At 41.8% G+C, this 144,179-nt stretch overlaps 4 protein-coding genes across 4 annotated transcripts; all 4 read right to left on the bottom strand.

The window, feature by feature from the left end:
* Positions 1 to 28,573: 28,573 nt before the first annotated feature.
* LOC120039792 (zinc finger protein 79-like) lies at positions 28,574 to 29,101 on the bottom strand (the record flags this gene model as incomplete). Its single annotated transcript, XM_038985172.1, has 1 exon — positions 28,574 to 29,101. A coding segment is annotated over one exon (528 nt), but the record flags the coding sequence as incomplete, so codon positions are not given.
* A 16,108-nt stretch (positions 29,102 to 45,209) lies between these two features.
* Positions 45,210 to 47,790, bottom strand: LOC120039791 (zinc finger protein 135-like). Its single transcript, XM_038985171.1, has 2 exons — positions 47,784 to 47,790; positions 45,210 to 46,668 (listed from the first exon to the last, which is right to left on the bottom strand). The coding sequence occupies exons 1-2, from the start codon at positions 47,788 to 47,790 to the stop codon at positions 45,482 to 45,484; spliced, it is 1,194 nt and encodes a 397-aa protein (XP_038841099.1). The 3' UTR covers positions 45,210 to 45,481.
* A 14,221-nt stretch (positions 47,791 to 62,011) lies between these two features.
* On the bottom strand, positions 62,012 to 64,470 carry LOC120039790 (zinc finger protein 239-like). Its single transcript, XM_038985169.1, has 2 exons — positions 64,463 to 64,470; positions 62,012 to 63,208 (listed from the first exon to the last, which is right to left on the bottom strand). The coding sequence occupies exons 1-2, from the start codon at positions 64,468 to 64,470 to the stop codon at positions 62,344 to 62,346; spliced, it is 873 nt and encodes a 290-aa protein (XP_038841097.1). The 3' UTR covers positions 62,012 to 62,343.
* Positions 64,471 to 80,696: 16,226 nt separating this feature from the next.
* On the bottom strand, positions 80,697 to 143,507 carry LOC120039789 (zinc finger protein 850-like). Its single transcript, XM_038985168.1, has 5 exons — positions 143,486 to 143,507; positions 142,773 to 143,243; positions 121,103 to 121,912; positions 103,198 to 103,933; positions 80,697 to 81,009 (listed from the first exon to the last, which is right to left on the bottom strand). Exons 1-5 carry the CDS (start codon positions 143,505 to 143,507, stop codon positions 80,697 to 80,699), a joined length of 2,352 nt encoding a protein of 783 aa, XP_038841096.1.
* Between the last annotated feature and the right edge of the window lie 672 nt (positions 143,508 to 144,179).

Genomic DNA, 144,179 nt, shown 5'->3' with positions numbered 1-144,179 from the left:
TAAAGGTTTTCTGTAAAATAATGACAGCATACTGTAGTTCAGATAGAGCCTGATCAGCAGGGTGGGCAATATAGTACACAACTGTATCGTCTGCATACAGATGCAGGTAGCAGTTTATTTTGACAAAACAATATTGTTAATGTATACAATATAGTTGTTTATTAGACATTCTAACATATAACACAATGCCGAGGTACTAAAGATTTTATATGCAACATTTGACACACAAAAGTACTCGTTACATTTTGAATGCTAAGCAGGACAGGAATATATTCAAATTCACACACTTATTAAGAGAATATACGTGGTCATTTCCTACTGCCTCTGATCTGGCGGACTCACTAAACACAAATACATCGTTCGAAAACAAGAAAATGGTACCGTCTGCTTTGCTTAATAGAAGGAATTTGAAGTAATTTATACTTTAACTTTTAATAATTAAAATTATGAATAAAATTAGTATATTTAGAACCAAATATTTTAGACTTTTACTCAAGTAGTATTTTACTGGGTGATTTTCAATTAACTTTCTTAAGGTATCTATACATTTACTCCTGAAGTATAACATGTGGATACTTTTTCCAGTCAAAAGTTTGGACACACCTACTCATTCAAGGGATTGTCTTTATTTGGGCGCCGCACAATTGGCCCAACGTCGTCTGGGTTTGGCCGGGGTAATTGTAAATATGAATTTCTTCTTAACTAACTTGCCTAGTTAAAGGTTACACACACACACACACACCACACTGACCAAAAAGTTATTTTGTTGGCATTTACATATGTCCCCATTACCAGTAAAACATAATCAAAACCTATTTCTTTCACTTACTTTCGTGGCGTCATTATGTCATCTACTTTATATAGGTATGCACGTCAGCTTTGATTTTGCACATCGGCGGTAAACTATATATCGGGCTGATGCCGATGTTAGCAAATATTGTCCGATTCCGATATGCTCACCAATATATCGTCCATCCCTACCAAATATCACTTGATTATCAGAGGAGTGTATTATGACATCATATAGAACTACTCAGACATTCCACATCAGGCTTCATCCATATCATGAAGGTGGATATTGATCCAACCATTTCAAAAGTAATGACCGGGCTGATGGAAACAGGATATGCTTGTACACTTTTATAAATGCCGACAGACGATTTGTTTGTTTGTTGTAAATCGTGGGATCGTTCTGTGTCAGAAAACATTTATGAGCGAGAAATGGGGGAAGAAACTCCTTTATGCGCAAATATTTATATAATAACCATCACATCTTAGTTAACTTGAAGTCAAGTGATGATATGTTGTGTGGTCCTCCCACTACGACTTGGGAACCTATGCAGTTTATTAGGCTACAGATGAAATAAGTTATGAACTTCACGAGGTGGTGAAACTACATGTGATGAGCTTGATGCTCCTTTCCAATACATGTTGATGGTCTTATTCTGGTGACATGATGATCGATGATTGGTTGCCATTTGACAAATAAAATAATATCGCTCTCATCCATAATACTCTCATCATGTAGGTAGCCTACCCGCACTGTACATGTGAGCTGCTGGCTACAGTGCACAGGCCAAGAGCACGTTTGCTATATAACTCAACGTTTCTTTTAAACCATCAGTAGAGTTGAAAATGCGATGGAAACCCATTTAACCTGTATTTTTGATTCAGTACATGGGAATTTAACAGCAAAAGTTATTTGTCACACAAAGCCTTTTATCCGCAAAAAGTCTGTTTGATAGAAACATTTCTGGTGGGAAAATGCGTATATTGTTTAATGCAGATTTTAGAATATTCAAATGAAAATCTATGGCAAGTTGCACGGAAACTTAGCTACTAAGGTGGATATTGATCCAACACCTGCTACTTATTCAAACCAGCCCACTGGGCACAGACATCAGTTCAACATGTAATTTCAATTTACATTATTTTGAGTCGTCAAAAAATGATGTTGTCATGACGTTGCCCTCTTTGGGTACAGAGACCATCCCCCTCTCTCTCTCTCTCTCTCCTACACCCAGGCTGCTGTTAGGCAGGTCATAAATTCCTGGAGGAGATTCTTCCTCATGGCCAGACAGCATAGAGAGAGAGTGAGTTTTCATAGGGAGAACAAAGGAACTTCTTCCACCTCACAGAACTTGAGAACTGAACAATATTCATGTTCTGGAGAATGTATAAACGGTCGGTGAACATTGCTGAATGTTACTCTGAACTATCCATCCTAACCATGACAGAGAGAGAGAGGGTGGACAAACTCTCCAACAGAAACAAACTTTCCAACAGAGATCACGACGACACATTGAGCGTAAATATATACAGTGGGGCAAAAAAGTATTTAGTCAGCCACCAATTGTGCAAGTTCTCCCACTTAAAAAGATGAGAGAGGCCTGTAATTTTCATCATAGGTACACTTCAACTATGACAGACAAAATGAGATTTTTTTTTCTCCAGAAAATCACATTGTAGGATTTTTAATGAATTTATTTGCAAATTATGGTGGAAAATAAGTATTTGGTCACCTACAAACAAGCAAGATTTCTGGCTCTCACAGACCTGTAACTTCTTCTTTAAGAGGCTCCTCTGTCCTCCACTCGTTACCTGTATTAATGGCACCTGTTTGAACTTGTTATCAGTATAAAAGACACCTGTCCACAACCTCAAACAGTCACACTCCAAACTCCACTATGGCCAAGACCAAAGAGCTTTTCTGGCTGTCAAAGGACACCAGAAACAAAATTGTAGACCTGCACCAGGCTGGGAAGACTGAATCTGCAATAGGTAAGCAGCTTGGTTTGAAGAAATCAACTGTGGGAGCAATTATTAGGAAATGGAAGACATACAAGACCACTGATAATCTCCCTCGATCTGGGGCTCCACGCAAGATCTCACCCCGTGGGGTCAAAATGATCACAAGAACGGTGAGCAAAAATCCCAGAACCACACGGGGGGACCTAGTGAATGACCTGCAGAGAGCTGGGACCAAAGTAACAAAGCCTACCATCAGTAACACACTACGCCACCAGGGAATCAAATCCTGCAGTGCCAGACGTGTCCCCCTGCTTAAGCCAGTACATGTCCAGGCCCGTCTGAAGTTTGCTAGAGAGCATTTGGATGATCCAGAAGAAGATTGGGAAAATGTCATATGGTCAGATGAAACCAAAATAGAACTTTTTGGTAAAAACTCAACTCGTCGTGTTTGGAGGACAAAGAATGCTGAGTTGCATCCAAAGAACACCATACCTACTGTGAAGCATGGGGGTGGAAACATCATGCTTTGGGGCTGTTTTTCTGCAAAGGGACCAGGACGACTGATCCGTGTAAAGGAAAGAATGAATGGGGCCATGTAACGTGAGATTTTGAGTGAAAACCTCCTTCCATCAGCAAGGGCATTGAAGATGAAACGTGGCTGGGTCTTTCAGCATGACAATGATCCCAAACACACCGCCCGGGCAACGAAGGACTGGCTTCGTAAGAAGCATTTCAAGGTCCTGGAGTGGCCTAGCCAGTCTCCAGATCTCAACCCCATAGAAAATCTTTGGAGGGAGTTGAAAGTCCGTGTTGCCCAGCAACAGCCCCAAAACGAGCAGGCCAGAGGTGGATGAACGCAGTGCCCTTGTTTGGGTGTAGGGCCTGATCAGAGCCTGAAGGTACGGAGGTGCCGTTCCCCTCACAGCTCCGTAGGCAAGCACCATGGTCTTGTAGCGGATGCGAGCTTCAACTGGAAGCCAGTGGAGAGAGCGGAGGAGCGGGGTGACGTGAGAGAACTTGGGAAGGTTGAACACCAGACGGGCTGCGGCGTTCTGGATGAGTTGTAGGGGTTTAATGGCACAGGCAGGGAGCCCAGCCAACAGCGAGTTGCAGTAATCCAGACGGGAGATGACAAGTGCCTGGATTAGGACCTGCGCCGCTTCCTGTGTGAGGCAGGGTCGTACTCTGCGAATGTTGTAGAGCATGAACCTACAGGAACGGGCCACCGCCTTGATGTTAGTTGAGAACGACAGGGTGTTGTCCAGGATCACGCCAAGGTTCTTAGCGCTCTGGGAGGAGGACACAATGGAGTTGTCAACCGTGATGGCGAGATCATGGAACGGGCAGTCCTTCCCCGGGAGGAAGAGCAGCTCCGTCTTGCCGAGGTTCAGCTTGAGGTGGTGATCCGTCATCCACACTGATATGTCTGCCAGACATGCAGAGATGCGATTCGCCACCTGGTTATCAGAAGGGGGAAAGGAGAAGATTAATTGTGTGTCGTCTGCATAGCAATGATAGGAGAGACCATGTGAGGATATGACAGAGCCAAGTGACTTGGTGTATAGCGAGAATAGGAGAGGGCCTAGAACAGAGCCCTGGGGGACACCAGTGGTGAGAGCACGTGGTGCGGAGACAGATTCTCGTCACGCCACCTGGTAGGAGCGACCTGTCAGGTAGGACGCAATCCAAGCGTGGGCCGCGCCGGAGATGCCCAACTCGGAGAGGGTGGAGAGGAGGATCTGATGGTTCACAGTATCAAAAGCAGCCGATAGGTCTAGAAGGATGAGAGCACAGGAGAGAGAGTTAGCTTTAGCAGTGCGGAGCGCCTCCGTGACACAGAGAAGAGCAGTCTCAGTTGAATGACTAGTCTTGAAACCTGACTGATTTGGATCAAGAAGGTCATTCTGAGAGAGATGGCAGGAGAGCTGGCCAAGGACGGCACGTTCAAGAGTTTTGGAGAGAAAAGAAAGAAGGGATACCGGTCTGTAGTTGTTGACATCGGAGGGATCGAGTGTAGGTTTTTTCAGAAGGGGTGCAACTTTCGCTCTCTTGAAGACGGAAGGGACGTAGCCAGCGGTCAAGGATGAGTTGATGAGCGAGGTGAGGTAAGGGAGAAGGTCTCCGGAAATGGTCTGGAGAAGAGAGGAGGGGATAGGGTCAAGCGGGCAGGTTGTTGGGCGGCCGGCCGTCACAAGACGCGAGATTTCATCTGGAGAGAGAGGGGAGAAAGAGGTCAAAGCACAGGGTAGGGCAGTGTGAGCAGAACCAGCGGTGTCGTTTGACTTAGCAAACGAGGATCGGATGTCGTCGACCTTCTTTTCAAAATGGTTGACGAAGTCATCCGCAGAGAGGGAGGAGGGGGGGGAGGGGGAGGAGGATTCAGGAGGGAGGAGAAGGTGGCAAAGAGCTTCCTAGGGTTAGAGGCAGATGCTTGGAATTTAGAGTGGTAGAAAGTGGCTTTAGCAGCAGAGACAGAAGAGGAAAATGTAGAGAGGAGGGAGTGAAAGGATGCCAGGTCCGCAGGGAGGCGAGTTCTCCTCCATTTCCGCTCGGCTGCCCGGAGCCGTGTTCTGTGAGCTCGCAATGAGTCGTCGAGCCACGGAGCAGGAGGGGAGGACCGAGCCGGCCTGGAGGATAGGGGACATAGAGAGTCAAAGGATGCAGAAAGGGAGGAGAGGAGGGTTGAGGAGGCAGAATCAGGAGATAGGTTGGAGACGTTTGAGCAGAGGGAAGAGATGATAGGATGGAAGAGGAGAGAGTTGCGGGGGAGAGAGAGCGAAGGTTGGGACGGCGCGATACCATCCGAGTAGGGGCAGAGTGGGAAGTGTTGGATGAGAGCGAGAGGGAAAAGGATACAAGGTAGTGGTCGGAGACTTGGAGGGGAGTTGCAATGAGATTAGTGGAAGAACAGCATCTAGTAAAGATGAGGTCAAGCGTATTGCCTGCCTTGTGAGTAGGGGGGGAAGGTGAGAGGGTGAGGTCAAAAGAGGAGAGGAGTGGAAAGAAGGAGGCAGAGAGGAATGAGTCAAAGGTAGACGTGGGGAGGTTAAAGTCACCCAGAACTGTGAGAGGTGAGCCATCCTCAGGAAAGGAACTTATCAAGGCGTCAAGCTCATTGATGAACTCTCCAAGGGAACCTGGAGGGCGATAAATGATAAGGATGTTAAGCTTGAAAGGGCTGGTAACTGTGACAGCATGGAATTCAAAGGAGGCGATAGACAGATGGGTCAGGGGAGAAAGAGAGAATGTCCACTTGGGAGAGATGAGGATCCCAGTGCCACCACCCCGCTGACCAGAAGCTCTCGGGGTGTGCGAGAACACGTGGGCAGACGAGGAGAGAGCAGTAGGAGTAGCAGTGTTATCTGTGGTAATCCATGTTTCCGTCAGTGCCAGGAAGTCGAGGGACTGGAGGGAAGCATAGGCTGGGATGAACTCTGCCTTGTTGGCCGCAGATCGGCAGTTCCAGAGGCTACCGGAGACCTGGAACTCCACGTGGGTCGTGCGCGCTGGGACCACCAGGTTAGAGTGGCAGCGGCCACGCGGTGTGAAGTGTTTGTATGGTCTGTGCAGAGAGGAGAGAACAGGGATAGATAGACACATAGTTGACAGGCTACAGAAGAGGCTACGCTAATGCAAAGGAGATTGGAATTAGTTTGGAATTAGACTAACGAATTAGACTAACGTGAGGTAAAGAACAATTCATTAATTAGAAGACTAATTGATTAGATATTAAAATATCTGAAAGTTATATTAGGAAAATTATAACTATGTAATCTGAATATTTTCCTTGGTGCCCCAACTTCCTAGTTAATTACAGTTACATTATTAAGTTAGTTTAATCACATAATGATAATTACAGAGATTTTTTTTTTTAAGTATTCAGTTTAATGATGCCAAAGACACAACAATGTTGATGGCATTTTGCAAATCCAAATCAGTTTTCTACATTGATCTAACATCATAAGTATTCGCTCATACTCTGTAAAACTCTATCTAGTGGGAGCAATGGAAAGGCTTCTCCCGTGTGACTTTCGCTCATGCGATTTCATGTTTCCTAACTGGTTAAAACTCTTTCCACACTGGGCGCAATGGTATGGCTTCTCACCTGTGTGTACCCTCTTGTGTCTTTTCAGGGATCCTAATAAGGCAAACATACTTCCACACTGGGAGCAGTGGTAAGGCTTCTCCCCTGTGTGTATTCGCTCATGAGTTTTCAGCTTTCCTACTCCGTAAAACTCTTTTCACAGTGCGAGCAATAGAAAGGCTTCTCCCCTGTGTGTATTCGCTCGTGGAATTTCCTGTTTCCTAACTGGTTAAAACTCTTTCCACAATGGGAGCAGGGGTAAGGCTTCTCCCCTGTATGTATACGCAAATGAGATTTTAGTTTTCCTAACTGGTTAAAACGCTTTCCACACTGGGAGCAGTGGAAGGGCTTCTCCCCTGTGTGTAGTCGCTCATGAGCTTTCAGCTTTCCTAACTCCGTAAAACTCTTTTCACAGTGGAAACAATGGTGTGGCTTCTCTCCTGTGTGTATCCTCCCATGTCTTTTCATGTTTCCTAACTGGTTAAAACTCTTTCCACACTGGGAGCAGTGGTAAGGCTTCTCCCCTGTGTGTATTCGCTCATGATCTTTCAGCCTTCCTAACTGGCTAAACCGCTTTCCACACTGGGAACAATGGTAAGGCTTCTCCCCTGTGTGTATTCGCTCATGAGCTTTCAGGCTTCTTAACTGACTATAACTCTTTCCACACTGGGCGCAATGGTATGGCATCTCTCCTGTGTGTGTCCTCTCATGTCTTTTCAGGCTTCCTAACTTGATAAAACTCTTTCCAATCTGGGAGCAGAGGTGTCGTCTTGCTGGTTTGGAAGTCTCTGGTTCCGCAGAGTTTGGTTTTTCTCCTGCCAAAGACAGTGTTTATTTAAAGAGAGACATGAATGAAACCTCAACATGATAAAACCATCTTGCTATGAGGTTTAATCCAAATCAGATCCCTCAATAACCTGAGGTAAATTTTCAAACATTTCATAATTCAAAACAAATGATGTTGTAGAGCTTCCTCGTAATTACTGATATGTTTACATTACTTATTTAATTAATTCAGTTTTATAAGTCAGAACAAAAAACTAAACAGTTCTAGAACACTGAAGACACAGACGTCACTGGATTCCAATTGAGCAGGTGGTTCTAAATATATAACTTTCATAGCTGTACGATACAGAATGTGACTTTTTCCATACGCACTAAAGCATATTACTCTCAAATTTTGTGCACAAATTTGTTTGCACTCTTGGCATTCTCTCAACCAGCTTCATGGGGTAGTCACCTGGAATGCATTTCAATTAACAGGTGTGCCTTGTTAAAAGTTAATTTGTGGAATTTATTTCCTTCTTAATGCGTTTGAGCCAATCAGTTGTGTTGTGAAAAGGTAGATAGCCCTATTTGGTAAAAGACCAAGTCCATATTATCACAAGAACAGCTCAAATAAGCAAAGAGAAACGACAGTCCATCATTTCTTTAAGACATGAAGGTCAGTCAATCTGGAAAATTTCAAGAACTTTGTACATTTCTTCAAGTACAGACGGAAAAAAACATCAACCTCTATGATGAAACTGGCTCTCATGAGGACCGCCACAGGAAAGGAAGACCCAGAGTTACCCCTGCTGCAGATAACAATTTCATTATTTTCCAGCCTCAGACATTCCAGCCCAAATAAATGCTTCACAGATTTCAAGTAACAGACATCTCAACATCAACTATTCAGAGGAGACTGCGTGAATCAGGCCTTCATGGTCGAATTGCTGCAAAGAAACCTGCAAAGAAACCACAACTAATGGACACCAATAGGAAGAAGAGACTTGCTTGGGCCAAGAAACATAAGCAACGGACATTCGATTGGTGTTAATCTGTCCTTTGGTCTGATGAGTCCAAATTTGAGATTTTCGGTTCCAACCGCCGTGCCTTTGTGAGACGCAGAGTAGGTGAATGGATGATCTCTGCATGTGTGGTTCTGACCTTGAAACATGGAGAAGGAGGTGTGATGGTGCTTTGCTGGTGGTGACACTGTCTGTGATTTATTTCGAAATTCAAGGAACACATAACTAGAATGGTTACCTCCAGGCTGTGTAAAGGCTATTTGACCAAGAAATAGACTGATGGAGTGCTGCATCAGATGACCTGGCCTCCACAATCACCCGACCTCAACCCAATTGAGATGGTTTGGGATGAGTTGGACCGCAGAGTGAAGGAAAAGAAGCCAACAAGTGCTCCGCATATGTGGGATCTCCTTCAAGACTGTTGGAAAAAGCATTCCAGGTGAAGCTGGTTGAGAGAATACCAAGAGTCTGCAAAGCTGTATTTGTATTAGTCGGGGACAGCCCTACTGGTAACATATACCAGTGAGCAGATCTATTTTATTTGTTCAAACTAAACTACAGCACTTACTTTGATGAGTCAAATCTGATCCTTTCTTCTCTTCTCCTCCTCTCACAGTTCGACTCAGCCCCGTTGTTTTCCTGCAGTCCACCAGCAGCACAGACAACCTCTTTATACCCAGCAGTAAGGTGCTACCGGGAGAGGCACGACACGGGGACTCCGGGAGGGAGGAAGGGCTAGCGTTGTCCTGGTAACCATAAAGAGGGGACACAGACACATATCATTATGGATGCTGATGTCACTGTTGTCACAAAGTGCTTTACAGAAACCCAGCCCAGACCCAGATAGAGCAAGCTGTATGCTAGACCAGACCAAGCTGTACCATGTGGTGTTCTGATCGGGAGAGACTCTTCTCTGCCTCGTCAGCATCAGGATGTTGTTGAGGCTCCCCAGAGGATCCACGATAGTCATGTCTCTCTCCTGTGTGAACGAGAACATCAAACAGATGGTAAACTTATGACCGTCTATTAAAATCACAGAGTCTTACAAGAGGCATTAATATGTCCAAAAAGGCCTAAATTGGCCACAATTGATCATGATTTCCTAAAATATTGTTTATGATGCAAATGCAAAAGGGTCCTTCCACGAAATAAGTAGAAACGACGCACCAATATTGAATTTTAAAAGCCTGTTACACTAAATTAAAACACTTTAATATAGACCGCATGGAGAATTCAATAAATCACATTTAAGTCACAAAAATATATGTACTAATGGCAGATTGCCCCTTAAACAATTCCTACAGTACTGAACATATTCAAGTGTAGAACTGAAGTAGAATGTCCCTTTAAAACCACACATTAGTTCAAGAACTGCGTAGTTTGTGCCCCTGTGTTTTAGACAGTACTCACTGGTGGTAATCAGATCTTCAGTCTCCTCCTCTTTTATTGAGATAGCCTCCTCTTCCTCTTTTACTCCAAAATGTTCTTCCTCTTCTTTCACTACATTCTCTTCTTTCAATGTTATGGCATCTTCCTCCTTTTTGATTCTGAAAGATTCTACCTCCTCCTCTTCCACTCTGACAACCTCGTTCCCATCTTCATCTTTCACTGTAATATCATCCTCTTCTTCTTTCAATGAGATAGCCTCCTCTTCCTCCTTTTTCATACTGAAAGCTTCTTCCTCTCCTTTCACCAGAGCTTCTTTCTCCGTCGAGCTTAGTGAGCTCATGCTCCGGTCGATTAGCCTAGTGCAATATCAATTTACCACATTAGCTAATTTAACAAGCAAATTACGTTTAAATGAACGAGTAGATAGGTAAACATAATTATGTTCAAAACACGATGAGTAATATACACAAGATTGGTCTAAAGAGCTTCAATGTTTCGGTTTTATGTTTGCTAGCAAACCACCGCGTAGGTTGAATCAGTAGCCTTTTGTCGCTGTTGATGAAGCCTCCAGTTCCGTCCACTAGATTATACGTCACGCAAGAAGCATCACCTGAAAGACTCACATCGCCGCCTGCTGACGGGAGTGGGTAACGTAGATTGGAAAAATATTAATTATTTATTTATTAATTACAATGTTTATTCTGGCAAGCAATGTCATAAGAAGTCATTTAAAAACAACCAGATGTTATGTGTTCTCTTCCTTCTTACAGCCAATACTTCCCTCCAGGGCTGACCTGCCCATTAGGCAGGATTAGGTGACAGATTGAAGAGGGTGGCATATTCCGAGCTAAATTGACCAAGGCTCATCGCTAACAACAAATATTAACACCTCACATAATGCTGCCCAAATACAATGAAAACTTCTCTCACCCAGTGGCATATGGACTATTTAGGTGAGTGTTGGTGTTGCCACATGAAGCAGTGCCAACATGGCAACATGGCAACAGTGCCAACAGGCAACATGGACAGATAGGACTCTACCTGTGTAGAGCACATGCCCCTCTGCCCTTCAATCAATCAATCAATCAATCAAATGTATTTATAAAACCCTTCTTACATCAGTTGAGTAAATGAGTAAATGTCAGTTGGCTTTTCATAGTCGATCATTCAGAGTATCTCAACCGCTTCTGCTGTCTCTAGAGAGTTGAAAATAGCAGGTCTGGGACAGGTAGCACGTCCGGTGAACAGGTCAGGGTTCCATAGCCGCAAGCAGAACAGTTGAAACTGGAGCAGCAGCACGACCAGGTGGACTGGGGACAGCAAGGAGTCATCAGGCCAGGTAGTCCTGAGGCATGATCCTAGGGCTCAGGTCCTCTGAGAGAGAGAAAAAGAGAGAGAGAATTAGAGAGAGCATACTTAAATTCACACAGGACACCGGATAAGACAGGAGAAATACTCCAGATTTAACAGACTGACCCCAGCCCCCCGACACATAAACTATTGCAGCATAAATACTGAAGGCTGAGACAGTAGGGGTCAGGAGACACTGTCTGACGATACACCCAGACAGGGCCAAACAGGCAGGATATAACTTTGCCAAAGCACAGCCCCCACACCACTTGAGGGATATCTTCAACCACCTACTTACTATCGTGAAACAAGGCAGAGTATAGCCCACGAAGATCTCCCCCACGGCACAACCCAAGGGGGGGCGCCAACCCGGACAGGAAGAACACGTCAGTGACTCAACCCACTCAAGAGGCGCACCCCTTCTAGGGACGGCATGGAAGAGCACCAGTGAGCCAGTGACTCAGCCCCTGTCATAGGGTTTGAGGCAGAGAATCCCAGTGGAGAGAAGGGAACCGGCCAGGCAGAGACAGCAAGGGCGGTTCGTTGCTCCAGGGCCTTTCCGTTCATCTTCACACTCCTGGGCCAGACTACACTCAATAATAGGACATATTGAAGAGATGAGTCTTCAATAAAGACTTAAAGGTTGAGACCGAGTCTGCGTCTCTCACATGGATAGGCAGACCATTCCATAAAAATGGAGCTCTATAGGAGAAAGCCCTGCCTCCAGCTATTTGCTTAGAAATTCTAGAGACAGTAAGGAGGCCTGCGTCTTGTGACCGTAGCGTATGTTTAGTTATGTATGGCAGGACTAAATCGGAAAGATAGGTAGGAGCAAGCCCATGTAATGCTTTGTAGGTTAGCAGTAAAACCTTGAAATCAGCTATAGCCTTAACAAGAAGCCAGTGTAGAGAGGCTAGCACTGGAGTAATATGATCACATTTTTGGGTTCTAGTCAAGATTCTATCAGCCGTGTATAGCAATAACTGAAGTTTATTTAGTGCTTTATCCGGGTAGCCGAGAAAGTAGAGAATTGCAGTAGTCTAACCTAGAAGTGACAAAAGCACGGATACATTTTTCTGCATAATTCTTTGACAGAAAGCAGCATTTAAGGTCTAGGCGCACGAGGACAGATGCAGAGCCTCGGACTGACACCATTAAAAGGTCATTTACCACCTTTACAAGTGCAGTCTCAGTGCTATGATGGGGTCTAAAACCAGACTGAAGCGCTCCATATACATTGTTTGTCTTCAGGAAGGCAGTGAGTTGCTGAGCAACAGCTTTTAAAAAATAATTCGATATAGGCTGATCGTTTTTATATTTTCTGGGTCAAGGTTTATTTTTTCAGGAGATGCTTTATCACTGCCACTTTAGTGAGTTTGGTACACATCCGGTGGATAGGGAGCCGTTTATTATGTTACACATAGGAGGGCCGAGCACAGGAAGCAGCTCTTTCAGTGGTTTAGTTGGAATAGTGTCCAGTATGCAGCTTGAAGGTTTAGAGGCCATGATTATTTTCATCAATGTGTCAAGAAGAGATAAAGTATTAAAAAAACTTGAGTGTCTCCCTTGATCCTAGGTCCTGGCAGTGTTGTGCAGACTCAGGACAACTGAGTTTTGGAGGAATACGCAGATTTAAAGAGGAGTCCGTAATATGCTTTCTAATGATCATGATCTTTTCCTCAAAGAAGTTCATGAATTTATCACTGCTGAAGTGAAAGCCATCCTCTCTTGAGGAATGCTGCTTTTTAGTCTTTAAGAGCACATGCCCCTTTGCCCTTCCTGTCTCTAAAGTGCCCTTTTGGGTGGTGCTATAATCTGTATTCATTTTTTCTCATAGTTATTCTGAACCCTCTGCCTGCAGGTCGTCGGTAAATTCGCACAAGTGATTTGTAGTTTCCTTCAACTTTCTGAAGAGGAAAAAGCCCTGAAATGCCCCTGTCTGAGTGCATTTGTCTACCACTATGTGTAGCTGTTAGCGATGATGCTAATGACAACCATCTTCTGGTTGATGGAAAAGATTCCCCAAAAACCTTTTCAATTAAATGTTAACTACAAAGTAGTCTATGCCTACCTGGCAGAATGATATCATGATTATTTGCATCAATCCAGTTGTGATTTGTTCAGCAGACTCTGCAATCACATGTGTGCTACAGAGACACCACTAACCAAGCAAGGCTCTTGCTGGTGCCACTAACATTAAAGGGTATCTACACACTATTGTGGAAATTACAAGATTATGTTATAATACTTTTATTGCTGTGTGAACTGAAAGTGGGCCTCTGGGAGATTTAACACTGACAGGGGATTTACGATGTATTTGGGTGATACCGCATTCCAGAGCATGAGTTAATGTTTCTGTACTGGGGTACGAGGGGGAGATGGCTCCAGTATGGGGTTGGGGTACCAGGGGAGATGGTTCCAGTATGGAGTTGGGGTACCTGGGGGAGATGGCTCCAGTACAGAGTTGGAGTACCAGGGGGAGATGGCTCCAGTATGGAGTTGGGGGGGCCAGGGGAGATGGCTCCAGTATGGAGTTGGGGTACCAGGGGGAGAAGGCTCCAGTATGGAGTTGGGGTACCAGGGGGAGATGGCTCCAGTATGGAGTTGGGGGGGACCAGGGGAGATGGCTCCAGTATGGAGTTGGGGTACCAGGGGGAGATGGCTCCAGTATGGATTTGGGGTACCAGGGGGAGATGGCTCCAGTATGGATTTGGGGTACCAGGGGGAGATGGCTCCAGTATGGATTTGGGGTACCAGGGGGAGATGGCTCCAGTATAGATTTGGGGTACCAGGGGGAGATGGCTCCAGTATGGATTTGGGGTACCAGGGGGAGATGGCTCCAGTATGGAGTTGGGGTCCCAGGGGGAGATGGCTCCAGTATGGATTTGGGGTACCAGGGGGAGATGGCTCCAGTATGGAGTTGGGGTCCCAGGGGGAGATGGCTCCAGTATGGATTTGGGGTACCAGGGGGAGATGGCTCCAGTATGGAGTTGGGGTACCAGGGGGAGTTTGATTGTTTTGAAGAAATCTAAAAGTCTCTCCTTTTGATTACAATAATTCCACCACAGAGCTTCGGTCTCTCATCTGTTACTGTAACCTGACAGCTTCAGACACTTCCCTAATTTACTTCAGGTTGTTCCTATGTTCAACTATTTTGTCATTCAAATATTATTTTCTTGGCCTTCTGTATCATCCTGTTGACATAATTTCTTCATTTCTTATAGTCTATAAATATATCTGCCCTGGATTTCCTAAACTCCAGAAAGCGTTCATTTCTACTCTTAATTGCCTTTAAAATGTTAGCATTTATTCACAGTTCAGCTCTTTGCTAAATTCAAACCTTTTTTTACTGGAGCCTGCTTATCTACCACATGTAAAAACAATGATCTAAAATTGCCCCGGGCATTCACCACCTCATTGCTTTTCAATACAGCAGACCAGTCCAATTTGTTCAAACAATTAACAAATAATATCTGCACTATAATTCTTCATAGCCCTCATATTTTGATTGACTTATGACAATTAAAAACAGTTTTCTGAACATTCCTACTCCAGAAAATGATGGAATGATCACTGAGCCCATAGTTTACAACCCCACTGTTTGATATCCTGGATCCGACACCAACACAAGGTCAATGATGGTTTGGGTAGAAGGACAGAACCTGCTGGGCTCATTAATCAGCTGGTATGAAGCAGATTACAACCATTCTGAAGAGTTTTAAAAGTAGCAAGGTCCTTTTCCAGCATATCTGTATTCAAATCACCAGTAACAATAACCTCAGATTTACCAAAGTGTGTTCAGTTTCCTCCAACAATTCATCAAACTTGTACTAGTCTGGTGGTCTATAACGGGTTACAACTATAATAGGTTGACATTTTGGCAAATAAAAATGTCCAACCACACAGCTTCAATCTCGCCTTTTCTCAATAGGGGGTGCTGTTTGCACTTTGTAAAAATTTCGTTCCCAAATTAAACTGCCTCGTACTCAATTCTTGCTCGTACAATATGCATATTATTATTACTATTGGATAGAAAACACTCTCTAGTTTCTAAAACCGTTTGAATTATATCTGTGAGTAAAACAGAACTCGAGTTGGAGCAATTTTCCTATGAGGCATTGAGAAATCTGAAATCTGCAGGCTGTTCTGAGGTCAGTTTATTAATTTGCATGTCTTCTATTAGTTGAGATGCACTGCATACGCCTTCCCCTGGATGTCAGCAAATAGTGAGAATTGGAATGGAGTTGCTAGGCAGATCTGAGGCCTTATAAATGGGCTGGCAACGTGGGGTCCTCTCTTTCCTTCGTTCGCCATGACGCAAGACAGACCTCAGGATGGCATTCTAGAAAGCTCCCATTATAGCCCATAGATATATCCGGCTCTGATTTTATTCGATATAGGTGTTAAAGACATCATAATGTTGTTATTTTAAACCGAGTTATATAAGTTTATATCAGTATATTGCGATTTTCGGGTATTTATTTGTGCTGCGTTCTGGTGAGTTGGGCACGTCTGGGCCACATGGCTAATGTTTACTGCTAATTCCAAAGTTGAAGGCGACAATCTACAACCGAGCAACGATTCTTTTGGACAAAGGACAACTTGCCCAAGATTCTGATGGGAGCTCATCAAAAAGTAAGAACTATTTATGATGTTAATTCGTTGTTCTGTTGAAAAATGTAAAACTCATATTCCGCCATTAATTTCGGCGCGGTCTCGCTGTAACGCACGCTGTATGTCGTAGTAACGTTAATTTTAAAAATCTAACACAGCGATTGCATTAAGAACTAATGTATCTTTCATTTGCTGTCCAACCTGTATTTTTTTGTCAAGTCTACTGATTAGATTAGGTGCCTCTCCCAAGATTTCTCCCGACATATTGTTGGCAGCTTGGCTACTATTCTCATTGTATAACCACGATTTGTGCCGCTAAATATGCACATTTTCGAACAAACTCTATAGGTATTGTGTAATCTGATGTTATAGGACTGTCATCTGAAGAAGTTTGAGAAGGTTAGTGAAAAAATTTATATATTTTGCTGGTTTATTCGTTATCGCTATTGTTGGCTTGAATCAATGCTGTTGTGTGGTTGGCTATTGTAGTAAGCTAATATAATGCTATATTGTGTTTTCGCTGTAAAACACTTAAAAATCTGAAATATTGGCTGGATTCACAAGATCTTTGTCTTTCATTTGCTGTACGCTGTGTATTTTTCATAAATGTTTTATGATGAGTATTTAGGTAATTCACGTTGGTCTCTGTAGTTATTCTAGTTGCTTTGGTGAGAGTTGTGATGGTGGCTGCAATGGTAAACTATGATTTATACCTGAAATATGCACATTTTTCTAACAAAACATATGCTATACAATAAATATGTTATCAGACTGTCATCTGATGAAGTTGTTTCTTGGTTAGTGGCCATTTATATCTTTATTTGGTCGAAATTGTGATAGCTACCAATGCAGGAAAAAAATGGTGGAAAGAAAAAGTTGTGTCTTTTGCTATCGTGGTTAGCTAATAGATTTACATATTGTGTCTTCCCTGTAAAACATTTTAAAAATCAGAAATGATGGCTGGATTCACAAGATGTGTATCTTTCATCTGGTGTCTTGGACTTGTGATTTAATGATATTTAGATGCTAGTATTTACTTGTGACGCTATGCTAGGCTATGCTAGTCAGCTTTTTTACTGATGGGGGTGCTCCCGGATCCGGGATTGTGTGCAAGTAGAAGTTAAATCTGATCTAATATCTGATCTTACATAAATACAAACTCCCCCTGCCTTGGCGATTGCGGTCTCTTCTAATTAATACATCATTTTAAACTTCAATCTCAGTGGGGGTTTTTTATCGAACCATCCAACCATGTTTCGGTAAAGCAAAGCACTCCCACCTTACAGTTACTAGAGAGTAGGCGAAGTTCCTCAATCTTAGGAAGAAGACTTCTAACGTGGAGATGAAGGATGTGTCGTCCTCTCGTGGAAAACACCTTTTCTAGAGTCAAGTTCTCCTCCTCTGTTGGAACTGTCAGCTGAAATGGCTTGTGATGACTCCATGCAGTCCAATAGAAACAATGAAGCTCCTTCCAGGATTCGCGCATTTGAAAGAGATGGTCGTTGCTCCCTTCTGATCCTCTCTGTTATAGCGAATGGATTAATCGCTAGAAAACGGGCCCTGATGAACAGCTCCAGACAGCAACAGGCTGGGGTCCTGATGAACATTCTCCAGACAGCAACAGACTGGGGCCCCTGATGAACATCTCCAGACAGCAACAGGCTGGGGCCCTGATGAACATCTCCAGACAGCAACAGGCTGGGGCCCTGATGAACATCTCCAGACAGCAACAGACTGGGGCCCTGATGAACATCTCCAGACAGCAACAGGCTGGGGCCCTGATGAACATCTCCAGACAGCAACAGGCTGGGGCCCTGATTAACATCTCCAGACAGCAACAGGCTGGGGCCCTGATGAACATTCTCCAGACAGCAACAGGCTGGGGCCCTGATGAACATCTCCAGACAGCAACAGGCTAGGGACCTGATGAACATCTCCAGATAGCAACAGGCTGGGGCCCTGATGAACATCTCCAGACAGCAACAGGCTGGGGACCTGATGAACATCTCCAGACAGCAACAGGCTGGGGCCCTGATGAACATCTCCAGACAGCAACAGGCTGATGAACATCTCCAGACAGCAACAGGCTGGGACCCTGATGAACATCTCCAGACAGCAACAGGCATATTTAAGTGCCTTTGAACGGGGTAGTAGGTGCCAGGCGCACCGTTTTTTTGACAAGAACTGCAACGCTGCTGGGTTTTCCAGCTCAACAGTTTCCCATGTGTACCAAGAATGGTCCACCATCCTAACAGTGGCGGTCAGTGCCGTTTAAGATGAGGGAGGACCATTTTGTTTTTCATGAGCATGGCCTTATTTCTACTATAGCATATTAGATGACTGTCATTCATATTCCATTCACCCTGTTCAATGTAACAGCGATAGGTTTAGGCTACTACATGATACTAACATTTTCCCTACCCATCATCAAATTCAGGTACAGTTGAAGTCGGAAGTTTACATACACTTAGGTTGGAGTCATTAACTTTTTTTCAACCACTCCACAAACTTCTTGTTAACAAACTATACTTTTGGCAAGTTGGTTAGGACATCTACTTTGTGCATGACACAAGTCATTTTTCCAACAATTGTTTACAGACAGATTATTTCACTTATAATTCACTGTATCATAATTCCAGTTGTCAGAAGTTTACATACACTAAGTTGACTGTGCCTTTAAACAGCTTGGAAAATTACAGAAAATGATGTCATGGCTTTAGAAGCTTCTGATAGGCTAATTGACATAATTTGAGTCAGTTGGAGGTGTGGATGTATTTCAAGGCCTACCTTCAAACTCAGTGCCTCTTTGCTTGACATCATTGGAGTGGCCATCACAAAGTCCTGACCTCAATCCTATAGAAAATGTGTGGGCAGAACTGAAAAAGCGTGTGCAAGCGAGGAGGCCTACAAACCTGACTCAGTTACACCAGCTCTGTCAGGAGGAATGGGCCAAAATTCACCCAACTTATTGTGGGAAGTTTGTGGAAGGCTACCCGAAACGTTTGACCCAAGTTAAACAATTTTAAAGGCAATGCTACCAAATACTAATTGAGTGTATGTAAACTTCTGACCCACTAGGAATGTGATGAAAGAAATAAAAGCTGAAATAAATCATTCTCTCTAATATTAATCTGACATTTCACATTCTTAAAATAAAGTGGTGATCCTAACTGACCGAGGATTAAATGTCAGGAATTGCGAAAAACTGAGTTTAAATGTATTTGACTAAGGTGTATGTAAATTTTCGATTTCAACTGTATGTTTATTCCGGTCTTGTTCCGTTTAAGCAACATTTGTCAACAGAATCGGCGGAATGAATACACCCCTGATCAGGCATAAACACAGTTCACTTTCATAACAGCCACGTTGTATTCCTTCTCTCCTCCTCTCACCTTTTCCCTTTGCTTCTGGACTTCAATGCACAACACATCAGCTGTATGTGACCAGGCGAAAAAACCTTTCCAAGTCAAACCATACCATAACCGCTACACACAGCCTACATCCTTGTCACCATATTAGCTAAAGTAATGTCATAGTCGACATAGCTAATAGAACTAACACGTTAGTAAACCTGCTACAATCATGAAGTAACATTACAGTGTACAGTCAGGAAGCAGTTTAGCACTTGGTGGGCCCCGGTGGCAATAAATTAGTAAAACCAAAAGCTTACCTTGACTTGGAAGAGTTCCAGCGTTGTGTTGGAAAGTCATAGCCAGCTAGCTAACATAGCATCCCTTTGTTTGAGCCAAGTGTTTGAGTAGGATAAACTAGCTAGCTGCATTTGCTTAAACTGAAATGATAAAATCTCTCTCTCTCTCGCTTCTCCTTCATTTTGGAATAAATGAATTTGTTGTCTTTATTGTCTTTTTCTCTCTTTGAGTCAACTACTCACCACATGTTATGCACTGCAGTGCTAGCTAGCTGTAGCTTATGCTTTCAGTACTAGATTCATTCTCTGATCCTTTCATTGGGTGGACAACATGTTAGTTCATGCTGCAAGAGCTCTGATAGGTTGGAGGACGTCCTCCGGAAGTTGTCATAATTACTGTGTAAATCTATGGAAGGGCTTGAGAACCATGAGCCTCCGAGGTTTTGAATTTAAGTCAATGTACACAGAGGAGGATGCAAAATAGTATGTTTTAATCAATTATTTGGTGACGTTATTATATTTTGTATAGTTTTATCTAAAAAGGATAACTTTGAAATGTTTTACCATTTTTATTTTTATGAAAATCACTCAGGAGGATGGGACTCCCATTCCTCCTCTGAGGAGCCTCCACTGCACCCAAAGGACACAACTGTGGGAAGCACTGGCATCAACATGGGCCAGCATCCCTGTGGAACGCTTTTCGACACCTTGTAGAGTCCATGCCCCGACGAATTGAGGCTGTTCTGGGGGGAAAAGGGGAGGGTCCAACTCCATATTAGGAAGTTGTTCCAAATGTTTGGTATAATCAGTGGATATATCTGCCATTTAGCAGACACTTTTAACCAAAGGGATTTTCAGTAATGTGTGCAAACACTTTACATTTGGGTGGTCCCAGGAATCAAACCCACAACCTTGGTTTTAATAGCACCATACTCTACCAACTGAGCTACACGACCACAAGGAATGATCAAGGAATGACGGAGATAAACATACACACACACACACACACACACACGCTGTGGGGATGTTTTTCAGGGGCAGGGGCAGGGACTGGGAGACTAGTCAGGATTGAGGGAAAGATGAACAGAGCAAATGTATTTTTATTTCTAATCCCAGCACCCGTCCCTGCAGGAGGCGTTTTGCCTTTTGGTAGGCCGTCATTGTAAATAAGAATTTGTTCTTAACTGACTTGCTTAAATAAAGGTTAAATAATAAATGAAATAAACATTAAATACAGAGAGATCTTTGATGAAAACCAGGGCGCTCAGGACCTCAGACTGGGACAAAGGTTCACCTTCCAACAGGACAATGACCCTAAGCACACAGCCAAGATAATACAGAAGTGGCTTCGGGACAAGTCTCTGAATGTCCTTGAGTGGACCAGCCAGTGCCCGATTTGAAACTGATCAAACATCTCTGGAGAGATCTGAAAATAGCTGTGCAGCGACGCTCCCCATCCAACCTGACAGAGCTTGAGAGGATATGCAGAGAAGAATGGGAGAAACTCCCCAAATACAGAAGTGCCAAGCTTGTAGCGACATACCCAAGAAGATTCGAGGCTGTAATGGCTGCCAAAGATGCTTCAACAAAGTACTGAGTAAAGGGTCTGAATACTTATGTAAATGTTATATTTCAGTTAATTATAAAATACATTTGCAAAAATGTATAAAAACCTGTCTTTGCTTCATCATTATGGGGTGTTGTGTGTAGATTGATACATATGAAAGGAGCAAAGCCCAGGTAAAAAGTTAAAACCCACCTCAATCTTCTGATAACCGAACACTGGGTTTTATTTTTCTGAGGGACAATTACACAAATGTTTATGCAAAAGACACACCAGAATGACTGTCCAAGACTTGTTGAGTGTTCCTAGGGGGTCTGTTCACAGTCCTGACTTAAATCTGCTGACGAATCTGAGACAAATCAGGTTTAAATATCACTGTCCATCAATTAGCCATTTTGACAACAAAAAAATTGTTTACACAAATATTAGCGTCACAGCTCTTATTGTAGGACTCTTATTAGGAAATCATCACCACAGTCAACAAATTGTGTGTTGAACATTCATATTGGACTGTAGCAGCACAGCTAACTGGCTACTGATCAACCTATTGTGAGAATTGAACATTCATATTGGACTGTAGCAGCTAGCCATCTGGCTACTGATCAACCTATTGTGTGTATTGAACATTCATATTGGACTGTAGCAGCACAGCTAACTGGCTACTGATCAACCTATTGTGTGTATTGAACATTCATATTGGACTGTAGCAGCTAGCTAACTGGCTACCGATCAACCTATTGTGTGTATTGAACATTCATATTGGACTGTAGCAGCACAGCTAACTGGCTACCGATCAACCTATTGTGTGTATTGAACATTCATATTGGACTGTAGCAGCTAGCTATCTGGCTACCGATCAACCTATTGTGTGTATTGAACATTCATATTGGACTGTAGCAGCTAGCTATCTGGCTACCGATCAACCTATTGTGTGTATTGAACATTCATATTGGACTGTAGCAGCACAGCTAACTGGCTACTGATCAACCTATTGTGTGTATTGAACATTCATATTGGACTGTAGCAGCTAGCTATCTGGCTACTGATCAACCTATTGTGTGTATTGAACATTCATATTGGACAGCCTTACCTATATAGTAGCACCACCACCCATCAGCCCATTCTCTTCTTGATGTCAAAGCTGCAGTGTATTGTTGGTATAGGAGTATTAAATTAATGAATAATCCTATTTATTTAAAGCCCCGCTAAGATGTCACCATACTATTCCTTTAAAGCCCCTCTTTTCAGATATAAATCATCAGAATGGGAAACCAACTGACATGGAAACAATGGAGCAAATGTATCACTATCAGAGGGGTGTATTATGACATCATATAGAACTACTCAGACATTCCAAATATCACTTGATTATCAGAGGGGTGTATTATGACACCATATAGAACTACTCAGACATTCCAAATATCACTTGATTATCAGAGGGGTGTATTATGACATCAGATAGAACTACTCAGACATTCCAAATCAGGCTTCATCCATATCATGAAGGTGGATATTGATCCAACCATTTCCAAAGTAATGACCGGGCTGATGGAAACAGGATATGCCTGTACACTTTTATAAATGCCGACAGACGATTTGTTACTTCGTTTGACAATTTGTTTGTATATTTGTGTCAGTAAAAATGTCTAAGCGAGAAATGGCTGTGGAAACTCCTTAATGCTCAAAAATGTATATAATAACCATCACATCTTAGTTAACTTGGAGTCACGTGATGATATGTTGTGTGGTCCTCCCACTATGACTTGGGAACCCATGTAGTTTATTAGGCTACAGATGAAATAAGTTATGAACTTCACAGGGTGGTGAAAGTGCATGTGATGAGCTTGATGCTCCATTCCAATACATTTTGATGGTCTTCTTCTGGTGACATGATGATTGATGCTTGGTTGCCATTTGACAAATAAAATAATGATCTCATCATTCGGGTAACAACGTTTATTCAACCAGTGGGAGGCTTGTAAATGCCACCAGGAAAGTCGAAAGAGGAACTCTTCATTGAGACTAATAAACAGCAATCCGTGGGTGAGTTGTGGTGGATATTATAAAATAAGGATCTGCTGGAGTCCAAGTCAAAACAAGATTCTTTATTTCTAAGCTCAGAGAGAATAACAGAGTTACACAGCGCAGTGTAGACAGTCTGAATTCCTGAAGCATTGGGTGATGAGCACATATCTTTATAGTTTCCTGTTCCTGGGCGGGACTTTATTCATACAAGGACACAGGTGCAGCTGGTTTGCAACACAGAATGATACTCCCAGGAACAGGAGATTATAATAGGACAGTTTCACAAGGTTAGTCACATACTCAGTTATGTGGACACATATACAATTAACATTTTCCATTACAGTCTGAATATTTTCATGTCATTAAATCATCAGTGGGCCAACAATGCAAATGTAAAAAATGGAGCAAATGCATCACATCCAAATATCACTTGATTATCCGTAGTGCTGGAGGAATGACACACCCAGATAAACACACATAGTCAGAGTTTAAAAAAGGACCATTTAAACACAAGGAAACTGATTTACATTATATTCAAACTGACATACTCCATATTGTCATGACGTGGCCTTTTCTGGGTATAGATTGTGGCTTCCCCCTTTCCTACACCCAGGTTCTGTTATCTCAGGTAGTAAATTCCTGGCGGAGACTCTCTCCCCCTTTTCATGCAGAGAGAAACCACAGAGTGAACAAAGGATTTCACGTGGCCGAACTCCTAAATCCCCAAAATGGGAAAATTAAACTATATGTCCACCTTTGAGAGTGTGGGAAGGGTCCGTGGACACTTACGGGACAGTTATGTGATGTTAAACCTTTAATGTGAGAGAATTGTATTCCTTTAAAAGTTTAACTAAGTCATTGGCCCGTCCCCGTGAGCACAGACATGATCATGGAACCGCCCTTTCCTATTGTTACGAATAAAAGCCCCTCATAAAAAGAAATCATCCTCAGACTGAGCAAACCCACAGCGTGAGCTGTGATTGCGAATAGTTTAGACAACGCATACCTCGGTGTAAGCTGAGGTGGCACAGGTTTGAGTGTCAAGACTAGAAAACCATCCCACGTGGAGCATTGGCTACATGGCTGGAAATGGTTCAACTCGGAGACTATCAACCCCTACAGAATAAGAGCATTGGCTACATGGCTGGAAATGGTTCAACTCTGAGACTATCAATCCCTACAGAATAAGAGCATTGGCTACATGGCTGGAAATGGTTCAACTCTGAGACTATCAACCCCTACAGAATAAGAGCATTGGTGGGTCTGTGGGGGTAGCTAGAAATTATGTAAACCTGGGATGCGAATACCGACAACCGCCGAAACATCTATTCTATGAGAACATTTCTGAATGGTAATCTGAGGTATCCATTCTAACCAAGAAAGACTTTGAACTTCAGGGAAACAGAAAGAGAGAGACTCGGATGAAACTCTCCAGCAGACGGACCGGATTCCAACAGATCACAACGGCACACGGGCGTAAATATATACTGATTGCAATTATTCCTGAATGAGTGAGCGTTCGTGTGCAAAGGATTAGCATTTCGAATAATATACAGTTGAAGTTGGAAGTTTACATACACTTAGGTTGGAGTCATTAAAACTCATTTTTCAACCACTCCACACATGTTTCTTGTTAACAAACTATACTTTTGGCAAGTTGGTTAGGACATCTACTTTGTGCATGACACAAGTCATTTTTCCAACAATTGTTTACAGACAGATTATTTCACTTATAATTCACTGTATCATAATTCCAGTTGTCAGAAGTTTACATACACTAAGTTGACTGTGCCTTTAAACAGCTTGAAAAATTCCAGAAGATTATGTCATGGCTTTAGAAGCTTCTGATATGCTAATTGACATAATTTGAGTCAATTGGAGGTGTACTTTTGGATGTATTTCAAGGCCTACCTTCAAACTCTGTGCCTCTTTGCTTGACATCATGGGAAAATCAAAGAAATCAGCCAAGACCTTAGAAAAAAAATTGTAGACCTCCACAAGTCTGGTTCATCCTTGGGAGCAATTTCCAAACGCCTGAAGGTACCACGTTCATCTGTACAAACAATAGTACGCAAGTATAAAAATCATGGGACCACTCAGCCGCCATACCGCTCAGGAAGGATACCCATTCTCTCTCCTAGATGTGAACGTACTTTGGTGCGAAAAGTACAAATCAATCCCAGAACAACAGCAAAGGACCTTGTGAAGATGCTGGAAGAAACAGGTACAAAAGTATCTATATCCACAGAAAAACAAGTCCTATATCGACATAACCTGAAAGGCCGCTCAGCAAGGAAGAAGCCACTGCTCCAAAAACGCTATAAAAAAGCCAGACTACGGTTTGCAACTGCACATGGGAACAAAGATCAAACTTTTTGCAGAAATGTGCTGTGGTCTGATGAAAAAAAAAATAGAACTGTTTGGCCATAATGACCATCGTTATGTTTGGAGGAAAAAGGAGGAGGCTTGCAAGCTTAAGAACACCATCCCAAGCGTGAAGCACGGGGGTGGCAGCATCATGTTGTGGGGGTGCTTTTCTGCAGGAGGGACTGGTGAACTTCACAAAATAGACGGCATCATGAGGTAGGAAAATTATGTCGATATATAGAAGCAACATCTCAAGACATCAGCCAGGATATTTCACATTCTTAAAATAAAGTGGTGATCCTAACTGACCTAAGACAGACAACAAGGATTAAATGTAAGGAATTGTGAAAAACTGAGTTTAAATGTATTTGGCTAATGTGTATGTAAACTTCCGACTTCAACTGTACTTATGTGTGTAATGTGTGTAATGAACCCATTTGTCTTTCCCGCTTCTTTCTCAGTCCACACCCACTTCCCTTTGTCCACCAAGCCGTCATATCGGCTTGGCCCACTAGGGAATCTTCCCTATCATTCGTTAGTAACCAGTATCTACTGTTTGTTTGCGCATTTCTGTGATTATTTAGTTAGTAAATAAATGATTAAGCCAATTGGTGTATGGATGATATATTAAAAAAAAGGCTGGGTTCGTGCAGATAACCAACAATTTACGACGTTTGGAATGAGACTGACGTGAGGTAAAGAATAATTAATTAATATATGACTAATTGATCAGATATTAAAATATCTGAAGAGTTATATTTGGAAAAGTATATAGTATTCAGAAAATTATAACTTTGTAATCTGAAGACTTTCCGTGGTGCCCCGACTTCCTAGTTAATTAAATGTACATGATTAGTTTAATCACTAAATAATAATTACAGAGAATTGATTTGATAAAATAAGTCCTCACTTTTAATGATGCCAAAGACACGACAATATTCAATTAATATTTTTCTAATTAAAACATACAAATATATGTTTGAGTATACTTTGTACCATTCAATTTCATATGGTAAAAACAAGTAAACACATTCTCAGTCAACATTATAAGACAATGGGAACACTGTGTATGTTCTCTGATGAATTTTAAGTCAATGTGATGTGAAATATCAATTTACCCACAAGGAGAAGTAATTAAGTCAATGTGATGTGAAAAATACATTTACACACCAGGAGAAGTACAGTGGGGCAAAAAAGTATTTAGTCGGCCACCAATTGTGCAAGTTCTCCCACTTAAAAAGACGAGAGAGGCCTGTAATTTTCATCATAGGTACACTTCAACTATGACAGACAAAATGAGGAAAAAAAATCCAGAAAATCACATTGTAGGATTTTTAATGAATTTATTTGCAAATTATGGTGGAAAATAAGTATTTGGTCAATAACAAAAGTTTCTCAAAACTTTGTTATATACCCTTTGTTGGCAATGACAGAGGTCAAACGTTTTCTGTAAGTCTTCACAAGGTTTTCACACACTGTTGCTGGTATTTTGGCCCATTCCTCCATGCAGATCTCCTCTAGAGCAGTGATGTTTTGGGGCTGTTGCTGGGCAACACGGACTTTCAACTCCCTCCAAAGATTTTCTATGGGGTTGAGATCTGGAGACTGGCTAGGCCACTCCAGGACCTTGAAATGCTTCTTACGAAGCCACTCCTTCGTTGCCCGGGCGGTGTGTTTGGGATCATTGTCATGCTGAAAGACCCAGCCACGTTTCATCTTCAATGCCCTTGCTGATGGAAGGAGGTTTACACTCAAAATCTCACGATACATGGCCCCATTCATTCTGTCCTTTACACGGATCAGTCGTCTTGGTCCCTTTGCAGAAAAACAGCCCCAAAGCATGAAGTTTCCACCCCCATGCTTCACAGTAGATATGGTGTTCTTTGGATGCAACTCAGCATTCTTTGTCCTCCAAACACGACGAGTTGAGTTTTTACCAAAAAGTTATATTTTGGTTTCATCTGACCATATGACATTCTCCCAATCTTCTTCTGGATCATCCAAATGCTCTCCAGCAAACTTCAGACGGGCCTGGACATGTACTGGCTTAAGCAGGGGGACACGTCTGGCACTGCAGGATTTGAGTCCCTGGCGGCGTAGTGTGTTACTGATGGTAGGCTTTGTTACTTTGGTCCCAGCTCTCTGCAGGTCATTCACTAGGTCCCCCCGTGTGGTTCTGGGATTTTTGCTCACCGTTCTTGTGATCATTTTGACCCCACGGGGTGAGATCTTGCATGGAGCCCCAGATCGAGGGAGATTATCAGTGGTCTTGTATGTCTTCCATTTCCTAATAATTGCTCCCACAGTTGATTTCTTCAAACCAAGCTGCTTACCTATTTCAGATTCAGTCTTCCCAGCCTGGTGCAGGTCTACAATTTTGTTTCTGGTGTCCTTTGACAGCTCTTTGGTCTTGGCCATAGTGGAGTTTGGAGTGTGACTGTTTGAGGTTATGGACAGGTGTCTTTTATACTGATAACAAGTTCAAACAGGTGCCATTAATACAGGTAACGAGTGGGGGACAGAGGAGCCTCTTAAAGAAGAAGTTACAGGTCTGTGAGAGCCAGAAATCTTGCTTGTTTGTAGGTGACCAAATACTTATTTTCCACCATAATTTGCAAATAAATTCATAAAAAATCCTACAATGTGAATTTCTGGATTTTTTTCCTCATTTTGTCTGTCATAGTTGAAGTGTACCTATGATGAAAATTACAGGCCTCTCTCATCTTTTTAAGTGGGAGAACTTGCACAATTGGTGGCTGACTAAATACTTTTTTGCCCCACTGTAATTAAGTCCATGTGATGTCAAATACAAGTTTACACACTAGGAGTCATTATTCTCTCCTGTGTGGATTCTCACATGTTTTTTAAGTGACTGATGAGTGAAATGCCTTCCCCCCCAGTCTGAACATTTGTAAGGCTTCTCCCCCGTGTGCGGTCTCATGTCTTCTTTCAGGCGTCCTAATTGGGTAAAAACGCATTGCACTCTGGGATCAGCGGTAAGGTTTCTCCCCTGTGTGAATTCGCTCATGCTCTTTCAGGCTTCCTGACCGGCTAAAACTCTTTCCACACTGGGCGCAACGGAAAGGCTTCTCCCCGGTGTGTATTCGCAAATGATCTTTGAGGGTGTCTAACCGCTTAAAACTCTTTCCACACTGGGAACAATGGTGAAGCTTCGCTCCTGTGTGTATCCTCTCATGTCTTTTCATGTTAACTAAATGGTTAAAACTCTTTCCACAATGGGAGCAGTAGTAAGGCTTCTCCCCTGTGTGAATTCGCTCATGAGCTTCCAGCTTAACTAACGCCGTAAAACTCTTTCCACACTGGGAGCAGTGGTATGGCTTCTCCCCTGTGTGTATCCTCCCATGTCTTTTCATGTTTCCTAACTGGTTAAAACTATTTCCACACTGGCCGCAATGGTATGGCTTCTCTCCTGAGTGTATTCGCTCATGAGCTTTCAGGCTTCCTAACAGGCTAAAACTCTTTCCACACTGGCCGCAATGGTATGGCTTCTCTCCTGTGTGTATTCGCTCATGAGCTTTCAGGCTTCCTAACCGGCTAAAACTATTTCCACACTGGGCGCAATGGTACCGCTTCTCTCCTGTGTGTGTCCTCTCAGGTCTTTTCAGGCTTCCTAACTTGATCTGGGAGCAGAGGTGTCGTCTTGCTGGTGTTTGTCTTGCTGGTGTCGTCTTGCTGGTCTTTGGTTCCTCCAAGTTTGGTGTTCCTCCTGCCAAAGACAGTGTTTATATAAAAAGAGACCAGAATGAAACCTCCACTCTCCAATTATGTGTACATTTATTTACATTGCTTTGCCAAGATAATCCATCCACGTGACAGGTGTAGCATATCAAGAAGCTGATTAAACAGCATTACACAGGTGTTCCTTGTGCTGGGGACAATAAAAGCCACTCTAATGCCACAGATGTCTCAAGTTTTGAGGGAGTGTGAAAATGGATTGGGGACTGCAGGAATATCCCCTGGAGCTGTTACCAGGGAATTGAATGTTGCTTTCTCTACCATCAGCCGCCTCCAACATCTTTTTAGAGTATTTGGAAGTCCGTCCAACAGGCCTCACAACTGCAGATCAAGGACCTCCACATCGTCTGAGGATCAGCCACCCGGACATCTGATGAAACTGAGGAGTATGTATCTCTGTAACAAAGCCCTTTTGTGGGGAAAACTAATTCTGATTCGCTGGGCCTGGCTCCCAAGTGGGTGGGCTTACGCTCCCACAGACCCACCAATGGCTGCGTCCCTGCCCAGTCATGTAACTGATTAGGGCCTAATAAAGATATTTACATGACTCATGTAAATCGTTGCGATGATATTTCTGTTCAGTATATATAAATATACAGAACCAGTCAAAAATTTGGACACACCTACTCAATCAAGGGTTTTTCTTAATTTTTTACTATTTTCTACATTGTAGAATAATAGTGAAGACATCAAAACTATGAAATAACACATATGGAATCGTGTAGTAAACAAAAAAAAGTGTTTAACAAATCAAAATATATTTATATTTGAGATTCTCCAAAGTAGCCACCCTTTGTCTTGATGACAGCTTTGCACACTCTTGGCATTCTCTCAACCAGCTTCATGAGGTAGTCATCTGGAAAGCATTTCAATTAACAGGTGTGCCTTGTTAAAAACAAATTTGTGTTTTTCCTTCTTAGTGCGTGTTACGAATCCCTTTGGCCTGATAGTCTAGGGGGGATGGTAATGGGACCCGTAACACAACTCATGCAAATTATAGTAGTGAAAACGTAACAGTGAGAACAAATAACAGACAACTTAATTACCGTCAAACACTAAATGTTTATTTATAAACACACGGTAAATGGGGGGGGGGAACAGGAAAAGGGGCTGAGCGGGACCCAAGGAACGAAAGAATAATAATTCAAAAACAGCCCTAAGCTAGACTAGCCTACTTCACAAACAGCTAACTAACTAACCAAAAATACAGGGGGTGGTCCGCCCAGTTCTAACTAGTGTTTTTAACAATGTTTAACTACGGGTAGTGTAGCCCAAGGGCGACTTGTCTGGTTACCCCCTTTTCCCACCATCAAACAAACACTCAAACACCATAACCAAAACAATACTCACAGGTGGGGACAAAGTGACATGTAGCTGCAAAACACACAAGCGATCTACAGACAGAAGGCATGTTACAAAGAGATTGAGCTGGGGAGAAAACAACTGACAGGGGTTTTAAACCAAGGGAAAGGGACTGTGATTGGGTAAGGGAAAAGGAGCAGGTGTCTTCCGATTAGCGACTGATTGATGACTGATTGGGGAATGATTATTGTCACCTGTGAGTAGGGGAGAAGGAGAGAAAAGAAATACACACAGGATACACACAGAACACTTGTATCCGTAACAGTGCGTTTGAGCCAATCAGTTGTGTTGTGACAAGGTAGGGGTGGTACACAGAAGATAGCCCTATTGGGTAAAATACCAAGTCCATATTATGGCAAGAACAGCTCAAATAAGCAGAGAAACAACAGTCCATCATTACTTTAAGTCACGAAGATCAGTCAATCAGGAACATTGTCAAGAACTTTGAAAGTTTCTTCAAGTACAGTCGCAAAAAACATAAAGAGATATGATGAAACTGGCTCGCATGAGGACCGCCACAAGAAAGGAAGACCCAGAGTTACCTCTGCTGCAGAGGATAAGTTCATTAGTTACCAGCCTCAGAATGGAAAGGAAGACCCATAGTTACCTCTGCTGCAGAAGATAAGTTCATTAGTTACCTCTGCTGCAGAGGATAAGTTCATTAGTTACCTCTGCTGCAGAGGATAAGTTCATTAGTTACCTCTGCTGCAGAGGATAAGTTCATTAGTTACCTCTGCTGCAGAGGATAAGTTCATTAGTTACCTCTGCTGCAGAGGATAAGTTCATTAGTTACCAGCCTCAGAAATTGCAGTCCAAATAACTGCTTCAGAGTTCAAGTAAGAGACACATCTCAACATCAACTGTTCAGAGGAGACTGCGTGAATCAGGTCTTCATTGTCGAATTGCTGCAAAGAAACCACTACTAAAGGACATCAATAAGAATAAGAGACTTGCTTGGGCCAAGAAACACGAGCAATGGACATTAGACCAGTGGAAATCTGTCCTTTGGTCTGATGAGTCCAAATTTGAGATTTTCGGTTCCAACCGAAATGTCTGTGAGACGCAGAGTAGGTGAACGGATGATCTCCGCATGTGTGGTTCCCACCGTGAAGCATGGAGTGATGGTGCTTTGCTGGTGACACTGTCTGTGATTTATTTAGAATTCAAGGCACACTTAACCAGCATGGCTACCAAAGCATTCTGCAGCGATACGCCATCCCATCTGGTTTGAGCTTATTGGGACTATCATTTGTTTTTCAACAGGGCAATGACCCAACACACCTCCAGGCTGTGTAAGGGCTATTTGACCAAGAAGGAGAGTGATGGAGTGCTGCATCAGATGACCTGGCCTCCACAATCACCCGACCTCAACCCGAATTGAGATGGTTTGGGATGAGCTGGACCGCAGAGTGACGGAAAAGCAGCCAACATGTGCTCAGCATATGTGGGAACTCCTTCAAGACTGTTGGATAAGCATTCCAGATGAAGCTGGTTGAGAGAATGCCAACACTGTGCAAAGCTGTATTTGTATTAGTCAGGGACAGCCCTACTGGGAACAGATACCAGTGGGCAGATCTATTTATTTGTTCAAACTAAACTACAGCACTTACTTTGATGAGTCAAATCTGATCCTTTCTTCTCTTCTCCTCCTCTCACAGTTCCACTCAGCCCCGTTGTTTTCCTGCAGTCCACCAGCAGCACAGACAACCTCTTCATACCCAGCAGTAAGGTGCTACCGGGAGAGGCACGAAACGGGGACTCCGGGAGGGAGGAAGGGCTAGCGTTGTCCTGGTAACCATAAAGAGGGGACACAAACACATATCATTATGGATGCTGATGTCACTGTTGTCATAAAGTGCTTTACAGAAGCCCAGCCCAGACCCAGATAGAGCAAGCTGAATGCTAGACCAGACCAAGCTGTACCATCTGGTGTCCTGTTCTGGAGAGACTCTTCTCTGCCTCGTCAGCATCAGGATGTTGTTGAGGTTCCCCAGAGGATCCACAATAGTCATGTCTCTCTCCTGTGTGAATGACAACATCAAACAGATGGTAAACGTATGACAATCTATTGCGATCACAGAGTCTTACAAGAGGCATGCATATGTCTAAAATGGCCACTTTCATCATGATTTTGTAAAATATTCTTTGTGATGCAAATGTAAAAGGTTGTTCCACGAAATGGGTGCCTTTTGCATTCCTTTGATATTTTATGTAGAAATTATGCACCAGAATTGGATTGTAAAAATCCTGTTATACAAGATGAAGTGCGCTTTAATATAGACCACATGGAGATTAAAATAAATAGATTTAAAAAAAATATATGTACTGTAATGAAACAGCAGGGAGCAGGTCTCGAACCCTCGACCTCCTAGCCCGAGGTCCGGCGCGCTATCGACTGTGCCGCAAAAGCATGCTCAATCGGCAGAGTCGATTTCCGCGCTTATAAACCCAGGGTCGTTACACTACTCCCTCCTTTCAAAGAGCGCGTCCTCGCGCTAGCTTGCGACTTTACGTCTTACAGGAACGGGCTCACCGGCCAAGCACACGCACTGTCGTGGATGCGAGGTCCGATCACTTCCGACACCAGTGTAATGAAACAGCAGGGAGCAGGTCTCGAACCCTCGACCTCCTAGCCCGAGGTCCGGCGCGCTATCGACTGTGCCGCAAAAGCATGCTCAAGCGGCAGAGTCGATTTCCGCGCTTATAAACCCAGGGTCGTTACAGTACCAATGGCAGTACTGAACAACATATTCAAGTGTAGAACTTCAGTAGAATCCCCCTTTAAAACCCCACAGTTCAACAACTGCTGTTTGTGCCCCTGTTTTTAAGACAGTACTCACTGATGGTAATCGGATATTCTGACTCCTCCTCCTCCCTTTTCACTCCTAAAACGTCTTCCTCTTCCTCTTTTACTCCAAAAGGTTCTTCATCTTCTTTCACTACATTCGCCTCCTTCAATGTTACGGCATCTTCCTCCATTTTCATTCTGAAGCTTCTTCCTCTTCTTTCACCAGAACTTCTTTTCTCCGTCTAGTTTAGTGAGCTCGTGCTCTGGGCGATTAGCCTAGTGCAGTATGAAGTTAACACATTCGCTAATTTAAGAAGCAAATTACGTTAAAATGAACTATTAGATACGTAAACAGAATTGTGTTCTAAACACCATATAATATAATATACACAGGATTAGTCTAAAGAGCTTAAATGCTCCGGTTTTATGTTCGCTAGTAAACCACCGCGTTGGTTGAATCAGAGGCCTTTTGTCGCTGTTGAAGAAGCCTCCCGCCCGTCCATTAAATTATACGTCACGCAAGAAGCATTACCTGAAATACTCACATTGCCATCTGCTGACTGGAGTGGGTAACACAGATTGGAACAAAAATAAAGCAATGTCAAAAAAAGTAATTTTAAAAACAACCAGATGTTATGTTATCTTACTTCTTAGAGCCAAAACTTTCCTCCAGGGCTGACCTGCCCATTAGGTGACAGATTGAAGCGGATTAGGTGACAGATTGAAGAGGGCGACATTAGCTTGGAATATGCCATCCTCGTCAAATTGACCAAGGCTCATCGCTAACAACACCTCACATAATTCTGCCCAAAAACAATGAAAACTTCTCCCACCCAGTGGCATATGGGATATTTAGGTGAGTGTTGGTGTTAGCACATAAAGCAGTGCCCACTTTGCAAAAGGAAACATGGACAGATAGGACTCTACCTGTGTAGAGCACATGCCCCTTTACCCTTCCAGGCTTTAAAGTGCCCTTTTGGGTGGTGGTATAATTTGTATTCATTTTTTGTCATAGTTATTTTTAACCCACTGCCTGCAAGTCGTTTTTAAATTCACCTAAGTGATTTGTATTTTCCTTCAACTTTCTGAAGAGGAAACAGCCAGGAAATGCCCCTGTCTGAGTACATTTGTCTACCACTATGTGTAGCTGTTAGCGATGATGCTAATGACAACCATCTTCTGGTTGATGGAAAAGCTTTCCCAAAAAACCTTGTCAGTTAAATGTTAACTACAAAGTAGTCTATGCCTACCTGGCAGAATGATATCATGATTATTTGCATCAATCCAGTTGTGATTTGTTCAGCAGACTCTGCAATCACATGTGTGCTACAGAGACACCACTAACCAAGCAAGGCTCTTGCTGGTGCCACTTGAATTAAAGGGTATCTACACACAAAAATGTAAATGTCTTAGATTTTTCTCAGACGACAAAAGTGGTCTCCTTTTGTTGTTTTTCTATTAACAATGTGATTTTGAGAGCGAAAAACTGAAAAACAGAGACAAATCAGACACCTGGAAAATTACTAAACGGAGAAAACGGAATTTGAGAAAATATATTAAATATTCTATTGATTTTCTCTCATTATGTCACACCAGACTTCGCTTTGGCTCCCCCTCCTGTCCAGCTCAGGCGTTCAGCGTTGCCGGCCTTCTAGCTGCTGCCGAACTTACTGCTGTCAAACGCCCTTCACTCATCAACCCCCGGCCTTCTAGCTGCTGCCGAACCTACTGCTGTCAAACGCCCTTCACTCATCAACCCCCGGCCTTCTAGCTGCTGCCGAACCTACTGCTGTCAAACGCCCTTCACTCATCAACCCCCGGCCTTCTAGCTGCTGCCGAACCTACTGCTGTCAAACGCCCTTCACTCATCAACCCCCGGACTTGTCTCGTCATCGGTCGCATACCGCTTTGCTCCACAGGTAGTATCACATTTCACTTCATTTCATTACAGTACAACGGTCTGATTTGTTTGATCTTAGCTAGCTACATAGCCGTCTTTGTATCAAAGATAATTGTGTAGTTTAGAGCGATTTTCTAGGTTAGCTAGCCAGCTATTTTCGTCCTTTTAACTTAACGTAACGTAATCAACACTGCTAGCTAGCCAGCTAGCCACCGAATAGCAGCACTGTAGAATCTATTACATTCAACGGAACAACGGAACGACTTGATTAGTGTAGTGTTAGTGTAGTGTTAGCTAGCTACATAGTTGTCTTTGCTGTCCTTGTATCTAAGATAACTGTGGAGTCTAGAGTAATTTTCGGTTAGCTAGCCAGCTATTTTCGTCCGCCGCGCTGCCTTTCTCCTACCTAGTCAATACTCCTAGTCAACACTGCTAACACTGCTAACACTGCTAGCTAGCCAACTTCTACCGAATAGCAGCACTGTAGAAACTATTACATTACAACGGAACGATTTGATTAGTGTAGTGTTAGCTAGCTAGTGTTAGCTAGCTACATAGTTGTCTTTGCTGTCCTTGTATCTAAGACAATTGTGTAGTTTAGACTAATTATCTGGCCAGTTACCGAGGTTACCTAGCCAGCTATCGAGGTTACCTAGCCAGCTACACTTTCAAACAAAGTCAACAACGCAGCCACTGCTAGCCAGCCTACTTCAGCAGTACTGTATCATTTTAATCATTTTAGTCAATAAGATTTTTGCAACGTAAGCTTAACTTTCTGAACATTCGAGACGTGTAGTCCACTTGTCATTCCAATCTCCTTTGCATTAGCGTAGCCTCTTCTGTAGCCTGTCAACTATGTGTCTGTCTATCCCTGTTCTCTCCTCTCTGCACAGACCATACAAACGCTTCACACCGCGTGGCCGCGGCCACCCCAACCTGGTGGTCCCAGCGCGCACGACCCACGTGGAGTTCCAGGTCTCCGGTAGCCTCTGGAACTGCCGATCTGCGGCCAACAAGGCAGAGTTCATCTCAGCCTATGCTTCCCTCCAGTCCCTCGACTTCTTGGCACTGACGGAAACATGGATCACCACAGATAACACTGCTACTCCTACTGCTCTCTCTTCGTCTGCCCACGTGTTCTCGCACACCCCGAGAGCTTCTGGTCAGCGGGGTGGTGGCACCGGGATCCTCATCTCTCCCAAGTGGTCATTCTCTCTTTCTCCCCTTACCCATCTGTCTATCGCCTCCTTTGAATTCCATGCTGTCACAGTTACCAGCCCTTTCAAGCTTAACATCCTTATCATTTATCGCCCTCCAGGTTCCCTCGGAGAGTTCATCAATGAGCTTGATGCCTTGATAAGCTCCTTTCCTGAGGATGGCTCACCTCTCACAGTTCTGGGTGACTTTAACCTCCCCACGTCTACCTTTGACTCATTCCTCTCCGCCTCCTTCTTTCCACTCCTCTCCTCTTTTGACCTCACCCTCTCACCTTCCCCCCCTACTCACAAGGCAGGCAATACGCTTGACCTCATCTTTACTAGATGCTGTTCTTCCACTAACCTCATTGCAACTCCCCTCCAAGTCTCCGACCACTACCTTGTATCCTTTTCCCTCTCGCTCTCATCCAACACTTCCCACACTGCCCCTACTCGGATGGTATCGCGCCGTCCCAACCTTCGCTCTCTCTCCCCCGCTACTCTCTCCTCTTCCATCCTATCATCTCTTCCCTCTGCTCAAACCTTCTCCAACCTATCTCCTGATTCTGCCTCCTCAACCCTCCTCTCCTCCCTTTCTGCATCCTTTGACTCTCTATGTCCCCTATCCTCCAGGCCGGCTCGGTCCTCCCCTCCCGCTCCGTGGCTCGACAACTCATTGCGAGCTCACAGAACAGGGCTCCGGGCAGCCGAGCGGAAATGGAGGAAAACTCGCCTCCCTGCGGACCTGGCATCCTTTCACTCCCTCCTCTCTACATTTTCCTCTTCTGTCTCTGCTGCTAAAGCCACTTTCTACCACTCTAAATTCCAAGCATCTGCCTCTAACCCTAGGAAGCTCTTTGCCACCTTCTCCTCCCTCCTGAATCCTCCTCCCCCTCCCCCCTCTCTGCAGATGACTTCGTCAACCATTTTGAAAAGAAGGTCGACGACATCCGATCCTCGTTTGCTAAGTCAAACGACACCACTGGTTCTGCTCACACTGCCCTACCCTGTGCTCTGACCTCTTTCTCCCCTCTCTCTCCAGATGAAATCTCGCGTCTTGTGACGGCCGGCCGCCCAACAACCTGCCCGCTTGACCCTATCCCCTCCTCTCTTCTCCAGACCATTTCCGGAGACCTTCTCCCTTACCTCACCTCGCTCATCAACTCATCCTTGACCGCTGGCTACGTCCCTTCCGTCTTCAAGAGAGCGAGAGTTGCACCCCTTCTGAAAAAACCTACACTCGATCCCTCCGATGTCAACAACTACAGACCAGTATCCCTTCTTTCTTTTCTCTCCAAAACTCTTGAACGTGCCGTCCTTGGCCAGCTCTCCTGCTATCTCTCTCAGAATGACCTTCTTGATCCAAATCAGTCAGGTTTCAAGACTAGTCATTCAACTGAGACTGCTCTTCTCTGTATCACGGAGGTGCTCCGCACTGCTAAAGCTAACTCTCTCTCCTCTGCTCTCATCCTTCTAGACCTATCGGCTGCCTTCGATACTGTGAACCATCAGATCCTCCTCTCCACCCTCTCCGAGTTGGGCATCTCCGGCGCGGCCCACGCTTGGATTGCGTCCTACCTGACAGGTCGCTCCTACCAGGTGGCGTGGCGAGAATCTGTCTCCTCACCACGTGCTCTCACCACTGGTGTCCCCCAGGGCTCTGTTCTAGGCCCTCTCCTATTCTCGCTATACACCAAGTCACTTGGCTCTGTCATAACCTCACATGGTCTCTCCTATCATTGCTATGCAGACGACACACAATTAATCTTCTCCTTTCCCCCTTCTGATGACCAGGTGGCGAATCGCATCTCTGCATGTCTGGCAGACATATCAGTGTGGATGACGGATCACCACCTCAAGCTGAACCTCGGCAAGACGGAGCTGCTCTTCCTCCCGGGGAAGGACTGCCCGTTCCATGATCTCGCCATCACGGTTGACAACTCCGTTGTGTCCTCCTCCCAGAGCGCTAAGAACCTTGGCGTGATCCTGGACAACACCCTGTCGTTCTCAACTAACATCAAGGCGGTGGCCCGTTCCTGTAGGTTCATGCTCTACAACATCCGCAGAGTACGACCCTGCCTCACACAGGAAGCGGCGCAGGTCCTAATCCAGGCACTTGTCATCTCCCGTCTGGATTACTGCAACTCGCTGTTGGCTGGGCTCCCTGCCTGTGCCATTAAACCCCTACAACTCATCCAGAACGCCGCAGCCCGTCTGGTGTTCAACCTTCCCAAGTTCTCTCACGTCACCCCGCTCCTCCGCTCTCTCCACTGGCTTCCAGTTGAAGCTCGCATCCGCTACAAGACCATGGTGCTTGCCTACGGAGCTGTGAGGGGAACGGCACCTCAGTACCTTCAGGCTCTGATCAGGCCCTACACCCAAACAAGGGCACTGCGTTCATCCACCTCTGGCCTGCTCGCCTCCCTACCACTGAGGAAGTACAGTTCCCGCTCAGCCCAGTCAAAACTGTTCGCTGCTCTGGCACCCCAATGGTGGAACAAACTCCCTCACGACGCCAGGACAGCGGAGTCAATCACCACCTTCCGGAGACACCTGAAACCCCACCTCTTTAAGGAATACCTAGGATAGGATAAAGCAATCCTTCTGACCCCCCCCTTAAAAGATTTAGATGCACTATTGTAAAGTGGCTGTTCCACTGGATGTCATAAGGTGAATGCACCAATTTGTAAGTCGCTCTGGATAAGAGCGTCTGCTAAATGACTTAAATGTAAATGTAAATTACACGCACCTGGTTCCAATCGCCCCTCTATCACTGTATATATACACTCCCTCTGACATTTTGTCTTTTGTGGGTCATTGTAAATGTTACTGGTTTTCCTGAGAGGAATCTCTCCTACTATTTCCTGAGTACTTTATATAGTTCACCCTGTGCCTTTTTGTTTATGAAGATCTAATTTGAGCACAACAACGTTTGGGTTTTGTTCCGCTTTGATCTGTTGGTGCTGAAATAAATTCAGTCTTTCCAAACCTGAGACTGCATCCTTCCTACTCCTCTCTACACCAGTAACACATTATCTAGGAGAGTGTAGTGCAGTGTTAACCAATCCTACTCCTCTCTACACCAGTAACACATTATCTAGGAGAGTGTAGAGCAGTGTTAACCAATCCTACTCCTCTCTACACCAGTAACACATTATCTAGGATAGTGTAGAGCAGTGTTAACCAATCCTACTCCTCTCTACACCAGTAACACATTATCTAGGAGAGTGTAGAGCAGTGTTAACCAATCCTACTCCTCTCTACACCAGTAACACATTATCTAGGAGAGTGTAGAGCAGTGTTAACCAATCCTACTCCTCTCTACACCAGTAACACATTATCTAGGAGAGTGTAGAGCAGTGTTAACCAATCCTACTCCTCTCTACACCAGTAACACATTATCTAGGAGAGTGTAGAGCAGTGTTAACCAATCCTACTCCTCTCTACACCAGTAACACTTTATCTAGGAGAGTGTAGAGCAGTGTTAACCAATCCTACTCCTCTCTACACCAGTAACACATTATCTAGGATAGTGTAGAGCAGTGTTAACCAATCCTACTCCTCTCTACACCAGTAACACATTATCTAGGAGAGTGTAGAGCAGTGTTAACCAATCCTACTCCTCTCTACACCAGTAACACATTATCTAGGATAGTGTAGAGCAGTGTTAACCAATCCTACTCCTCTCTACACCAGTAACACATTATCTAGGAGAGTGTAGAGCAGTGTTAACCAATCCTACTCCTCTCTACACCAGTAACACATTATCTAGGATAGTGTAGACCAGTGTTAACCAATCCTGGTCCTCCACTACCCCCAACAGTAACACATTATCTAGGAGAGTGTAAAGCAGTGTTTCCCAATGCTGGTCCTCCAGTACCCCCAACAGTACACATGTTTACTGTTGTAGAGTAACAGCTGTATCCTGAAGTGACCTTTAACCTCCCTGCTCCTTAATACTTCTTCCATTGGATCAAAGCTTCAGCCAAGTAGGATACATGATAGTGGCAACACATGTAGTTGGGTTGGATTTAGTCATGGTAGGATACATGATAGAGGCAACACATGAAGTTGGGTTGGATATAGTCATGGTAGGATACATGATAGAGGCAACACATGGAGTAGGGTTGGATATAGTAATGGTAGGATACATGATAGTGACAACACATGGAGTTGGGTTGGATATAGTCATGGTAGAATACATGATAGAGGCAACACATGGAGTAGGGTTGGATATAGTCATGGTAGGATACATGATAGTGGCAACACATGGAGTAGGGTTTGATAAATTCATGGTAGGATACATGATAGTGGCAACACATGGAGCTTGGTTGGATATAGTCATGGTAGGATACATGATAGTGGCATTACATGGAGTTGGGTTGGATATAGTCATGGTAGGATACATGATAGTGGCAACACATGGAGTTGGGTTTGATATAGTCATGGTAGGATACATGATAGTGGCAACACATGGAGTTGGGTTTGATATAGTCATGGTTAACAAAATACTTTTCTCAACATATTGTGCAGCTTTCTGTTGCGGGATCTTTTTATGGGGGGGTGCCCTTTGTTGTTTACACATCACACACATGGTTATGGGCTTTAAAAAAGAAGACACCAGTACCATGTCAGATACAGTTTAAATGTATTCATGTTTGAGTTTGCATCCCAATATGACACTTCATCACAGAAGACTGAAATGTAACAAAACTACTATTGTGTTTATTGAGCTGTACACTGAGATGCTCAGTTGGTCAACATTCCCCTCCAGTGATTCCCCAACATCTTGTCAACATGTGCCCCAAAAATGGATCAGATATCTAATACCAGTCTATCTTTATAGACATGTATCCATAACAAGGCTTATTCCTCTCATATAGTCTGCAAAAAACTCTCCAAAATGTCACATTTTTTTAACATCTTTATTTTCATGCATATAACTTGTCAAAAATCATTTTTATTACCAAATTCAGTCTTTCGTGTGGACAATATTTTTTTCATGTTTTCATGAGTGTTTGAGATTAGGTCCCTGAATGGTCAAAAAGCTCTTCAAATAGAAGTACGTTTATAGCACAAAATATCTTACAAGTCGGTCCTCTCTCACTCTCTCTCATCATGACACAGCTGACAGGCTCCCAGAGGCAGGGCCATAAAAGGCCCCAGCTCACTCAACTGCCCCTCCCCTCTCCAACAGCCATCAACCCAGAACATCCTGAGACAGAACATCTAAAAGATCATCTGGGAATCCTTTCTTCCTCATGGAGCTTTTCAAAAGTGAGGTGAATATTCAATGTGATGTTTGTTCAGCGCATTCGGAAAGTATTCAGACCCCTTTACTTTTTCCACATTTTGTTACGTTACAGCCTTATTTGAAAATGGATTTTAAATATATATATATATATTCAGCAATCTACACACAATAGCCCATCATTTGGGGTGGCAGGTAGCCTATTGGTTAGAGCATTGGGCTAGTAACCATAAGGTTGATGGATCGAATCCCTGAGCTGACAAGGTAAAACTCTGTTGTTCTGACCCTGAACAAGGCACTGTTCAGCGGTAGGTCGTCATTGTAAATAAGAAATTGTTCTTAACTGACTTGCCTAGTTAAATATAAAACATCTAATTACAAAGCAAAAACAGGTTTTTAGAAACATTTATTAAAGATAAAAAATATACCTTTACATAACAGTAAGTATTCAGACCCTTTATATGAGACTGTCAGGGTAAAAACCAAGCCATGAGGTAGAAGGAATTGTCTGTAGAGCTCCGAGACAGAATTGGGTCGAGGCACAGATCTTGGGAAGGGTCCCAACACATTTCTGCAGCATTGAAGGTCCCCAAGAACACAGTGGCCTCCATCATTCTAAAATGGAAGAAGTTTGGAACCACCAAGACTCTTCCTAGAGCTTGCGGCACAGCCAAACTGAGCAGTCGGGGGAGATGGGCCTTGGTCAGGGAGGTGACCAAGAACCCGATGGTCACTGACAGAGCTCTAGAGTTCCTCTGTGGAGATGGGAGAACCTTCCAGAAGGACAACCATCTCTCCACCTCTCCACCAATCAAGCCTTTATGGTAGAGTGGCCTGACGGAAGCCCCCCCTCAGTAAAATGCACATGACAGCCCACTTGGAGTTTGCCAAAAGGCACCAAAAGGACTTTCAGACCATGAGAAACCAGATTCTCTCGTCTGATGAAACCAAGATTGAACTCTTTGGCCTGAATGCCAAGCGTCACGTCTGGAGGAAACCTGGCACCATCCCTGGGGGGAAGCATGGTGGTGGCAGCATCATGCTGTGGGGATGTTTTTCAGCAGCAGGGACTAGGAGATTAGTCAGGATCAAGGGAAAGATGAACCGAGCAAAGTACAGAGAGATCCTTGATGAAAACCTGCTCCAGAGCACTCAGGACCTCAGACTGGGGTGAAGGTTCACCTTCCAACAGGACAACAACCCTAAGCACACAGCCAAGACAATGCAGTAGTGGCTTCGGGTCAAGTCTCTGGTCTCTGAATGTCCTTGAGTGGCCGAGTCAGAGCCCGGACTTGAACCTGGTCTAACATCTCTGGAGAGACCTGAAAATAGCTGTGCAGCGACGCTCCCCATCCAACCTGACAGAGCTTGAGAGAGTCTGCAGAGAAGAATGGGAGAAACTCCCCAAATACAGGTGTGCCAAGCTTGTAGCGTCATACCCAAGAAGACTCAATGCTGTAATCGCTGCCAAAGGTGCTTCAACAAAGTACTGAGTAAAGGGTCTGAATACTTATGAACATTTTATTTTTCAGTTGTTAAAAAATAAAATAAAATTTGCAACAATTTCTAAAGACCTGTTTAGATTGATGAGGGGAAAAAATGATTTAATACATTTTAGAATAAGGCTGTAACGTAACAAAATGTGGAAAAAAGTCAAGGGGTCTGAATACTTTCTGAAGGCATTGTATATAGCCATGTTATAAAGTATGAAAAGGCTTGTTCATTCACATGTCATGAAATCACTATGACATCATCATATTTGTATATATCCTAATGAATAAACTTTGGCTGGAAACATGGTTATTATTTATTTATTTAACAAGGTAAGTCAACTGAGAACACATTGTCATTTACAGCAACAACCTGGGGAATCATTACAGGGGAGAGAAGGGAGGATGCATGAGCCAAATTGTAAACAGTTTATATAGTTTACACAAATATTAGTCTCTTAGCTCTTATTGCAGGACTTTGACTGTGGTACATCACCTCCCCAGTCAACCTATTGTCAGAGGGGTGTATTATGACATCATATAGAACTACTCAGACATTCTAAATATCACTTGATTATCAGAGGTTCATCCATATCATGAAGGTGGATATTGATCCAACCATTTCAAAAGTAATGACCAGGCTGATGGAAACAGGATATGCCTTTACAATTTTATAAAAGCCGACAGACGATATGTTAGTTCGTTTTACATGGTGGGGTCTTTTTGTGTCAGTAAAAATGTTTAAGCGAGAAATGGCGGTGGAAACTCCTTTATGCTCAAATATTTATATTTAAGTTTTGTCACGCAAAGCCTTTTATCTGCAATGAGTATGTTTGATAGAAACATTTCTGGTGGGAAAATGCGTATATTGTTTTATGCAGATTTTAGAATATTCACATGAAAATCTGTCGCAAATTGCATGGAAACTTAGCTACTAAGGTGGATATTGATCCAACACCTGCTACTTATTCAAACCAGCCCACTGGGCACAGACGGCAGTTCAACATCTAGTTTCTATTTACATTTCTTTGAGTCGTCAACTAAAGTGAATTCAACATGAAATCAACACAAAATGTCACCTGTCATTGGATTTACGTTGCCAGTTGGATGAAAAATAACTAAAAATAACTGATGTTGATGGCTTTTTACAAATCCAATCAGTTTTCTACATCTATCATCATCACATGGATTTGTTTTGTTGAAAGTACGTGGAAACAACGTTTATTCAACCAGTGGGAGGCTTGTAATTGCCCCCAGAAAAGTTGAACGAGGAACTCTTCATTGAGACAATGATAAACAGCAATCCGTGGGAGAGTTGAGGTGGATATTATAAAATAAGCATCTGCTGGAGTCCAAGTCAAACCAAGATTCTTTATTTCTGAGCTCAGAGAGAATAACAGAGTTACACAGCGCAGCGTAGACAGTCTGAATTCCTGAAGCATTGGGTGATGAGCACATATCTTTATAGTTTCCTGTTCCTGGGAGGGACTTTATTCATACAAGGACGCAGGTGCAGCTGGTTTGCAACACATAATGATGGTCCCAAGAACAGGAGATTATAATAGGACAGTTTCACAAGGTTAGTCACATAATCAGTTATGTGGACACACATACAATTAACATTTTCCGTTACAGTCTGAATATTTGAATTTCATTAAATCATCAGTGGGCCAACAATGCAAATGTAAACAATGGAACAAATGCATCACATCCAAATATCACTGTATTATCTGTAGTGCTGGAGGAATGACACACCCAGATAAACACACACAAAGAGTTTTAAAAAGGACAATTTAAACACATGGAATCTGATCTACTTTATATTCAAACTGACATACTCCATATTAAATTCATGTTTTCTAATAAAAACAAACAAATATATGTTTGAGTATACCTTGTACCATTTAATTTCATATGGTAAAAACAAGTAAACACATTATCAGTCAACAATATAAGACAATGGGAGCACTGTGTATGTTCTCTGATGAATTTTAAGTCAATGAGATGTGAAATATCAATATACAAGTAATTCTTCTCTTATGTGTGGATTCTCTCATGACGTTCAAGTGACTGTGATGAGTAATATGTTTTCCCAGTCTGAGCAATTTCTAAGCCTTCTCCTCTGTGTGTAGTCTCATGTGTTCTTTCAGGCTTCCTAAATGGGCAAAAACTTTGCACCCTGGGAGGAGTGGTAAGGCTTCTCCCCTCTGTGTATTTTCTCGTGTTGGTTCAGGTTGCTTTTCCGCTTAAAACTCTTTCCACACATGGAGCAGTGGTAAGGCTTCTCTCCTGTGTGAATTCTCTCGTGAGCTTTAAGGGTTCCTAAAAGCACAAAACTCTTTCCACACTGGGAGCAGTGGTAAGGCTTCTCCCCTGTGTGTATTCTCTCATGTTGTTTCAGCTCCCCTGAACGGCTGAAACACTTTCCACACTGAGAGCAGTGGTAAGGCTTCTCCCCTGTGTGTATTCTCTCGTGCCGTTTCAGATACCCTGGCTGATTGAAACCCTTTCCACACTGGGAGCAGTGGTAAGGCTTCTCCCATGTGTGTATTCTCTCGTGTTGGGTCAGGCTTCCTTTCTGGCCGAAACACTGTGCACACTGGGAGCAGTGGTAAGGCTTCTCTCCTGTGTGTATTCTCTCATGGGCTTTCAGGTGTGCTTTCTGGTTAAAAGTATTTCCACACTGGGAGCAGTGGTAAGGCTTCTCACCTGTGTGTATTCTCTCATGAGCTTTAAGGGTTCCTAAAAGCTTAAAACTCTTTCCACACTGGGAGCAGTGGTAAGGCTTCTCCCCTGTGTGTATTCTCTCATGACCTTTAAGGGTTCCTAAAAGCTTAAAACTCTTTCCACACTGGGAGCAGTGGTAAGGCTTCTCCCCTGTGTGTATTATCTCATGTCGTTTCAGCTCCCCTAAACTGCTGAAACACTTTCCACACTGGGAGCAGTGGTAAAGCTTCTCCCCTGTGTGTATTCTCTCATGTTGTTTCAGATGACAAGGCCGTTTGAAACTCTTTGCACACTGGGAGCAGTGGTAAGGCTTCTCCCCTGTGTGTATTCTCTCATGTTGTTTCAGGTGTGCTTTCTGGTTAAAAGTATTTCCACACTGGGAGCAGTGGTAAGGCTTCTCCCCTGTGTGTATTCTCTCATGAGCTTTAAGGGTTCCTAAAAGCTTAAAACTCTTTCCACACTGGGAGCAGTGGTAAGGCTTCTCCCTTGTGTGTATTTTCTCGTGTTGTTTCAGGTTCCATAACCGGTTACAACCCTTTCTAAAGTGGGAGCACTGGTGTCGTCTTGCTGGTTTGCACGTCCCTGGCTCTGGGTCGTCTGAGTCTGGTCGTTCTCCTGCCAAAGACACTGTGTTATTTTTAAATAGAGACCCGAATGAAACCTCCACATGATAAAACAACCTTGCTACGAGGGTAAATCCTAAATCAGATCTCTCAATAACCTGAGGCCAGTTTTAACAAATATAGTGTGATTTTAAAACAAATGTAGAGCTTCCTGGCAATTACTGCTATGTTTACATTACTTATTTTATTCATCCTGTTTTACAAGTCAGAACACAAACTAGACAGTTCTAGGACACTGAAGACACAGACGTCGCTAGATTCCAAACAAGCAGGTGGTTCTAAATATATAACTTTCATAGCTGTATGATACAGAATGTGACCTACACACTTCCTTAAACATAAAATAACTAAAGAAGTAATTTTGTGTGGAAGTCCAAAACTTGTTTTTACGTCGAAAATACAAAATGCAAAAAAAATACAAAGCACTTGAACTTTGTGAAGCGTTTATTTGGGCTGCAATTTCTAAGGCTGGTAACTCTAATGAACTTATGCATCAGAAGTAACTCTGGGCTTTCCATTCCTGTGGTGGTCCTTAAAGTAATGGTGGACTGTTGTTTCTCTTTGCTTATTTGAGCTGTTCTTGACATAATATGGACTTCGTCTTTTACCCAATAGGGCTATCTTCTGTATACCACCCCTACCTTGTCACAACACAACTGATTGGCTCAAACACATTAAAACCTGTTATGGCTAGGGGTTCCGCTTGTGGAACGTTTCGACAACATCCGGTGAAATTGCAGAGCACAAAATATTTTTTTATTCACAAGTGCAATACACCAAATTAAAGCTTAACTTCTTGTTAATCTAGCCACCGTGTCAGATTTCAAAAAGGCTTTACGGCAAAAGCAAACCATGCGATTATCTGAGGACAGCACCCCATCAAACAAACACATGACAATCATATTTCAACCCGCCAGGTGCGATACAAAACTCAGAAATAACTATATAATTTGTGCCTTAAGTTTGAAGAGCTTCTTCTGTTGGCACTCCAATATGTCCCATAAACATCACAAATGGTCCTTTTGTTCAATTAATTCCGTCGTTATATCTCCAAAATGTCCATTTATTTGGCGCGTTTGATTAAAAAAAACACCGGTTCCAACTCACCCAGCATGACTACAAATATCTAATAAGTTAAGTTACCTGTAAACGCTGTCCAAACATTTCAAACAACTTTCCTAATCCAACTTTAGGTATTTTAAAATGTAAATAATCGAGAAAATTTAAGACGGGATAAACTGTGTTCAATACCGGATAAAAACAACGTGAAGCGTGTGACCTGGAGCGCGCATCAAAACATTAGAGAGCACTAGGCTGGACCCTCGTTCTGAATAGCCGTACTTCTTCATTTCTCTAAAGAAAAACATCAACCAATTTCTAAAGACTGTTGACATCTAGTGGAAGCAATAGGAACTGCAACCAAGTGCCACAGAAAAGTGCCACACAAAGCCATTTGAAAACAGAGTCCCCTCAACAACAAAAAAATCCTCCTGGATGGTTTGTCCTCGGGGTTTCAACTGCCAAATAAGTTCTGTTATACTCACAGACAGTATTTTAACAGTTTTAGAAACTTTAGAGTGTTTTCTGTCCAAATCTAACAATTATATGCATATCCTAGCTTCTGGGCCTGAGTAGCAGGCAGTGTACTTTGGGAACGCTTTTCATCCAGACGTGAAAATACTGCCCCCTATCCCAAACAGGTTAAGGAAAGAAGTTCCACAACTTAACTTCTAAAAAGGCACACATGTTAATTGAAATGCATTTCAGGTGACTACCTCATGATGCCACAGTCCTCCTTTAAGACTCCATGCTACAGTCCTCCTTTAAGACTCCATAATGTTTCATCATTAGATGCTACAGTCCTCCTTTAAGACTCCATGCTACAGTCCTCCTTTAAGACTCCATAATGTTTCATCATTAGACGCTACAGTCCTCCTTTAAGACTCCATCATGTTTAGAATGTGTCTGGAAGCACTACTCTATCTATTCTACTCTTATCTTTTCGGTTTTAATCATATTTATAATAATAATGTTATAATAGCTAATAACTAACTTTAATAACTAGGGTTAATACCTGCCTGGCGCCCCAACAAAATCTTTATCTTTACCCCCCTCTAACAATACCGCTACAGAATTAGCATAGTAGGCCATGTAACTTAAGGTAATCAGAAATATTTAGGACTAACTAATTCTTTGCCACCCATTCTGAAACTAACTGCAGCTCTTTGTTAAGTGTTGCTGTCATTTCAGTTGCTGTAATAGCTGACGTGTACAGTGTTGAGTCATTTGCATACATAGACACACTGGCTTTACTCAAATGTCATTAGCATGTCGTTGGTAAAGATTGAAAAAAGTAGGTGCCAAACAGCTGCCCTGGGGAATTCCTGATTCTACCTTGATTTTGTTGTACAGGCTTCCATTAAAGAACACTGTGTTCTGTTAGACAGGTAGCTCTGGGGCGGCAGGTAGCCGAGTGGTTAGAGCGGTAGGCCAGTAACCGAAACATTGCTGGATCGAATCCCCGAGCTGACAAGGTAAAACTCTGTCGTTCTGCCCCTGAACAAGGCAGTCCTAGGCCGTCATTGAAAAAAATAATTTGTTCTTAACTGACTTGCCTAGTTAAATAAAGTTTACATTTAAAAAAAACCTCTTTATCCACAATATAGCAGGGGGTGTAAAGCCATACGTTTTTTTCAGCAGCAGACTACGATCGATAATGTCAAAAGCCGCACTGAAGTCTAACAAAACAGCCCCAACAATATTTTTATCATCAACTTCTCTCAGCCAATCAGTCATTTGTAAGTGCTGTGCTTGTTGAATGAACTTCCCTATAAGCTGAAAGTCTCAATTTGTTTACTGTAAAATAGCATTGTATCTGGCCAAACACCATTTATTTTTTTAAATGTAAGGGTTGGTAACAGGTTGATTGGTCGGCTATTTAAGCCAGTAAAGGGAGCTTTACTATTCTTGGGTAGTGGAATGACTTTAGCTTCCCTCCAAGCCTGAGGGAACACACTTTCTAGTAGGCTTAAATTGAAGATAAGGCGAATAGAAGTGGCAATATCGGCCGCTATTATCCTCAATCATTTTCCATCCACGTTCTCAGACACCAGTGACATGTCATTGTTGATTTTTTTGCCCAAAATTTCATTTAAGGTGCTCCAAAGCTTTTTAAAATCATTCTTCATGTCATTTATCTTTGTTTCATAGTGTAGTTTCTTCTTTTTATTCAGTTTAGTCACATGATTTCTCAATTTGCAATACGTTTGCCAATCAGTTATACAGCCAGACCTATTTGCCATCTCTTTTGCCTCCCTCTTCATCATACCATTTTTAAATTCCTCATCAATCCACGTGGATTTAACAGTTTTTACAGCCATCTGTGGATTAGATGAAGGAGGGGTTGAGGTCAGGACAGATTCTCATCAGGGAGATAAAGGTTTGGTATCCTGTTACCCTCTTTACTCTCTTCCTGTGGAACCATAAGATGTAAGGATTGGAGAGAAGGAGGAGTGTCATAAGTGAGATATATATCTGGATGGAACAAATGTTGGGATGTCTGAATTACAGCTGTACATAACCTTTGGGAATAATTAAACTTGGTTAAAGCTTCTCTAGTGTCCGTGAGTTATTTACTGTGAAAAAAAATAACCTAACAACATCAACAACATAGGAATCACTACAAACAATTGTATGACCTCTTATATAGAACAGTAGGCCAAGCCTTTTGGAACTTTGCTTTTCCTAGATATGGCTACTATATTGTGATCACTACATCCGATGAATTTGGATACTGCTTTCAAACAAATTTCTGCAGCATTAGTAAAGATATGATCAAAATATGTGGATGATTTAATTTCTTTACTGTTTGTAACTACCCTGGTAGGTTGACTGATAACCTGAACAAGGTTGCAGGCACTGGTTACAGTTCAAAGCTTTCTCTTGAGTGGGCAGCCTGATCACAGCTTCCCTCCAGTATTAGTTAATTAATTAACAGTGTCTGGAGTTTAGTTTGCCTGTTCTACAGTCTTGTAAAGATAGGGGGGTTGACTGGGACAGGCAATGTAACATCCATAATGTTTTTAGGAAAGGTTTTTGTAAAATTTGCACCTTACAACAGATCATTGAAACTTTCTCTCCAAAGCTAACTTTCATCAAGGTTTTATATGGTCTATTGGTTTCTCTCTTTTCATTGGCAGAATCCTTTTTCAGTGTTATGATATTCATAACATCCATATCCACCAGTCCATATTCCTGTCAACTAACAGACCTCTGCTGGTTGTCCTGGTAACAGATACCAGTCTATCTTCCTGTCAACTAACAGAACTCTGCTGGTTGTCCTGGTAACAGATACCAGTCTATCTTCCTGTCAACTAACAGAACTCTGCTAGTTGTCCTGGTAACAGATACCAGTCTATCTTCCTGTCAACTAACAGAACTCTGCTGGTTGTCCTGGTAACAGATATCAGTGAACAGATCTATTTATTTGTTCAAACTGAACTACAGCACTTACTTTGATGAGTCAAATCTGATCCTTTCTTCTCTTCTCGTCCTCTCACAGTTCCACTCAGCCCCGTTGTTTTCCTGCAGTCCACCAGCAGCACAGACAACCTCTTCATACCCAGCAGTAAGGTGCTACCGGGAGAGGCACGACACAGGGACTCCGGGAGGGAGGAAGGGCTAGCATTGTCCTGGTAACCACAAAGAGGGGACACAGACACATATCATTATGGATGCTGATGTCACTGTTGTCATAAAGTGCTTTACAGAAACACAGCCCAGACCCAGACGGAGCAGGCTGTATGCTAGACCAGACCGAGCTGTACCATCTGGTGTTCTGTTCTGGAGAGACTCTTCTCTGATTCGTCAGCATCAGGATGTTGTTGAGGCTCCCCAGAGGATCCACAATAGTCATGTCTCTCTCCTGTGTTAACGAGGACATCAAACAGATCGTAAACTTATGACCATCTATTGCAATCTTAGAGTCTTACAAGAGGCATGCATATGTCTAAAATGGCCACTTTCATCACGATTTCCTAAAATGTTGTTTGTGATGCAAATGTAAAAGTGTCGTTCCACAAAATGGGTGACTTTTGCGTCCCTTTGATATTTTAAGTAGAAAATATGCACCAATATTGAATTTTAAAAGCCTGTTATATTAGATGAGGGGAACTTTAATATAGACCACATGGAGAATTCAATACATCTAATTGAGAAGTCCCAACAAAAAATGTACCAATGGCAGATCGAACCTTTAACAATTTATACAGTACTGAACAACATATTAAAATATAGAACTTCAGTAGAACGCCCCCACAGTTCAACAACTGCATAGTTTGTGCCCCTGTTTTTAAGACAGTACTCACTGGTGTTAATCGGATATTCTGTCTCCTCCTCTTTCACTCCCAAAACGTCTTCCTCCTTCACCTTTACTGAGATAGCATCCTCTTCCTCTCTAAAATGTTCTTCCTCTTCTTTCACTATAACAGCCTCCTCTTCCTCCTTTTTCATTCTGAAAGATTCTTTCTCCATACAGCAGACCCCCTCTTCATTAGCAAGGGAAGAGTAGTTTGGTGTGCTCGTGGTCAGGGATGTTAGCTAGCTAGCATTAGCGACTAGCCTAGTGCTAGGCTCAGTATCAATCTTTAACAAGTTTGCAAATTGAACAAGCAAATTAGGTTAAAGTTAAGCAGTTGATACGTCAACCGAAATTTGTTTAAAACACTGGGATTAGCTAATGTACACAAACATGGTCTAAAACGTAAACCTTTCAGTTTTATGTTGGCTAGCAAGCTACCGAGGTGGTTGAAAGAGTATCCGCGTTGTTGTTCCTGAAGAAGCGTCCGGTCCAGTAAATTATACGTCACGCAAGAAGCAACACCTGAAAGACGCACTTCGCCATCTGCTGGCTGGAGTGGGTAACGCAGTTTGGAAACAACAGTTACTACACTTTTTGTATTGGAAAGAACGTCATAATAATTTAACAATAAGCTGATATATTTTCTCTTCCAAATAATACGTTGCTGTACACAGACGTAGAAGCTCAATATGAATATGTAGATGATTAATAAATACTTATATGAATAGGTAGTGTGTTATGAATACACATTTTCTCTGTTTATTTTTCACATTCGTTTTTATCTAGATGTGACCATACTATTCCCTTAAAACCACGCTCTATAAGATACAAATCATCCTGTAAACAACAGAGCAAATGCATCACATGCAAATAGCACTTGATTGTCTGTAGTGCTATACACTGAGTATACAAAACATTAAGAACACCTGCTCCTTCCATGACTTAGACTGACCAGGTGAATCCAGGCTAAAGCTATGATCCCTTATTGATGTCACTAGTTAAATCCACTTCAATCCGTGTAGATGAAGGGGGGAAACAGATTAAATAAGGATTTTTAAGCCTTGAGACATGATACATGGATTGTGCATGTGTGCCATTTAGAGAGTGAATGTGGAAGACAAAATATTTAAGTTACTTTGCACGGGGTATGGTAGTAGGTGCCAGGCGCCCCGGTTTGTGTCAAGAACTGCAACGCTGCTGGGTTTTTCAGCTCAACAGTTTCCCATGTTTACCAAGAATGGTCCACCACCCAAACAGTGGTGGTCAGTGCCGTTTAAGATGAGGCAGGACGATTTGTTTTTTCATGAGCATGGCCTTAATTCTATTACAGCATATTGGATGACTGTCATTCATATTTCACTCACCCTGTTCAATGTAACAGCAATAGGTTTAGGCTACTACATGATACTCTAATTGTCCCTATACCCATCATGAGGTAGCAACCTAGCCTATGAATGAAAGTTTAGAATGTAGGTTCACACAGGTCGAGAGAAAATTTTGCAGTGACACATGGACAGACACATTCAATATCGCCTTGCACACTCTCGCCTGCATCTAGCTAAGATAGAGAAGGTGAACAGTATAACTTTAGACCGTCCCCTCGCCCATACCCGGGCGCGAACCAGGGACCCTCTGCACACATCAACAACAGTCACCCACGAAGCATCGTTACCCATCGCTCCACAAAAGCCGCGGCCCATGAGGTAGCAACCTAGCCTATGAATGAAAGTTTAGAATGTAGGTCACACAGGTCGAGAGCAAATTTTGCGGTGACAGACAGTGACACATGGACAGACACATTCAATATCGCCTTGCACACTCTCGCCTGCATCTAGCTGAAATAGAGATATTACTGGACAAATTCAGGTATGTTTATCCTGGTCTTGTTCCGTTTAAGAAACATTTGTCAACAGAATCGGCGGAATGAATACACCCCTGATCAGGCATAAACACAGTTCACTTTCATAACAGCCACGTTGTATTCCTTCTCTCCTCCTCTCACCTTTTCCCTTTGCTTCTGGACTTCAATGCACAACAGATCAGCTGTATGTGACCAGGCGAAAAAAAACTTTCAAAGTCAAACCATAACTGCTACACACAGCCTACATCCTTGTCACCATATTAGCTAAAGTAACATCATAGTCAACATAGCTAATAGAACTAACGCGTTAGTAAACCTGCTACAATCATGCAGTAACGTTACAGTGTACAGTCAGTAAGCAGTTTAGCACTTACATTGGCGGGTCCCAGTGGCAATAAATTAGTAAAACCAAAAGCTTGCCATGACTTGAAAGAGTTCCAGTGTTGTGTTGGATAGTCATAGCCAGCTAGCTAACATAGCATCCCTTTGTTTGAGCCAAGTGTTTGAGTAGGCTAAACTAGATAGCTGCATTTGCTAGCTAAGTAAGTGAAACTGAAAGTGGAAAATAAGTGACGAAATATCTCTCTCTCGCTTCTCCTTCATTTTGGAATAAAATAATTTGTTCAAAACTGTTCAACTATTGTCTTTCTCTCTCTTTGAGTCAACTACTCACCACATGTTATGCACTGCAGTGCTAGCTAGCTGTAGCTTATGCTTTCAGTACTAGATTCATTCTCTGATCCTTTCATTGGTTGGACATCATGTCAGTTCATGCTGTAAGAGCTCTGATAGGTTGGAGGACGTCCTCCGGAAGTTGTCATAATAATAATAAGTCTATGGAAGCCTTGAGATTCCTCCTAGGTTTTGTATTGAAGTCAATGTAACCAGAGGAGGATGCAAAGTAGCATGTTTTAATCAATTATTATTTGGTGATAAAAGTATACTAAATATAATTACATCTAAACTGAAACTGACATACTCCATATTTAGTTCAAATAAATTGTTATTTGTCACATGCGCTGATTACAACAGGTGTAGTAGACGTTACCGTGAAATGCTGAATACAACCTTACTGTGAATTGCTTACTTACAAGCCCTTAACCAACAATGCAGTTTTAAGAAAAATAAGAGTTAAGAAAATATTTAGTAAATAAACGAAATAAAAAAAGTAACACAATAAAGAATTCAGGAAGTACCTGTACAGAGTCAATGTGGAGGCTATATACAGGGGGTACCACTACAGAGTTAATGTGGAGGCTATATACAGGAGGTACCAGTACAGAGTCAATGTGGAGGCTATATACAGGGGGTACCAGTACAGAGTCAATGTGGAGGCTATATACAGGAGGTACCAGTACAGAGTCAATGTGGAGGCTATATACAGGGGGTACCAGTACAGAGTCAATGTGGAGGCTATATACAGGGGGTACCAGTACAGAGTCAATGTGGAGGCTATATACAGGGGGTCCCTGTACAGAGTCAATGTGGAGGCTATATACAGGGTGTACAAGTACAGAGTCAATGTGGAGGCTATATACAGGGGGTACCAGTACAGAGTCAATGTGGAGGCTATATACAGGGGGTACCAGTACAGAGTCAATGTGGAGGCTATATACAGGGGGTACCAGTACAGAGTCAATGTGGAGGCTATATACAGGGGGTACCAGTACAGAGTCAATGTGGAGGCTATATACAGGGGGTCCCTGTACAGAGTCAATGTGGAGGCTATATACAGGGGCTACCGGTACAGAGTCAATGTACTGAGGTACAGGTCAGGAGCAGGTGTTGAAATAAAACACATACAGCTTTATACAGTTTGATTTAATGAGGCTTAATGACCAAAAGCACAATTATATTTTTGTAGAAAAACATGAGACAAGTGTACGAGCAGTATGCCTGTTCTCTCATGAACTTTAAGTAGCCTATATTTGATGTGATATATTCTTTTCGAGACAGGATTGTGTGACGGCACAGAATTGGGGAAGTGGACCAAGGCATTTCTGCAGCATTGAAGGTCCCAAAGAACACAGTGGCCGCCATCATTCTTAATAAATGGAAAGTTAGGAAGTTTGAAACCACCAAGACTCTTCCTACTTCCGGCGCCGACAGAGATGGCCGCCTCGCTTCGCGTTCCTAGGAAACTATGCAGTATTTTGTTTTTTTACGTGTTATTTCTTACATTGGTACCCCAGGTAATCTGGATCAGTACTAATCAGTACTAATCAGTAATCAGTAAAAGGCACACACATGAAAGTCTGTTTGGAGTTTGCCAAAAGGCACCTAAAGGACTCTCAGAACATGAAAAACAAGATTCTCTGGTCTGATGAAACCAAGATTGAACTCTTTGGTCTGAATGCCAAGCGTCAGGTCTGGAGGAAACCTGGCACCATCCCTACGGTGAAGCATGGTGGTAGCAGCATCATGGTGTTTGGATATTTTTCAGCGGCAGGGACTGGGAGACTAGTCAGGATCGAGGGAAAGATGAACGGAGCAAAGTACAGAGAGATAATTGATGAAAACCTGCTCAAGAGCACTCAGGACCTCAGACTGGGGCAACGGTTCCCCTTCCAACAGGACAACAACCCTAAGCTCACAGTAGAACAACATAGAAGTGGCTTTGGGAAAAGTCTCTGAATGTCCTTGAATGGCCCAGCCAGAGCCCGGATTTGAACCCGATCGAACAACTCTGAAGAAATCCTGAAAATAGCTGTGCAGCGACGCTCCCCATCCAACCTGACAGATCTTGAGAGGATCTGCAGAGAAGAATGGGAGAAACTCCACAAATACAGGTGTGCCAAGATTGTAGTGTCATACCAAGGCGGCTTGAGGCTGTAATCGCTACCAAAGGTGCTTCAACAAAGTACTGAGTAAAGGTTCTGAATACTTATTTAAATGTGATATTTCAGTTTTAATTTTAAAATGCATTTGCAAACATTTCTAAAATCCTGTTTTTGCTTCGTCATTATAGGGTGGTGTTGTGCAGATTCATGAGGAAAACCTCCCAATTTAATCAATTTTAGAATATTCCAGTAAATTCAGGAAGTAAACTGAAAATTCCAATTCTCTTCTATGGTTTTCAATGAGGAAAATGTGGAATTTGGTTTACTTTCTGAATTGACTGGAATTGAAATGGAATTGACTCCAACCCTGGTTTTACTACAAAGCTGTCAACGTCATCATTTAGTCAATCGATGTTATAATGCATAACGCTCACAGATGTGCTTGTTGTCATTCAGAGTACATTTTCTAATTTAATAAAACAGAATTAAACAAATAAAATGTATTTTGCACCTGAATAACTTCAACATGGACAATCTGGTTGATTCTCTGCTCAACAACACTGACTGTGTCAAACGTTGCTGTGTGTCCAGGCTGTCACTTCTGTCATCAGCTACTAACACCAGTGCTGCACCTTTGTCCTTGAGAGACTGGATGACAGCTTCCTGCTCCCTCTTCCATAGTGACAACACTGATTGCTCAACATGGGCTTCCTGGTTATGAAAGAAAGTGTGGCGGTCAATGGTAGCCACTCCCATTGTGTGAAGCAGTTGTAGTCTTTGTTGGCAGGTATCCAGACACCAGAATGGCAGTAGAAAGGAGCCTGTTCCCCGCATGCTTCCTCCCAATCATTGGCTGGATCGACTACTCCCCCACCTGACCACAGGACCAGCACTGCTGTCTGATCTTCATTCCTACAGACTTCATCACCGCCCCTGGAGTCTCTTCACTGTCTGATCTTCATTCCTACAACCTTCATCACCGCCCCTGGAGTCTCTTCACCGTCTGATCTTCATTCCTACAACCTTCATCACCGTCCCTGGAGTCTCTTCACCGTCTGATCTTCATTCCTACAACCTTCATCACCGCCCCTGGAGTCTCTTCACTGTCTGATCTTCATTCCTACAGACTTCATCACCGCCCCTGGAGTCTCTTCACTGTCTGATCTTCATTCCTACAACCTTCATCACCGCCCCTGGAGTCTCTTCACCGTCTGATCTTCATTCCTACAGCCTTCATCTCCGTCCCTGGAGTCTCTTCACCGTCTGATCTTCATTCCTACAGCCTTCATCACCGTCCCTGGAGTCTCTTCACTGTCTGATCTTCATTCCTACAGCCTTCATCACCGTCCCTGGAGTCTCTTCACTGTCTGATCTTCATTCCTACAGCCTTCATCACCGCCCCTGGAGTCTCTTCACTGTCTGATTTTCATTCCTACAGCCTTCATCTCCGTCCCCGGAGTCTCTTCACTGTCTGGTCTTCATTCCTACAGCCTTCATCACCGCCCCTGGAGTCTCTTCACTGTCTGATCTTCATTCCTACAGCCTTCATCACCGCCCCTGGAGTCTCTTCACTGTCTGATCTTCATTCCTACAGCCTTCATCACTGCCCCTGGAGTCTCTTCACTGTCTGACCTTCATTACCACCCCTGGAGTCTCTTCACAGAGTAAGTAAAGCTAGTTTAAGAAACCTGTCCCATTCTACTTGTCTATTATCTTTGTTTAGAAATAGTCATGTGTGACCTACTGATTTTCCCTACAATTTATTTTAAGGATTTAGAAATATAGAAATAGTAGAACGAGCAATGTCAGAGTCTGGAATATAAATATATATACAGTTAGTTTACAATGTATATGATGGTGTGTCTAGACATTATGGACTGTATATGAATAGAAAAGGTGTATACAGCAGTAGTTATATAGGATGAGCCTTGACTAGAATACAGGGTGGAGTACTGGGTGGTAGACGGCTAGTAACAGTGACTAAAGTTCAGGGCAGGGTACTGTGCGGAGGCTGGCTAGAGGTGACTATTTAACAGTCTGATGACCTGGAGATAGACCACACATTAACCACACAATAAGTATTGTGGTGGTAGCATCATGTTATGGGTATGCTTGTCACCGGCAGGGACTGGGGAGTTTGTCAGGATCAAAAGAAATATGAAAGGAGCAAAGTGTAGACTTTGTATAGTCACTGTACAGCCTTAACTGTGGAGTGACCTCATAAAATGGGATATCAGCCAACTCAGTGACAACCACAGAACACAACTATGTATAGTTTACACAAATATTAGCATCTTAGCTCTTATTGCAGGACTTTGAATGTGGTACATCACCTCCATAACCAACCTATTGTGTGTATTGAACATTCATATTGGACTGTACAGCTAGCTAACTGGCTACTGATCAACCTATTGTGAGAGTTGAACATTCATCATTGACTGTACAGCCTTACCTATAGAGTGTACACCACCACCGATCACAACTTCCTGTTTCCATCACAGCTGTCATGAGTTTTTATACGGTATGACTTTACTGACATAAAAACTTTGGATGGAAGCGTGGTTAATTAAGATATATATAGCAGCACAGCTAACTGGCTACCGAATAACCTATTGTGTGTATTGAACATTCATATTGGACTGTAGCAGCGAGCTAACTGGCTACCGATCAACCTATTGTGTGTATTGAACATTCATATTGGACTGTAGCAGCGAGCTAACTGGCTACCGATCAACCTATTGTGTGTATTGAACATTCATATTGGACTGTAGCAGCGAGCTAACTGGCTACCGATCAATCTATTGTGTGTATTGAACATTCATATTGGACAGCCTTACCTATATAGTAGCACCACCACCCATCAGCCCATTCTCTTCTTGATGTCAAAGCTGCAGTGTATTGTTGCTATAGGAGTTTATGATTAATAACCTTATTTCATTCAAACCACACTAAGATGTCACCACACTATTCCTTTAAAGCCCCTCTGTCAGATATAAATCATCAGAGTGGGAAACCAACTGACATGGAAACAATGGAGCAAATGTATCACTATCAGAGTGTATTATGACATCAGATAGAACTACTCAGACATTCTAAATATCATATGATTATCAGAGGGGTGTATTATGACATCAGATAGAACTACTCAGACATTCCAAATAGCACTTGTATATCAGAGGGGTGTATTATGACATCAGATAGAACTACTCAGACATTCCAAATATCATATGATTATCAGAGGGGTGTATTATGACATCATATAGAACTACTCAGACATTCTAAATATCACTTGATTATCAGAGGGATGTATTATGACATCATATAGAACTACTCAGACATTCCAAATATCATATGATTATCAGAGGGGTGTATTATGACATCAGATAGAACTACTCAGACATTCTAAATATCACTTGATTATCAGAGGGGTGTATTATGACATCAGATAGAACTACTCAGACATTCCAAATATCATATGAGGGGTGTATTATGACATCATATAGAACTACTCAGACATTCTAAATATCACTTGATTATCAGAGGGATGTATTATGACATCATATAGAACTACTCAGACATTCCAAATCAGGCTTCATCCATATCATGAAGGTGGATATTGATCCAACCATTTCAAAAGTAATGACCGGGCTGAAGGAAACAGGAAATGCCTGTACACTTTTATAAATGCCGACAGACGATTTGCTACTTCGGTTGACAATTTGTTTGTCTTTTTGTGTCAGTAAAAATGTCTAAGCGAGAAATGGCTGTGGAAACTCCTTAATGCTCAAATATTTATATAATAACCATCACATCTTAGTTAACTTGGAGTCACATGATGATATGTTGTGTGGTCCTCCCACTATGACTTGGGAACCCATGTAGTTTATTAGGCTACAGATGAAATAAGTTATGAACTTCACAGGGTGGTGAAAGAGCATGTGATGAGCTTGATGCTCCATTCCAATACATGTTGATGGTCTTCTTCTGGTGACATGCTGATTGATGGTTGGTTGCCATTTGACAAATAAAATAATAATCTCATCATTCTGGTAACAACGTTTATTCAACCAGTGGGAGGCTTGTAAATGCCCTCAGGAAAGTTGAAAAAGGAACTCTTCATTGAGACAATAATAAAGTTGTGGTGGACATTATAAAATAAGGATCTGCTGGAGTCCAAGTCAAACCAAGATTCTTTATTTCTGAGCTCAGAGAGAATAACAGTTACACAGCGCAGTGTAGACAGTCTGAATTCTGAAGCATTGGGTGATGAGCACATATCTTTATAGTTTCCTGTTCCTGGGAGGGACTTTATTCATACAAGGACACAGGTGCAGCTGGTTTGCAACACAGGATGATACTCCCAGGGACAGGAGATTATAATAGGACAGTTTCACAAGGTTAGTCACATACTCAGTTATGTGGACACATACAATTAACGTTTTCCATTACAGAGTCTGAACATTTTCATGTCATTAAATCATCAGTGGGCCAGCAATGCAAATGTAAACAATGGAACAAATGCATCACATCCAAATATCACTGTATTATCTGTAGTGCTGGAGGAATGACACCCAGATAAACACAGAGTTTAAAAAAGACCATTTAAAACAAGGAACCTGATCTTCTTTATATTCAAACTGACAGACTCCATATTAAATTCATGTTTTCTAATAAAAAGTATACTTTGTACCATTTCATTTCATACGGTAAAAACAAGTAAACACATTATCAGTCAACAATATAAGACAATGAGAGCACTGTGTATGTTCTCTGATGAATTTTAAGTCAATGAGATGTGAAATATCAATTTACAAGTAATTCTTCTCTTCTGTGTGGATTCTCTCATGACGTTTAAATGACTGTGATGAGTAATATGTTTTCCCAGTCTGAGCATTTTGTAAGCCTTCTCCTCTGTGTGTAGTCTGTTTTTTAAGGCTTCCTAATTTGTTAAAATGCTTTGAACACTGGGAGCAGTGGTAAGGCTTCTCGACTGTGTGTATTCACTTATGTGTTTTCAGTTGACATAAGTGGGAAAAACTCTTTCCACACTGGTAACAGTGGTACAGCTTTTCTCCTGTAGGTATTCTCTCATGTATTCTCAGAGTCCCTAACATTGTAAACCACTTTCCAAACTGGGAGCAATGGTAGGACATCTCCCCTATGTGTATTCTCTCATGTGTTTTCAGGTCCCTTAACTGGTTACAACCCTTTCCACACTGGGAGCAGTGGTAAGGCTTCACCCCTGTGTGTATTTTCAGGGGTTGGTTTGGGTGTCCTTTCTGGTTAAAACTCTTTCCAGGCCCTCTACTCTTTTCTATTTGTGACCATACAGTTTTTAAATTCCTCATCAATCCATGGAGCCTTAACAGTTCTAACAATCAGTTTCTTAACAGGTACAGGTTTATCAATAATTGGAAGAAACAATTTCATATAGTGAAAACAGGTAAACACATTATCAGTCAACAGGAGCACTGTGTATGTTCTCTGATGAATTTTAAGTCAATGTGATGTGAAATATCAGTATACACACTAAGAGAAGTAATTTCTCCTGTGTGGATTCTCTAATGACGTTTAAATGACTGCTATGAGTAATATATATTCCCAAAGTCTGGGCTTTTGTAAGCATTCTCCGCTCTGTGTGCAGTCTAATGTGTTCTTTCAGGCTTCCTAAATGGGCAAAAGCTTTGCACCCTGGGAGGAGTGGTAAGGCTTCTCCCCTGTGTGTATTCTCTCATGTTGTTTCAGCTCCCCTGACTGCTTGAAACACTGTCCACACTGGGAGCAGTGGTAAGGCTTCTCCCCTGTGTGTATTCTCTCATGAGCTTTAAGATTTCCTAAAACCTTAAAACTCTTTCCACACTGGGAGCAGTGGTAAGGCTTCTCCCCTGTGTGTATTCTCTCGTGCCGTTTCAGCTCACATGACTGGCTAAAACACTTTCCACACTGGGAGCAGTGGTAAGGCTTCTCCCCTGTGTGTATTCTCTCATGCCGTTTCAGATGCCCTGGCTGTTTGAAACAATTTCCACACTGGGAGCAGTGGTAAGGCTTCTCCCCTGTGTGTATTCTCTCATGTTGTTTCAGCTCCCCTGACTGGTTGAAACACTTTCCACACAGGGAGCAGTGGTAAGGCTTCTCCCCTGTGTGTATTCTCTCATGCCGTTTCAGATGCCCTGGCTGTTTGAAACACTTTCCACACTGGGAGCAGTGGTAAGGCTTCTCCCCTGTGTGTATTCTCTCATGGGCTTTCAGCTGTGCTTTCTGGTTAAAACGCTTTCCACTCTGGGAGCAGTGGTAAGGCTTCTCCCTTGTGTGTATTTTCTCATGTTGTTTCAGGTCCCATAAACAGTTACAACCCTTTCTACAGTGGGAGCACTGGTGTCGTCTTGCTGGTTTGGACGTCCCTGGCTCTGGTTCCTCTGAGTCTGGTCGTTCTCCTGCCAAAGACACTGTGTTATTTTTAAATAGAGACCCGAATGAAACCTCCACATGATAAAACAACCTTGCTACGAGGGTAAATCCTAAATCAGATCTCTCAATAACCTGAGGCCAGTTTTAACAAATATAGTGTGATTTTAAAACAAATGTAGAGCTTCCTGGCAATTACTGCTATGTTTACATTACTTATTTTATACATCCTGTTTTACAAGTCAGAACACAAAAAACTAGACAGTTCTAGCGACACAGACGTCGCTAGATTCCAATCGAGCAGGTGGTTCTAAATATATAACTTTCATAGCTGTATGATACAGAATGTGACCTACACACTTCCTTAAACATAAAATAACTAAAGAAGTAATTTTGTGTGGAAGTCCAAAACTTGTTTTTACGTCGAAGATACAAAGCACAAGATACAAAGCACTTGAACTTTGTGAAGCATTTATTTGGGCTGCAATTTCTAAGGCTGGTAACTCTAATGAACTTATGCATCAGAAGTAACTCTGGGTCTCCCATTCCTGTGGTGGTCCTTAAAGTAATGGTGGACTGTTGTTTCTCTTTGCTTATTTGAGCTGTTCTTGACATAATATGAACTTCGTCTTTTACCCAATAGGGCTATTTGCTGTATACCACCCCTACCTTGTCACAACACAACTGATTGGCTCAAACACATTAAAACCTGTTATGGCTAGGGGTTCCGCTAGCGGAACGTTTCGACAACATCCGGTGAAATTGCAGAGCGCAAAATATTTTTTTATTCACAAGTGCAATACACCAAATTAAAGTTTAACTTCTTGTTAATCTAGCCACCGTGTCAGATTTCAAAAAGGCTTTACGGCAAAAGCAAACCATGCGATTATCTGAGGACAGCACCCCATCAAACAAACACATGACAATCATATTTCAACCCGCCAGGCGCGATACAAAACTCAGAAATAACTATATAATTCGTGCCTTAAGTTTGAAGAGCTTCTTCTGTTGGCACTCCAATATGTCCCATAAACATCACAAATGGTCCTTTTGTTCAATTAATTCCGTCGTTATATCTCCAAAATGTCAATTTATTTGATTAAAAAATGTCCATTTGTTTGATAAAAAAAACAAACACCGGTTCCAACTCACCCAGCATGACTACAAATATCTAATAAGTTACCTGTAAACGCTGTCCAAACATTTCAAACAACTTTCCGAATCCAACTTTAGGTATTTTAAAATGTAAATAATCGATAAAATTTAAGATGGGATAAACTGTGTTCAATACCGGATAAAAACAACGTGAAGCGTGTGACCTGGAGCGCGGATCAAAACATTAGAGAGCACTAGGCTGGACCCTCATTCTGAATAGCCGTACTTCTTCATTTCTCTAAAGAAAAACATCAACCAATTTCTAAAGACTGTTGACATCTAGTGGAAGCAATAGGAACTGCAACCAAGTGCCACAGAAAAGTGCCACACAAAGCCATTTGAAAATAGAGTCACCTCAACAACAAAAAATTCCTCCTGGATGGTTTGTCCTCGGGGTTTCACCTGCCAAATAAGTTCTGTTATACTCACAGACATTATTTTAACAGTTTTAGAAACTTTTGAGTGTTTTCTATCCAAATCTACCAATTATATGCATATCCTAGCTTCTGGGCCTGAGTAGCAGGCAGTTTACTTTGGGCACGCTTTTCATCCGGACGTGAAAATACTGCCCCCTATCCCAAACAGGTTAAGGAAAGAAATTCCACAACTTAACTTCTAAAAAGGCACACATGTTAATTGAAATGCATTTCAGGTGACTACCTCATGATGCTACAGTCCTCCTTTAAGACTCCATGCTACAGTCCTCCTTTAAGACTCCATAATGTTTCATCATTAGATGCTACAGTCCTCCTTTAAGACTCCATGCTACAGTCCTCCTTTAAGACTCCATCATGTTTAGAATGTGTCTGGAAGCGCTACTCTATCTACTCTACTCTCATCCTTTCGGTTTTAATCATATTTATAATAATAATGTTATAATAGCTAATAACTAACTTTAATAACTAGGGTTAATACCTGCCTGGCGCCCCAACAAAATCTTTATCTTTACCCCCCTCTAACAATACCGCTACAGAATTAACATAGTAGAACATGAAACTTAAGGTAATCTGAAATATTTAGGACTAACTTATTCCTTGCCACCCATTCTGAAACTAACTGCAGCTCTATGTTAAGTGTTGCAGTCATTTCAGTCGCTGTAGTAGCTGACGTGTACAGTGTTGAGTCATCCGCATACATAGACACACTGGCTTAACTCAAATGTCATTGGCATGTTGTTGGTAAAGATTGAAAAAAGAAGGTGCCAAACAGCTGGCCTGGGGAATTCCTGATTCTACCTTGATTTTGTTGTACAGGCTTCCATTAAAGAACACTGTGTTCTGTTAGACAGGTAGCTCTGGGGCGGCAGGTAGCCTAGTGGTTAGAGCGGTAGACCAGTAACCGAAACATTGCTGGATCGAATCCCCGAGCTGACAAGGTAAAACTCTGTCGTTCTGCCCCTGAACAAGGCAGTCCTAGGCCGTCATTGAAAAAAATAATTTGTTCTTAAGTTCTTAACTGACTTGCCTAGTTAAATAAAGTTTACATTTAAAAAAAAACTCTTTATCCACAATATAGCAGGGGGTGTAAAGCCATACGTTTTTTTCAGCAGCAGACTATGATCGATACTGTCAAAAGCCGCACTGAAGTCTAACAAAACAGCCCCAACAATATTTCTATCGTCATCAACTTCTCTCAGCCAATCAGTCATTTGTAAGTGCTGTGCTTGTTGAATGTCCTTCCCTATAAGCTGAAAGTCTCAATTTGTTTACTGTAAAATAGCATTGTATCTGGCCAAACACCATTTATTATTTTTAAATGTAAGGGTTGGTAACAGGTTGATTGGTCGGCTATTTAAGCCAGTAAAGGGAGCTTTACTATTCTTGGGTAGTGGAATGACTTTAGCTTCCCTCCAAGCCTGAGGGAACACACTTTCTAGTAGGCTTAAATTGAAGATAAGGCAAATAGGAGTGGCAATATCGGCCGCTATTATCCTCAATCATTTTCCATCCACGTTGTCAGACACCGGTGACATGACATTGTTGATTTTTTTGCCCAAAATGTCAGTGAAGATGCTCCAAAGATTTTTACTATCATTCTTCATGTCATTTATCTTTGTTTTATAGTGTAGTAGTTCTTTTTATTCAGTTTAGTCACATGATTTCTCAATTTGCAATAGGTTTGCCAATCAGTTATACAGCCAGACCTATTTGCCATCTCTTTTGCCTCCCTCTTCATTATACCATTTTTAAATTCCTCATCAATCCACGTGGATTTAACAGTTTTTACAGTCATTTTTCTTAATGCTTATTAGTAACTGGGATAAGCAATTTCATAAATGTGTCAAGGGCAGCGTCTGGTGGCTCATCATTACACACCACGGACCAACGGATATTATTTCCATTGTTGGAATCGGCTAAACTTTGAGACATTAAAGAGACATTAAAGAAGTGATAGGAAGTGAAAGAGACTGGGTGTTATGTCAGAAGTTAATGGTTCTCTGAAGAAAGACAGATGGCTTCGGAATGTGTTGGGTGACGAGAGGAGAGCAAAGTGTGAAACAGAGGAAACAGATGGACATCTGTGGATTAGATGAAGGAGGGGTTGAGGTCAGGACAGATTCTCATCAGGGAGATAAAGGTGTGGTATCCTGTTACCCTCTTTACTCTCTTCCTGTGGAACCATAAGATGTAAGGATTGGAGAGAAGGAGGAGTGTCTTAAGTGGGATATATGGACAAATGTTGGGTTGTCTGAATTACAGCTGTACAGAACTTTTGGGAATAATTAAACTTGGTTAAAGCTTCTCTGGTGTCCGTGAGTTATTTACTGTGAAAAAAAAACATAACATCAACAACATAGGAATCACTACAAACAATTGTATGACCTCTTATATAGCACATTAGAACCAGCCTTTTGGAACTGTGGTTTTCCTAGACATGGCTACTATATTGTGATCCCTATATCTGATGGATCTGGAAACTGCTTTAAAACACATTTCTGCAGCATTAGTAAAGATATGATCAAAACATGTTGATGATTTCATTCTCTACTGTTTGTAACTACCCTGGTAGGTTGATTGATAACCTGAACAAGGTTGCAGGCACTGGTTATAGTTCAAAGCTTTCTCTTGAGTGGGCAGCCTGATCACAGCTTTCCTCCAGTATTAGTTAATTAATTAACAGTGTCTGGAGTTTAGTTTGCCTGTTCTACAGTCTTGTAAAGATAGGGGGGTTGACTGGGACAGGCAATGTAACATCCATAATGTTTTAAGGAAAAGTTTTTGTAAAACAAGCACCTTACATTGGATCATCTTGAAACTTTCTCTCCAAAACGAACTTTCATCAAGGTTTTATATGGTCTATTGGTTTCTCTCTTTTCATTGGCAGAATCTTTTTTCAGTGTTATGATATTCATAACATCCATATCCACCAGTCTATCTTCCTGTCAACTAACAGAACTCTGCTGGTTGTCCTGGTAACAGATACCAGTCAATCTTCCTGTCAACTAACAGAACTCTGCTGGTTGTCCTGGTAACAGCTACCAGTGGGCAGATCTATTTATTTGTTCAAACTAAACTACAGCACTTACTTTGATGAGCCAAATCTGATCCTTTCTTCTCTTCTCCTCCTCTCACAGTTCCACTCAGCCCCGTTGTTTTCCTGCAGTCCACCAGCAGCACAGACAACCTCTTCATACCCAGCAGTGAGGCGCTACCGGGAGAGGCACGACACAGGGACTTCGGGAGGGAGGAAGGGCTAGCGTTGTCCTTGTAACCAAAAAGAGGGGACACAGACACATATCATTATGGATGCTGATGCCACTGTTGTCATGAAGTGTCTTTACAGAAACCCAGCCCAGACCCCGATAGAGCAGGCTGTATGCTAGACCAGACCAAGCTGTACCATCTGGTGTTCTGATCTGGAGAGACTCTTCTCTGACTCGTCAGCATCAGGATGTTGTTGAGTCTCCCCAGAGGATCCACAATAGTCATGTCTCTCTCCTGTGTTAACGAGGACATCAAACAGATCGTAAACTTATGACCATCTATTGCAAGTCTTAGAGTCTTACAAGAGGCATGCATATGTCTAAAATGGCCACTTTCATCATGAGTTCCTAAAATGTTGTTTGTGATGCAAATGTAAAAGGGTCGTTCCACAAAATGGGTGACTTTTGCGTCCCTTTGATATTTTAAGTAGAAAATATGCACCAATATTGAATTTTAAAAGCCTGTTATATTAGATGAGGGGAACTTTAATATAGACCACATGGAGAATTCAATACATCTAATTGAAAAGTCCCAACAAAAAATGTACCAATGGCAGATCGAACCTTTAACAATTTATACAGTACTGAACAACATATTAAAATATAGAACTTCAGTAGAACGCCCCCACAGTCCAACAACTGCATAGTTTGTGTCCCTGTTTTTAAGACAGTACTCACTGGTGTTAATCGGATCTTCTGTCTCCTCCTCTTTCACTCCCAAAACGTCTTCCTCCTTCACCTTTATTGAGATAGCATCCTCTTCCTCTCTAAAAGGTTCTTTCTCTTCTTTCACTATAACAGCCTCCTCTTCCTCCTTTTTCATTCTGAAAGATTCTTTCTCCATACAGCAGACCCCCTCTTCATTAGCAAGGGAGGAGTAGTTTGGTGTGCTCATTGTCAGGGATGTTAGCTAGCTAGGTAGCATTAGCGACTAGCCTAGTGCTAGGCTCAGTATCAATCTTTAACAAGTTTGCAAATTGAACAAGCAAATTAGGTTAAAGTTAAGCAGTTGATACGTCAACCGAAATTTGTTTAAAACACTGGGATTAGCTAATGTACACAAACATGGTCTAAAACGTAAACCTTTCAGTTTTATGTTGGCTAGCAAGCTACCGAGGTGGTTGAAAGAGTATCCGCGTTGTTGTTCCTGAAGAAGCGTCCGGTCCAGTAAATTATACGTCACGCAAGAAGCAACACCTGAAAGACGCACTTCGCCATCTGCTGGCTGGAGTGGGTAACGCAGTTTGGTAACAATAGTTACTACACTTTTTGTATTGGAAAGAACGTCATAATAATTTAACAATAAGCTGATATATTTTCTCTTCCAAATAATACGTTCCTGTACACAGACGTAGAAGCTCAATATGAATATGTAGATGATTAATAAATACTTATATGAATAGGTAGTGTGTTATTAATACACATTTTCTGTTTATTTTTCACATTCGTTTTTATCTAGATGTGACCATACTATTCCCTTAAAGCCACGCTCTATAAGATACAAATCATCCTGTAAACAACAGAGCAAATGCATCACATGCAAATAGCACTTGATTATCTGTAGTGCTATACACTGAGTCTACAAAACATTAAGAACACCTGCTCCTTCCATGACTTAGACTGACCAGGTGAATCCAGGCTAAAGCTATGATCCCTTACTGATGTCACTAGTTAAATCCACTTCAATCCGTGTAGATGAAGGGGGGAAACAGGTTAAATAAGGATTTTTAAGCCTTGAGACATGATACATGGATTGTGCATGTGTGCCATTTAGAGAGTGAATGTGGAAGACAAAATATTTAAGTTACTTTGCACGGGGTATTGTAGTAGGTGCCAAGCGCATCGGTTTGTGTCAAGAACTGCAACGCTGCTGGGTTTTTCAGCTCAACAGTTTCCAATGTTTACCAAGAATGGTCCACCACCCAAACAGTGGTGGTCAGTGCCGTTTAAGATGAGGCAGGACGATTGGTTTTTTCATGAGCATGGCCTTAATTCTATTACAGCATATTGGATGACTGTCATTCATATTCCATTCACCCTGTTCAATGTAACAGCAATAGGTTTAGGCTACTACATGATACTAACATTTCCCCTATACCCATCATGAGGTAGCAATCTAGCCTGTGAATGAAAGTTTAGAATGTCTCGACCTGCACACAGGTCGAGAGCAAATTTTGCGGTGACAGACAGTGACACATGGACAGACAGTGACACATTCAATATCGCCTTGCACACTCTCGCCTGCATCTAGCTGAAATAGAGATATTACTGGACAAATTCAGGTATGTTTATCCTGGTTTTGTTCCGTTTAAGAAACATTTGTCAACAGAATCGGCGGAATGAATACACCCCTGATCATGCATAAACACAGTTCACTTTCTAACAGCCACGTTGTATTCCTTCTCTCCTCCTCTCACCTTTTCCCTTTGCTTCTGGACTTCAATGCACAACAGATCAGCTGTATGTGACCAGGCGAAAAAAACTTTCCAAGTCAAACCATAACTGCTACACACAGCCTACATCCTTGTCACCATATTAGCTAAAGTAATGTCATAGTCAACATAGCTAATAGAACTAACGCATTAGTAAACCTGCTACAATCATGCAGTAACATTACAGTGTACAGTCAGTAAGCAGTTTAGCACTTACATTGGTGGGTCCCAGTGGCAATAAATTAGTAAAGCCAAAAGCTTGCCTTGACTTGGAAGAGTTCCAGTGTTGTGTTTGATAGTCATAGCCAGCTAGCTAACATAGCATCCCTTTGTTTGAGCCAAGTGTTTGAGTAGGCTAAACTAGATAGCTGCATTTGCTAGCTAAGTAAGTGAAACTGAAAGTGGAAAATAAGTGACGAAATATCTCTCTCTCGCTTCTCCTTCATTTTGGAATAAAATAATTTGTTCAAAACTGTTCAACTATTGTCTTTTTCTCTCTCTTTGAGTCAACTACTCACCACATGTTATGCACTGCAGTGCTAGCTAGCTGTAGCTTATGCTTTCAGTACTAGATTCATTCTCTGATCCTTTCATTGGTTGGACATCATGTCAGTTCATGCTGCAAGAGCTCTGATAGGTTGGAGGACGTCCTCCGGAAGTTGTCATAATAATAATAAGTCTATGGAAGCCTTGAGGATCCTCCTAGGTTTTGTATTGAAGTCAATGTAACCAGAGGAGGATGCAAAGTAGTATGTTTTAATCAATTATTATTTGGTGATAAAAGTATACTAAATATAATTACATCGAAAACTGAAACTGACATACTCCATATTTAGTTCAAATAAATTGTTATTTGTCACATGCGCTGATTACAACAGGTGTAGTAGACCTTACCGGGAAATGCTGAATACAACCTTACTGTGAATTGCTTACTTTCAAGCCCTTAACCAACAATGCAGTTTTAAGAAAAATAAGAGTTAAGAAAAGATTTAGTAAATAAACGAAAGAAAAAAAAGTAACACAATAAAGAATACAGGAGGTACCTGTACAGAGTCAATGTGGAGGCTATATACAGGGGGTACCACTACAGAGTATATGTGGAGGCTATATACAGGGGGTACCAGTACAGAGTTAATGTGGAGGCTATATACAGGGGGTACCAGTACAGAGTCAATGTGGAGGCTATATACATGGGGTACCAGTACAGAGTCAATGTGGAGGCTATATACAGGGGGTACCAGTACAGAGTCAATGTGGAGGCTATATACAGGAGGCACCAGTACAGAGTCAATGTGGAGGCAATATACAGGAGGTACCTGTACAGAGTCAATGTGGAGGCTATATACTGGGGGTACCAGTACAGAGTCAATGTGGAGGCTATATACAGGGGGTACCGGTACAGAGTCAATGTGGAGGCTATATACAGGGGGTACCGGTACAGAGTCAATGTGGAGGCTATATACAGTGGGTACCGGTACAGAGTCAATGTGGAGGCTATATACAGGGGGTACCAGTACAGAGTCAATGTGGAGGCTATATACAGGGGGTAGCGGTACAGAGTCAATGTGGAGGCTATATACAGGCGGTGACAGGACAGTGTCAATGTGGAGGCTATATACATGGGGGACCAGTACAGAGTCAATGTGGGGGCTATATACAGGGGGTACCGGTACAGAGTCAATGTGTAGGCTATATACAGGGGGTACCGGTACAGAGTCAATGTGGAGGCTATATACAGGGGGTACCGGTACAGAGTCAATGTGGAGGCTATATACAGGGGGGACCAGTACAGAGTCAATGTGGAGGCTATATACATGGGGGACCAGTACAGAGTCAATGTGGGGGCTATATACAGGGGGTACCAGTACAGAGTCAATGTGGAGGCTGTATATAGGGGATAACGGTACAGAGTCAATGTGGAGGCTATATACAGGGGGTACCAGTACGGAGTCAATGTGGAGGCTATATACAGGGGGTACCAGTACAGAGTCAATGTGGAGGCTATATACAGGGGATAACGGTACAGAGACAATGTGGAGGCTATATACAGGGGGTACAGGTACAGAGTCAATGTGGAGGCTAAATACAGAGGGTACCAGTACAGAGTCAACGTGGAGGCTATATACAGGGGGTACCGGTACAGAGTCAATGTGGAGGCTATATACAGGAGGTACTGGTACAGAGTCAATGTGGAGGCTATATACAGGAGGTACCGGTACAGAGTCAGTGTGGAGGCTATATACAGGGGGTACCGGTACAGAGTCAATGTGGAGGCTATATACAGGGGGTACCAGTACAGAGTCAATGTGGAGGCTATATACAGGGGGTACCAGTACAGAGTTAATGTGGAGGCTATATACATGGGGTACCAGTACAGAGTTAATGTGGAGGCTATATACATGGGGTACCAGTACAGAGTTAATGTGGAGGCTATATACATGGGGTACCAGTACAGAGTTAATGTGGAGGCTATATACATGGGGTACCAGTACAGAGTCAATGTGGAGGCTATATACAGGGGGTACCAGTACAGAGTTAATGTGGAGGCTATATACATGGGGTACCAGTACAGAGTCAATGTGGAGGCTATATACAGGGGGTACCTGTACAGAGTCAATGTGGAGGCTATATACAGGAGGTACCTGTACAGAGTCAATGTGGAGGCTATATACTGGGGGTACCAGTACAGAGTCAATGTGGAGGCTATATACAGGAGGTACCAGTACAGAGTCAATGTGGAGGCTATATATAGGGGGTACCGGTACAGAGTCAATGTGGAGGCTATATACAGGGGGTACCGGTACAGAGTCAATGTGGAGGCTATATACAGGGGGTACCGGTACAGAGTCAATGTGGAGGCTATATACAGGGGGTACCAGTACAGAGTCAATGTGGAGGCTATATACAGGGGGTAGCGGTACAGAGTCAATGTGGAGGCTATATACATGGGGTACCAGTACAGAGTTAATGTGGAGCTATATACAGGGGGTACCGGTACAGAGTCAATGTGGAGGCTATATACAGGGGGTACCAGTACAGAGTCAATGTGGAGGCTATATACAGGGGGTACCGGTACAGAGTCAATGTGGAGGCTATATACAGGGGGTACCGGTACAGAGTCAATGTGGAGGCTATATACATGGGGGACCAGTACAGAGTCAATGTGGAGGCTATATACATGGGGGACCAGTACAGAGTCAATGTGGGGGCTATATACAGGGGGTACCAGTACAGAGTCAATGTGGAGGCTGTATATAGGGGATAACGGTACAGAGTCAATGTGGAGGCTATATACAGGGGGTACCAGTACGGAGTCAATGTGGAGGCTATATACAGGGGGTACCAGTACAGAGTCAATGTGGAGGCTATATACAGGGGATAACGGTACAGAGACAATGTGGAGGCTATATACAGGGGGTACAGGTACAGAGTCAATGTGGAGGCTAAATACAGAGGGTACCAGTACAGAGTCAACGTGGAGGCTATATACAGGGGGTACCGGTACAGAGTCAATGTAGAGGCTATATACAGGGGGGTACCGGTACAGAGTCAATGTGGAGGCTATATACAGGCGGTACCCGTACAGTGTCAATGTGGAGGCTATATACAGGGGGTACCGGTGCAGTGTCAATGTGGAGGCTATATACAGGGGGTACCGGTACAGAGTCAATGTGGAGGCTAAATACAGAGGGTACCTGTACAGAGTCAATGTGGAGGCTATATACAGGCGGTGACAGGACAGTGTCAATGTGGAGGCTATATACAGGGGGTGACAGGACAGTGTCAATGTGGAGGCTATATACAGGGGGTACCAGTACAGTCAATGTGGAGGCTGTATACAGGCGGTGACAGGACAGTGTCAATGTGGAGGCTATATACAGGGGGTACCGGTGCAGTGTCAATGTGGAGGCTATATACAGGAGGTACTGGTACAGAGTCAATGTGGAGGCTATATACAGGAGGTACCGGTACAGAGTCAGTGTGGAGGCTATATACAGGGGGTACCGGTACAGAGTGAATTTGGAGGCTATATACAGTGGGTACCAGTACAGAGTCAATGTGGAGGCTATATACAGGGGGTACCAGTACAGAGTCAATGTGGAGGCTATATACAGGGGATACCAATACAGAGTCAATGTGGAGGCTATATACATGGGGGACCAGTACAGAGTCAATGTGGGGGCTATATACAGGGGGTACCAGTACAGAGTCAATGTGGAGGCTGTATATAGGGGATAACGGTACAGAGTCAATGTGGAGGTTATATACAGGGGGTACCAGTACGGAGTCAATGTGGAGGCTATATACAGGGGGTACCAGTACAGAGTCAATGTGGAGGCTATATACAGGGGATAACGGTACAGAGACAATGTGGAGGCTATATACAGGGGGTACAGGTACAGAGTCAATGTGGAGGCTAAATACAGAGGGTACCAGTACAGAGTCAACGTGGAGGCTATATACAGGGGGTACCGGTACAGAGTCAATGTAGAGGCTATATACAGGGGGTACCGGTACAGAGTCAATGTGGAGGCTATATACAGGCGGTACCCGTACAGTGTCAATGTGGAGGCTATATACAGGGGGTACCGGTGCAGTGTCAATGTGGAGGCTATATACAGGGGGTACCGGTACAGAGTCAATGTGGAGGCTAAATACAGAGGGTACCTGTACAGAGTCAATGTGGAGGCTATATACAGGCGGTGACAGGACAGTGTCAATGTGGAGGCTATATACAGGGGGTGACAGGACAGTGTCAATGTGGAGGCTATATACAGGGGGTACCAGTACAGAGTCAATGTGGAGGCTATATACAGGGGATACCAATACAGAGTCAATGTGGAGGCTATATACAGGAGGTACCAGTACAGAGTTAATGTGGAGGCTATATACAGGAGGTACCAGTACAGAGTCAATGTGGAGGCTATATACAGGGGGTAACGGTACAGAGTCAATGTACTGAGGTACAGCTTAGGAGCAGGTGTTGAAATAAAAAACATACAGCTTTATACAGTTTGATTTAATGAGGCTTAATGACCAAAAGCACAATTATATTTTTGTAGAAAAACATGAGACAAGTGTACGAGCAGTATGCCTGTTCTCTCATGAACTTTAAGTAGCCTACATTTGATGTGATATATTCCTTTCGAGACAGGATTGTGTCACGGCACAGATCTGGGGAAGTGGACCAAAACATTTCTGCAGCATTGAAGGTCCCAAAGAACACAGTGGCCGCCATCATTCTTAAATGGAAAGTTTGGAAGTTTGGAACCACCAAGACTCTTCCTATTGCTGGCCGCCCGGCCAAACTGAACAATTGGGGGAGAAGGGCCTTGGCCAGGGAGGTTACCAAGAACCCGATGGTCCCTCTGACAGGGCTCAAGAGTTCCTCTGTGGAGATTGGAGAACCTTCCAGAAGGACAACCATCTCTGCACCACTCCACCAATTTGGCCTTTTTGGTAGAGTGGCCAGACGGAAGCCACTTCTCAGTAGCAGGGACTGGGAGACTAGTCAGGATCGAGGGAAAGATGAACGGAGCAAAGTACAGAGAGATAATTGATGAAAACCTGCTCAAGAGCACTCAGGACCTCAGACTGGGGCAAAGGTTCACCTTCCAACAGGAAAACAACCCTAAGCACACAGTAGAACAACATAGAAGTGGCTTTGGGAAAAGTCTCTGAATGTCCTTGAATGGCCCAGCCAGAACCCGGATTTGAACCCGATCGAACAACTCTGAAGAAATCCTGAAAATAGCTGCGCAGCGACGCTCTCCATCCAACCTGACAGATCTTGAGAGGATCTGCAGAGAAGAATGGGAGAAACTCCACAAATACAGGTGTGCCAAGATTGTAGTGTCATACCCAAGGCGGCTTGAGGCTGTAATCGCTGCCAAAGGTGCTTCAACAAAGCACTGAGTAAAGGTTCTGAATACTTATTTAAATGTGATATTTCAGTTTTAATTTTAAAATGCATTTGCAAACATTTCTAAAATCCTGTTTTTGCTTCGTCATTATAGGGTGGTGTTGTGCAGATTCATGAGGAAAACCTCCCAATTTAATCAATTTTAGAATATTCCAGTAAATTCAGGAAGTAAATTGAAAATTCCAATTCTCTTCTATGGTTTTCAATGAGGAAAATGTGGAATTTGGTTTACTTTCTGAATTGACTGGAATTGAAATGGAATTGACTCCAACCCTGGTTTTACTACAAAGCTGTCAACGTCATCATTTAGTCAATCGATGTTATAATGCATAACGCTCACAGATGTGCTTGTTCTCAATCAGAGTACATTTTCTAATTGAAAAAAACAGAATTAAACAAATAAAATGTATTATGCACCTGAGTATCTTCAACATGGACAATCTGGTTGATTCTCTGCTCAACAACACTGACTGTGAATCAATCTGGTTGATTCTCTGCTCAACAACACTGACTGTGAATCAATCTGGTTGATTCTCTGCTCAACAACACTGACTGTGAATCAATCTGGTTGATTCTCTGCTCGACAACACTGACTGTGAATCAATCTGGTTGATTCTCTGCTCAACAACACTGACTGTGAATCAATCTGGTTGATTCTCTGCTCAACAACACTGACTGTGAATCAATCTGGTTGATTCTCTGCTCAACAACACTGACTGTGAATCAATCTGGTTGATTCTCTGCTCAACAACACTGTCTGTGAATCAATCTGGTTGATTCTCTGCTCAACAACACTGACGGCGTCAAACTTGGATGTGTGTCCAGGCTGTCACTTCTGTCATCAGCTACTAACACCAGTGCTGCACCTTTGTCCTTGAGAGACTGGATGACGTCTTCCTGCTCCCTCTTCCATAGTGACAACACTGATGGCTCAACATGGGTTTCTGAGAGACTGGATGACGGCTTCCTGCTCCCTCTTCCATAGTGAGAACACTGATGGCTCAACATGGGTTTCTGAGAGACTGGATGACAGCTTCCTGCTCCCTCTTCCATAGTGGGAACACTGATGGCTCAACATGGGTTTCTGAGAGACTGGATGACAGCTTCCTGCTCCCTCTTCCATAGTGACAACACTGCTGGCTCAACATGGGCTTCCTGGTTATGAAAGAAAGTGTGGCGGTCAATGGTAGCCACTCCCATTGTGTGAAGCAGTTGTAGTCTTTGTTGGCAGGTATCCAGACACCAGAATGGCAGTAGAAAGGAGCCTGTTCCCCACATGCTTCCTCCCAATCATTGGCTGCCTCGACCACTCCCCCACCTGACCACAGGACCAGCACTGCTGTCTGATCTTCATTCCTACAGCCTTCATCACCGCCCCTGGAGTCTCTTCACTGTCTGATCTTCATTCCTACAGCCTTCATCACCGTCCCTGGAGTCTCTTCACCATCTGATCTTCATTCCTACAGCCTTCATCACCGTCCCTGGAGTCTCTTCACTGTCTGATCTTCATTCCTACAGCCTTCATCACTGCCCCTGGAGTCTCTTCACTGTCTGATCTTCATTCCTACAGCCTTCATCTCCGCCCCTGGAGTCTCTTCACTGTCTGATCTTCATTCCTATAGCCTTCATCACCGTCCCTGGAGTCTCTTCACTGTCTGATCTTCATTCCTACAGCCTTCACCTCCGCCCCTGGAGTCTCTTCACCGAGTAAGTAAAGATAGTATAAGAAACCGGTCCCATTCTACTTGTCTATTATCTTAATTTAGAAATAGTCATGTGTGACCTACTGATTTCCCCCACAATTTATTTTAAGGATTTAGAAATATAGAAATAGTAGAACGAGCAATGTCAGAGTCTGGAATATAAATATATACAGTTTGGTTCAAATATATATGATGGTGTGTCTAGACATTATGGACCTTATAGGAATATAAAAGGTGTGTACAGCAGTAGTTATATTGGATGAGCCTTGACTAGAATACAGGGTGAAGTACTGGGTGGTAGACGGCTAGTAACAGTGACTAAAGTTCAGGACAGGGTACTGGGCGGAGGCTGGCTAGAGGTGACTATTTAACAGTCTGATGACCTGGAGATAGACCACACATTAACCACACAATAAGTAGTGTGGTGGCAGCATCATGTTATGGGTATGCTTGTCACCGGCAGGGACTGGGGAGTTTGTCAGGATCAAAAGAAATATGAAAGGAGCAAAGTGTAGACTTTGTATAGTCACTGTACAGCCTTAACTGTGGAGTGACCTCATAAAATGGGATATCAGCCAACTCAGTGACAACCACAGAACACAACTATGTATAGTTTACACAAATATTAGCATCTTAGCTCTTATTGCAGGACTTTGACTGTGGTACATCACCTCCCCAGTCAACCTATTGTGTTCATTGAACATTCATATTGGACTGTAGCAGCTAGCTAACTGGCTACTGATCAACCTATTGTGTATTGAACATTCATATTGGACTGTAGCAGCTAGCTAACTGGCTACTGATCAACCTATTGTGTGTATTGATCATTCATATTGGACTGTAGCAGCTAGCTAACTGGCTACTGATCAACCTATTGTGTGTATTGAACATTCATATTGGACTGTAGCAGCACAGCTAACTGGCTACTGATCAACCTATTGTGTGTATTGAACATTCATATTGGACTGTAGCAGCACAGCTAACTGGCTACCGATCAACCTATTGTGTGTATTGAACATTCATATTGGACTGTAGCAGCTAGCTATCTGGCTACTGATCAACCTATTGTGTGTATTGAACATTCATATTGGACTGTAGCAGCTAGCTATCTGGCTACTGATCAACCTATTGTGTGTATTGAACATTCATATTGGACTGTAGCAGCTAGCTAACTGGCTACTGATCAACCTATTGTGTGTATTGAACATTCATATTGGACAGCCTTACCTATATAGTAGCACCACCACCCATCAGCCCATTCTCTTCTTGATGTCAAAGCTGCAGTGTATTGTTGCTATAGGAGTTTATGATTAATAATCATTCAAATTGTGAAAATAGAATGAATATTTTCATTCCCACAGCCTTCATCACCGTCCCTGGAGTGTCTTCGCTGCACATCAGACAAGTTCTGAAGAGTTCCAGAAGCTGTGATTGAAACACGATGTACTTCATCTCCTTGTTAGGAGCAGAGTTTCAGACTCTCTGAAATAATATTATTAGTGGCAATACATCAACAGCACAAAGTTAATATGTTACTATGTCCAGTAATGGCACCACCACCCATCAGCCCATTCTCTTCTTGATGTCAAAGCTGCAGTGTATTGTTGTTATAGAAGTTTATGATTAATAATCCTATTTATTTAAAGCCCAACTAAGATGTCACCATACTATTCCTTTAAAGCCCCTCTGTTAGATATAAATCATCAGAGTGGGAAACCAACTGACATGGAAACAATGGAGCAAATGGATCACTATCAGAGGGGTGTATTATGACATCATATAGAACTACTCAGACATTCCAAATATCACTTGATTATCAGAGGGGTGTATTATGACATCAGATAGAACTACTCAGACATTCCAAATATCACTTGATTATCAGAGGGATGTATTATGACATCAGATAGAACTACTCAGACATTCCAAATATCACTTGATTATCAGAGGAGTGTATTATGACATCATATAGAACTACTCAGACATTCCACATTCCAAATCATCCGTTCACCTACTCTGCATCTCACAAAGACATGTCGGTTGGAATTAAAAATCTCAAATTTGGACTAATTAGACCAAAGGACAGATGTCCACCAGTCTAATGTCCATTGCTCGTGTTTCTTTGCCCAAGCACGTTTCTTATTCTTAGTGGTGACCCTTTAGTGATTTCTTTGCAGCAATTCGACCATGAAGGCCTGATTCACGCAGTCTCCTCTGAACAGTTGATTTTGAGATGTGTCTCTTACTTGAACTCTGTGAAGCATTTATTTGGGCTGCAATTTCTGAGTCTGGTAATTCTAATGAACTTATCCTCTGCAGCAGAAGTAACTCTGGGTCTTCCTTTCCTGTGGCGGTCCTCATGAGAGCCAGTTTCATCATAGCGCTTGATGGTTTTTGCGACTGTACTTGAAAAAACGTTCAAAGTTCTTGACAATGAAACGGATTGACTGACTTCATGTCTTAAAGTAATGATGGACTGTCGTTTCTCTTTGCTTATTTGAGCTGTTCTTGCCATAATATTGACTTAACCTTTTAACAAATAGGGCTATCTTCTGTATACCACCCCTACCGTGTCACATCACAACCGATTGGCTCAAACGCATTAAGAACGAAAGAAGGACTACTGTCCCACAATGTATTGGGCATTCTCCTGTCCTATGTCCTACTGTTCAGAGGCCTACATCTTTCGTATGTCCTACTGTTCAACAGCCTACATCCTTACCTTCTGTGTGGTTCATCTCATGTCTTCTCAGGTTACCTAACTCCTTAAAACTCTTTTCACACTGGGAGCAATGGTAAGGCTTCTCCCCTGTGTGTATTCTCTCATGTGTTTTCAGGTTACATAACTGGGTAAAACTTTTTCCACACTGGGAGCAGTGGTAAGGCTTCTCCCCTGTGTGTATTCTCTCATGTCTTTTCAGGCCACTTAAGTGGTTACAACCCTTTCCACACTGGGAGCAGTGGTACGGCTTTTCTCCTGTATGTATTGTCTCATGAATCTTCAGGCCCCCTAACCTTGTAAAACTCTTTGCACACTGTGAGCAGTGGTATGGCTTCACAGCTGGGTGTATTCTCTCATGTTGGATCAGGTGTCCTTTCTGGTTAAAACTCCCTGTGTGTATTCTCTCATGTTTTTTCAGGTATCCTCTCTGGTTATAGCTCTTTCCACACTGGGAGCAGTGGTAAGGCTTCTCCCCTGTGTGTATTCTCTCGTGTTGTTTCAGGTATCCTTTGTGGTTAAAATTCTTTCCACACTGGGCGCAGTGGTAAGGCTTTTCTCCTGTATGTATTCTCTCATGTTGTTTCAGGTCCCGTAACTGTTTAAAACCCTTTCCACAGTGGGAGCAGTGGTGTCCTCTTGCTGGTTTGGACGTCTCTGGCTCTGGTTCCTCGGAGTCTGGTCTTTCTCCTGCCAAAAACAGAGTGTTTATTTAAATTGAGACCTGAATGAAACCTCCACATGATAAAACAGCCTTGCTACAAGGGTAAATCAGATCTCTCAATAACCTGAGGCCAGTTTTAACAATCTTGGTGTGATTTTAAAACAAATGTAGAGCTTCCTGGTAATTACTGATATGTTTACATTACTTATTTTATTCATCCTGTTTTACAAGTCAGAAAACAAAAAATAAACAGTTCTCGGACACTCAAGACAGACATCGCTGGAATCCAGTCGAGCAGGTGGTTCTAAATATATAACCTTCATAGCTGTATGATACAGAATCCGACCTACACACTTCCTTGAACCAAAAATAAGTAAAGTAATTTTGCGTGGAAGTCCAAAACTAGTTTTTATGTCGAAGACACAAAGCACATCAGTAACATCTCCCCGTTGTTGAAAGGGTTCGAAACGCTATTTAAAAGGTCCAATTTATTTAGACGTTCACAAATGTTAAACATTTTTACTAAACGCTGATGTCGTGAACTTTTTGGGTAAAGTAAAAAATAGGGTGACATTTTTTGGGTAGATGTTCCTAAAACTGATAGTAACTATATATAAACTCAGCAAAAAAAAAAAACGTCCTCTCACTGTCAACTGCGTTTATTTTCAGCAAACGTGTTCATACAAATATTTACACAAGATTCAACAACAGACATAAACTGAACACGTTTCACAGACATGTGACTAACAGAAATTGAATAATGTGCCCCTGAACAAAGGGGGGTTCAAAATCAAAAGTCAGTATCTGGTGTGGCCACCAGCTGCATTAAGTACTGCAGTGCATCTCCTCCTCATGGACTGCACCAGATTTGCCAGTGCTTGTTGTGAGATGTTACCCCACTCTTCCACCAAGGCACCTGCAAGTTTCCGGACATTTCTGGGGGGGAATGGCCCTAGCCCTCACCCTCCGATCCAACAGGTTCCAGACGTGCTCAATGGGATTGAGATCCGGGCTCTTTGCTGGCCATGGCAGAACACTGGCATTCCTGTCTTGCAGGAAATCATGCACAGAACGAGCAGTATGGCTGGTGGCATTGTCATGCTGGAGGGTCGTGTCAGGATGAGCCTCCAGGAAGGGTACCACATGAGGGAGGAGGATGTCTTCCCTGTAACGCACAGCGTTGAGATTGTCTGCAATGACAACAAGCTCAGTCCGATGATGCTGTGACACCGCCCCAGACCCTCCACCTCCAAATCGATCCCAATCCAGAGTATAGGCCTCAGTGTAACGCTCATTCCTTCGACGATAAACGCGAATCCGACCATCACCCCTGGTGAGACAAAACCGCGACTCGGCAGTGAAGCGCACTTTTTGCCAGTCCAGTCTGGTCCAGCGACGGTGGGTCTGTGCCCATAGGCAACGTTGTTGCCGGTGATGTCTGGTGACGACCTGCCTTATAACAGGCCTACAAGCCCTCAGTCCACTCTCTCTTTGTCCTCAATAGGCTGTCTGAGCACTGATGGAGGGATTGTGCGTTCCTGGTGTAACTCGGGCAGTTGTTGCCATCCTGTACCTGTCCCGCAGGTGTGATGTTCGGATGTACCGATCCTGTGCAGGTGTTGTTACACGTGGTCTGCCACTGCGAGGACGATCAGCTGTCCGTCCTGTCTCCCTGAAGCTCTGTCTTAGGCGTCTCACAGTCCAGACATTGCAATGTATTGCCCTGGCCACATCTGCAGTCCTCATGCCTCCTTGCAGCATGCCTAAGGCACATTCACACAGATGAGCAGGGACCCTGGGCATCTTTCTTTTGGTGTTTTTCAGAGTCAGTAGAAAGGCCTCTTTCGAGTCCTAAGTTTCATTAACTGTAACTTTAATTGCCTACCGTCTGCAAGCTGTTTGTGTCTTAACGACCGTTCCACAGGTGCATGTTCATTAATTGTTTATGATTCATTGAACAAGCATGGGAAACAGTGTTTAAACCCTTTACAATGAAGATCTGTGAAGTTATTTTGGATTTTTACGAATGATCTTTGAAAGACAGGGTCCTGAAAAAGGGACGTATTTTTGTTGCTGAGTTTAGTAAGTCTATATATAGCCATATTTTAAAGTCTGAAAAGGCTTGTTCATTCACATGGTCATGAAATCACATGTATCTAAAACTGATACTTTAATGAACAAAAATATAAATGCAACATCTAAAGTGTTGGTCCGATGTTTCACGAGCTGAAATAAAAGATCCCAGAATTTTTACATATGTACAAAAAGCTTATTTCTCTAAAATTGGGCATTATCATTACACAGGTGCACCTTGTGCTGGGGACAATAAAAGGCCACCCTAAAATGTGCAGTTTTGCCACACAACACAATGCCACAGATGTCTCAGAGGGACTGCAGAAATGTCCACTGGAGCTGTTGCCAGGGAATTTAATGTACAGTACCAGTCAAAAGTTTGGACACGCCTACTCATTCAAGGGTTTTTCTTTATTTTTACTATTTTCTACATTGTAGAATAACAGTAAAGACATCAAAGCTATGAAAAAACATAAGGAATCATGTAACCAAAAAAGTGTTAAACAAATCCAAATATATTTTACAACTTATTGTGGGAAGCTTGTGGAAGGCTACCAAAAACGTTTGACCCAAGTTAAACAATTTTAAAGGCAATGCTACCAAATACTAATTGAGTGTATGTAAACTTCTGACCCACTGGGAATGTGGTGAAAGAAATAGAAACTGAAATAAATCATTCTCTCAACTATTATTCTGACATTTCACATTCTTAAAATAAAGTGGCTAACTGACCTAAAACAGGGAATTTTTACTAGGATTAAATGTCAGGAATTGTGAAAAACTGAGTTTAAATGTATTTGGCTAAGGTGTATGTAAACTTCCGACTTCAACTGTAGATGAAAACTCTCTTGGTAGATGGTGTGGTCTACAGCTTATCATGAGATACTATAACTCAGGCGAACAAAACCTTGAGACTTCCTGAGATATTGTGCACCAGCTGTTGTTCACAAATATACATAGACCGTCACCCCTTGTCTTACCAGAGGCTACTGTTCTATCCTGCTGATACAGTGTTATGTCATCGTTCAGCCACGACTCGGTGGAACATATTACAGTTTTTAATGTCCCGTTGGTAGGATATAAGTGATCATAGTTTGTCTATTTTATTATCCAATGATTGTACGTTGGCTAATAGTACCGATGGTAAAGGCAGATTACCCACTCGTCCCCGGATCCTTACAAGGCACCCCGACCTCTGTCCGCGATATCTCCGTCTCTTTCTCTTGCGAATGACGGGGATGAGGGCCTTGTCGGGTGTCTGGAGTAAATCCCTCTCGTACGACTCATTAAAAAGAAAAATTCTTCCCCCAGTTCAAGGTGAGAAATCGCTGTTCTGATGTTCTGATGTTCTGTTCTGGTGTTCTGTTCTGATGTCCAGAAGCTCTTTCCGGTCATAAGAGACGGTAGCAGTAACATTATGGACATAATAAGGTACAAACAACGTGAAAAAACAAACTAAATAGCACGGTTGATTAGCAGCCCATAAAACGGCAGCCATCATCTCTGACGCCATTCTCTTTTATTATGTAATAGATCATATGGGTTGAAAGGTGTTTTATTAGACTTTTATTATGTAATAGATCATATGGGTTGAAAAGTGTTTTATTAGACTTTTATTATGTAATAGATCATATGGGTTGAAAGGTGTTTTATTAGACTTTTATTATGTAATAGATCATATGGTTTGAGTAGTGTTTTATTAGACTTTTATTATGTAATAGATCATATGGGTTGAAAGGTGTTTTATTAGACTTTTATTATGTAATAGATCATATGGGTTGAAAAGTGTTTTATTAGACTTTTATTATGTAATAGATCATATGGGTTGAAAGGTGTTTATTATGTAATAGATCATATGGGTTGAAAAGTGTTTTATTAGACTTTTATTATGTAATAGATCATATGGGTTGAAAAGTGTATTATTAGACTTTTATTATGTAATAGATCATATGGGTTGAAAAGTGTTTTATTAGACTTTTATTATGTAATAGATCATATGGGTTGAAAAGTGTTTTATTAGACTTTTATTATGTAATAGATCATATGGGTTGAAAAGTGTTTTATTAGACTTTTATTATGTAAAAGATCATATGGGTTGAAAGGTGTTTTATTAGACTTTTATTCTGTAATAGATCATATGGGTTGAAAGGTGTTTTTTTCTCAAGGTGAAAGACAAAGGCCAATAGCTTTAATAAAACAAATTTGTCCACACACTTTGTGGATTTCTGAATCATGAATTAACTGGCAAAGCAGAAAAGCGACGGCCGCATCCAGAAACGTCACAAGTCCCATTTTTGCAGCTGTTTCAGTACAACACTACAGGGAGAGAGAGGACAAACTCCACTGGACTAGTTTCATAGTATGGAATCACTTAGGAGTTTCTGGATGTTGGGTAAACTTCTCCTTTAAAGCATCATTGAGAAATAATTAATTAAAGTTGGAACATTTGTAGACTAGCGGTTAAGAGTGTTGGGCCAGTAACTGAAATGTCTACGGTTCGAAATCCCCACGCCGGCAAGTAGGAAAAATCTGCCGGTCTGCCCTTGAGCAAGGCAAATAACCCCGACAACAAGTGGTCCCCTGGGCGCCGATGACTTGGACGTCGATTAAGGCAGTCTCCAGCACCTCCCTGATTCAGAGGGGTTCAGTCTCCAGCACCTCCCTGATTCAGAGGGGTTCAGTCTCCAGCACCTCCCTGATTCAGAGGGGTTCAATGAGGAAGACACGTTTAGGGTGAATGGATTCAGTTGTACAACTGACTAGGTATCCCCTTTCCCTTCCCTTTTAATCATTAGACTCCATAATGTTTAAACATCAGATGCTACAGGCCTTCAACAATGGGTGTCATGAAGCATTACCACCTTTTCTGTAATACGAGTAGTATTTTGATTTAATTCAAACAATTCTGACATGAATTTATGAATATTGAAAAATATGAATATTGAAAATATAAATGTTTAGATAAGTATTCAGAACCTTTGCTATGAGACTCGAAATTCAGCTCAGGTGCATCCTGTTTCCATTGATCATCCTTGAGATGTTTCTACAACTTTTCATACAATCGAATAGAATCCACAGATTGCGAGTTCAAGATAACTACTTTACTAAGAATGATATAGTATATATGGGATATTAGTAATTGACATACCCGTTCTCTCCAGATTCTCCCAACAATACTATTTATAGGTTTCCTGAACCTGAGAACAGAAACAGGCAATACCAAAATAAATGATCTAATGACTCTGCCTCCTCACAGCAAAATCTGCAGAGCTGGGAAGATTGTATGTATGTATGTATGATTGTATGATATATATATAACATTCTGTTGGTTGCAATAATTTTGTATAGTATTTTAAATTGAAAAATTTGAAAGTTTTGAATCCAGCGTTGTTTTGCGTATCAATTCATAAACAATGTGCCTTGAATTTGGGTACATCGAAAATCTCTTCCCAACTATTTTGCAATTTATATGGCACAGCTGTCAGTTTTTTGGTCCTGAAATGAAATTGGTATTTCCTTTTATTTATCATACTTTTCTTTAACCATTTATGTTCTTTAATACAGAGGCCGACATACAAAGCTCCTTACTTTTTTCCCATTTTTGTGGTAATGCTGCAATTAGTTGAAAGCCGACATTTCCATATGTCTGTGTTAGCTGTATGTGTGGTATAACTCCACCAGTCCTATTTATGATATCATTCACTAAAATTATACCTTTTTTTTAATTTAAATTTCTTCGAAAAATACGTTTTTTTAAATCAATTAGTATATTTGAGTTTAACCACAATATTTGTTGTACCATGACTATATCCAACCCAACTCCATGTGTTGCCACTATCATGTATCCTACCATGACTATATCCAACCCAACTCCATGTGTTGCCACTATCATGTATCCTACCATGACTATATCAAACCCAACTCCATGTGTTGCCACTATCATGTATCCTACCATGACTATATCCAACCCCATGTGTTGCCACTATCATGTATCCTACCATTACTATATCCAACCCAACTCCATGTGTTGCCACTATCATGTATCCTACCATGACTATATCCAACCCTACTCCATGTGTTGCCACTATCATGTATCCTACCATGACTATATCAAACCCAACTCCATGTGTTGCCACTATCATGTATCCTACCATGACTATATCAAACCCAGCTCCATGTGTTGCCACTATCATGTATCCTACCATGACTATATCCAACCCTACTCCATGTGTTGCCACTATCATGTATCCTACCATGACTATATCCAACCCAGCTCCATGTGTTGCCACTATCATGTATCCTACCATGACTATATCTAACCCTACTCCATGTGTTTCCACTATCATGTATCCTACCATGACTATATCCCAACTCCATGTGTTGCCACTATCATGTATCCTACCATGACTATATCCAACCCAACTCCATGTGTTGCCACTATCATGTATCCTACCATGACTATATCCAACTCCATGTGTTGCAACTATCATGTATCCTACCATGACTATATCCAACCCTACTCCATGTGTTTCCACTATCATGTATCCTACCATGACTATATCCAACCCTACTCCATGTGTTTCCACTATAATGTATCCTACCATGACTATATCCAACCCAACTCCATGTGTTACCACTATCATGTATCCTACCATGACTATATCCAACCCAACTCCATGTGTTGCCACTATCATGTATCCTACCATGACTATATCCAACCCAACTCCATGTGTTGCCACTATCATGTATCCTACCATGACTATATCCAACCCAACTCCATGTGTTGCCACTATCATGTATCCTACCATGACTATATCCAACCCAACTCCATGTGTTGCCACTATCATGTATCCTACCATGACTATATCCAACCCAACTCCATGTGTTACCACTATCATGTATCCTACCATGACTATATCCAACCCAACTCCATGTGTTGCCACTATCATGTATCCTACCATGACTATATCCAACCCAACTCCATGTGTTACCACTATCATGTATCCTACCATGACTATATCCAACCCAACTCCATGTGTTGCCACTATCATGTATCCTACCATGACTATATCCAACCCAACTCCATGTGTTGCCACTATCATGTATCCTACCATGACTATATCCAACCCAACTCCATGTGTTGCCACTATCATGTATCCTACCATGACTATATCCAACCCAACTCCATGTGTTGCCACTATCATGTATCCTACCATGACTATATCAAACCCTACTCCATGTGTTGTCACTATCATGTATCCTACCATGACTATATCCAACCCAACTCCATGTGTTGCCACTATCATGTATCCTACCATGACTATATCCAACTCCATGTGTTGCCACTATCATGTATCCTACCATGACTATATCCAACCCTACTCCATGTGTTTCCACTATCATGTAATCTACCATGACTATATCCAACCCAACTCCATGTGTTGCCACTATCATGTATCCTACCATGACTATATCCAACCCTACTCCATGTGTTGCCACTATCATGTATCATACCATGACTATATCCAACCCAACTCCATGTATCCTACCATGACTATATCCAACCCAACTCCATGTGTTGCCACTATCATGTATCCTACCATGACTATATCAAACCCTACTCCATGTGTTGCCACTATCATGTATCCTACCATGACTATATCCAACCCAACTCCATGTGTTGCCACTATCATGTATCCTACCATGACTATATCTAACCCTACTCCATGTGTTTCCACTATCATGTATCCTACCATGACTATATCCCAACTCCATGTGTTGCCACTATCATGTATCCTACCATGACTATATCCAACCCAACTCCATGTGTTGCCACTATCATGTATCCTACCATGACTATATCCAACTCCATGTGTTGCAACTATCATGTATCCTACCATGACTATATCCAACCCTACTCCATGTGTTTCCACTATCATGTATCCTACCATGACTATATCCAACCCTACTCCATGTGTTTCCACTATAATGTATCCTACCATGACTATATCCAACCCAACTCCATGTGTTACCACTATCATGTATCCTACCATGACTATATCCAACCCAACTCCATGTGTTGCCACTATCATGTATCCTACCATGACTATATCCAACCCAACTCCATGTGTTGCCACTATCATGTATCCTACCATGACTATATCCAACCCAACTCCATGTGTTGCCACTATCATGTATCCTACCATGACTATATCCAACCCAACTCCATGTGTTGCCACTATCATGTATCCTACCATGACTATATCCAACCCAACTCCATGTGTTACCACTATCATGTATCCTACCATGACTATATCCAACCCAACTCCATGTGTTGCCACTATCATGTATCCTACCATGACTATATCCAACCCAACTCCATGTGTTACCACTATCATGTATCCTACCATGACTATATCCAACCCAACTCCATGTGTTGCCACTATCATGTATCCTACCATGACTATATCCAACCCAACTCCATGTGTTGCCACTATCATGTATCCTACCATGACTATATCCAACCCAACTCCATGTGTTGCCACTATCATGTATCCTACCATGACTATATCCAACCCAACTCCATGTGTTGCCACTATCATGTATCCTACCATGACTATATCAAACCCTACTCCATGTGTTGTCACTATCATGTATCCTACCATGACTATATCCAACCCAACTCCATGTGTTGCCACTATCATGTATCCTACCATGACTATATCCAACTCCATGTGTTGCCACTATCATGTATCCTACCATGACTATATCCAACCCTACTCCATGTGTTTCCACTATCATGTAATCTACCATGACTATATCCAACCCAACTCCATGTGTTGCCACTATCATGTATCCTACCATGACTATATCCAACCCTACTCCATGTGTTGCCACTATCATGTATCATACCATGACTATATCCAACCCAACTCCATGTATCCTACCATGACTATATCCAACCCAACTCCATGTGTTGCCACTATCATGTATCCTACCATGACTATATCAAACCCTACTCCATGTGTTGCCACTATCATGTATCCTACCATGACTATATCCAACCCAACTCCATGTGTTGCCACTATCATGTATCCTACCATGACTATATCAAACCCTACTCCATGTGTTGCCACTATCATGTATCCTACCATGACTATATCCAACCCAACTCCATGTGTTGCCACTATCATGTATCCTACCATGACTATATCCAACCCTACTCCATGTGTTGTCACTATCATGTATCCTACCATGACTATATCAAACCCTAATCCATGTGTTGCCACTATCATGTATCCTACCATGACTATATCCAACCCAACTCCATGTGTTGCCACTATCATGTATCCTACCATCACTATATCCAACCCAACTCCATGTTCTGCCACTATCATGTATCCTACCATGACTATATCCAACCCAACTCCATGTGTTGCTACTATCATGTATCCTACCATTACTATATCCAACCCAGCTCCATGTGTTGCCACTATCATGTATCCTACCATGACTATATCTAACCCTACTCCATGTGTTTCCACTATCATGTATCCTACCATGACTATATCCACCCAACTCCATGTGTTGTCACTATCATGTGTCCTACCATTACTATATCCAACCCAACTCCATGTTCTGCCACTATCATGTATCCTACCATGACTATATCAAACCCAACTCCATGTGTTGCCACTATCATGTATTCTACCATGACTATATCCAACACAACTCCATGTTCTGCCACTATCATGTATTCTAGGTAAATGTTGCAATTCTTCAGTGATTCCTAGACCTGTGACCAAAAAACGAGCTACAGATGGACAGTACCAAAATAAATAATCTAATGACTGCCTCCTCGCAGCAAAATCTGCAGAGCTGGGAATATTATATCCCCATATAAAACAGTCTATTGGTTGCAAGGATTTTGTATAATAATTTAAGCTTTGAATCCGGCATCATTTTGCGTGTCAATTCATAAACCATGTGCCATGGAATCAGTACATTGAAAATCTCTTGCCAACCATTTTGAAATTTATATGGAAAATTAAATGTATATGGCACAGCTGTCAGTTTTTTTGTGGACTGGTATACAGTTCCATTTATCACAATGTTGGTCCTTAATGCAGGGCTAACAAGTTCCTGTTCTACAGTCTTGTAAAGATAGGGGGGTTGACTGGGACAGGCAATGTAACATCTATAATGTTTTGAGAAAATGTTTTTGTAAAACACGCACCTTACATCAGATTATCTTGAAACTTTCTCTCTAAAACTAACTTACATCAAGATTTTACATGTCAACTAACAGAACTCTGCTGGTTGTCCTGGTAACAGATACCAGTCTATCTTCATGTCAACTAACAGAACTCTGCTGGTTGTCCTGGTAACAGATACCAGTCTATCTTCCTGTGAACTAACAGAACTCTGCTGGTTGTCCTGGTAACAGATACCAGTCTATCTTCCTGTCAACTAACAGAACTCTGCTGGTTGTCCTGGTAACAGATACCAGTGGGCAGATCTATTTTATTTGTTCAAACTAAACTACAGCACTTACTTTGATGAGTCAAATCCTCCTGATCCTTTCTTCTCTTCTCCTCCTCTCACAGTTCCACTCAGCCCCGTTGTTCTCCTGCAGTCCACCAGCAGCACAGACAACCTCTTCATACCCAGCAGTAAGGTGCTACTGGGAGAGGCACGAAACGGGGACTCCAGGAGGGAGGAAGGGCTAGCGTTGTCCTGGTAACGATAAAGAGGGGACATAGACACATAACATTATGGATGCTGATGTCACTGTTGACAAAGTGCTTTACAGAAACCCAGCCCAGCCCCAGACAGAGCAAGCTGAATGCTAGACCAGACCAAGCTGTACCATCTGGTGTTCTGTTCTGGAGAGACTCTTCTCTGACTCGTCAGCATCAGGATGTTGTTGAGGTTCCCCAGAGGATCCACAATAGTCATGTCTCTCTCCTGTGTGAATGACAACATCAAACAGCTGGTAAACGTATGACCATCTATTGCGATCACAGAGTCTTACAAGAGGCATGCATATGTCTAAAATGGCCACTTTCATCATGATTTTGTAAAATATTCTTTGTGATGCAAATGTAAAAAGGTTGTTCCACGAAATGGGTGCCTTTTGCATTCCTTTGATATTTTATGTAGAAATTATGCACCAGAATTGGATTGTAAAAATCCTGTTATACAAGATGAAGTGCGCTTTAATATAGACCACGTGGAGATTAAAATAAATCGAATTAAAAAAAATATATGTACCAATGGCAGTACTGAACAACATATTCAAGTGTAGAACTTCAGTAGAATCCCCCTTTAAAACCCCACAGTTCAACAACTGCTGTTTGTGCCCCTGTTTTTAAGACAGTACTCACTGATGGTAATCGGATATTCTGACTCCTCCTCCTCCCTTTTCACTCCTAAAACGTCTTCCTCCTCCTCTTTTATTGAGATAGCCTCCTCTTCCTCTTTTACTCCAAAAGGTTCTTCCTCTTCTTTCACTACATTCTCCTCCTTCAATGTTACGGCATCTTCCTCCATTTTCATTCTGAAGCTTCTTCCTTTCCTTTCACCAGAACTTCTTTTCTCCGTCTAGTTTAGTGAGCTCGTGCTCTGGGCGATTAGCCTAGTGCAGTATGAAGTTAACACATTCGCTAATTTAAGAAGCAAATTACGTTAAAATGAACTATTAGATACGTAAACAGAATTGTGTTCTAAACACCATATAATATAATATACACAGGATTAGTCTAAAGAGCTTAAATGCTCCGGTTTTATGTTCGCTAGCAAACCACCGCGTTGGTTGAATCAGAGGCCTTTTGTCGCTGTTGAAGAAGCCTCCCGCCCGTCCATTAAATTATACGTCACGCAAGAAGCATTACCTGAAATACTCACATTGCCATCTGCTGACTGGAGTGGGTAACACAGATTGGAACAAAAAATAAAGCAATGTCAAAAAAAGTAATTTAAAAACAACCAGATGTTATGTTATCTTACTTCTTACAGCCAAAACTTTCCTCCAGGGCTGACCTGCCCATTAGGTGACAGATTGAAGAGGATTAGGTGACAGATTGAAGAGGGCGACATTAGCTTGGAATATGCCATCCTCGTCAAATTGACCAAGGCTCATCGCTAACAACACCTCACATAATTCTGCCCCAAAACAATGAAAACTTCTCACCCAGTGGCATATGGGATATTTCGGTGAGTGTTGGTGTTGCCACATAAAGCAGTGCCCACTTTGCAAAAGGAAACATGGACAGATAGGACTCTACCTGTGTAGTCCACATGCCCCTTTACCCTTCCTGTCTCTAAAGTGCCCTTTTGGGTGGTGGTATAATTTGTATTCATTTTTTGTCATAGTTATTTTTAACCCACTGCCTGCAAGTCGTTTTTAAATTCACCTCAGTGATTTGTATTTTCCTTCAACTTTCTGAAGAGGAAACAGCCAGGAAAGGCCCCTGTCTGAGTGCATTTGTCTACCACTATGTGTAGCTGTTAGCGATGATGCTAATGACAACCATCTTCTGGTTGATGGAAAAGCTTTCCCAAAAAACCTTGTCAATTAAATGTTAACTACAAAGTAGTCTATGTTTACCTGGCAGAATGATATCATGATTATTTGCATCAATCCAGTTGTGATTTGTTCAGCAAACTCTGCAATCACATGTGTGCTACAGAGACACCACCAACCAAGCAAGGCTCTTGCTGGTGCCACTTGAATTAAAGGGTATCTACACACAAAAATGTAAATGTCTTAGATTTTTATCAGACGACAAAAGTGGTCTCCTTTTGTTGTTTTTCTATTAACAATGTGATATTGAGAGCGAAAAACTGAAAAACAGACAAATCAGAAACCTGGAAAATTACTAAACGGAGAAAACGGAATTTGAGAAAATATATTAAATATTCTATTGATTTTCTCTCATTATGTCACACCAGACTTCGCTTTGGCTAGCCCTCCTGTCCAGCTCAGGCGTTCAGCGTTGCCGGCCTTCTAGCTGCTGCCGAACCTACTGCTGTCAAACGCCCTTCACTCATCAACCCCCGGCCTTCTAGCTGCTGCCGAACCTACTGCTGTCAAACGCCCTTCACTCATCAACCCCCGGCCTTCTAGCTGCTGCCGAACCAACTGCTGTCAAACGCCCTTCACTCATCAACCCCCGGACTTGTCTCGTCATCATTACACACACCTGGTTCCAATCGCCCCTCTATCACTGTATATATACACTCCCTCTGCCATTTTGTCTTTTGTGGGTCATTGTAAATGTTACTGGTTTTCCTGAGAGGAATCTCTCCTACTATTTCCTGAGTACTTTATATAGTTCACCCTGGGCCTTTTTGTTTATGAAGATCTAATTTGAGCACAACAACGTTTGGGTTTTGTTCCGCTTTGATCTGTTGGTGCTGAAATACATTCAGTCTTTCCAAACCTGAGACTGCATCCTTCCTACTCCTCTCTACACCAGTAACACATTATCTAGGAGAGTGTAGAGCAGTGTTAACCAATCCTACTCCTCTCTACACCAGTAACACATTATCTAGGAGAGTGTAGAGCAGTGTTAACCAATCCTGGTCCTCTCTACACCAGTAACACATTATCTAGGAGAGTGTAGAGCAGTGTTAACCAATCCTACTCCTCTCTACACCAGTAACACATTATCTAGGATAGTGTAGAGCAGTGTTAACCAATCCTACTCCTCTCTACACCAGTAACACATTATCTAGGAGAGTGTAGAGCAGTGTTAACCAATCCTACTCCTCTCTACACCAGTAACACTTTATCTAGGAGAGTGTAGAGCAGTGTTAACCAATCCTACTCCTCTCTACACCAGTAACACATTATCTAGGAGAGTGTAGAGCAGTGTTAACCAATCCTACTCCTCTCTACACCAGTAACACATTATCTAGGAGAGTGTAAAGCAGTGTTTCCCAATGCTGGTCCTCCAGTACCCCCAACAGTACACATGTTTACTGTTGTAGAGTAACAGCTGTATCCTGAAGTGACCTTTAACCTCCCTGCTCCTTAATACTTCTTCCATTGGATCAAAGCTTCAGCCAAGTAGGATACATGATAGTGGCAACACATGTAGTTGGGTTGGATATAGTAATGGTAGGATACATGATAGTGGCAACACATGGAGTAGGGTTTGATATAGTCATGGTAGGATACATGATAGTGGCAACACATGGAGTTGGGTTGGATATAGTCATGGTAGGATACTTGATAGTGGCAACACATGGAGTTGGGTTGGATATAGTCATGGTAGGATACATGATAGTGGCAACACATGGAGTAGGGTTTGATATAGTAATGGTAGGATACATGATAGTGGCAACACATGGAGTAGGGTTTGATATAGTAATGGTAGGATACATGATAGTGGCAACACATGGAGTAGGGTTGGATATAGTCATGGTAGGATACATGATAGTGGCAACACATGGAGTAGGGTTTGATATAGTCATGGTAGGATACATGATAGTGGCAACACATGGAGTTGGGTTGGATATAGTCATGGTAGGATACATGATAGTGGCAACACATGGAGTAGGGTTCGATATAGTCATGGTAGGATACATGATAGTGGCAACACATGGAGTAGGGTTTGATATAGTCATGGTAGGATACATGATAGTGGCAACACATGGAGTAGGGTTTGATATAGTCATGGTAGGATACATGATAGTGGCAACACATGGAGTTGGGTTGGATATAGTCATGGTAGGATACATGATAGTGGCAACACATGGAGTAGGGTTTGATATAGTCATGGTAGGATACATGATAGTGGCAACACATGGAGTAGGGTTTGATATAGTCATGGTAGGATACATGATAGTGGCAACACATGGAGTTGGGTTGGATATAGTCATGGTAGGATACATGATAGTGGCAACACATGGAGTAGGGTTTGATATAGTCATGGTAGGATACATGATAGTGGCAACACATGGAGTAGGGTTGGATATAGTCATGGTAGGATACATGATAGTGGCAACACATGGAGTAGGGTTTGATATAGTCATGGTAGGATACATGATAGTGGCAACACATGGAGTAGGGTTTGATATAGTCATGGTAGGATACATGATAGTGGCAACACATGGAGTTGGGTTGGATATAGTCATGGTAGGATACATGATAGTGGCAACACATGGAGTAGGGTTGGATATAGTCATGGTAGGATACATGATAGTGGCAACACATGGAGTAGGGTTTGATATAGTCATGGTAGGATACATGATAGTGGAAACACATGGAGTTGGGTTGGATATAGTCATGGTAGGATACATGATAGTGGCAACACATGGAGTAGGGTTTGATATAGTCATGGTAGGATACATGATAGTGGCAACACATGGAGTAGGGTTGGATATAGTCATGGTAGGATACATGATAGTGGCAACACATGGAGTAGGGTTGGATATAGTCATGGTAGGATACATGATAGTGGCAACACATGGAGTAGGGTTTGATATAGTCATGGTAGGATACATGATAGTGGAAACACATGGAGTAGGGTTTGATATAGTCATGGTAGGATACATGATAGTGGAAACACATGGAGTAGGGTTTGATATAGTCATGGTAGGATACATGATAGTGACAACACATGGAGTAGGGTTTGATATAGTCATGGTAGGATACATGATAGTGGCAACACATGGAGTAGGGTTTGATATAGTCATGGTAGGATACATGATAGTGGCAACACATGGAGTTGGGTTGGATATAGTCATGGTAGGATACATGATAGTGGCAACACATGGAGTAGGGTTGGATATAGTCATGGTAGGATACATGATAGTGGCAACACATGGAGTAGGGTTTGATATAGTCATGGTAGGATACATGATAGTGGAAACACATGGAGTTGGGTTGGATATAGTCATGGTAGGATACATGATAGTGGCAACACATGGAGTAGGGTTTGATATAGTCATGGTAGGATACATGATAGTGGCAACACATGGAGTAGGGTTGGATATAGTCATGGTAGGATACATGATAGTGGCAACACATGGAGTAGGGTTTGATATAGTCATGGTAGGATACATGATAGTGGAAACACATGGAGTAGGGTTTGATATAGTCATGGTAGGATACATGATAGTGGCAACACATGGAGTAGGGTTTGATATAGTCATGGTAGGATACATGATAGTGACAACACATGGAGTAGGGTTTGATATAGTCATGGTAGGATACATGATAGTGGCAACACATGGAGTTGGGTTTGATATAGTCATGGTAGGATACATGATAGTGACAGCACATGGAGTAGGGTTTGATATAGTCATGGTTAACAAAATACTTTACTCAACATATTGTGCAGCTTTCTGTTGCAGGATCTTTTTATGGGGGGGTGCCCTTTGTTGTTTACACATCACACACATGGTTATGGGCTTAAAAAAGAAGACACCAGTACCATGTCAGATACATTTTAAATGTACACATATTTGAGTTTACATCCCAATATGACACTTCATCACAGAAGACTGAAATGTAACAAAATGCCTCGTGTTTATTGAGCTGTACACTGAGATGCTCAGTTGGTCAATATTCCCCTCCAGTGATTCCCCAACATCTTGTCAACATGTTCAATAAAAATGGATCAGATATCTAATACCAGTCTATCTTTATAGACATGTATCCACAACAAGGCTTAGGCCTCCCATATAGTCTGCAAAAAACTCTCCAAAATGTCAATTTTTTTTTAACATCTTTATTTTCATGCATATAACTTGTCAAAAATCATTTTTATTACCAAATTCAGTCTTTCGTGTGGACAATATTTTTTTCATGTTTTCATGAGTGTTTGAGATTAGGTCCCTGAATGGTCAAAAAGCTCTTCAAATAGAAGTATGTTTATAACACATATCTTACAGGTAGGCCCTCTCTCACTCTCTCTCATCATGTCACAAGCTGACAGGCTCCCAGAGGTAGGGTAGGTCCTCTCTCACTCTCTCTCATCATGTCACAAGCTGACAGGCTCCCAGAGGAAGGGTAGGCCCTCTCTCACTCTCTCTCATCATGTCACAAGCTGAGAGGCTCCCAGAGGAAGGGTAGGCCCTCTCTCACTCTCTCTCATCATGTCACAAGCTGAGAGGCTCCCAGAGGCAGGGCCATAAAAGGCCCCAGCTCACTCAACTGCCCCTCCCCTCTCCAACAGCCATCAACCCAGAACATCCTGAAGACAGAACATCTAAAAGATCATCTGGGAATCCTTTCTTCCTCATGGAGCTTTTCAAAAGTGAGGTGAATATTCAATGTGATGTTTGTACAGTGCATTCGGAAAGTATTCAGACCCCTTTACTTTTTCCACATTTTGTTACGTTACAGCCTTATTTGAAAATGGATTTTAAAAATATATATATATTCAGCAATCTACACACAATAGCCCATCATTTGGGGTGGCAGGTAGCCTATTGGTTAGAGCATTGGGCTAGTAACCATAAGGTTGATGGATCGAATCCCTGAGCTGACAAGGTAAAACTCTGTTGTTCTGACCCTGAACAAGGCAGTGTTCAGCGGTAGGCCGTCGTTGTAAATAAGAAATTGTTCTTAACTGACTTGCCTAGTTAAATATAAAACATCTAATTACAAAGCAAAAACAGGTTTTTAGAAACATTTATTAAAGATAAAAAAATATACCTTCTTTACATAACAGTAAGTATTCAGACCCTTTATTATTATTATTATTATTATTATATACGCCAGCAGCATACCACCCTGCATACCACTGCTGGCTTGCTTCTGAAGCTAAGCAGGGTTGGTCTTGGTCAGTCCCTGGATGGGAGACCAGATGCTGCTGGAAGTGGTGTTGGAGGGCCAGTAGGAGGCACTCTTTCCTCTGGTCTAAAAAATATCCCAATGCCCCAGGGCAGTGATTGGGGACACTGCCCTGTGTAGGGTGCTGTCTTTCGGATGGGACGTTAAACGGGTGTCCTGACTCTCTGAGGTCATTAAAGATCCCATGGCACTTATCGTAAGAGTAGGGGTGTTAACCCTGGTGTCCTGGCTAAATTCCCAATCTGGCCCTCAAACCATCATGGTCACCTAATAATCCCCAGTTTACAATTGGCTCATTCATCCCCCTCCTCTCCCCTGTAACTATTCCCCAGGTCGTTGCTGCAAATGAGAACGTGTTCTCAGTCAACTTACCTGGTAAAATAACGGTAAAATAAAAATAAAAAATAAAAAATGAGACTGTCAGGGTAAAAACCAAGCCATGAGGTAGAAGGAATTGTCTGTAGAGCTCCGAGACAGAATTGGGTCGAGGCACAGATCTTGGGAAGGGTCCCAACACATTTCTGCAGCATTGAAGGTCCCCAAGAACACAGTGGCCTCCATCATTCTAAAATGGAAGAAGTTTGGAATCACCAAGACTCTTCCTAGAGCTGGCGGCACAGCCAAACTGAGCAGTCGGGGGAGATGGGCCTTGGTCAGGGGGGTGACCAAGAACCCGATGGTCACGCTGACAGAGCTCTAGAGTTCCTCTGTGGAGATGGGAGAACCTTCCAGAAGGACAACCATCTCTCCACCTCTCCACCAATCAAGCCTTTATGGTAGAGTGGCCTGACGGAAGCCCCCCCTCAGTAAAATGCACATGACAGCCCACTTGGAGTTTGCCAAAAGGCACCAAAAGGACTTTCAGACCATGAGAAACCAGATTCTCTCGTCTGATGAAACCAAGATTGAACTCTTTGGCCTAAATGACAAGCGTCACGTCTGGAGGAAACCTGGCACCATCCCTAGGGTGAAGCATGGTGGTGGCAGCATCATGCTGTGGGGATGTTTTTCAGCAGCAGGGACTAGGAGATTAGTCAGGATCAAGGGAAAGATGAACCGAGCACAGTACAGAGAGATCCTTGATGAAAACCTGCTCCAGAGCACTCAGGACCTCAGACTGGGGGTGAAGGTTCACCTTCCAACAGGACAACAACCCAAAGCACACAGCCAAGACAATGCAGTAGTGGCTTCGGGTCAAGTCTCTGGTCTCTGAATGTCCTTGAGTGGCCGAGCCAGAGCCTGGACTTGAACCCGGTCTAACATCTCTGGAGAGACCTGAAAATAGCTGTGCAGCGACGCTCCCCATCCAACCTGACAGAGCTTGAGAGAATCTGCAGAGAAGAATGGGAGAAACTCCCCAAATACAGGTGTGCCAAGCTTGTAGCGTCATACCCAAGAAGACTCAATGCTGTAATCGCTGCCAAAGGTCCTTCGACAAAGTACAGAGTAAAGAGTCTGAATACTTATGAAAATGTTATTTTTCAGTTGTAAAAAAAAAAGAAAAAAAGAGCAACAATATCTAAAGACCTGTTTTTGTTTTGTCATTATGGGATATTGTGATGTCATTATGGGATATTGTGTGTAGATTGATGAGGGGAAAAAATGATTTAATACATTTTAGAATAAGGCTGTAACGTAAGAAAATGTTGGAAAAAGTCAAGGGGTCTGAATACTTTCTGAAGGCATTGTATATAGCCATGTTATAAAGTATGAAAAGGCTTGTTCATTCACATTTCATGAAATCACTATGACATCATCATATTTGTATATATCCTAATGAATAAACTTTGGCTGGAAACATGGTTATTATTTATTTAACAAGGTAAGTCAACTGAGAACACATTGTCATTTACAGCAACAACCTGGGGAATCATTACAGGGGAGAGAAGGGAGGATGCATGAGCCAAATTGTAAACAGTTTATATAGTTTATACAAATATTAGTCTCTTAGCTCTTATTGCAGGACTTTGACTGTGGTACATCACCTCCCCAGTCAACCTATTGTGTGTATTGAACATTCATATTGAACAGCCTTACCTATAGAGTAGCACCACCACCCATCAGCCTATTCTCTTCTTGATATCAAAGCTGCAGTGTATTGTATCTGTAGGAGTTCATGATTAATAATCCTATTTATTTCAAGCCCCACTAAGATGTCACCATAATATTCCTTTAAAGCCCCTCTGTCAGATATAAATCATCAGAGTGGGAAACCAACTGACATGTAAACAATGGAGCAAATGTGTCACTACCAGAGTGTATTATGACATCATATAGAACTACTCAGACATTCTAAATATCACTTGATTATCAGAGGGGTGTATTATGACATCAGATAGAACTACTCAGACATTCCAAATCAGGCTTCATCCATATCATGAAGGTGGATATTGATCCAACCACTTCAAAAGTAATGACCAGGCTGATGGAAACAGGTTATGCCTTTACAATTTTATAAAAGCCGACAGAAGATATGTTAGTTCGTTTGACATGGTGGGGTCTTTTTGTGTCAGTTAAAATGTTTAAGCGAGAAATGGCGGTGGAAACTCTTTTATGCTCAAATATTTATATTTAAGTTTTGTCACGCAAAGCCTTTTATCTGCAATGAGTATGTTTGATAGAAACATTTCTGGTGGGAAAATGCGTATATTGTTTTATGCAGATGTTTGAATATTCACATGAAAATCTGTCTCAAATTACATGGAAACTTAGCTACTAAGGTGGATATTGATCCGACACCTGATGCTTATTCAAACCAGCCACTGGGCACAGACGTCAGTTCAACATCTAGTTTCTATTTACATTTCTTTGAGTCGTCAACTAAAGTGAATTCAACATGAAATCAACACAAAATGTCACCTGTCATTGGATTTAGGTTGCCAGTTGGATGAAAAATAACTAAAAATAACTGATGTTGATGGCTTTTTACAAATCCAATCAGTTTTCTACATCTATCATCATCACATGGATTTGTTTTGTTGAAAGTACGTGGAAACAACGTTTATTCAACCAGTGGGAGGCTTGTAAATGACCCCAGGAAAGTGGAACGAGGAACTCTTCATTGAGACAATTATAAACAGCAATCCGTGGCAGAGTTGTGGTGGATATTATAAAATAAGGATCTGCTGGAGTCCAAGTCAAACCAAGTTTCTTTATTTCTGAGCTAGGAGAGAATAACAGAGTTACACAGTTATTCATACAAGGACGCAGGTGCAGCTGGTTTGCAACACATAATGATGGTCCCAAGAACAGGAGATTATAATAGGACAGTTTCACAAGGTTAGTCACATAATCAGTTATGTGGACACACATACAATTAACATTTTCCGTTACAGTCTGAACATTTTCATTTCATTAAATCATCAGTGGGCCAACAATGAAAATGTCAACAATGGAACAAATGCATCACATCCAAATATCACTGTATTATCTGTAGTGCTGGAGGAATGACACACCCAGATAAACACACACAAAGAGTTTAAAAAGACCATTTAAAACAAGGAACTTATCTCCGCTATATTCAAACTGACATACTCCATATTAAATTCATGTTTTCTAATAAAAACAAACAAATATATGTTTGAGTATACCTTGTACCATTTAATTTCATATGGTAAAAACAAGTAAACACATTATCAGTCAACAATATAAGACAATGGGAGCACTGTGTATGTTCTCTGATGAATTTTAAGTCAATGAGATGTGAAATATCAATATACAAGTAATTCTTCTCTTCTGTGTGGATTCTCTCATGACGTTTAAGTGACTGTGATGAGTAATATGTTTTCCCAGTCTGAGCATTTTGTAAGCCTTCTCCTCTGTGTGCAGTCTCGTGTGTTTTTTAAGGCTTCCTAAATGGGCAAAAACTTTGCACCCTGGGAGGAGTGGTAAGGCTTCTCTCCTGTGTGTATTCTCTCATGTTGTTTCAGATCCCCTGACTGGCTGAAACACTTTCCACACTGGGAGCAGTGGTAAGGCTTCTCCCCTGTGTGTATTCTCTCATGAGCTTTAAGGTTTCCTAAACCCTTAAAACTCTTTCCACACTGGGAGCAGTGGTAAGGCTTCTCCCCTGTGTGTATTCTCTCATGTTGTTTTAGCTTCCCCGACTGGCTGAAACACTTTCCACACTGGGAGCAGTGGTAAGGCTTCTCCCCTGTGTGTATTCTCTCATGTTGTTTTAGCTTCCCCGACTGAATGAAACACTTTCCACACTGGGAGCAGTGGTAAGGCTTCTCCCCTGTGTGTATTCTCTCATGTCCTTTCAGATCCCCTGACTGGTTGAAACACTTTCCACACTGGGAGCAGTGGTAAGGCTTCTCCCCTGTGTGTATTCTCTCATGAGCTTTAAGGTTTCCTAAATCCTTAAAACTCTTTCCACACTGGGAGCAGTGGTAAGGCTTCTCCCCTGTGTGTATTCTCTCATGAGCTTTAAGGTTTCCTAAACCCTTAAAACTCTTTCCGCACTGGGAGCAGTGGTAAGGCTTCTCCCCCGTGTGTATTCTCTCATGCCGTTTCAGATGCCCTGGCTGATTGAAACACTTTCCACACTGGGAGCAGTGGTAAGGCTTCTCCCCTGTGTGTATTCTCTCGTGAGCTTTAAGGGTTCCTAAAACCTTAAAACTCTTTCCACACTGGGAGCAGTGGTAAGGCTTCTCCCTTGTGTGTATTTTCTCATGTTGTTTCAGGTCCCATAACCGGTTACAACCCTTTCTACGGTGGGAGCACTGGTGTCGTCTTGCTGGTTTGGACGTCCCTGGCTCTGGTTCCTCTGGTCTTTCTCCTGCCAAAGGAGTCTTTATTTTTAAATAAAGACCCGAATGAAACCTCCACATGCTAAAACAACCTTGCTACGAGGGTAAATCCTAAATCAGATCTCTCAATAACCTGAGGCCAGTTTTAACAATTATAGTGTGATTTTAAAACAAATGTAGAGCTTCCTGGCAATTACTGCTATGTTTACATTACTTATTTTATTCATCCTGTTTTACAAGTCAGAACACAAAAAACTAGACAGTTCTAGGACACTGAAGACACAGACGTCGCTAGATTCCAATCGAGCAGGTGGTTCTAAATATATAACTTTCATAGCTGAATGATACAGAATGTGACCTACACACTTCCTTAAACATAAAATAACTAAAGAAGTAATTTTGTGTGGAAGTCCAAAACTTGTTTTTACATCAAAGACACAAAGCACATCAGTAACATCTCCCCGTTGTGGAAAGGGTTTGACACATGCTGTTTAACCTGTTAGGCGGGCTGTCCCGACATCGGTACACTTATGACAACATCCAGCTCAAGTGCAGGGCGCGAAATTCAAAATCTATTTTTTAAAAATATTTAACTTTCACACATTAACAAGTCCAATACAGCATTTGAAAGATAAACATCTTGTCAATCCAGCCAACATGTCCGATTTTTTAAATGTTTTACAGAGAAAACACCACATATATTTATGTTAGCTCACCACCAAATAAAAAAGAGGACAGACATTTTTCACAGCACAAGTAGGATGCAAGTAGCATGCACAAGCCAACCTAACTAACCTAGAACCAACCTAAATAACCTAGAAAAAACTACCTCAGATGACAGTCCTATAACATGTTACACAATAAATCTATGTTTTGTTCAAAAAATGTGCATATTTTAGCTATAAATCAGTTTTACATTACTGCTACCATCATAGCTACAGTCATAAATCGCACGGGAGTAGCCAGAGAAAATACAGACACCAACGTCAACTACTAATTACACATCATAAAACATTTCAGAAAAATATATGGTGGATAGCTAATGAAAGACAAAGATCTTGTGAATAGAGCCAATATTTCCGATTTTTGAAGTGTTTTACAGCGAAAACACAATATATCGTTATATTAGCTTACTACATTAGCTAGCACACAGCAGCATTGATTCTAGTCAAACGGTAGCATAGCACAGTTCGACAGATATATGAAAAAGCATCCCAAATTGGGTCCTTATCTTTGTTGATCTTCCATCAGAATGTTCTCCAAGGGGTCCTTTGTTCAGAAACGTCTTTATTTCGATCCAGAACGAACGATTTCCCTCTTGAATTAGCAAGCACACTGGCAGTGCGACGCTAACCTCTCCATCTTGACAAAATTCTTGCGTCGCATCACGTCTAAAGTCCAGAATAAATTTCAATAATATAATTAAACTATATTGAAAAAACATACTTTAGGATGATATTGTGACATGTATCAAATAAAATCGAAGCCGGAGATCATATTCACCTTTAACGAGCGTTTTCCAGGAGCCGAGTCCAGGTCCTACTTCGCGCCCAGAAAAAAATAATAAAGTGCGCAAGTCTCACTCCAAGAGGTTGTGTTCAATCCCAGGACGAGATATTCAAGTCCTTTCTGCTCTCACTTCCGCATGACACCCAGGGGAAGGCGTATGATGTGTTTCTACAGTCCTAAGTGACATGCCCTTTTATAGACAAGGTCTTGAAGAGAGACATCGATTTTGGAAATCTCACTTCCGGATAGGAAATGGGCTGTAAAAATAGTTCTGTTCCACTTAGAGAAATAATTCAAACGTTTTTAGAAACTAGAGACTGTTTTCTATCCAATAGTAGTAATAATATGCATATTGTAAGAGCAAAAATTGATTAAGAGGCCGTTTGAAAATGGGCACATATTTTCCAGTTTTTCAATACGCCCCCTGCAGCCATAAGAAGTTAAATGGACCAATTTGTTATTTATACATTCACAGATTTTCAACATTTTGACTAGCGCTGATGTTATATTTCGGGCAAAGTAAAAAATAAAGTGAAATATTTGGGTAGATGTTCCTAAAACTGATAGTTAATACAATTAACAAAAATATAAACGCAACATGTAAAGTGTTGGATGTTTAATGAGCTGAAAAAAAAGACTGCAGAATTTTTTACATCCCTGTTAGTTAACATTTATTCTTTGCCAAGATAATCCATCCACCTGACAGGTGTTGCATATCAAGAAGCTGATTGAACAGCTTGATTATTACACAGGTGCAACTTGTGCTGGGGATAATAAAAGGCCACTCGAAAATGTGCAGTTTTGTCACACAACATTGCCACAACATCACAAATGGTCCTTTTGTTCGATCAATTCTGTCAATTCCTCCAAAATGTCAATTTTGAGTCCCTGGCGGCGTAGTGTGTTACACGGTGGTTACGTGTGGGCACGTTTGATTAAAAAAAACACCGGTTCCAACTCACCCAGCATGACTACAAAATATCTAATAAGTTATCTGTAAACGCTGTCCAAACATTTCAAACAACTTTCCTAATCGAACTTTAGGTATTTTAAAACATAAATAATCGATAAAATTTAAGACGGGATAAACTGTGTTCAATACCGGATAAAAACAACGTGAAGCGTGTGACCTGGAGCGCGCATCAAAACATTAGAGAGCACTAGGCTGGACCCTCGTTCTGAATAGCCGTACTTCTTAAACAATAAATCTATGTTTTGTTCGAAAAATGTGCATATTTGAGGTATAAATCAGTTTTACATTGCAGCTACAATCACAGCTACCATCAGAAATAGAACCGAAGCAGCCAGAGTAATTACAGACACCAACGTCAAATACCTAAATACTCATCATAAAACATTTCTGAAAAATCGATGGTGTACAGCAAATTAAAGACAAACATCTTGTGAATCCAGCCAATATTTCTGATTTTTTAAGTGTTTTACAGCGAAAACACAATATAGCATTATATTAGCTTACTACAATAGCCTACCACACTACCGCATTCATTCATCAAGGCACGTTAGCGATAGCAATAGGCACGTTAGCGATAGCGAATAAACCAGCAAGATATATAATTTTTGACTAACCTTGATAAGCTTCATCAGATGACAGTCCTATAACATCAGATTATACATACACTTATGTTTTGTTCGAAAAGGTGCATATTTAGAGCTGAAATCAGTGGTTATACATTGTGCTAACGTAGCATCTTTTTCCCACAACGTCCGGATATTTTTTCTGACACACATATTCTGACCAAATAACTATTCATAAACATAACAAAAAAATACATGTTGTATAGGAAATGATAGATACACTAGTTCTTAATGCAATCGCCGTGTTAGAATTCTAAAAATAACTTCATTACGATATGCAGTTTACGTTATGGCGAGAGAGTACCCAAAACCTGGCCGCAAACGACTAGTTCACATGTACGACAGATATATGAAATAACATCATAAAATGGGTCCTACTTTTGCTGATCTTCCATCAGAATGTTGTACAAGGGGTTCTTTGTCCAGAACAATCGTTGTTTGGTTTTAGAACGGCCTTTTTCCCTCTCGATATAGCAAGCACACTTGCCAAGTGGCGCGAATCTCTCCATCGTCAACAAACTCAGAGAACGGAACACGGCAAAACTCCCGAAAAAATTTCAATAATCTGATTAAACTATATTGAAAAAACATACTTTACGATGATATTGTCACATGTATCAAATAAAATCAAAGCCGGAAATATTAGTCGTCCATAACGACAGCTTATCAGAAGGCAAATCCAGGTCCCTTCACGCGCTCTCCAGAAAACAGGAAACTGGTGACACGTCATACAAAGAGCATTTATTCGAGCCCAGATCAAGTTACACACTCCATTTCTCTCACTTCTCTCACTGCCTGTCGACATCTAGTGGAAAAAGTATGAAGTGCATCTAAACTAATAAATATCAAGGACTTTAATAGGCAGGCCCTAGAAGAGAGCATCGATTTCAGATTTTCCACTTCCTGTCAGGAAGTTTGCTGCAAAAGGAGTTCTGTTTTACTCACAGATATAATTCAAACGGTTTTAGAAACTAGAGAGTGTTTTCTATCCAATAGTAATAATAATATGCATATTGTACGAGCAAGAATTGAGTACGAGGCCGTTTGAAATGGGCACCTTTTATCCGGCTACTCAATACTGCCCCTGCAGCCCAAACAGGTTAATAACTAGGGTTAATATCTGCCTGGCGCCCCAACAAAATCTTTATCTTTACCCCCCTCTAACAATACCGCTACAGAATTAGCATAGTAGGCCATGTAACTAAAGGTAATCAGAAATATTTAGGACTAACTTATTCCTTGCCACCCATTCTGAAACTAACTGCAGCTCTATGTTAAGTGTTGCAGTCATTTCAGTTGCTGTGGTAGCTGACGTGTAGTGTTGAGTCATCCGCATACATAGACACACTGGCTTTACTCAAATGTCATTGGCATGTTGTTGGTAAAGATTGAAAAAAGTAGGTGCCAAACAGCTGCCCTGGGGAATTCCTGATTCTACCTTGATTTTGTTGTACAGGCTTCCATTAAAGAACACTGTGTTCTGTTAGACAGGTAGCTCTGGGGCGGCAGGTAGCCTAGTGGTTAGAGCGGTAGGCCAGTAACCGAAAGATTGCTGGATCGAATCCCCGAGTTGACAAGGTAAAACTCTGTCGTTCTGCCCCTGAACAAGGCAGTCCTAGGCCGTCATTGAAAAAAATAATTTGTTCTTAATTAACTGACTTGCCTAGTTAAATAAAGTTTACATAAAAAAAAAAAACTCTTTATCCACAATATAGCAGGGGGTGTAAAGACATACGTTTTTTTCAGCAGCAGACTATGATCGATAATGTCAAAAGCCGCACTGAAGTCTAACAAAACAGCCCCAACAATACTTTTGTCATCAATTTCTCTCAGCCAATCAGTCATTTGTAAGTGCTGTGCTTGTTGAACGAACTTCCTTATAAGCTGAAAGTCTCAATTTGTTTACTGTAAAATAGCATTGTATCTGGCCAAACACCATTTATTTTTTTAAATGTAAGGGTTGGTAACAGGTTGATTGGTCGGCTATTTAAGCCAGTAAAGGGAGCTTTACTATTCTTGGGTAGTGGAATGACTTTAGCTTCCCTCCAAGCCTGAGGGAACACACTTTCTAGTAGGCTTAAATTGAAGATAATGCGAATAGAAGTGGCAATATTGGCCGCTATTATCCTCAATCATTTTCCATCCACGTTGTCAGACACCAGTGACATGTCATTGTTGATTTTTTTGCCCAAAATTTAATTTAAGGTGCTCCAAAGCTTTTTAAAATCATTCTTCATGTCATTTATCTTTGTTTGATAGTGTAGTTTCTTCTTTTTATTCAGTTTAGTCACATGATTTCTCAATTTGCAATACGTTTGCCAATCAGTTATACAGCCAGACCTATTTGCCATCTCTTTTGCCTCCCTCTTCATCATACCATTTTTAAATTCCTCATCAATCCACGTGGATTTAACAGTTTTTACAGCCATCTGTGGATTAGATGAAGGAGGGGTTGAGGTCAGGACAGATTCTCATCAGGGAGATAAAGGTTTGGTATCCTGTTACCCTCTTTACTCTCTTCCTGTGGAACCATAAGATGTAAGGATTGGAGAGAAGGAGGAGTGTCTTAAGTGAGATATATATCTGGATGGAACAAATGTTGGGATGTCTGAATTACAGCTGTACATAACCTTTGGGAATAATTCAACTTGGTTAAAGCTTCTCTAGTGTCCGTGAGTTATTTACTGTGAAAAAAAATAACCTTACAACATCAACAACATAGGAATCAAACAATTGTATGACCTCTTATATAGCACATTAGGCCCAGCCTTTTGGAACTTTGGTTTTCCTAGATATGGCTACTATATTGTGATCACTACATCCAATGAATTTGGATACTGCTTTCAAACAAATTTCTGCAGCATTAGTAAAGATATGATCAAAATATGTTGATGATTTCATTCCTCTACTGTTTGTAACTACCCTGGTAGGTTGATTGATAACCTGAACAAGGTTGCAGGCACTGGTTACAGTTCAAAGCTTTCTCTTGAGTGGGCAGCCTGATCACAGCTTTCCTCCAGTATTAGTTAATTAATTAACAGTGTCTGGAGTTTAGTTTGCCTGTTCTACAGTCTTGTAAAGATAGGGGGGTTGACTGGAACAGACAATGTAACATCCATAATGTTTTAAGGAAAAGTTTTTGTAAAACAAGCACCTTAAAACTTCTTGACACTAGGGGGGCGCCATTTCGACTTTGTAAAAATTCGTTCCCAAATTAAACTGCCTCGTACTCAATTCTTGCTCGTACAATATGCATATTATTATTACTATTGGATAGAAAACACTCTCTAGTTTCTAAAACCGTTTGAATTATTTCTCTGAGTGAAACAGAACTCATTCTGCAGCACATTTCCTGTCAGGGAGTGAGATTTCAGAAATCGAGGTCCCTGTTCTGAGGCCAGTTTATAAGTCCCCATGTAAGCCATTGGGCTACATGCACTGCATACGCCTTCCTCTAGATGTCAGTAAGCGGGGAGAATTTGAATGGAGTGGATTGCGCAATCTGGGCCACTATAAATGATCATGGAACGGAAGTACCATTCTTTTCAACTGCATCTGGCGCAAGAAGATATCACAATGGCGTCCTGCAAACGCTTTTGTTTTAGTAGTTCTATATCTCCGGTCATGTTTTTATTCGTTATAGGTGTTAAAGACATCATAAGGTAGTTAATTTAAACCGACTTATAGCAGTTTATAGCGATTTTCCTGGATTTCTTTGTGACCCGCTTTCACTAGTTGGGCACCTCTCCAGTGGGTGGCTATCGTTAGCTGCTTTTTCCACATGAGAAGAGGACATCTTTCAACCAAAAGACGATTGTTCTGGAGAAAGGACACCTTGCCCAAGATTCTGATGGAAGCTCGGCAAATAGTAAGCAATCTTTATGTTGTTAATTCGTATTTATGTTGACAAATGTCAAATAATAATTCCGCCATGAATTTCGGTGCGTCTCGCTTTAGCGCACGCTGTATGCTTGAAGTAACGTTAATTTTAAAAATGTAACACAGCGATTGCATTAAGAACTAATTTGTCTTTCATTTGCTGTCCAACTTGTATTTTTTAGTCAAGTTTATGAATAGTTTTCGATTAGAATAGGTGCCTCTCCAAGATGGCGCCGGACAGATTGCTTGAAGTTTTGACCACTAATCACATTGTATAACCACGAATTGTGCCGCTAAATATGCACATTTTCGAACAAACTCTATATGCATTGTGTAATATGATGTTATAGGACTGTCATCTGAAGAATTCTGAGAAGGTTAGTGAAAAAATTAATATATTTTGGTGGTTTATACGTTATCGCTATTTTTGCCTTGAATCAATGCTGTTGTGATGTTTGCTATTGTGGTAAGCTAATATAACGCTATATTGTGTTTTCGCTGTAAAACACTTAGAAAATCTGAAATATTGGCTGGATTCACAAGATCTGTGTCTTTCATCTGCTGTACGCTGTGTATTTTTAAGAAATGTTTTATGATGAGTAATTAGATAATACACGATGGTCTCTGTAGTTATTCTAGTCGCTTTGGTGAGAGTTGTGATGGTGGCTGCAATGTAAAACTATGATTTATACCTGAAATATGCACATTTTTCTAACAAAACATATGCTATACAATAAATATGTTATCAGACTGTCATCTGATGAAGTTGTTTCTTGGTTAGTGGTTATTTATATCTTTATTTGGTCGAATTTGTGATAGCTACTGATGGAGTAAAAAAATGGTGGAGTAAAGAAGTGGTGTCTTTTGCTAACGTGGTTAGCTAATAGATTTACATATTGTGTCTTCACCTGTAAAACATTTTAAAAATCAGAAATGATGGCTGGATTCACAAGATGTGTATCTTTCATTTGGTGTCTTGGACTTGTGATTTCATGAACATTTTATTATATGATATCCCTGTGGCTTTAGGCTAGGCTATGCTAGTCAGCTTTTTTGATGGGGGGGATCCCGGATCCGGGTTTGTGAGGCGTTAGAGGTTAAAACAGATCATTGAAACTTTTTCTCCAAAGCTAACTTTCATCAAGGTTTTATATGGTCTATTGGTTTCTCTCTTTTCATTGGCAGAATCCTTTTTCAGTGTTATGATATTCATAACATCCATATCCACCAGTCTATCTTCCTGTCAACTAACAGAACTCTGCTGGTTGTCCTGGTAACAGATACCAGTATATCTTCCTGTCAACTAACAGAACTCTGCTGGTTGTCCTGGTAACAGATACCAGTCTATCTTCCTGTCAACTAACAGAACTCTGCTGGTTGTCCTGGTAACAGATACCAGTCTATCTTCCTGTCAACTAACAGAACTCTGCTGGTTGTCCTGGTAACAGATACCAGTCTATCTTCCTGTCAACTAACAGAACTCTGCTGGTTGTCCTGGTAACAGATACCAGTATATCTTCCTGTCAACTAACAGAACTCTGCTGGTTGTCCTGGTAACAGATACTAGTCTATCTTCCTGTCAACTAACAGAACTCTGCTGGTTGTCCTGGTAACAGATACCAGTCTATCTTCCTGTCAACTAACAGAACTCTGCTGGTTGTCCTGGTAACAGATACCAGTATATCTTCCTGTCAACTAACAGAACTCTGCTGGTTGTCCTGGTAACAGATACCAGTCTATCTTCCTGTCAACTAACAGAACTCTGCTGGTTGTCCTGGTAACAGATACCAGTCTATCTTCCTGTCAACTAACAGAACTCTGCTGGTTGTCCTGGTAACAGATACCAGTGGGCAGATCTATTTATTTGTTCAAACTGAACTACAACACTTACTTTGATGAGTCAAATCTGATCCTTTCTTCTCTTCTCCTCCTCTCACAGTTCCACTCAGCCCCGTTATTTTCCTGCAGTCCACCAGCAGCACAGACAACCTCTTCATACCCAGCAGTAAGGCGCTACCGGGAGAGGCACGACACGGGGACTCCGGGAGGGAGGAAGGGCTAGCGTTGTCCTGGTAACCATAAAGAGGGGACACAGACACATATCATTATGGATGCTGATGTAACTGTTGTCATAAAGTGTCTTTACAGAAACCCAGCCCCCGATAGAGCAAGCTGTATGCTAGACCAGACCAAGCTGTACCATCTGGTGTTCTGATCTGGAGAGACTCTTCCCTTCCTCGTCAGTATCAGGATGTTGTTGAGGCTCCCCAGAGGATCCACCATCGTCACATCTCTCTCCTGCTTGAATGACAACATCAAACAGACAGTCAACTTATAACCGTCTATTTAATTAATTAATTAAATCTAATTTAAAAGTCCCCAAAATAAATGTACCAATGGCAGATCGAACCTTTAAAAATGTATACAGTAGGAAACGGGTGGGTATAATTTGTGGAATGTTCAAACACGAATCTGTTCCAAAAACTTCGTAAATGACAAGGATGCCAACAAACAACGCATACAAAGTAGCATGATCAATTCACCTAGCTAACTAGCTGCCAAAAGGGCATCAACTCACCATGTAGCTTATTCTTAATAAGTGAGTGAGGACAGACATTTTTCAGAATAAACGTGGTGAGTGAAAAACCTAATGAAATAGCCCACTCCCTACCCGGTATCCTATTCTGCCGCTATACAACTGTGTATGCGTTGTTTGTTGGCATCCTTGCTCAAAACATATTAAAGTGTAGAACTTCAGTAGAATGCCCCACAGTTCAACAACTGCAGAGTTTGTGCCCCTGCTTTTAAGACAGACTCACTGGTGATAATGAGATAATCTGTCTCCTCCTCTTTCACTCCAAAAACGTCTTCCATCTTCACCTTTATTGAGATAGCCTCCTCTTCCTCCTTTTTCATCCTGAAAGGTTCTTTCTCTTCTTCCTTCACTATAACAGCCTCTTCTTCCTTCACTATAACAGCCTCTTCTTCCTTCACTGTAATAACCTCCTCTTCTTCTTCCACAACATTGTTCAGCGCCAGAGCTTCTTTCTCCGTACAGCAAACCTCATCTTCTTTAGCAGGGGATGAGTAGTTTAGCGAGCTCATGGTCGGGGATGTTAGCTAGCTAGTTAGCATTAGCGACTAGCCTAGTGCTAGGCTCAGCATCAATCTTTAACAAGTTTGCAAATTGAACAGGCAAATTAGGTTAAAATTAACCAGTTAATACGTCAACAGAATTGTGTTTACAACACTGAGATTAGCTAATGTACATTAACATGGTCTAAAGCGTCAATCTTTCAGTTTTATGTTGGCTAGCAAGCTACCGAGATGGATGAAAGAGTAGGCGAGTTGTTGTTGGTGAAGAAGCATCCTGTCCAGTAAATTATACGTCACGCAAGAAGCATCACCTGAAAGACGCACATCCGCCATCTGCTGGCTGGAGTGGGTAACGCAGTTTGGAAACAAGTTACTACACTTTTTGTATTGGAAAGAACGTCATAATAATTTAACAATAAGCTGATGTTTTTTCCCTTACGTCTTACAAATAATACTTTCCTGTACACAGACGTAGATGCTTAATATGAATATCAAATCAAATGTATTTATATAGCCCTTCGTACATCAGCTGATATCTCAAAGTGCTGTACAGAAACCCAGCCTAAAACCCCAAACAGCAAGCAATGCAGGTGTAGAAGCAGGGATGATGAATAAATACTTCCATGAATAGGTAGTGTGTTAAAGCACATTTGCTCTGTTCATTTTTCACATTCGTTTGTATCTAGATGTGACCATACTACTCCCTTAAAGCCACGCTCTATAAGATACAAATCATCCTGTAAACAACAGAGCAAATACGGTGAAGCATTGTGGTGGCAGCATCATGCTGTGGGGTTGTTTTTCAGCGGCAGGGACTGGGAGACTAGTCATGATCGAATGGAAAGATAAACAGAGCAAATGTATTCTTATTTTGAATCCCAGCCGCCGTAGGAGGCCTTTTGCCTTTTAGTAGGCCGTCATTGTAAATAAGAATTTGTTCTTAACTGACTTGCCTAGTTAAATAAAGGATAAATAATAAATAAATAAAAATAAAATACAGAGAGATCATTGATGAAAACCTGCTCCAGAGCACTCAGGACCTCAGACTGGGACAAAGGTTCACCTTCCAACAGAACAACAACCCTAAGCACACAGACAAGACAACGCAGAAGTGGCTTCGGGACAAGTCTCTGAATGTCCTTGAGTGGCCCAGCCAGAGCCTGGACTTGAACCTGATCGAACGTCTCTGGAGAGACCTGAAAATAGCTGTGCAGCGACGCTCCCCATCCAACCTGGCAGAGAAGAATGTGAGAAAAATACAGGTGTACCCAAGAATACTCGAGCCTGTAATTGCTGCCAAAGGTGCTTCAACAAAGTACTGAGTAAAGGGTCTGAATACTTATGTAAATGTTATATTTCAGTTTTTAATTATAAAATACATTTGCAAAAATGTCTAAAACCCTGTCTTTGCTTTATCATTAAGGGGTGTTGTGTGTAGATTGAAGAGGAAAACATCCCAATTTAATCAATTTAGAATAAGGCTGTAACATAACAAAATGTGGAAAAAGTCAAGAGGTCTGAATACCTCCCGAATGCACTGTAAGTGATTGTGTATGTAGACCAGAATATCAGGAACAGGCTGGATGTGAGAAGGAGGATGGCATCTCACTGCCATTCTGCATTGGTGTATGTAGACCAGAATATCAGGAACAGGCTGGATGTGAGAAAGAGGATGGCATCTCACTGCCATTCTGCATTGGTGTATGTAGACCAGAATATCAGGAACAGGCTGGATGTGAGAAGGAGGGTGGCATCTCACTGCCATTCAGCATTCAGGAAGTAAACTGAAAATGCCAATTCTCTTCTATGGTTTTCAATGAGGAATATGTGGAATTGGAATTTGGTTAACTTTCTGAATTGACTGGAATTGAATTGGAATTGACTCCGATCCTGGTTTTACTACAAAGCTGTCAACGTCATCATTTAGTCAATCGATGTTATAATGCATAACGCTCACAGATGTGCTTGTTCTCATTCAGACTACATTTTCTAATTGAATAACAGAATAGAAGAAAAACATTGTATTATGCACCTGAATAACTTTTGACATGGACAACCTGGTTGATTCTCTGGTTGATTCTCTGCTCAACAACACTGACTGGGGTGTATTATGACATCAGATAGAACTACTCAGACATTCCAAATATCACTTGATTATCAGAGGGGTGTATTATGACATCAGATAGAATGTTCTCATACAGAATAGAAGAAAAACATTGTATTATGCACCTGAATATCTTCAACATGGACAACCTGGTTGATTCTCTGCTCAACAACACTGACGGTGTCAAACTTTGTTGTGTGTCCAAGGCTGACATTCTTGTCATCAACTACTAACACCAGTGCTGCACCTTTGTCCTTGAGAGACTGGATGACGGCTTCCTGCTCCCTCTTCCATAGTGACAACACTGATGGCTCAACATGGGTTTCTGAGAGACTGGATGACTGCTTCCTGCTCCCTCTTCCATAGTGACAACACTGATGGCTCAACATGGGTTTCTGAGAGACTGGATGATGGCTGCCTGCTCCCTCTTCCATAGTGATAACACTATTTTCATTCCCACAGCCTTCATCACCGTCCATGGCACCTTCGCTGCACAACAGACAAGTTCTGAAGAGTTCCAGAAGCTGTGATTGAAACACGATGTACTTCATCTCCTTGTTAGGAGCAGAGTTTCAGACTCTCTGAAATAATATTATTAGTGGCAATACATCAACAGCACAAAGTTAATATGTTACTATGTCCAGTAATGGCACCACCACCCATCAGCCCATTCTCTTCTTTATGTCAAAGCTCCAGTGTATTGTTGCTGTAGGAGTTTATGATTAATAATCCTATTTATTTAAAGCCCAACTAAGATGTCACCATACTATTCATTTAAAGCCCCTCTGTCAGATATAAATCATCAGAGTGGGAAACCAACTGACATGGAAACAATGGAGCAAATGTATCACTATCAGAGGGGTGTATTATGACATCATATAGAACTACTCAGACATTCCAAATATCACTTGATTATCAGAGGAGTGTATTATGACATCAGATAGAACCCCGCCCACATTCCACTGAAAAGGCAGCGCGCGAAATTCAAAAAATAAAAATCCGAAATATTTAGCTTTCACACATTAACAAGTCCAATACAGCAAATGAAAGATAAACATCTTGTGAATCCAGCCAACATGTCTGATTTTTAAATGTTTTACAGCGAAAACACCACGTATATTTATGTTAGCTCACCACCAAATACAAAAAAGCACAGACATTTCTTTCACAGCACAGGTAGCTTGCACAAAACCAACCAAACTAACCAAGAACCAACCAAACTAACCAAGAAACAACTTCATCAGATGACAGTCTTATAACATGTTATACAATAAATCTATGTTTTGTTCAAAAAATGTGCATATTTCAGGTATAAATCATAGTTTTACATTGCAGCTACAATCACAAATAGCACCGAAGCAGCTAGAACAATTACAAACACCAACGTGAAATACTTAAATACTCATCATAAAACATTTATGAAAAATACATGGTGTACAGCAAATGAAAGACTAATCTTGACTAATCTTGATTAATTCACAATAATCTTGTGAATCCAGCCAATATTTCAGATTTTTTAAGTGTTTTACAGCGAAAACACAATATAGCATTATATTAGCTTACCACAATAGCCAAAAACACAACCCATTTATCAGCAGCAAAAGTTAGCGATCGCAAAAAAACAGCAAAAGATATATAATTTTTCACTAACCTTGACAAGCTTCATCAGATGACAGTCCTATAACATCAGGTTATACAATACACTTATGTTTTGTTCGAAAATGTGCATAGTTAGAGCTGAAATCCGTGGTTATACATTGTGAAAACGTAGCAACTTTTTTCCAGAATCTCCGGATATATTTCTGACACTCACCTATTCTGACCAAATAACTCATCATAAACTTTACTAAAAAATACATGTTGTACAGCAAATGATAGATACACTAGTTCTTAATGCAATCGCCGTGTTAGAATTCTAAAAATAACTTTAGTACGACATACAGCTTACGTTATAGCGAGACAGCGACAAAAATCAGGGCGGAAAATAATACTAAACATTGACAGAAATACGAAATAACATCATAAATGGGTCCTACTTTTGCTGAGCTTCCATCAGAATCTTGTACAAGGGGTCCTTTGTCCAGAATAATCGTTGTTTGGATTTAGAATGTCCTCTTCGTCTGTCAAATTAGCAACCAAAGCTAGCCAAGTGGCGCGAAGCTGTCCATCGTCACCAAACGCAGAGAACGGAACACGCCAAAACTCCCGATAAACTTTCAATAATCTGATAAAACTATATTGAAAAAACATACTTTACGATGATATTATCACATTTATCAAATACAATCAAAGCCGGAGATAATAGCCGTCTATAACGAAAGCTTTTCAGAAGGCAATCCAGAGTTCCTTCCCGCGCCTTCCTGAACAAAGGAAATTGGGGTCATGTCATTCCAAGAGCTCTCTTTTGACCTCAGATCAAGCTATACACTCCATTTCACCTCTCACTGCCTATTGACATCTAGTGGAAGGCGTATGAAGTGCATGTTTATCCATAGATTTCAAGCAAATGAATAGGGAGGCCCTGGAACACAGCCTCGATTTCAGATTTTTCACTTTCTGACAGGAAGTTTGCTGCAAAATGAGTTCTGTTTTACTCACAGATATAATTCAAACGGTTTTAGAAACCTGAGAGTGTTTTCTATCCAATAGTAATAATAATATGCATATTGTACGAGCAAGAATTGAGTACGAGGCAGTTTAATTTGGGAACGATTTTTTACAAAGTGAAAACAGCGCCCCCATATCCCAAAGAGGTTTTAACTTGTATTTTTCCATTCGGCACATGGGAATTCAACAGCAAAAGTATTTTTTGGTCTCGTAAAGCCTTTGATCAGCAATAAGTCTGTCTGATAAAAACATTTCTTGTGGAAAAATGCATATATTGTGTAATGCAGATTTTAGAATATTCACATGAACATCTGTTGCAAATTACATGGAAACAGCTACTAAGGTGGATATTGATCCAACACCTGCCGCTTATTCAAACCAGCCCACTGGGCACAGACGTCAGTTCAACATCTAGTTTCTATTTACATTTCTTTGAGTCGTCAACTAAAGTCAATTCAACATGAAATCAACATAAAATGTCACCTGTCATTGGATTTAGGTTGCAAGTCCATGAAACAAAAGGTGTTTTGTTGAAATGACGTGGAAACGTTTATTCAACCAGTGGAAGCTTGCACCCAGGAAAGTGGAACGAGGAACTCTTCATTGAGACAATGATGAAACAGCAATCTGTGGGAGAGTTGTGGTGGATATTATAAAATAAGGATCTGCTGGAGTCCAAGTCAAACCAAGATTCTTTATTTCTGAGCTCAGAGAGAATAACAGTTACACAGCGCAGTGTAGACAGTCTGAATTCCTGAAGCATTGGGTGATGAGCACATATCTTTATAGTTTCCTGTTCCTGGGAGGGACTTTATTCATACAAAGACGCAGGGGCAGCTGGTTTGCAACGCAGGATGATACTCCCAGGAACAGGAGATTATAATAGGTCAGTTTCGCAAGGTTCGTCTGTGGTGGTTAATTTCTGTATTACCAAATGAGGAGAGACAAACTTCACACACCAATCAGAGTTATACTTAAACTACATCTTTAATCATAAGATCTTTGCAATGACTTTCAACAATTCACTATTTCTAATGAACCGTTGAGAGTGGCAACACAATGGCTACTGAGATCTTTTATAGCAAAGATCCACCCCCCTAGTCGACATAACAAACCACAGATATTAGGAACAGTTCACAAAGTGAGACTTTATAATGAGAAAGGAGTATCCCGTAGCCAGATAGCATTCGCTATAATTTATCATTCAGTTTGGTCCCTAAGACGAGGTTCTAATCTCTTTCCTGGTACTTCATAGCACAAAAACACCAACTCATTCAATGGCATAACTCAATTGTCAACTCTAGATACTCCCATCTCAAGTAAAACCCCTTCTTGACCCCACTCCTGGACAAGCTCACTGAGGGGAGTGAGCCTCTAGGTCATACACTATCCCAGGATAAGTGCAACATCAGAGAGGACATACAATGGTTCCAGACACTGCCATACACCTCCCTCCAATGCCAAAGGAGGGAGTGACTTGCGCACAGACATTGTGGAAACCAGTAATTGGTTCCCCATTAATCACACCATCCCTTCACATAGTTTAACAGATACATTCACATATGAAGACAATGTTCCCTCCTGTCCTCTTCCCTTCCTGATATTCTGCATAGCACCAGGGACATGTAAAAGACAAGCTTGACCTCTCCCCTCTCTGGGTCCCAGGTGACTGAGCCCCAGCTGAGGGAAGAAGTGCAACTGCCATCACCAGAGTCCGAAGGGATACATTCTAATAACAAGTATATCACATCAGCATATTATGCAGATAAGACATCTTAATTATCTATGTTACCCAACTAATTCTGATTCATCCACCACAAGTCACATACTCAGATATGTGGACACATACAATTAACATTTTGCATTACAGAGTCTGTGAACATTTTCATTTCATTAAATCATCAGTGGGCTAACATTGCAAATGTAAACAACGGAACAAATGCATCACATCCAAATATCACTTTATATCTGTAGTGCTGGAGGAAAGACACCCAGATAAACACAAACACAGAGTTTAAAAAAGGACCATTTAAACACAAGGAATCTGACCTACTCTATATTCAAACTGACATACTCCATATTCAATTCATGTTTTCTAATAAAAACATACAAATATATGTTTTAGTATACTTTGTACAATTCAAGTTCATATGGTAAAAACAGGTAATCATTATCAGTCAACAATACAAGACAGCAAGTCCCCTGTGTGTATTCTCTCATGCCATTTCAGCTCCGCCGGCTGGTTGAAACTCTTTCCGCACTGGGAGCAGTGGTGAGGCTTCTCCCCTGTGTGTATTCTCATGTTTTTTCAGGTTCCCTAAATCGTTAAAACTCTTTCCACACTGGGAGCAGTGGTAAGGCTTCTCCCCTGTGTGTATTCTCTCATGCCGTTTCAGAACCCCCGGCCGGGGGAAACACTTTCCACACTGGGAGCAATGGTAAGGCTTCTCCCCTGTGTGCATTTTCTCATGTTTTTTCAGGTTCCCTAAATCGCTAAAACTCTTTCCACACTGGGAGCAGTGGTAAGGCTTCTCCCCTGTGTGTATTCTCTCATGTTTTTTCAGGCTCCCTAAATCTTTAAAACTCTTTCCACACTGGGAGCAATGGTAAGGCTTCTCCCCTGTGTGCATTTTCTCATGTTTTTTCAGGTTCCCTAAATCGCTAAAACGCTTTCCACACTGGGAGCAGTGGTAAGGCTTCTCCCCTGTGTGTATTCTCTCATGTTTTTTCAGGCTCCCTAAATCTTGAAAACTCTTTCCACACTGGGAGCAGTGGTAAGGCTTCTCCCCTGTGTGTATTCTCTCATGCCGTTTCAGAACCCCCGGCCGGGGGAAACACTTTCCACACTGGGAGCAATGGTAAAGCTTCTCCCCTGTGTGTATTCTCTCATGACATTTCAGCTCCCCTGACTGGCTGAAAAACTTTCCACACTGGGAGCACTGGTAAAGCTTCTCACCTGTGTGTATTCTCTCATGCTTTTTCAGATTCGCCTGCCGGCTGAAACCCTTTCCACACTGGGAGCAGTGGTAAGATTTCTCCCCTGTATGTATTCTCTCATGTTGTTTCAGGTTACTTAAATGGCTAAAACACTTTCCACAGTGGGAACACTGGTGTCTTCTTGTTGGTTTGGACGTCCCTGGCTCTGGTTCCTCTGAGTCTGGTCTTTCTCCTGCCAAAGACAGTGTGTTTTAAAAAAAAGAGACCTGAATGAAACCTCCACATGATAAATAGGCCTTGCTACGAGGGTAAATCCTAATCAGATCGCTCAATAACCTAAGGCCAGTTTTAACAATCTTGGTGTGATTTTAAAACAAATGTAGAGTTTCCTGGTAATTACTGATAATGTTTACATTACTTTTTTATTCATTCTGTTTTACAAGTCAGAACACAAAAAAACTAAACCGTTCTTGGACACTCAAGACACAGACGTCGCTTAATTCCAATCGAGCAGGTGGTTCTAAACATATAACTTTCATAGCTGTATGATACAGAATGCGAGCTACAGTCGTGGCCAAAAGTTTTGAGAATGACACAAATATTAATTTCCACAAAGTTTGCTGCTTCAGTGTCTTCAGATATTTTTGTCAGATGTTACTATGAAATACTGAAGTATAATTACAAGCATTTCATAAGTGTCAAAGGCTTTTATTGGCAATGACATGAAGTTGATGCAAAGAGTCAATATTTGCAGTGTTGACCCTTCTTTTTCAAGACCTCCGCAATCCACCCTGGTGTCAATTAACTTCTGGGCCACAACCCTAGATGACAGCCCATTCTTGCATAATCAATGCTTGGAGTTTGTCAGAATTTGTGGGTTTTTGTTTGTCCACCCGCCTCTTGAGGATTGACCACAAGTTCTCAATGGGATTAAGGTCTGGGGAGATTCCTGGCCATGGACCCAAAATATTGATGTTTTGTTCCCCGAGCCACTTATCACGTTTGCCTTACGGCAAGGTGCTCCTTCATGCTGGAAAATGAATTGTTCGTCACCGAACTGTTCCTGGATGGTTGGGAGAAGTTGCTCTCGGAGGATGTGTTGGTAGCATTCCTTATTCATGGCTGTGTTCTTAGGCAACATTGTGAGTGAGCCCACACCCTTGGCTGAAAAGCAACCCCACACATGAATGGTCTCAGGATGCTTTACCATTGGCAATGACACAGGACTGATGGAAGCGCTCACCTTGTCTTCTCCGGACAAGCTTTTTTCCAGATGCCCCAAACAATCGAAAAGGGGATTTATCAGAGAAAATGACTTTACCCCAGTCCTCAGCAGTCCAATTGAATGTTAAATTCTCTACCAGAAGCCGCCTCCAACGTCATTTTAGAGAATTTGGCAGTACATCCAACTGGCCTCACAACCACAGAACACATGTAACAACGCCAGCCCAGGACCTCCACATCGTCTGAGACCAGCCACCCGAGTTGTATTTCTCTTTGTAATGAAGCCCTTTTGTGGGGAAAAACGAATTCTGATTGGCTGGGCCTGGCTCCGCAATGGGTGGGCGTATGCCCTCCAGGGCCCACCAATGGCTGCGCCCCTGCCCAGTTATGTAAAGTCCATAGATTAGGGCCTCATTTATTTATTTAAAATCACTGACTCATATAAACTGTAAATCTTTGTTTATATTTTGGTTCAGTATACACACACACAGTGCATTCGTTAAAAACCTCTCTAGGATAGGGGTCAGCATTTTCACGTTTGGATGAAAAGCATATCCAAATTCAACTGCCAGCTACTCATCCCCAGAAGATAAGATGTGCATATTATTAGTAGAATTGGATGGAAAACACTCTGAAGTTTCTAAAACTGTTTGAATCATGTCTGTGAGTATAACAGAACTTATTTAGCAGGCGAAACCCCGAGGACAAACCATTCAGATTTAGTTTTTTTTGAGGTCACTCTCTTTTCAATTATTTTTCATTGGGAATCCAGATTTCTAAGGGACAGTTCCTACCGCTTCCAATGGATGTCAACAGTCTTTAGAAATTGGTTGAGGTTTTTCCTTTGCGTAATGAAGAAGTACGGCCATCCAGAATGAGGGTAACTTGAAGTGTACTGTTAGATAGAGGCGCGTGACCAGAAAGCTAGCTACAGTTTGTTTTCCTCCCGTATTGAACACAGATCATCCCGTCTTCAATTTTATCGATTATTTACGTAAAAAAATACCTAAAGTTGTATTACAAAAGTAGTTTGAAATGTTTTGGCAAAGTTTACGGGTAACTTTTGAGATACTTTGTAGTCACGTTGCGCAAGTTGGAACCGGTGTTGTTATGGATCAAACGTGCCAAATAAATGGACATTTTGGATATATATCGACGGAATTAATCGAACATAAGGACAATTTGTGCTGTTTATGGGACATATTGGAGTGCCAACAAAAGAAGCTCGTCAAAGGTAAGGCATGAAATATATTTCTATTTATGCGTTTTGTGTCACGCCTGCAGGGTTGAAATATGCTTCTCTCTCTTTGTTTACTATGGTGCTATCCTCAGATAATAGCATCGTTTGCTTTCGCCGAAAAGCCTATTTGAAATCTGACATGTTGGCTTGATTCACAACAAGTGTAGCTTTAATTTGGTATATTGCATGTGTGATTTTATGAAAGTTTGATATTTATAGTATTTTAGTTGAATTTGGCACTGCATTTTTACTGGCTTTTGGCCAGGTGGGAGGCTAGCGTCCCACATATCCCAGAGAAGTTTTAAGTTTCAGCATTATTCTAAAATTGATTCAATTGTTTTCCCCCCCTCGTCAATCTAAACTCAGCAAAAAAAAGAAACGTCCTCTCACTGTCAACTGCGTTTATTTTCAGCAAACTTAACATGTGTAAATATTTGTTGGAACATAACAAGATTCAATAACAGACATAAACCGAACAAGTTCCACAGACATGTGACTAACTGAAATTGAATAATGTGTCCTTGAACAAAGTGGTGGGGGGGGGGGGTCAAAATCAAAAGTAACAGTCAGTATCTGGTGTGGCCACCAGCTGCATTAAAGGAGGACTGTAGCATCTGATGATGAAACATGATGGAGTCTTAAAGGAGGCCTGTAGCATCTAATGATGAATTACTATGGAGTCTGATGCTTTAAAGGAGAAGTTTACCCAAAATCCAGAAACTCCTAAGTGATTCCATACATTGAAACTAGTCCAGTGGATTTTTTCCCTCTCCCTGTAGTGCTGTACTGAAACAGCTGCAAAACGTGACTCGTGACGTTGCTGGATGCGGGCCTCGCTCTGCTGCTTTGCCAGTTAATTTGTTATTTTATTACAGCTATGGCCTTTGTCTTTCACCTGGAGTTGTTCATTTATTTCTGAGAAAAAAACACTTTTCAACATAAAACATATACAAAATAAACGCAGCAAAAAAAATTACGGGTCTTTTTCAGGACCCTGTCTTTCAAAGAATATTCGTAAAAATCCAAATAACGTCACAGATCTTCATTGTAAAGGGTTGAAACACTGTTTCCCATGCTTGTTCAATGAACAATGAACAATTAATGAACATGCACCTGTGGAACGGTTGTTAAGACACAAACAGCTTACAAGACGGTAGGCAATTAAAGTCACAGTTATGAAAACTTAGGACACTAGAGGCCTTTCTACTGACTCTGAAAAACATCAAAAGAAAGATGCCCAGGGTCCCTGCTCATCTGCGTGAACGTGCCTTAGGCATTCTGCAAGGAGGCATGAGGACTGCAGATGTGGCCAGGTTAATAAATTGCAATGTCCGTACTGTGAGACGCCTAAGACAGCGCCACAGGGAGACAGGACGGACAGCTTATCACCCTCGCAGTGGCAGACCACGTGTAACAACACCTGCACAGGATCGGTACATCCGAACATCACACCTACAGGTACCTACAGGATGGCAACAACAACTGCCCAAGTTACATCAGGAACGCACAATCCCTCCATCGGTGCTCAGACTAGAGGTCGACCGATTATGATTTTTCAACGCCGATACCGATTATTGGAGGACCCAAAAAAAGCCGATACCGATTAATCAGCCGATTATTATTTTTTTTACTTGTAATAATGAAAATTACAACAATACTGAAGGAACACTTATTTTAACTTAATATAATACATCAATAAAATCTATTTAGCCTCAAGTAAATAATGAAACATGTTAAATTTGGTTTAAATTATGCAAAAACAAAGTGTTGGAGAAGAAAGTAAAAGTGCAATATGTGCTATGTAAGAAAGCTAACGTTTCAGTTCCTTGCTCAGAACATGAGAACATATGAAAGCTGGTAGTTCCTTTTAACATGAGTCTTCAATATTCCCAGGTAAGAAGTTTAGGTTGTAGTTATTATAGGAATTATAGGACTATTTCCCTCTATACCATTTGTATTTCATTAACCTTTGACTATTGGATGTTCTTATAGGCACTTTAGTATTGCAAGTGTAACAGTATAGCTTTCGTCCCTCTCCTCGCTCCTCCCTGGGCTCGAACCAGCAACACAACGACAACAGCCACCATCGAAGCAGCGCTACCCATGCAGAGCAAGGGGAACAACTACTAGAAGGCTCAGAGCGAGCGACGTTTGAAACGCTATTAGCGCACGCTAACTAGCTAGCCATTTCACTTCGGTTACACCAGCCTCATCTCGGGAGTTGATAGGCTTGAAGTCATAAACAGCGCAATGCTTGACGCACAACGAAGAGCTGCTGGTAAAACGCACGAAAGTGCTTTTTGAATGAATGTTTAGGCGCCTGCTTCTGCCTACCAGCGTTCAGTCAGAAACTTAGATACTTGTATGCTTGTATGCTAAGTCAGATTATATGCAACGCAGGACACGCTAGATAATACCTAGTAATATCATCAACCATGTGTAGTTAACTAGTAGTTATGATTGATTGTTTTTTATAAGATAAGTTTAATGCTAGCTAGCAACTTACATTGGCTTACTGCATTTGCGTAACAGGCAGTCTCCTTGTGGAGTGGAACGAGAGAGAGGCAGGTCGTTATTGCGTTGGACTAGTTAACTGTAAGGTTGCAAGATTGGATCCCCCGGGCTGACAAGGTGAAAATCTGTCGTTCTGCCCCTGAACAAGGCAGTTAACTCACCGTTCCTAGGCCGTCATTGAAAATAAGAATGTGTTCTTAACTGACTTGCCAAGTTAATTAATGGTATAAAAAAACAAAATTCAGCAAATCGGCGCCCAAAAATACCGATTTACGATTATGAAAACTTGAAATCGGCCCTAATTAATCGGCCATTCCGATTAATCGGCCACTCCGATTAATCGGTCGACCTCTAGCTCAGACTGTCCGCAATTGAATGAGAGAGGCTGGACTAAGGGCTTGTAGCCTGTTGAAAGGCAGGTCCTCCTCACTTCATAGTCTGGGGCGGTGTGTCACAGCATCATCAGACTGAGCTTGTTGTCATTGCAGGCAATCTCAACGGTGTGCGTTACAGGGAAGACATCCTTCTCCCTCATGTGGTACCCTTCATGCAGGGTCATCCTGACATGACCCTCCAGCATGACAATGCCACCAGTCATACTGCTCCTTCTGTGCGTGATCTCCTGCAAGACCGGAATGTCAGTGTTCTGCCATGGCCAGCGAAGAGCCCGGATCTCAATCCCATTGCGCACGTCTGGGACCTGTTGGATCAGAGGGTGAGAGCTAGGGCCATTCCCCCCAGAAATGTCCGGGAACTTGCAGGTGCCTTGGTGGAAGAGTGGGGTAACATCTCACAGCAAGTACTGTCAAATCTGGTGCAGTCCATGAGGAGGAGATGCACTGCAGTACTTAACCTGTTTGGGACAAGGGGGCAGCATTTTCACGTTCAGATGAAAAGTGTGCCCAGAGCAAACTTCCTGCTACTCAGGCCCAGAAGCTAATATATGCATATTATTAGTAATATTGGATAGGAAACACTCTGAAGTTTCTAAAACTGTTTGAATTATGTCTGTGTGTATAACAGAACTCATATGGCAGGCGAAAACCTGAGAAAGATCCAACCAGGAAGTGGGAAATCTGAGGTTTGTAGCTTTCAACTCATTGCCTATCGAATGTACAGTGTCTATGGGGTCATATTGCACTTCCTAAGGCTTCCACTAGATGTCAACAGTCTTAGAACATTGTTTGAAGCTTCTACTGTGAAGGAGGGGGGAATGAGAGCTGTTTCAACCAGAGGTCTGCCAGAGTGGCATGAGCTGATCACGCGCCTAAACGTGAGAGCGACTTGCGTCCCATTGCAATTCTAAAGACAAAGGAATTCTCTGGTTGGAACATTATTGAAGATTTATGTTAAAAACATCCTAAAGATAGATTCTATACATCGTTTGACATGTTTCTACGAACTGTAATATACATGTTTGAACTTTCCATCCAAACTTTCGCCTGGACTTGCCCGCGCCTCGTGAGTTTGGATTTGTTTACCAAACGCGCTAACAAAAGGAGGTATTTGGACATAAATGTTGGACTTTATCGAACAAAACAAACATTTATTGTTGAACTGGGATTCCTGGAAGTGCATTCTGATGAAGATCATCAAAGTGAATATTTAAAACGCTATTTCTGACTCAACAACATGGCGGGTATCTGCATGGCTTGTGTCTGAGCGCCGTAGTCGGATTATTGCATGGTTTGCTTTTTCCGTAAAGCTTTTTTGAAATCTGACACAGCGGTTGCATTAAGGAGAAGTATATCTATAATTCTGTGCATAATACTTGTATCTTTTATCAACTTTTACATGTTTATTATGAGTATTTCTGTAAATTGATGTGCCTCTGAAAATTTGCCGGATGTTTTCGATGCACAACATTACTGACCATAAAGCGCCAATGTAAACTGAGATTTTTGGATATAAATATGAACTTTATCGAACAAAACATACATGTATTGTGTAACATGAAGTCCTATAAGTGCCATTTTATGAAGATCATCAAAGGTTAGTGATACATTTAATTTAATCTATATTTCTGCTTTTTGTCACTCCTCTCTTTGGCTGGAAAATGGCTGTGTGTGTTTTTGTGACTAGGCTCTGACCTAACATAATTATATGGTGTGCTTTCGCTGTAAAGCTTTTTTTGAAATCGGACACGATGGGTAGATTAACAAGAAGTTAAGCTTTAATTTGGTGTATTGCACTTGTGAATGCATCAAAGTTACATATTTCTAAAAAATATTTTTGAATTTAGCGCTCTGCCTTTTCAGCGGAATGTTGTCGAGGGGTTCCACTAGCCATAAGAAGTTAAGACTCCATAATGTTTCATCATTAGATGCTACAGTTCTCCTTTAAGACTCCATAATGTTTCATCATTAGATGCTACAGTCCTCCTTCAAGACTCCCTAATGTTTCATCATTAGATGCTACAGTTCTCCTTCAAGACTCCCTAATGTTTCATCATTAGATGCTACAGGCTACAAATCAACAATGGGTGTCATGAATCTTTACCACTTGCTCTGTAATATGAGTAGTATTTGGATTTCATTCAAACATTTCTTACATGAATATTGAAAATATAAATGTTGATTTTTGTATATATTGTTGAATATAATATACTGTAAGGGTATATCAGTTCCAGGATCTCTGCTAGTGTTAAAGTTATGGGCCATTATATACAGAAAAATTGTGGCGAAATCCTGCCCGACTACGCTAAACTTGCCACGGTTTTGAAAATAGAATTCAGTGGTTCTGTGACTCGCAAACACGACAGCTCGTTGGCTAACAATATCAGACAAGCTCAAAATGAACACCCACAGACCTACTATCACCTGCTTCGTTCAGCTTACTTTGGCATGCTCACTGAAACGGGAATGGAAGACCTATTACCATTCAAACAACTGTTTCTGTCAAACATCTACTTCATCAACTACTTGGGCCCTACTGCCCACATTGGGTTGCCAATCTCGACGCTCTGAGAGCTTGTAAGCACCGCTTTTGATGCATCAAAAGCAAGCCGGGCTAAGAGCCCGGACACCTCGACTTTCGAGCTTAGGCGGGAACCATCACTCCAATTAGAAGGTGCAGCATTAGGGACAGGTGCGGTAAAAGATGACGATCAAAGGGGGTGGCAACCAAGTAACCACCACACTGACAACCACTGCAGTAACAATAGCTATGATGAACGTCCCCAATCTAACAGGTCCCGTAGAGATCAACTTGGCCGATATGTCCCTGCGCCTAACCCTCACAAAGGGTCAGGACACAAGAGTAACAAGCGCAACAAAGTGTTCAACAATGATCTAAACCCTAAGCGAAATGATATAGAAACTCTGATAAGAGATGTACTGCATCGTAAGAAATTTGAGAAAGAGGACAACATAACTAGGCGTAAAATTGTTAGGAAACAAGTCAGCCGAAACTAACGCAATTCGAGAGGACGTCAACATTTCCATTACCCCCGCCCCCACTCCAATCCCTGTCCAGGGACCACTCGTTCTAGATGAGCAGCTTTGCAACAGATGATTCCTCTCCCATTCCGATAGAGGACCCACTGGGTCACATAGGTGAGTTATCCGTCTTGGAAATCGACACAGATTACAAACCGCTCGGTACTCCCAACCCACTCCATTATGTTGGGGATATGATGAGAAAACCCAACTCGAACAGGCCATACCTTTGTTTGACCTGTCACGCTCTGATAGATTCGGGTTTGACAATTTCACTCATATCCGAAACCTTGCTGGATGAACTAAAAGGGGCAGTGGACCCAACAAACCGTTGGTTGAAAACGGAACGTTGCGACACGAAGCTTAGGGGTTTCACCGAAGCTACCTCGCCACTAACCAAGTGTCTCCTACTTAAACTCAACATCGAAAGCGGTTACCATTGACATCGAACGGATGCTTATTGGGATAGATTTAATTGACCGTTTGGTACCACTAATGGATTGGAAAACCAACCAAATCTGGTCACAAATATGTATGCCAACTCTGTTGACTTCACCGCATTCTTCCAAGGCTACCTGTCATACATCATACATTCGACGTCAGCATCTGCCGCAAACCCGGTGAACTTGGTCATGAGTCCGCCATTGGTGACAGATGACAAGGTGAGTTCAACTCGGAACTTAACCGAACATGAGGTTTTCCTGTGTGGCTTGGGTGATTCACCAGCAGACACATACCGACCTCCTCTGATAGGGGGCGTGTGCCTAAACGGCACTATGGTTGAGGATGCCAGACTGGCAACCTTGTCAGAAAAATCTGCAATCAGTTTGGAAATGTTCAACGAAATTTCGAAAACGGCTAACTGCCATCCCCTTGTGCTGAAAACGTTTAGATTTCCACTGGGAACGACTCCCCAGATGACGCTCACCGCAATAGGGGTGTGTGCGCTATCGATCCGCATTGTAACCAAGGAAGTATCTCACTACCTACTGGTTGTCGCAGACCTCCCACATACAGTCTATGTGGGAGCGGACATTTTGGTAAGATTGGGTGTTAAACTCGATACCATACACCAAGTTCTTTGGTCTTTGGCGCAGCCAAACCAACATGCCTTGTCTTTCGACCCGGTGTGAATGGCATCCGGGCAGACTATTCCTGAAGCTTGCAAGGGGATAACTGAGTCCGCCATGATGATTCCGGCAAGAACCACAGAGGTTTCTGTAAGACTGAACCTGGCGTCCGGATACCGGGTGGAAGGCACCACTGCGTTCTTCCAACCCTCTCCGCAACTATTCGACTTGGGGCTAACTATCAATGGCAACCCGCTGTTGGAACTGACCACTAGATCCACTTACCCCCTGGTACAAAATCTGACTCAAGCGGATATTTCCATTCCTCGGCACACTCAGCTAGGAACATTGAACGATTACTCCTTCCATGATTTTGAACTGGTTGTTCCCGTGATTGGGCCTCTTCCATCCTCCCTAGACCTAGATGGCGAGGGAGGTACGCTGTTTACTTGTCTGTCAAAGGCATTCGCAGTAACCCCCATATTGCCACTTGACGACATCAACGTTCAGGCTGGATGTCGATTCTGACATCTGTTCTAAAACCAACCGGTAAGACAACTCAACAAACTGGTTCCGTTGTCTCGTTGGCCAATGACACAGCTCGACCAAGAGTTGCCAAAGGTGGCAAATGCCAAGAACTTCTCCACCGTCGACGTGGCAAACGGTTTCTGGACCATGACTGTCAACCCTCGTGACCAACACAAGTTGGCTTTCTCTTTCTCGAACAAGCTCTTCACGTTCAATCGTTGCCCGCTCGGGTATGTGAACTCCCCCTCAGAGTTCAACATCTTTCTGCACAAGGTAATGCCAGACGCAGCCTCTAGGGGGACGATAATCTATGTGGGCGACGTTCTCATGAGAAGTGAGACTTTGTCACATCACCTCAACGAAATGTTCTCACCCAACTCAGGTGAATTTTGGCCCATTCCTCCTGACAGAGCTGGTGTAACTGAGTCAGGTTTGTAAGCCTCCTTGCTCGCACATGCTTTTTCAGTTCTGCCCACAAATTTTCTATGGGATTGAGGTCAGGGCTTTGTGATGGCTACTCCAATACCTTGACTTTGTTGTCCTTTTCTCCAAAAAGTACAATCTTTGTCCCTATGTGCAGTTGCAAACCGTAGTCTGGCTTTTTTATGGCGGTGTTGTTCCTTGCGGAGCGGCCTTTCAGGTTATGTCGATATAGGACTTGTTTTACTGTGGATATAGATACTTTTGTACCCGTTTCCTCCAGCATCTTCACAAGGTCCTTTGCTGTTGTTCTGGGAATGATTTTCACTTTTCGCACCAAAGTACGTTCATCTCTAGGAGACTGAAAATGCTTCTCCTTCCAGAGCAATATGACAGCTGCGTGGTCCCATGGTGTTTATACTTGCGTACTATTGTTTGTACAGATAAACGTGGTACCTTCAGGCGTTTGGAAATTGCTCCCAAGGATGAACCAGACTTGGCTGATTTCTTTTGATTTTCTCCTGGTGTCAAGTTGGAAGGTAGGCCTTGAAATACATCCACAGGTACACCTCCAATTGACACAAATTATGTCAATTAGCCTATCAGAAGCTTCTAAAGCCATGACATCATTTTCTGGAATTTTCCAAGCCGTTTAAATCTCTAGCCACTTTAATAATCTAAAACTGATTAAATTGTATTTTTACCTCATTAAAATGTACAAACTACACCCCGTAATGACAAAGCAAAAACAGGAATAGGTCTGTGAGTATAACAGAACTGAAATGGCAGGTGAAAACCTGAGGAAAATCCACCCAGGAAATGCTTTTATTTTGAAATGCCTGTTTTTCCATTGAAAGCCTATCCACCATACAAAGACTTATGACGCAGGTCACTATCTCTATTGTAGAAAAAAGCTGCCGTTCTACCCTTGAGCAAGGCAGTTAACCTGCAACAACTGTTCCCCGCACCGATAACGTGTACATCGATTAAGGCAGCCCCCGCACCACTCTGATTCAGAGGGGTTGGGTTCAATGCGGAAGACACATTTAGGGTGAATGGATTCAGTTGTGACTGACTAGATATCCCCTTTCCTTTCCCATCCCAGTCCTCCTTTAAGACTCCATAATGTTTCATCATTAGATGCTACAGTCCTCCTTTAAGAGAGATCTTTGATGAAAACCTGCTCCAGAGCAGAACCTGCTGCTTGAACAGAGTTCTGAGTATAGGGTCTGAATACTTAAGTAAATGTAATATTTCAGTTTTTGTATTTTTTGATAAATTAGCAAAATTATCAAACAAAAATGTTTAGTATTGTGTTTTTAGAAAAAGTCTGTAATGTAACAAAATATGGAAAAAGTCAAGGGGTCTGAATACTTTCAGGAGGCACTGTACTCTCCGATAGCAACGGCCAATAGCAGACCACTTCCTGTATCAGGGACATAGTCGCTCCCGTCTTCCATGTGTGAAAGGTAACCTGGTGAATATCATAGAATCAGGGTTCTGTTAGGTAACCTGGTGAATATCATAGAATCAGGGTTCTGTTAGGTAACCTGGTGAATATCATAGAATCAGGGTTCTGTTAGGTAACCTGGTGAATATCATAGAATCAGGGTTCTGTTAGGTAACCTGGTGAATATCATAGAATCAGGGTTCTGTTAGGTAACCTGGTGAATATCATAGAATCAGGGTTCTGTTAGGTAACCTGGTGAATATCATAGAATCAGGGATCTGTTAGGTAACCTGGTGAATATCATAGAATCAGGGTTCTGTTAGGTAACCTGGTGAATATCATAGAATCAGGGTTCTGTTAGGTAACCTTCAGTTCTATTTCAGTGACTCGTTAGTCTCTCACTTTGGAGATATAGTCAACTACCATAGAGCTCATATACTCTCCAATGCCAAGTCTAGACAGGATCATCCCTCAGAGGTCCCCACTCTACTCACTGTATGTGTAGTGATGTCCAGTCAGTAGAACCTCATGAAGGTACATCACCACAACATGCTGCATTACAGATCTCTTGAACAGAGATGCCTTTGAACAATGCCTATGTCGTAGCCATACCTCTGGTGGATTGAGCCATCAAGCCCTCCGGAGGTGTCAGATCCTTGCTACTATAGAACCTCATGAAGGTATGGGGGTGTAGCTCATTATACGGATATAATGGCTAAAGTAAAGCAGTTTTAAATAAATCTAATTTCTACTCTTTCCAGTGGCTCCAACAGCGGCAATAACCTCAAGCACAAGAGAAAAATCCCAGGATGGGACTTGTTTGGCTACTGGACGTAGGTGACCCTTCATAAAACAGATCAGGGGGTGTTCCACTTTATAGTTGTTGCAGCCTAAATGGCAGCCAAATATACATTTATAGTTGAAAAGGCTTTCCTTCGTCAGAAAGCAGAGTCGCTCTGAAACAGAGCAAACAAAGGGCCTGTTCTGTTATAATCTCCACCCGGCACAGCCAGAAGAGGACTGGCCACCCCTCATAGCCTGGTTCCTCTCTAGGTTTCTTCCTAGGGAGTTTTTCCTAGCCACCGTGCTTCTACACCTGCATTGCTTGCTGTTTGGGGTTTTAGGCTGGGTTTCTGTACAGCACTTTGAGATATCAGCTGATGTACGAAGGGCTATATAAATAAATTTGATTTGATTGATTTGTTTCTGATCTCACCATCTGTTAAATACACACCCCTTATTGTGCTATAGTGAGTGTGTGGCTCTAGCACTCTGAATAGAGTTTATTCTCAAGGAGAGCGGTCACGTGTGTTGAGAAGCAGAGGATCACTGGTTTGAGCCTGGTATGGGGACAGTGGAGGAATTTCAACTGTTAGCAGCACACTGGCATCAGTTACACATTTTATTAATAAAGTTAGTCATTTCCAAATGAACCATGTTCTTTAAGGTCAATATGTTGGAGTTCAGGCTTTATTTGACCTGTTAAAGTAGGAAATGAAATGAACTTTGTCCTAACTTTCATCAACTAACTTTCATCAAGGTTTTATATGGTCTATTGGTTTCTCTCTTTTCATTGGCAGAATCCTTTTTCAGTGTTATGATATTCATAACATCCATATCCACCAGTTCATCTTCCTGTCAACTAACAGAACTCTGCTGGTTGTCCTGGTAACAGATACCAGTCTATCTTCCTGTCAACAAACAGAACACTGCTGGTTGTCCTGGTAACAGATACCAGTGGGCAGATCTATTGTATTTGTTCAAACTAAACTACAGCACTTACTTTGATGTGTCAAATCTGATCCTTTCTTCTCTCCTCCTCCTCTCACAGTTCCACTCAGCCCCGTTGTTTTCCTGCAGTCCACCAGCAGCACAGACAACCTCTTCATACCCAGCAGTAAGGCGCTACCGGGAGAGACATGACACAGGGACTCCAGGAGGGAGGAAGGGCTAGCGTTGTCCTGGTAATCATAAAGAGGGGACACAGACACATATCATTATGGATGCTGATGTCACTGTTGACATGAAGTGCATTACAGACACCCAGCCCAGATCCAGATAGAGCAAGCTGTATGCTAGACCAGACCAAGCTGTACCATCTGGTGTTCTGTTCTGGAGAGACTCTTCTCTGACTCGTCAGCATCAGGATGTTGTTGAGGCTCCCCAAAGGATCCACGATAGTCACGTCTCTCTCCTGTGTGAACGAGAACAGCAAACAGACGGTAAACTTATGACCATCTATTACAATCAAGAGGCATGAATATGTGTAAAATGGCCACTTTCATCATGATTTTGTCAAATATTGTTTGTGTTGCAAATGCATAGGGTCATTTCCACAAAATGGGTGCCTTTAACATCCCTTTGATATTTTAAGTGAATTTTAAAAGCCTGTTATATTAGATGAGGTGAACTTTAATGTAGACCACATGGAGAATGAGAATTCAATAATCAAAGTCCCAAAAATATATGTACCAATGGCAGATTGTCCCTTTAACAATTCCCACAGTACTGAACAACATATTCAAGTGTAGAACTGAAGTAGAATGCCCGGTTAAAACAACACATTATTTCAAGAACTGCATAGTGCCCGTTTTTAAGACAGTACTCACTGTTGGTAATCTGATCTTCATCCTCCTCCTTTTTCACTCCCAAAACGTCGGCCTCCTCTTTTATTGAGATAGCCTCCTCTTCCTCTTTTACTCTAAAAGGTTCTTCCTCTTTCACTACATTCTCTTCTTTCATTGTTATGGCATCTTCCTCCTTTTTGATTCTGAAAGCTTCTACCTCCTCCTCTTCCACTTTGACAACCTCTTTCCCATCTTCCCCTTTCACTGTAATATCATCCTCTTCTTCTTTCAATGTGATAGCTTCCTCTTCCTCCTTTTTCATCCTGAAAGCTTCTTCCTCTCCTTTCATCAGAGCTTCTTTCTCCGTCGAGCTTAGTGAGCTCATGCTCTGGGCGATTAGCCTAGTGCATTATCAATTTAACACATTTACAAATTTAACAAGCAAATTACGTTTAAATGAACTAGTAGATAAGTAAACAGAATTATATTCAAAACACTAAGAGTAAAATACACAAGATTGGTCTAAAGCGCTTCAATGTTTCGGTTTTAGGTTCGCTAGCAAATCACCACGTTGGTTGAATCAGAAGCCTTTTGTCGCTGTTGAAGAAGCCTCCAGTTCCGTCCACTAGATTATACGTCACGCAAGCAGCATCACCTGAAAGACTCAAATCGCCATCTGCTGACTGGAGTGGGTAACGCAGATTGGAAAAATATTAATTACAATGTTTATTCTTGCAAGCAATGTCATGAGAGGTAATAAGAAATAAAAAAACAGATGTTATGTTTTCTCTTACTTCTTACAGCCAATACTTTACTCCATTAGGTAGGATTAGGTGACAGATTAAAGAGTTTTCATTTTTATGTCATAGTTGTTCTGAACCCCCTGCCTGCAAGTCGTCTAAATTAGCCTAAGTGATTTGTATTTTCCTTCAACTTTCTGAAGAGGAAAAAGCCCTGAAATGCCCCTGTCTGAGTGCATTTGTCGACCATTATGTTTAGCTGTTGGGCGATTATGCTAATGACAACCATCTTCTGGTTGATGGAAAAGCTTTCCCAAAAACCTTGTCAATTAAATGTTAACTACAAAGTAGTCTATGCCTACCTGGCATAATGATATCATGATTATTTGCATCAATCCTGTTGTGATTTGTTCAGCAAACTCTGCAATCACATGTGTGCTACAGAGACACCACCAACCAAGCAAGGCTCTTGCTGGTGCCACTTGAATTAACGGGTATCTACGCACAAAAATGAAAATTTCTTAGATTTTTCTCAGACTTCAAAAGTGGTCTCCTGATGTGGTTTAAGTATTGTTGGGGACTTAGAACATCCAATATAGTTGTTTTTCTATTAACAGTGTGATTTAGAGAGAAAAACAGAAAAACAGGGACAAATGTGAAACCTGGAAAAACTGAGAAAATGGAATTAGGTTAAAAAAGAAAAGAAAATGGATTTTATAGGGCCCTAAATATTCTATTCATATTCTCTCATTACTGGATTATCTAGGGATAGTGTAGAGTAACAGCTGTGTCCTGAAGTGACCTTTAACCTCCCTGCTCCTCAATACTTCTTCCACTGGATCAAAGCTTCAGCCAAGTAGGATACATGATAGTGGCAACACATGGAGCTGGGTTGGATATAGTCATGGTAGGATACATGATAGTGGCAACACATGGAGCTGGGTGGATATAGTAATGGTAGGATACATGATAGTGGAAACACATGTAGTTGGGTTGGATATTGTCATGGTAGGATACATTGGGCGGCAAGATGTTCTTTACCATTCGGCTATCAGATTTGCCACCAATGCTCCTTATAGGACACCTCACTGCACTCTATACTCCTCTGTAAACTGGTTATCTCTGTATACCAGTCGCAAGACCCACTGGTTTAATGCTTATTTATAAAACCCTCTTAGGCCTCACTCACCCCTATCTAAGATATCTACTGCAGCCCTCATCCTCCACATACAACACCCGTTCTGCCAGTCACATTCTGTTAAAGGTCCCCAAAGCACACACATCCCTGGGTCGCTCCTCTTTTTAGTTCGCTGCAGCTAGCGACGGGAACAAGCTGCAAAAAACACTTAAACTGGACAGTTTTATCTCCATCTCTTCATTCAAAGACTCAATCATGGACACTCTTACTGACAGTTGTGGCTGCTTCGCGTGATGTATTGTTGTCTCTACCTTCTTGCCTTTGTGCTCTTGTCTGTGCCCAATAATGTTTGTACCATGTCTTGTGCTGCTATCATGTTGTGTTGCAAACATGTTGTGTTGCTGCCATGTTGTGTTGCTACCAGGTTGTTGTTATGTGGTGTTGCTACCATGTTGTTGTTATGTTGTGTTGCTACCATATTGTTGTTATGTTGTGTTGCTACCATGTTGTTGTTATGTGGTGTTGCTACCATGTTGTTGTTATGTTGTGCTGCTACCATGTTGTGTTGCTACCATGTTGTGTTGCTGCCATGTTGTGTTGCTACCAGGTTGTTGTCATGTGGTGTTGCTTCCATGTTGTTGTTATGTTGTGTTGCTACCATGTTGTTGTTATGTGGTGTTGCTAACATGTTGTGTTGCTAACATGTTGTTGTTATGTTGTGTTGCTACCATGATGTTGTTATGTGGTGTTGCTACCATGTTGTTGTTATGTTGTGTTGCTACCATGTTGTTGTTATGTGGTGTTGCTACCATGTTGTTGTTATGTTGTGTTGCTACCATGTTGTTGTCATGTGGTGTTGCTAACATGTTGTGTTGCTAACATGTTGTTGTTATGTGGTGATGCTACCATGTTGTGTTGCCACCATGTTGTTGTTATGTTGTGTTGCTACCATGTTGTTGTTATGTGGTGTTGCTACCATGTTGTTGTTATGTGGTGCTGCTACCATGTTGTGATGCTACCATGTTGTTGTTATGTTGTGTTGCTACCAAGTTGTGCTGCTGCCATGTCATGTTGCTACCATGTTGTTGTTATGTGGGGTTGCTACATGTTATAATAACATGTATGATTTATATAAAGTTCTTTAGTAAAAAAACATTAGTGACATAATTTAGTATTTAATATTACATAGTACACTTTAATAATTGTAATATGTATGTTTAAATGACTACTAAAGTTTTTGAATAAAATAAAAGGTTTGAAAGAAAATGTAATTTACCTTCAATGAAATATATCTCTCTCTCTTTCTCTCCCTCTATCTCTCCCCTTGGCTGGGAATGTTAAGGGTCAAGAAGTTGTGAATCTAGGGGGGCCCTTGCACACAGGGGAACTATATGATTGTAACAGTATAACTTTACGTCCGTCCCCTCGCCCAAACCCGGGCGCGAACCAGGGACCCTCTGCACACATCAACAACAGTCACCCATCGTTACCCATCGCTCCACAAAAGCCGTGGCCCTTGCAGAGCAAGGCGAACCACTACTTCAATGTCTCAGAGCAAGTGACGTCAACGACTGAAAGGCTGCTAGCGCGCACCACCGCTAACTAGCTAGCCATTTCACATCGGTTACATGTACACAAAATAACTAACAACCTGGACCCCAAGGTGTCTTTCAAAAAATATGTTTTACTAACGACCTAAAGAGATAATTTTTACCCTTTTAAAAATAGTTATGGGGGGAGGTCCTTGGGATGTCTGTCTTTGAAAGGATCATTGTAATCTTTAAGATGTCCCCTTTACTGATGACCTAAACAGATACATTTTACCCCCCATAAAAGACTGTCCGAGGGATGTCTCAGTCAACCCCCCCAAAATAAGCCCCAGAGGCCTCACACCATCCTCTATGGAAGGGTCATTGTACTCTTTAACTATACTTCCTTTACTGACGACCTAAACAGATCACTTTTACCCTTTAAAAAATAGTTGTCAGCTATCCAGATTTAATGGTCAAGAGATTGTGAACCTAGAGGGGCCCTTGCACACATGTTGTGTTTAGGTAAACGTTTTCTGTTTATGAAGGAATAAATGATTGAGAGGATATAGACCACAAAAAAAAGATAATTGTATTCTTAACGATGTGCCCTTTACTAATGACTTAAACAGATCATTTAACTCTGTGAATAACCTTTTACTGCAGGGGGCTAAATCAGGGGCCTTCAATGCTGCAGAAATGTTTTGGTACCTTTCCCCAGATCTGTGCCTCAACACAATCCTGTCTCGGAGCTCTAAGGACAATTCCTTCAACCTCATGGCTAGGTTTTTGCTCTGATCTGCACTGTCAACTGTGGGACCTTATATAGACAGGTGTGTGCCTTTCCAAATCATGTCCAATCAATTGAATTTACCACAGGTGGACTCCATTCTAGTTGTAGAAACATCTCAAGGATGATCAATGGAAACAGGATGCACCTGAGCTCAATTATGAGTCTCATATAGCAAAGGGTCTGAATACTTATGTAAATCATTGTTTTGTGTTTAAAACATTTGCAAAAATGTATAAAAAACTTGTTTCCGCTTTGTCATTATGGGGTATTGTGTGTAGATTGCTGAGGAAATTGTTTCATTTAATACATTTTTTAATAAGGCTGTAACATAACAAAATGGGAAAAAGTCAAGGGGTCTGAATACTTTCCAAAGAAACTGTAAGTGATTGAGGAGAAAGCATAATTGCTATATTCTAATTAAAATCATTGACCCATAAGGGAACATATGACCAAAGCAATGCGTGACCCATACAGAATTCAAAATATATTAATCTCAATGAGAAATATAATTAAATAAACAAATGTTTGCATAACCAAAGACATGAAAACTGGTAGGGAACATTGTATTTAGCTAGGATTTCATATGGCCAGGAAGGTTGCTGAGAATAACAATAGACAATAGTTAATGTTGCTAGTTTAGGGATGAAGATAGTGAAGGTTCATTATGTTAAAGATGTTTTTTATTTTGACGTGGAAACAATGTTTATTGGAAAGTAAAACAAAGAACTCTTCATTGAGAAAATGATAAACAGCAATCCGTGGGAGAGTTGTGGTGGATATTATAAAATAAGGATCTGCTGGAGTCCAAGTCAAACCAAGATTCTTTATTTCTGAGCTCAGAGAGAATAACAGTTACACAGCGCAGTGTAGACAGTCTGAATTCCTGAAGCATTGGGTGATGGGCACATATCTTTATAGTTTCCTGTTCCTGGGAGGGATATTATTCATACAAGGATGCAGGTGCAGCTGGTTTGCAACACAGGATGATACTCCCAGGAACAGGAGATTATAATAGGTCAGTTTCACAAGGTTAGTCTGTGGTGGTTAATGTCTGTGTTACCAAATGAGGAGAGACAAACTTCACACACCAATCAGAGTTATACTTAAACTACATATTTAATAAGAAGATCTTTGCAATGACTTTCAACAATTCACTATTTCTAATGAACCGTTGAGTGGCAACACAATGGCTACTGAGATCTTTTATAGCAAAGATCCACCCCCTAGTCGACATAAACCACAGATATTAGGAACAGTTCACAAAGTGAGATTTTATAATGAGAAAGGAGTATCCCGTAGCCAGAGAGCATTCACTATAAATTATCGTTCAGTTTGGTCCCTAAAACAAGGTTCTAATCTCGTTCCTAGTACTTCATAGCACAAAAACACCAACTCATCCAATGGCATAACTCAATTGTCAACTCTAAATACTCCCATCTCAAGTAAAACCCCTTCTTGACCCCACTCCTGGACAAGCTCACTGAGGGGAGTGAGCCTCTAGGTCATACACTATCCCAGGATAAGTGCAACATCAGAGAGGACATGCAATGGTTCCAGACACTGCCATACACCTCCCCCCAATGCCAAAGGAGGGAGTGACTTGCGCACAGACATTGTGGAAACCAGTAATTGGTTCCCCATTAATCACACCATCCCTTCACATAGTTTAACAGATACATTCACATATGAAGACAATGTTCCCTCCCTTCCTGATATTCTGCATAGCACCAGAGACATGTGAAAGACAAGCCTGACCTCTCCCCTCTCTGATATCACATCAGCATATTATGCAGATAAGACATCTTAATTGTCTATGTTACCCAACTAATTCTGATTCATCCGCCACAAGTCACATACTCAGATATGTGGACACATACAATTAACATTTTGCATTACAGAGTCTGTGAACATTTTCATTTCATTAAATCATCAGTGGGCCAACATTGCAAATGTAAACAACGGAACAAATGCATCACATCCAAATATCACTTGATTATCTGCAGTGCTGGAGGAATGACACACAGATTGACACACACACAGTGTCAGAGTTTAAAAAAGGACCATTTAAAACAGAAGGAATCTGACCTACTCTATATTCAAACTCCATATTCAATTCATGTTTTCTAATAAAAACATACAAATATATGTTTTAGTATACTTTGTACAATTCAAGTTCATATGGTAAAAACAGGTAATCATTATCAGTCAACAATATAAGACAGCAAGTCCCCTGTGTGTATTCTCTCATGCCATTTCAGCTCCCCCGGCTGGTTGAAACTCATTCCACATTGGGAGCAGTGTTAAGGGTTCTCCCCGTGTGTATTCTCTCATGTCTTTTCAGGTTCCCTAAATCATTACAACTCTTTCCACACTGGGAGCAGTGATAAGGCTTCTCCCCTGTGTGTTTTCTCTCATGTCTTTTCAGGTTCCCTAAATCATTACAACTCTTTCCACACTGGGAGCAGTGATAAGGCTTCTCCCCTGTGTGTATTCTCTCATGTCTTTTCAGATCCCCTGACTGGTTAAAACACTTGCCACACTGGGAGCAGTGGTAAAGATTCTCCCCTGTGTGTATTCTCTCATGCCAATTCAGATCCGCAGGCCATTTGAAACCCTTTCCACACTGGGAGCAATGGTAAGGCTTCTCCCCTGTGTGTGTTCTCTCATGTCTTTTCAGGTTACCTACCTGGCTAAAACTCTTTCCACACTGGGAGCAGTGGTAAGGCTTCTCCCTTGTGTGTATTCTCTCATGTTGTTTCAGGTCCGATAAGTGGTTAAAACCCTTTTCACAGTGGGAACACTGGTGTCTTCTTGGTGGTTTGGACGTCCCTGGCTCTGGTTCCTCTGAGTCTGGTCTTTCTCCTGCCAAAGACAGTGTTTAAAAAAAAAATTGAGATCTGAATGAAACCTCCACATGATAAAACGGCCTTGCTACGAGGGTAAATCCTAATCAGATCGCTCAATAACCTAAGGCCAGTTTTAACAATCTTGGTGTGATTTTAAAACACATGTTGTAGAGTTTCCTGGTAATTACTGATAATGTTTACATTACTTATTTATTCATTCTGTTTTACAAGTCAGAACACAAAAAATTAAACCGTTCTTGGACACTGAAGACATAGATGTCGCTTAATTTCAATCGAGCAGGTGGTTCTAAATATATAACTTTCATAGCTGTATGTATGATACAGAATGCGACCTACAGTCGTGGCCAAAAGTTTTGAGAATGACACAAATATTAATTTCCACAGTTTGGTGCTTCAGTGTCTTCAGATATTTTTGTCAGATGTTACTATGAAATACTGAAGTATAATTACAAGCATTTCATAAGTGTCAAAGGCTTTTATTGGCAATGACATGAAGTTGATGCAATGAGTCAATATTTGCAGTGTTGACCCTTCTTTTTCAAGACCTCTGCAATCCACCCTGGTGTCAATTAACTTCTGGGCCACATCCTAACTGATGGCATCCCATTCTTGCATAATAAATGCTTGGAGTTTGTCAGAATGTGGGTTTTTGTTTGTCCACCCGCCTCTTGAGGATTGACCACAAGTTCTCATTGGGATTAAGGTCTGGGGAGATTCCTGGCCCTGGACCCAAAATATTGATGTTTTGTTCCCCGAGCCACTTATCACGTTTGCCTTACGGCAAGGTGCTCCTTCATGCTGGAAAAGGAATTGTTCGTCACCGAACTGTTACTGGATGGTTGGGAGAAGTTGCTCTCGGAGGATGTGTTGGTGGCATTCCTTATTCATGGCTGTGTTCTTAGGCAACATTGTGAGTGAGCCCACA

This window comes from Salvelinus namaycush, unplaced genomic scaffold, assembly GCF_016432855.1.
Source record: "Salvelinus namaycush isolate Seneca unplaced genomic scaffold, SaNama_1.0 Scaffold3, whole genome shotgun sequence".
Lineage (NCBI taxonomy): Eukaryota > Metazoa > Chordata > Actinopteri > Salmoniformes > Salmonidae > Salvelinus > Salvelinus namaycush.
Note: the sequence above shows the minus strand (reverse complement) of the source record. Positions and strands in the feature narration are given on the sequence as shown.

Bases quoted from the DNA above. Each gene is read 5' to 3' on its own strand.
- LOC120039789 (XM_038985168.1), bottom strand. From the start codon at position 143,507: ATGTCTTCAGTGTCCAAGAACG. The intron at 143,244-143,485 runs GTTTAATTTTTT...TGGCAGGAGAAA, and splicing joins GTCTTCAGTGTCCAAGAACG to GACCAGACTCAGAGGAACCA. The intron at 81,010-103,197 runs GTCAGGGGATCT...GAGTTTTACAAG, and splicing joins TGTGGAAAGTGTTTCAGCCA to GTTAGGGGGCCTGAAGATTC.